The sequence below is a fragment of the Oryctolagus cuniculus genome, chromosome 14 (assembly GCF_051225735.1).
Source record: "Oryctolagus cuniculus isolate XC-2025 breed Fujian yellow rabbit chromosome 14, ASM5122573v1, whole genome shotgun sequence".
Taxonomy (NCBI): domain Eukaryota; kingdom Metazoa; phylum Chordata; class Mammalia; order Lagomorpha; family Leporidae; genus Oryctolagus; species Oryctolagus cuniculus.
Window position 1 is genome coordinate 65893366 of NC_142880.1, and position 144179 is coordinate 66037544.

Below are 144179 nucleotides of genomic sequence, written 5' to 3' on the forward strand. Positions count from 1 at the left end.
TTCATTCACATTGCCAAACAAGTATCAACATCCTCCTCTACTCCAGGCAACACTGTGCAGAGGTAATCCTGTCCTTACAACACCACTTGTGCTGGCTTCCAGGACCGCACACTTGATTATTTTTCTTCCTGCTTCATAGGCTGCTCCTTTTCCATCTAATTTGGAGGCTGTCCCTTGGGATGACCAAGGCTCAGATACTGACCTTATGGAAAATTGTACCTACTCCCCAGGTGCTCTGACCTAATGTAATAGCTTAATATTCTGTTTGTGTGATGATGACCTCTGAAACACCAGCCCAGAACACTCACATCTTAGCACCCACAAGACATCTCTTAGTATCCCAAACCCAACTCTGGATTCTTATTCCACAGCCTCTAAAATGTCTCCTTCCCCAGCCTCTCAGTAAATGAGCAACTGCTCTATTACATCCACTTATCCAGCCAAACATTAATGGGAAATCTTTAGCTTTTTTCCCTTTCTCAGACTCTCAGACTCCCCTCATTCATTCCAATAGCCAGGCTAGTTCACAGCACCCTCTTGACACAACTGCATGGAATGAATAAAAAGACCCATAAATTAGCAAGTGTGTACAACTGCTTTGTTTCAGCAGCAAAAAGCATTAAAAAAAAAAAAAACCTACCCCCCACAGGCCAAAGTTCCAAGCAACAGCATTCATTCTTAACATGCCTTTTGAATAACCTAGGAGGAAATGAAACTTGTAGTAAAGTCAGATGCTGAGATTTATAGCAATAGTCCTCACTTCTCAGATCAGGTCACTTCCCCTTAAATTACTGGCATAGTCTGCATAGTGATGCTATTTTGGGAGATTTAATTTCTCTTCTGTTAACCAGTTTAAGTAAGTCTGACATGCTACATTTTTAAATCATTGCTCTCCAAATATATTAAATCCCTAAACTTCTATAATATGTTCTCAGCCATTGATTTGGTAACCACTCAAGTGAAAACCTGAAGAACAAAACTAATTAAATGAACTTAGATGAAAGGAGCAATAGCTTTGGTGGATGAAAGTTGAAAGTTAATGAACCATATCAAATTATCTCTGGGAACAACCTCTAAGAATGGAATAAGTACAATTTTTTTCTGCTTAATATTTTAATCCAATATTTTCTATTTGCTTTTCAAACCCAAATTCAATTTAAAATGTAAACAATTAATGTTTTTAGGAATCGCAAACATTAATTCACTTTGCTTCTGGTACACAAAGAACATTAGTGCCTATAAAAATGACTTGGGTCATTGCTTTTTCAATAAAAGAGCAAAAACTTGAGCCAAGGTTGACTCACACATCCATTAGTGCCTTAGGGTTATTGACTGTTATCCTTTTTAAGTTCTTTTGAATTCAGAGAAAACTGACCGGATGACAAATGGTAAGTGTACAAATCATATGACTTTTGTCTTCAGTTCAGGTTGTAAATTCATTCCCAAACTGATGCATCAGTCATGAAACAGTTAATCCTCACCAGGTCTCCCACTGAGGTACCAGTGGTCACAAGGGAAACCAGCAGGCAGAACACACAGCCTACCTCATTCCCCCACCAAATCCTTTCAAGACACAAACCCTGTTGTCAGGAAGTCTGCAGCATTATTTCAAAAACCCTCTCACCTAGGGAAAGAACCTAGTCCTTTCTTAGTCTTTCCATCTGCAGTATGAAAAAAAGCTAATGCAAATGAACAAATCAAGAAATATTTCTGAAAAACTAAGATGCACAAGATTTGGAGAGGAAACTGTCAACACAAGAAGACAGAAACTGTTTCTACTGAGGACATGACTAATAGTGTCACATGATGCATACTTTCAAATATTCAGGAAGAAACTCTGCCCAATTAATGAAGAAACAAATAGTAGTAAAAAGAATTTTTGGAGTCAATTCTGGAGAGGAAAAAATTATGAACAAAGGACTGTGAGCAGTTTCTTCCTGCACAGACTGTGGGGAAATAAATACCTTTTAAGTCAAAGCCTTGAACTTGTTACTAGTTATGTGACCCCGAACAATTTATTTAGCTCTTCTACCTTTGGTTTTCTCCCTAGGAAAAATGATAATAATAGGCACCCATCTTGCCTATTAAATCAATCCTGGGATTGATTTAAGTGTTGATCATAATAACATTTGACATTTATTACATCTTTATTGTAGTCCAGGTACAACTAAAGTGCTTTACTTGAATAGTTTCCTTAATCCCCAGAGCACAGATATGTGGCTTAAGGACTAGAAGCATTGTGTGACTTAAGAGCTTGTTAGACATGCAGCATTTCCAGCTCCTGTTCAGAGAACTGTACTGGAACCTGCTTCTCTATTTGACAGACTCCTGTGCACACTAAAGTTTCAGAAACACTTGGCAAAAACCACCTGGATCAGGCTGGCATTAAGCATAACATTTAGGATCCCACATCCCATAAAAGAATGCCTGAGCTGAAGTCTGGCTCCACCTCCATCCAGTGTCCTGCTAATGCACATCCTAGGCACCAAGCATGGGCTCCAACATTTCAGTTACTACTTCCCAGGCAGGACATCCAGCCTGAGTTTTGTGCTCCTGGCTTTGGCCTGGCCTAATCCCAGCTGTTGCAGGCATTTTGTGGGTAAATGAGAAGAATGAAAGATTTCTTTCAATATATCTCTGCCCCCCTTTCTCTCTCCCTTTCTCTTTCAATTTTTAAAAACCAAACATAATAAAAATGTTAAACCACCTGGCTGGAAGTGGTGAATGGAAGAGAAGATTGGATCTTTGATGTTTGACTCTGTAAGCATTATACTATATTGCCTCTTTGCATTAGAGAATGCATGTAAAGTACCTAACACATAATAAAAAATAAATATGGGTTATCATTATATTTTGGCATGGTTTGGATGTATTTCTACCTGATGATAAAAATATGTCTATATCTCTCTATCAATATCTGTATCTATACATAGGTATCCAAATCTATCTATATCAATATATATATATGCCTTTATAGAGATATCTATGTCCCTATTTATGTATATCTGTATCTATCTATTGATACCTATATCTGTGTCTATATCCTTAGATATATATATACTACTATTTATCAATGGTTATAGACAGATACATCTACAGATGGATAAAACTGGAAAAATAAGTTGAAATTATCAAACATTAGTAAAAATTTGGATCACAGAATTCATAAACTTCAACATTAGAAGGGAATAGGGTATCTAAGAATTCTTACCTTTTGTTTGATTTCTGTGGAAATTAATGGTAAGAGCCACTGAAGTAATTTGATCAAGGTCAGTAAATTTAAAGGAATAGCAAGGACTTGAACTTGTGCTTAATAGACAGGTCTGAAATCATGCAATTATTACTTTATTCTCTGCTACTGAAGAGGTCAAAAAAGACAACTGAGTAGGCAATTAGCAAACGCAAGTGGTTTCACATTTCTCTTTAAAGCACTCGGCCAACCGTGGAGACTACTTCTAATGTCTTTGAATTTGAAATATCTCCATAATGTGTTTCTTAGAAACAAGTTGCTCTCTGGCTCCAATAGTAAATATTTTCATGGGCATTTCCATCACATTTGACCAAAGCAATTAAGGAAAATTAGTGTTGTATCATATTGTAAATTCTGGGCAATAGTGTAAAATCCCTCAACAATCTTTCTATTGAATATTAATCTTTACCATTCTTCCATTTTCAAGGAATTTTAAAAATGGTGACAATGGTTTGATTATCTCTAAATTACATCTTATTTTTCCCCTAAACTTCATGGGTTCCCATCCTATAAATATTTGCCCTTCCAATTCCTCTGGCCAAATTTCATTTTATGTCTGCAATCACATTCTTTTGCCTCGTAAAAAGAGACTCCTACTCTCGACTATCGATTCTTCCTATCATCCTTATATTGTTCTAAAGTACTCAATCACGTAAAATACGTTCAGATTACTCCTTCAACAGGCGACATGGGAAATGTGACCAAGTCACATAGTCAAAAAATTTTACTTTAAATGGTCTTAACTATTACTTTCTAAAGTCAAATAAATGGGCAAAGCACTTAACTTAAAAACCAGGAAAAAATAAAACAAACCTAAGGAAAACAAGCAGAAATTATTAATTAGTTATAAATCTATAAATTAAAAAATGCTAACATAAAGATAAATCAGAGTTCATCTTTAAATTAGATCAAAAGTTAATCATTTGGGGGTGGACATTTGACCCAATTAAGATGCTGCTTAGGATGCTTGCATTCCATATTTGAGTGCCTGGGTCGGAGATCATGCTCTGTTTCCGGTCTAGCTTCTATCTGAGGTGCACCCTGGGAGACAGCAGGTTGTGACTCAAATATTTGGGTCCCTGCCACCCACGTGAAAGACTCTAGAGGTCCAGGCTCCTGACTTTAACCTGACACAGCCCCAGCTGCCGCAGGCATTGAAAAAAGGAAATAGCAAGTAGAAGATTCTCTCTCTCCTGTCTCTCTCGCTTGCTCTCAAGCATCTACAATTTAAGAAAAGATTTTTTTAAAAAGGCATTTGGAATTAGAAAATATAAAACCAGAATAACGAAAAAAATCTGAAAAATAAATAAAGTATCCATAACCATAGAATAACTTGCAAAAATTTCCCAAGAAATTATTTTAAAAATAATTCATGGGGACCAGCACAGTGGCATAGAGGTTAAAGCTACTGCCTGCAGTACTGGCATCCCATGTGCATGCCGGTTCAAATCCCAGCTGCTCTACTTCTGATCCAGTTCTCTACCATGGCCTGGGAAAGCAGTAGAGGATAGCCCAAGTCCTTGGGCCCCTGTACCCATGTGGGAGAAACCAGAAGAGGCTCCTAGCTCCTGGCTTCAGATTGGCACAGCTCTGGCCATCGTGGCCGTCTGGGGAATGAACAGCGAATGGAACACCCCTCCCTCCCTTCCCTCCCTCCCTCCCTTTCTCTTTCTCTTTCTCTCTCTCCCCCTGTCTCTGCCTCTCTGTAACTCTGCCTTTCAAATAAATAAATAAATATTTTAAAAAATAATGCATGGCCTATAAAGTTGAAGGACAAGTACTTTTGATCTTTCAAGTAGCAGGTAATACCTTTGCTATTTAAGTTGTTTAAAAAGTACAGACAGAAACCAAAATGGTGGAATAGTGAGAGAGCTTACTGCTCTAGTCTAGGGGAAGATAGTTAAAATAAAAAAAATAAAAACATGGGGAGAGTGCAATCTCAGGAAAGTGTCTGGAAGAAAATGGCAGAGGAAACTCCAGGTAAATTAGAGGGACATTGTGAACCTATGTGGAAGGTGTGGATACACACAACTCAGGACTCCAGCAGCCAAGAGCCTCAGCACCAGCATTGGAGAGTGAGGTGAGACCAGACTGTGATAGTCCAAGCCACTGGCAATAAAGTTGCAGGAAGAGCCTGGTGTGAGTCTTGCCTGGAGCCCTGTGGGGAACAGTGTACCTGTCCACCTAGAGGGAAAAAAGTGGGGCATGTTTCTCTCTCTCTAACCACCTAGTACCACCATCATATAACTAGCCAAGAGGGGGCAGGCACCATTTTAGATATACGTAAGAGCTGCTCCAGCTCATGTCTGCACAACCAAGCAACAAGCTGAGAAGTGACAACTGAGTCTGACTGAGAAAATTGACAAGGGGCTGGGTGGTCATGACCATGGGAGTCTTGAGTGCTAGAACTATGAAAACACTGTGGCTGCGTGGGAGGGTGCAGGGTGTGGCTGGGTCTTTGGACAGTCACTGTAGGTGACTCCTTATGATCAGGGCTCCCTGATTCCCTGGTAGAGGTCACTGCTGCAGGATCCATGCTCACACTGAGGACTGCATAGATCCTTCGTGTGGTTCTTGTGGTAGCATGAATGACTATTATACCCACTAGGGCTAGTGACCAGGCATTGGTCTCCTTGGAGGAGAAGAGATGAACATGAGACTATTACCAACAGAGCAGATTAATCCTCCCCTCTGATTAAAAAAAAAGAAGAAGAGGAGATTTACCATGCTCAACTTGGGTGTCACCTTGAATACTTCCCTCACCCTGGAGCACACAACAGAGCTCCCAGGCCACACCCAGCACATGTCTCTAAGTACTCACTGAAAGAGCAGACACTCCACTAAGCCACAGAGGTATAGTCCAAAGATAAAGGCCATCACAGGAGAAAATCAAACAAACAAAAAAACCTAACAAGTATCTCCACAAATGCCTAAAAATAAATGCAGAAATTCAAGAATAAGGAAGATAACCTGACACTTCCAAAGGAACAAAACACTTCAGTACTAGAATGTGAAGACAAAGAGAATGAAGAAATGCTATAAATGGGATTCAAAAAACTGATTGTAGGATTATTTAGAAGTAATCAGAGCAAACCCATGAACTAAAGAAATCCATGTATGACATGAATGAAAATTTCTCCCATGAAATTGAGATTTTAAAAAGAAATCAAAATGAAATATTAGAAATTAAGAATTCAATAGATCAAATAAAAAATGCAGTGGAAAACCTTAACAAATTTGGTGAGGCAGAAAAAAGAATATCTGAGTAAGAAGACAAACCTCTGGAAATTTTACAATAAAAAGAAGAAGAAATTAGAAAACTAAAATATAGTGTTGGAGATTGATGTGATATTATCAAATTACCCAACATATGAGTCTTAAGGGTTCCTGAAGGCTTGGAAAGAGAGAATGGATTAGAAGGCCTTTTTAATGAAACAATTACAGAAAACTTCCCCAGTTGGGAGAAAGAAAGGGACATCCAAGCACAAGAAGCACATAGAACTCCTAATAGACACCACCAGAAAAGATCTTCACTATGACACATTGTACTCAAACTCTCCACAGTAAAACATAAAGAAAAGAGTCTAAAATGCGCATGAGAGAAATGCCACATTACTTTCAGAGATCTCCATTACACTCGCAGCTGACTTCTCATCAGAAACCCTACAGTCTAGGAGAGAATGACAAGATATATTCCAAGTCTTAAGAAAGAAAAACCTGTCAACCCAGAATGCTGTACCCTGCAGAGCTCTCACTTATGAATGAAGGTGAAATAAAGACCTTCCATAACAAACAGGAATTGAAAGAATTTGTCACCACTCACCCAGCCTTACAAAAGATGCTTAAGGATGTGCTACACACAGAAACATCGTCATCATTATGTAAGAAGGTAAAGGTATAAAATTTCTCAGTAAAAGTATAAAGGAAATCCAAAATAAACAATAGGAATATTTTGGGAAAATGACAAGGCCAAGTCATTACTTATCAATAGTCACCTTGAATGTAAATGGCCTCAACTCTCCAGTTAAAAGACATAGACTGGGCCTGCGCCGCAGCTCACTAGGCTAATCCTCCGCCTTGAGGTGCCGGCACACCGGGTTCTAGTCCCGGTCGGGGCACCGGATTCTGTCCCGGTTGCCCCTCTTCCAGGCCAGCTCTTTGCTGTGGCCAGGGAGTGCAGTGGAGGATGGCCCAAGTGCTTGGGCCCTGCACCCCATGGGAGACCAGGATAAGTACCTGGCTCCTGCCATCAGATTGGCGCGGTGCGCTGGTTGCAGCGCACCGGCCGCGGCGGCCATTGGAGGGTGAACCAACGGCAAAAAGGAAGACCTTTCTCTCTGTCTCTCTCTCTCACTGTACACTCCTGCCTGTCAAAAAAAAAAAATTAAAAAAAAAAGACATAGACTGGCTGAATGGATTAAAAAAGAAAACCCATCTATTTGTTGCCTACAAGAAACACATCTCACTAACAAAGATACATGTAGACTGAAAGTGAAAGGATGTTGTGTGCTAACAGAAACCAAAAAAGAGTATAGTCATCCTAAAATCAGACAAAATACATTTTAACGTAAAGACAGACAAAGAAGAACATTATGTAATGATTAGTGGATCCATTCAACAGGTAGATGTGACTATAATAAATGTATATCCACCTAATTACAAGGCACATGGCTGTTTAAAAGAAATGTTAATGGACCTAAGGGAGAATAGACTCCCACAAAATAGTAATGGGGGACTTCAATATCCCACTTTCAGCAATAGACAGATAAACCAGACAGAAAAATAAGCAAGGAAACAACAGTTAATTGACACTATAGACCAAATGGACCTAACAAATATTTACAGAACTTTTCATCCTACAGTTGCAGAATACACATTCTTCTTGGGAAAAAATATTTGCAAACTATGCAACAGATAAAGGGTTAATAACCAGAATCTACAAAGAGATCAAGAAACTCCACAAAAACAAAACCAACAACCCACTTAAGAGATGGGCCAAGGACTTCAATAGACATTTTTCAAAAGAGGAAATCCACCTGGCCAACAGACACATGAAAAAATGTTCAAGGTCACTAGCAATCAGGGAAATGCAAATCAAAAGCACAATGAGGTTTCACCTCACCCCGGTTAGAATGGCTCACATACAGAAATCTACCAACAACAGATGCTGGCGAGGATGTGGGGAAAAAGGGACACTAACCCACTGTTGGTGGGAATGCAAACTGGTCAAGCCACTATGGAAATCAGTCTGGAGATTCCTCAGAAACCTGAATATAACCCTACCGTTCGACCCAGCCATCCCACTCCTTGGAATTTACCCAAAGGAGTTTAAATTGATAAACAAAAAAGCGGTCTGCACCCTAATGTTTATTGCAGCACAATTCACAATAGCCAAGACCTGGAACCAACCTAAATGCCCATCAACGGTAGACTGGATAAAGAAATTATGGGATATGTATTCTTTAGAGTACTATACCGCAGTAAGAAACAACGAAATCCAGTCATTTGCAACAAAATGGAGGAATCTGGAACACATCATGCTGAGTGAAGTAAGCCAGTCCCAAAGGGACAAATACCATATGTTCTCCCTGATCGGTGACAACTGACTGAACACCAAAGGGGAAACCTCCTGAAGTGAAGTGGACACTATGAGAAATGGTGACTTGATCAGCATAGCCCTGACTGCTGATGGACAACTTAATACATTATCCCTCATAGTATTTTTTTTTGGTCTGTTCTACTTGATATGACTGGTTTAATTCTGTAATTATCACACAGTTATTCTTGAGTGTTGAAAATTAACTGAAATGTGATCCCTGTTGAACGTAAGAGTGGGAATAAGAGAGGGAAGAGATGTGTAATTTGGGGCATGCTCGGGCTGACTTGCCCCAATTGGTAGAGTTGGAAACATACCAGGGGATTCCAATTCAATCCCATCAAGGTGGCATGTGCCAATGCCATCTCGCTATTCCAGGTGATCAATTTCAGTTCACAATTGATCATAATGAAAGGACTGAGAGTCAAAGGGAGCACATGGGCAAGTCTAGTATCTGCTGACACCAACCGATAGAATGGATAAAGGGGAGGGTGGTCCAGCATGGGAAGTGAGATGCTCAGCAGACTCATAGAATGGCGGATGTCCTAAATAGCACTCTGGCCTCAGAATCAGCCCTGAAGGCACTCGGATCTGGCTGAAAAGCCCATGAGAGTATTTCAGGCATGGAAAGCCAAGACACTCTGGCAAAAGATCTCTGTGAGTGAGATCCCAGTGGAAAGAACAGGTCTTCAAAGAGGGAGGTGCCTTTCTCTGAAGGGAGGAGAGAACCTCCACTTTGACTATGACCGTGTCCAAACAAGATAAGAGTCGGAGAACTCAGGGGGCTTCCATAGCCTTGGAAACTCATAACTGGTGCATAGGGAGATTACTGATGCCATAAACAGGAGTGTCAATTTGTGAAGTCAACGGCAGGAGTCACTGTGCACTTACTCCTCATGTAGGATCTCTGTCCTTAACGTGCTGTACACTGAGGCTTAATGCTATAACGAGTACTCAAACAGTATATTTCACTTTGTGTTTCTATGGGGGTGCAAACGATTGAAATCTTTACTTAATGTACACTAAACTGATCTTCTGTAAAAAAAAAAAAAAAAAAAATTATCAATTCCCAACTTGACTCTCACTGGGATTAAACGTGACAATAGGTCTGATCTGATTTCATCATCATTTAAAAAAAATCATCTATTATTTTTCACTTAATGTTTCTGTGTGGGAGCAAACTGTTGAAATACTTACTTAAGGTATGCTAGGCTGATCTTCTGTATATTAAGATAATCGAAAATGAATCTTGACGTGAATGGAGGGGGAGAGGGAGTGGGAAGGGGGGGGTTGTGGGTGGGAGGGACGGTATGGGGGGGGAAGCCATTGTAACACATGAGTCGTACTTTGGAAATTTATATTCATTAAATAAAAGATAAAAAAAAAAAAAAAAAGAATACACATTCTTCTAACCAGTACATAGAACTTTCTCTAGGATAGATCACATGTTAGGCCATAAAGCAAGTCTCAGCAAATTCAAAAAAAAATTGAAAGGATACCATGCATCTTCTCTGATGACAATGGAGTGAAATTGGAAATCAACAACTCAAAACTCTCTAGAACATATGCAAAGGCATGGAGACTGAACAACATGCTCCTGAATGAACAGTGGGTCATAGAAAAAAGACAAAAGAGAAATAAAAAACTGTTGAAGTTTTTTATACTATTTGTTGAACGTTTTACTTACTATAGAGTTAATCTTCTGTGTAAAAAGTTAATTGAAAATAGATTTCAATAAAAAATAAGAATGAGAATAAGAGATGGAGGATGAAGAAGGGTAGGGGTGTGAGTGGGAGAGCAGGTAGGGTGGGAAGAATAACTATGTTCCTAAAGTTGTATTTATGAAATACATGAGTTTTTATACCTTAAATAAAAGGTCTGGGGGAAAGAAATTTAAAAAGTATAGAAAAAAAATGAAATGCTTCTAAGTTAATTTCATCATTCTAAAATAATCCTTACTCAAACTCTGACAAAGAAGCAAAAGTAAAATATATAGAAAACATAATAATAATTCAAAATTCATAATAAAATATTAACTAATACCAATCTATAAAGCAATAAAATGAAAAAAAAAAACACCATAGCCAGTCAGGATATATTTCAAGAATGCTAGGAACAAAAAAAAAGCTATTAATGTAATGTGCTCTATCAGTAAACCAAGTAAGGTAAATAACCATCTGAACATATACTGAAACAGCAGTTTAAATAACTAATCATTCATCTATTCCTGGCCATTTGAAAAAGGATGAATGACATAGAACTATTCTCAATCCAACAGCCTATAGCCAGTTTCATACTTACAGTAAAAACATCAGAAATATTTCCCTTGACAAGTGTGCCTAAATGCACATTTGTTTATCATTTATCTAAAATCTGAGTAAAACTAATTAGAAAAAATAGAAATTTAAGAGGAGGATCATTATTTTCATGTAGTGCTATTCTCTACTTATAAACTGTGAAAGAATCCATTTAAAAATTTAATGAACTAATTATCTGAAAACTCACAGGTTATGATATATTTTCAGTTACTAATCTTGAGGCTATTATCTAGTTTGGTTGCCTGGAAACATTCTCCAAGTCTGTATATTCTATCACTTCATGAGAGGAAAGCTGCCTGTACCTGTTTGACAAAATAGAATATATTACCTATTTTTTTCCTACTCATGGAATAAAGTTACACTTAGTAAAGTTTTGGCTCTATTCTTTTTTCTCTTCATTTTAATACTCACTGAAAAAGCTCAGCATCCATTGTCAATGTTTTCTTTTAAGTCTTCTGAGAAAATTCTATCTTTAAAAAAATTGTATGTATTTATTTGGAAAGCAGAGAGACAGGGAAAGACAGAGAAATGTCAGAGCTCCAATTTACTGGTTCACTCTGCAAATTCACACAACAGATGGAGCTGGTACAGAGCCAGAATCAGGAGCCAGAAACACAAGCCAGACCACCAGCTTGAATGTCAGGAACCCAATTACTCGAACTATCACCACTGCCTCTGAGGGTCTGCTTTGGTAGGGAGTTGAAGTCAGAAACCACAGTTGGGAATCAAACCCAACTCATTCAAACCCAGGTACTCTAATGTGGGATGTGGACATCTTATCCTCTAGACTAAATGATCTTAAATAGCATTATATATTCAGTGGTTGTCCTATATTCATTACTTTGTCCACTCAAAAGAATATGTTCTAGGGGCCAGCACTGTGGAGTAGCAGGTAAAGCTGCTGCCTGCTGTGCCAGCATCCCATATGGGCACCAGTTCAAGACCTAGCTGCTCCACTTCTGATCCAGCTCTCTGCTATGACCTGGGAAAGCAGTAGAAGATGGCCCAAGCCCTTGGGCCCCTGCACCCACATGGGAGACCCAGAGGAAGCTCCAGGCTCCAGGCTTTGGATCAGTGCAGATCCAGCAGTTGCAGCCATCTGGGGAGTGAACCAGCAGATGGAAGACTGTCTCTCTTTCTTTCTCCCTCTGTAACTCTACATTTCAAATAAATAAATAAATATTTTTTAATAAAGAATATGTCCTAAATGCTGGAGCATGAAGAAGTGCACTAATGACACACAGATGAATTTTATCTAACCCAGCTTGGTATCTAGTAGCAGAAAAAGATACAGAAGTCCAAGTGGAGCATAGTCATATAATAAAACATGTACTCTGAGTCCATAAAGAAAAACGTCTTCACTCAAGAACCTTTGAAATACTCATCACACTCAATAATCCTCTTATATAACCATGGACTACTACTACATAGGGACTAAGGATAATTTGGAAAACATTTGAGTTAATACTCAGATATTACTCCAAGTATGCCAAGGAAACAAAATGCAACTTGAACATTCAGAGTTTTTACCAAATCATAGTACATGGACTGATACTTGCTACAAATAAGAAACACTGTCTATTCAACAACCCCTTGAAAGACACTTTGGCCTTAATTTGATCTGCTATTTCATTGTTGAGGTACAATGTTCAACCAGACTGAAGCTGCAACCCAATCAGCAAGCACACTGCTGCAGCATGATACTATCATCGCCATCCTTGACTTCCATTGGCACAACCTAACAGCCCATTTGACCTTACCTCTAAGTCATATCCAGGCTTGAACAGCCTGATCCACTGTTAGATTCGTGGCACAATGATGAAACAGAAGCCATTTGGCAGGTAGAAGTAGGGCAACAAGATCAAAGACAAGTCAAAAGATGGTTTTGGACTCAATGGAGGCCTTGTGAGAAACAGGGCTATGAACTGAGCCCCAGTAACTCATAAACCAGGATTCAGAGAACAAGAATGCAGCTGCTCCTGTTTAAACACAGGCTTTGTACACAGCACAAGACTAGGGGAAGGGTAATAGCATCCATAATCTTTGCAACAGACTTAGGTACAAATGACAGATTAAAATTACAGTGCAGCCTTGATATTTACTCAGTGAGGAATTGAGAGATACTTGATTTGACGTCAATAATTTCACCCTCAAATACAGAGTCAATCAGACATTTATTTAATATCTAATATTGTATTCTTTTCTATGTTAGGTGCTACAGAGAAAGCCAAAGTAAATGTAAGATATGGTCCCTGGCTTCAAGATAATTAGAAGGTGACAGGGAGATTCTTGTAATACCCTGAAGTTATTCTTCCAATCCAGCTCCAAGCCAATATCCCTGGGAAGCAACAGATAATGATGATGATGGCTCAAATAACTGAGTCCTTAACACCCATGTGGGAGAACTGGATGGAGTTCCTGACCCCCTGGATTCTGCCTACCTAAGCAGCTGTTGTAGCCATTTGGGGAGTGAACTAGCAGATGAAGGATCTGTGTGTGTGTGTGTGTGTGTGTGTAAAACCTCGCCTTTCAAATAAATAAATGTTCAAAAAAATCAATCTCTCTCTCACTCTCTCCCTCTCACTCTCTTCCTCTCTTCCCTTTCCCTCTCTCTTGTGACTTTGCCCTTCAAATAAATAAACAATAAATCTTTCAAAAATGTATAAGGAATACATAAGCTGTTCAGTGTTACTTCGAGTGATATTCAAACAAAGTTGGTAAACCATGGAAGGGGCACAAGGGCATACCAACCACTCATATTGGTGCAGGCTCAATTGACATGTTTTGCTCTGAGGCTCTTGTTCATACTTAAATTCATGAGTTGAAGCATCTTTGTAGCTGACCTTATAGGAATCCCAGGAATCAATGTACCAAGCCCAGGCTAGCTTCTTTACATAGTGACTGCCTTAACCTGAGTAGAGAAAATATATCTACATGTTCCTCTTGGCAGATTTCCAATTTTAAACTGTCCTGAAAACAATATTTGGGCAAAAGTCAGACACACAAACACACATGCAACAGATTAGTCTAATTCCCTAGTTTGTTAACACTATAATGATACAGTTTCACTGAAAGTACACTCAATTAGCATTGCTAACCAAAATATTTAATATTCTAGTTTTCAACTTAGGATCTCAGATTTAAGTGGCTTTACATATTTTTCTAAAAATAGCAAGCGGCTACATATAGTATACAAAACTTTGAGGACTGTCTCAGGTAATGTTCATAAACCACTTCAGATCTGCTCCATTCCACCTGTCCCTCATACTCAGACACTTATATGACAACCATTTCTGTGACAATTCTGGCACATATTATACAAGCGCAACTAGATTATACAAGTGCATATTATACAAGTACACTGGTCTTGCACCATGTACTCCTTACCTTTCATCCTGAGTTTTCTCTGTTGAGGGTCTAGAGTTGGACACCACGGGATCCTGATCCATATTAAACCCAGAAACACAAGCATTTATCCCATGAGATAAACATTTGACAAATCAAGAAGGGAGTGAATTGGTAAGTGCTTCTTTTATACCCCAAGAGGTATGGTCCTGAGTTGTATTTCACAGGGTTTCTAAGACAGTCCCTTAAAATGGTGGCCAACTCAATGAGAATTTCTTATATTGACTCTCCCTCCTTCTCAGGCTGATGTCCTCAATGATGACATATGGAGCAATAGCCCCTAATAAAGTACTTACATATGATCTTTCAGCAGATGTTCAACTTTCTGGGGAACCTAGTCCATGATTGATGAGCTAAGGAAAGATTCTAGAAACTATAGAGGAAGCAATCAAAAACTAAGTACATAGAGGGGCTGGCACCATGGCTCACTTGGTTGATCCTCCGCCTGCGGCACCGGCATCCCATATGGACACCAGATTCTAGTCCTGGTTGCTCCTCTTCCAGTCCAGCTCTCTGCTGTGGCCCGGGAGGGCAGTGGAGGATGACCCAAATGCTTGGGACCCTACACCCACATGGGAGACCAGGAGAGAGCACTTGGCCCCTGGCTTCGGATAGGTGTGGCGCCAACCATTGCGGCTATTTGGGGAGTGAACCAACGGAAGGAAGACCTTTCTCTCTGTCTCTCTCTCTCACTGTCTTTAACTCTATCTGTCAAAAAAAAAAAACTACATAGGATGACTTGTTCAATGAATGTCAGCAAGTCTTTCTCCTTGGCCAATCTAATACTAACATAATACACCCTTGAACATGGTTTCCATGGTAAGGCAAGATACTAGATTTAAGTGAAGACTATGCATAAGACCAGCTTTCACAAAATTTGATCTAGCTCTTCTCACTTTTGAGTGCCATAGTTGCTAGTAATAGAAATGACTGTTGAGTGAAAAAGTAACACAATATTGAGCAAAGCCTCAGGAGAAGAGCCAACCACTTTGTAACACCGCAATTTTTCACTCTGAAGAGGACCACAGATTGATTTTGGCAGAGTTTACATCTGCTCTCACAAGGTGTTTGTTGGAGCACCACCATCTGAAAGCTTACAAAATGCTTCATCTATGCATGATATTTCACACAACATTCCTTCAGATCAAGGAACCCATTTTATTGCAAAAGTAAGGTGAGAGAGGGAGAAAGAAGCTTCCATCCACTGGTTCACACCCCAAATGGCTGCAATGGCCAGGGTTGGGCCAGGCTGAAGCCAGAAGACAGGAGCTTCACCTAGGACTCCCACATGGGTACAGGGGACCAAGGAATTAGGCCATCTTCTGCTGTTTTTCCAGGCACATTAGCAGGAGCTGGATAGTAAGTGGAGCAGCCAGCACTAGAACCAGTACACATATGGTATGCCAGTGCAGCAGGTGGTAGCTTTACCTGCTATGCCACAGCACCAGCCCCAATTTCATTTTCTGCTACTCCTTGGTAGTTCTTGCATTACCACCTATCATATATACCTGCCACATTGCCTTGCAGTCATCTAGGAAAGAATGCCCTTTTTCCCATTTTACAACGTCCCTCCACCCTTACCTATTTACCTGAAGACTTCACATATGGCAGCTCTCTCCTTCAGGAGACCTTCTCTGGCTTCCCTTTGCCAAGCCGTGCCCCATAGTATCCTACACATATCTTCCTTGTTGTACTAACCACTTGATATTTTAAGTGTCAGGCCTCCAATCTGTTTATCCCCAAAGGCAAGTGTCATAACCTATGCAACCCTTTATCCCCAGTGCACAGCTTATTCCTGGGTCAAAATATAAAAGTAATAAATTCTGAATGAATTGATTAAAGGGCAAAGAATATCTAAGGCAATTTATACAACAAATCTCTGCCAAAAAATTTAAACAGAACGGTTTTTGTGAAAAACAAATACCACATATTTGAATTCTTACTCTGGGGTAAACAGACCACCCCTATAATCATATGTCTTACATCTTACTCTTGTGAGACTCAAACATCTGCTATTGGGCGATTAAACTGCTCTGACGCAGGCACTGTCCTGGCCTGGGGCCTGGTCCTCTAAAGTGTCCTGGTTACCCACAGCTCTCTGACTCAGTGTTGAGCCAGTGTCACTGATGGCTTATGGCACCACAGGTCCTGAGCTGCTGGGTTCTTCTTTTTCACATCCCTGGTATTTGGTCTTACTTACTGCCCAGTTTTTCATGCCTCTGCTAAATATCATAGTTTCCTCAAAGTCTAGGTCTTCTGCTCTTTATCCCTATGTTCTGGAAACCAGGTCTCTGATCCCTGCTGACTTTCACATGGATCTGAGACAATTGCCCGATCTCTGAAATTCTGTGAGTTACCTGCCTAGATCAAAGGCTTGGTTTGGACCTAGGCATGTGTGTACTATCCGTCCTTCTTACCCTTTGGCCTGGCAACTGAGTTTTGGACCCCCCTTCAGATTCATCTCAGGTAGCTCTACCTGAACTTACAATTATGATCTTCCCCTAGCCAATCTCATCAATCACTTTCAAAGCCTAGGTGGACTTCTCTCAAAATTATTAAGCTTTTATACACATCCATATTTTATTAATAATCCACATTTTATTATATTTTAACTGATACATAAAATTTTACATATTTGTGGGGTATCATGTGATATACTGACACATATATGAGTATACATTGCATAGTGTTCAAATCAGGATAAACATATCTCCTCAAACATTTATCATTTCTTTGTTGTAAAAACATATTTAGCCAGCACCGTGGCTCACTTGGCTAATCCTCTGCCTGTGGCGCCGGCACACTGGGTTCTAGTCCCGGCTGCTCCTCTTCCAGTCCAGCTCTCTGCTGTAGCCCAGGAGGGCAGTGGAAGATGGCCCAAGTGCTTGGGTCCCTGCACCTGCATGGGAGACCTGAAGGAAGCACCTGGCTCCTGGCTTCGGATCAGTGCAGCGCTGGCCGTGGCGGCCATTTGGGGAGTGAACCAACGGAAGGAAGACCTTTCTCTCTGCATCTCTCCCACTGTCTATAACTCTACCTGTCAAATAAAAATAAATTAATTAATTAAATTAAAAAATATTTAAAAATCTTCCATATTCTTAAGATATAAAGTACATTATCATTATCTGTATCTTATTATATTGAGTTTCCTTAAAGTGAGTTATACTTGTGATACACCAACCAAGCTTGGCAGTGATAACTCTCTCAGAATGGGCCCAAACAATTCAGAACTTTGTAGATGGTTTTTTTTTTTCTCTTTTAATTCTTAACAAATTTTATTCATGTCAAAATGGTCAACAGACACATTAAAAAATGATCAGGATCACTAGCTACCAGGGAAATGCGAATCAAAACCACAGTGAGCTTTCACCTCACCCCCTTAAAAATGGATTCATTTGGGCTGGTGCCGTGGCTCACTTGGCTAATCCTCTGCCTGCAGCACCAGCACCCAGGGTTCTAGTCTGGATTCTTGCAAGGGCCCAAGTATTTGGGTCATCTTCCAGCTATGTTACCAGTCATTTTACGCAAGATGCTGCATCAGAAGCAGAGTAGACGGACTTGTATTACACAGTTTCTTCATTTCCTTAAATTCCCTGTCTGTACTCTCTTGCATTTCATTGAGTTCCCTCAAGATCATTATTCTGAATTATTTTCAGGCATTTAATAGATTGCCTTCAAATCAAGATCTATTTCTGGCCAGCGCTGCAGCTCAATAGGCTAATCCTCCACCTTGCGGCGCCGGCACACCAGGTTCTAGTCCTGGTCGGGGTGCTGGATTCTGTCCCGGTTGCCCCTCTTCCAGGCCAGCTCTCTGCTGTGGCCTGGGAGTGCAGTGGAGGATGGCCCAAGTCCTTGGCCCTGCACCTGCATGGGAGACCAGGAGAAGCACCTGACTCCCAGCTTCAGATCAGCGCAATGATCTGGCCGCAGCGTGCCAGCCGCGGTGGCCATTGGAGGGTGAACCAACAACAGCAAAAAGGAAGACTTTTCTCTCTGTCTCTCTCTCTCTCACTATCCACTCTGCCTGTAAAAAAAGAAATCTATTTCTGGAGGACTATGGTATTCTTTTGAAGGTATCATGCCCCATGCTTCTTGCTTCCTGTGCCTGTGTCGATGTCTTCACCTCTGGTGAATAGTTCCTTTTCCTTTATGAAGTAGCTGTCAATGGAAAAGACTTTTGATTTAGATGGAATGTGGCGTGTCAGTGAGCAGTTGCTTTGGTTTTGGTGAGCCCAGAAGTGTAACTTCTGAGTGATTTCTTCAGCTGTAACAGATGCCAGCAGTGTCTACAAGTGCCACTGTTTTCTAGTCTGCAATACCTCATGGAGGTCGCAATACAGCTTTCAAGTGGATGGGCTTCCAAAGGTGTGCTTTTCAGATCCCATAGAATCTGGTGTTATGGGGCTGGCACGATGGCATAGTGGGTAAAGCCGGCACCTGCAGTGCCGGCATCCCATATGGGCACTGGTTCGGGAACCAACTCTGCTGTGGCCTGGGAAAGCACTGGAAGATGGCCCAAGTTTCTTGGACCCCTGCACCCACATGGGAGACCTGGAGGAAGCTCCAGGCTCCTGACTTCAGATTGGTACAGCTCTGGCCTTTGCAGCCATTTGGGGAGTGAACCAGCAGGTGAAAGACCTCTCTCTGTCTCTGCCTCTACCTCTGCCTCTCCCTCTCTCTAACACCACCCTTCAAATAAGTAAATAAATCTTTAAAAGGAAACAAAAAGAATTGGGTGTTAGTCACACTAGGGTTTGTGATGACTGTAGCCACATTACTGGTGCTGTAAGGCATAGAGGGGGCTGTCCCCTTATCCTCCCAGGCAACCTCAGTGATGTGGATGAGAAATTCCCCATGTCCTTCTGGGTGAGTGTGGGTAATGTCGGGGATTTTAACATCAAAAGTCCTAGTCCCAGCACTGAGGAATGCGAAGGGGAACTTAACCTAGTCCCACGGGGCAAATATTAGGCTATTCTAGGAATTCTGTACCGGCAGGTATGGGCCTGGATAGAGTCTTCCCTAGGTCCCAGAGGGTGAGTTCTAGGGACTCTTAGGAATAAAGTGCCAATTATCACAGTTGCAGAGCTGCAGGGTAGAAAATGCATCTTTCCCAGGTCCCGTGGGAAAAAGGTAGGTTATGCTAGGAACTATGCACTGACAAACATGAGTCTACAGCAGAAGAATGGAAATAGAGCCTTTCTCAGGCACCATGGGGGAAGCACATATATTTCCAGGATTCATAGAGCCAATAGTTCTGGCACAAAGCTGCAGGGGGTGCAGAGTATCTTGCCCACGTCTCAAAGATTGATCATGAGTTATGCTAGGGATTGTGCACTAGCAGCTGCACATCCCATCCCATCAGTGGTACCCGGAATCTAAGAATTGAGCTTAGAAACAGCTGTCTGTACCTCAGCAGTTCTGGTCTGGGGCTTTGCAGGAGTAGAGAGGTAAATTAGGTTCCTTTTTTGGAACAAAGCAGTCTCTCAGATCCATCAGTTTTCTGGACTGGATTTAAAGACAGTGACAACTATGGAATTTTGTAATTAGGGCTGCCAATCTGTGGTACTGGCAGGGGTTGTGGCAATTTCCACATACCTTTTCCCTGGAAAATGACATCCTTACCTCCTGTCCCCAGTCCAGGAAGCCTGGGTAGGAGCTGCAGTGTGCTTTTCTCCTCTTTCTCTGCTGCCTTTGACTTTCTGTGCTGTTAGAGTTCTCATGACTTCTTCGCTGAAGTTTTGCCTCAGTCTCCTGGTGTTCTGGTTCTTCTCTGGGCGGAAGTGAGTGCAGGGCCTCTCTATTCAGCCGTCTTGGATCTTCCAGAAGATGACTTCGAGTTTAGTGACAAGCACTTCTTAGAGACTCCTTGGGTGTGAACACATCCTCTGACATCAGCGACCTGATGATGTGGTTGAGGAAGACCCACTAACAAGTTCATGAGAAGTCATCAGAAAGCACACACTTATAGACTGACCACTTCTTAGTCTTTCAGCCTTCCTCTAGCTACCTACCTTTAACTATTTCTTTAGCAAGATTGGCTTAGATCATCCAAATGTCCTGAAACTCAAACAGTTGCTTCTCTGTATAAATATTCTTTGTATAAATAGTGATGAAAAAAAGAAATTGCAGCTTTGTCAGAAAATAAGACTTGAGCATTAGTTATACATTCACATATGTTGGTGATGTTTCCTTTACATTCAGGATCAATGTGTTGGCATTTCTCTCCAGTTAAAAATGACTTCCCAGTGTAACAGGACCTCCTTTATTGTGCACAGGACAATACTCTGTGTGTCCTTCTTGTTCGGCTGCCCTCTCACTTATGGCTATCATGCAATTTGTCAGTCTGCTCCCCCAGATCTCCTTCCTTGCTTCTCTTCTATGAAAAATTTAGTCTAAGGATAATATTGATGCCTAACCTATTTTCTCATTATCGGTAATTTCTAAATCACAAAAGGAAAATCACCTAAGGAAGTCATCTTTGGATTTTTGGCTATCTTACTTAGGAAACATTTTTCCCTTCCTTTTCTTGCTATTACTCAATTGTTGTAAAGTCTACGAAGGCACTGAATTGTTTGAGCAGCATCTTTCATAGATGAGAATCATGTTTTGCTGAGTAAAGTGCTGTGTGTTACTTTCCCTATGCTGAAGAGATGAGGTATCGATTTTTTTCAAAATGGTATTTGCTGTGGGGGTAAATATTGCTGTTCAAGTACTATATTTCTTAGACTGACACTTTACAAATGGATCCAAGAAGGCCTTTTATGGATTGATATACTTCTAAACAGTGCATTATCTAAAACAACAAAATAAATCACCAGCATGTGAATAAAATATTGATTATACTCATATTCCTTTCCTCATTGATTTGAACCTTACAACCAATATTTCAGTTTTTCTGTAATGAGATGGCATTATGTCTACATTAATTATAGCCTAGATTTCCATTCAAATTCAAAATTCAAGATATTCTTTGTTTCAGGTAAAATTGGACTGAAAACAAGAGCTAAAGTAGCATTTCTTTTTAAATTTGCTATTAATATAAGGTGAACAAATTTTGTATATTGCATGTATACAGGTCCTGAAAACAACACTAATGTTATCTCCATGACTACCATCACCATCACTATCATTGTGTGCCCCACTAAATGATGGACATGGCAACACTGAGTTCTTGGATTTTCCAGAGGTTAATTCTAAAGAAAGAAGAAGTAAGTGCAGGGGTTTTGGTGAAACAAGTTAAATCACCACCTGAGATGCCCACATCCCCTATCAAAGTGCTAGGTTCAAGACCTAGCTACTTTGGTTCCAATCCAGCTTCCTGCTAATGCACCTGGGAATGCTGGCACAAGTACTTGAATCCCTGCCACCCATGTGGGAGACCCAGATCAAGTTTCTGGCCACTGGCTCAGCCTGTTTTAGGCATTTAGGAAGTGAACCAAGATCACTCTGTTTCTCCTTCTCTATCCATCATTCTATCTTCCAAATAAATAAATATTTTTTTAAAAGTAAGGACAAAGGATGTAAATTTCAAACACAATTCTAAAAATAGGAGGAAAGACCTGGAAGTAGAACAAAGTGGGGGTTAGTCACCAGGTGTCCAGTCTAAATGCATCAGGAGTGAGTAAGTACAGCTGACACTAGGTCTTATAACTTGACTTTTGAACCACTACTCTTTCACAGCTATTATTTTCAATAACAACAGGATGTAACATGCTGATTTGAGAATATATTTCCATCTGAGAGAACAAAAGAAAGACATTTATGGTAAAAACAAAAATGTTGCCATGCAAAGGGCAGGACTTAGAGTTTAACAATCATAGTAGGTCCTCTGAAGTGCTTGTCACATTAGGTTAAAGTATTTCCTCTTCAACCCAAGGTTTCATGGTGTTGATACTATTGATAATATTTTATAGCTGAGAAATTAGACTCGGAAAAATTTAAGTAAGATGCCCAAGTACACTCAGCTGGGAGTGGTGCGGTACAACTGAATACCAAGTTCAACTGACAAGGTTGTTCTACTACAGATGTCAGTGATTTCAAACCTAGCCACACATTACTATCACCAGAGGATCTTTGAAAAACTACCCTCCATCTGGGCACAACTCAGGGTCTATAACAGGAATCTCTAAATGAGTTAAACCTCAGTACTTCTAGAAAGTTCCCCCACGTAATTACAATATGTAACCAAGGTTGATAATATTGTGCTAGTAGAAAACTGCCTAAGCGCTGTGAATTAAGGGGCAGTGAAAAGGCCACCTGTTCAGGATACAGAGCAACCAATGTTCCTAAAGACTTTATTGACAGAGTTCCTGTCACAGCCAAAACAAATATTTTTGGCCAGAACCATATCAGCAGATGACTCCTTTCAGAATGTTTCCAGATAATTCATAGACCAAAAAAAGAGGTTGAAAAACAATGATAAGTGGATATAACTTCCTGATAAAGACTTAGGGTTACATAGATATTTCCTGTAGGAAATTACTAATTGAGGCCTAAGAATTCACTTAAAAGGCCACTGGAAAAAAAATGGAGCTGAAAACTTGCACTTTCACTTTGCAATACGCCTCTTTGCTCTCCAGAATAATTCAGTATTTAAACTTCAAGAAATGAAGGAAACAAGATCAAGACAAAAATCAAACTGGAGACGTATAACAAGCATATAGAGCTTATCTGAAGACTGGTAATGGGGAACATCAGAGAAGGTAGAATAATAGAAAAGGGTAGCTTAAGTACCTCAAGAAACTCTTAGTGGGTGGCAGTAAGATAGAAGGAAAACAAGAAAACGTAGGGACTTGAAGCTAAAAGGGGAAAAGGTTTTCCAAAGTGGGGAGTACTGGTCTATGCACATATTCTGAGAAACCAAGGGGAATAAAGACAGGGGTGGGGTGGGTGTTTGGAGCAGTAATTAAGTAACACTTGGAATGCCCACCTCCCATACCAGCGTGTCTGGTTTCAAGTCCCACCTCCTGTACTTCAGATCCAGTTTCCTGCTAATGCACAGCAGGAAGGGAGGATGATAGACCAAATATTGGGGTTCCCGATACCCCTGAAGTAGACTCAGACTGAGTTCTGGGCTCTTAGCTTCAGCCTGGCCTGGCCCCTGGCTGAATTGGGCATTTGGGGAGTTAATAGCAAATTGAAAATCTCTTTCCATCCATATCGGTCTGTCTCTTTCTTTCAAATACAATGGGGGTGGGGGAGAACAACAAGAGGGGAATGTCCATCGCATTTGGCAATATGGACATCATTCGTAACTGGTGAGATTTTTGCTATTTGCTTTATTCCAAGTATATAATTACACCTTATGTATTCTCTGTCAAGTGATTATACCTCCTCAGGACCAGCACTTTGGTGTAGTGGATAAAGCTGCAGCCTGCAGCGCCAGCATCCCATATGGATGTTCAAGTCCCAGCTGCTCCACTTCCAATCCAGCTCTCTGCTATGGCCTGGGAAAGCAGTACAAAATGGCCTGAGTCCTTGGGCCCCTGCACCCATGTGGGAGACCCAGAAGAAGCTCCTGGCTCCTGGCTCCTGGCTCCAGATCAGCCCAGCTCCATCAGCTGTGGCCATCTGGGGAGTGAGCCAGCAGTGCTCTCGCTCTCGCTCTCGCTCTCTCTCTCTCTCTGCCTCCTGTCTCCTGCCTCTGCTTCTCTGTAACTCTACCTTTCAAATAAATAAATCTTCTAAAAAATTATATCTCCTCTTATTCTGATGACCAAGTAAATTGGAAAGCCTAACTTAAATCAATTTTACAACCTGTACTTTTAAAGTTCATTTTAGGAAGAGCTAAACTTCAGTTTTCTAGAGGGGACAAATAGAGTCAGAAAAACTGAACTAGAAAATAAAAAGATTTATGCTTAACCATAAAATTTACCTAACCAATATTGAAAGACAAATCAGTAATATATGTCTACTTATTTCTTTTGACTCACAAATTGTATAATAAAGTATACTTTAGATTTATTAATTTCTTTGCATTGAATAAAATATATATGTGTGTGTGTATATATATATATATATATATATGACAAGATGAGTTTCAGAACAATTATAACTGGGGGCCAGTGCTGTGGCATAGCAGGTAAAGCTGACACCTGTGGTGCCAGCATCCCATATGCATGCTATATTGGTCCCAGCTGCTCCACTTCTAACCCGGTCTCTGTTATAGCCTGGGAAAGCAGTAGAAGATGGACCAAGTCCTTGGGCCCTGCACCTATGGGGAAGACGTGAAGGAAGCTCCTGGATCCTGGCTTCAGATTAGCTCAGCTCCAGCCATTGTGGCCATTTGGGAAGTAAACCAGTGGATGGAAGACCTCTCTCTGCCTCTGCCTCTGCCTCTGCCTCTCTGTGACTCTGCCTTTCGAATAAATAAATAAGTAAATCTTATAAAAATAACAGTTGGAAAGATACTTAGAAAAGTGTGAGCTTTGAGATCTTTGTCATTTTTTAGAAGTAGAATTAGTCATGCAATGTGATTCCAATTATATGACATTTGGGGTGATAAACACTAAAATGATCATAGACTGCCCAGCATTCTGGCAGATGAGAGCTGAATAGGTAATGTACATAGCCTTTGTGTACATAGCCTTTGTTTTAGGGCAGTGAAACTCTTCTGTTTGAACCTGTGATGGAAGATACATGACATTATGCATTTGTCAAAAAACCCCATAGAACTTTACATAGAGTGAGTTATCATAGACAAGAAACTTAAAGAATCATCTAGAAGGTCCAAAGATTCCAGGAAAGAATACAGAGTAGGACAAAAGACTCTAACAACATGACAAATGTATGACACCACCTCATCAAAGGGGAGTTACAGAAAGAGCTGATATAATAAAGTTTAGAAAAGAGTATAGCACATAGGACAAAGTTCAAAAGAAACTGCCTCAAAGCTCTATTACCTAATTGATTTCTTCTTATTCCTCATAGGGGTACAATGCTATGGGAAAACAATTCTGATGCTAATTCACATGTCTATATTGGAATTTAACATAAACAAATCAATAGTAGATGGTGAGGAACAGATTGGGAGGATACAGAAGATCAAGGAGAGAATAGCATGATCCATTTGATAATTGATGAGATGAGAGTTGGAGATATCAGTATAATCTCATGTTTAGCTTAACACAGGTGTATACAGTTACATGCAAAAACATCTACAGATGTGTGTGATACACAGGTCAGTATGCATACATACATTTTTTTTTTTTTTGACAGGCAGAGTAGACAGTGAGAGAGAGAGACAGAGAAAGGTCTTCCTTTGCCGTTGGTTCACCCTCCAATGGCCGCCACGGCTGGCGCACTGCGACCGGCGCACCGCGCTGATCCGATGGCAGGAGCCAGGTACTTATCCTGGTCTCCCATGGGGTGCAGGGCCCAAGTACTTGGACCATCCTCCACTGCATTCCCTGGCCACAGCAGAGAGCTGGCCTGGAAGAGGGGCAACCGGGACAGAATCCGGCCCCCCGACCGGGACTAGAACCCGATGTGCCGGCACCGCAAGGCGGAGGATTAGCCTAGTGAGCCGCGGCACCGGCATACATTTTCTTGATCCTCATCAGAGAAGACCTAGAAGTATCTAGCACCCAGATATTCATTTCTAATACCACTCTCCAATAAAAGAAATCAGGGCTCATGAAGGGAAAATAAATGGCTGATTCTAGGACCAAGGCAAGAAATATACCAGATAAACAGAGTATTTAATAGTGTAAGAAGTAAGAAAGTACTCAAAAAGCAAAATGAACAAGCTAAACATTGATGAGTGAATTTCAAAGAGACACAGAAATGAACTGAAAGAGCACCCAATGATCAATGCTGGAGCATTTTATTTATTTATAAAATAAATAAAGTGTTATTAGATTATAACACAAAGTATAAATAAATATCCATGAGTCCCTACTGATATAAATAAGTGATTGAAGACTTCCAAGTAAGTTATATAGATACTCTACACTCGAGGAAGGGGAATCTGACTTCTCCCTCCTTCGGCATGGGCTACATACAGGTTACTTCCTTACCAAGGCACAGTGAAAAAAGGGGCAGAGGGAGAAAACTCACAGTGGAGAAACCTAACACATTACCTCAACCAGGAAATCAAGATCAGAATCCACTGTGACATGTTGTCAGTATATATGATAAATATTGATATATGATAAAAATGTCACTTCATCTTCTCTTTCTCCCCAAGCATCTAATCTAATAATGAGTGAAACATCAAATGAACCCACAGAATACCTAACAAGTACTTGTAAAAACTGCCAAGATGTTCAGAAAACAAGGCAAGTTGGAAACCCATGACAGCCAAGAGGAACCTAAGAAGATATGACCAGGGCCAGTGCCGTTGCGTAGCGGGTAAAGCTGCCATCTGCAGTGCCAGCAACCATACGGGTGCCGGTTTGTGTCCTGACTGCTCCACTTCCAATCTAGCTCTCTTCTATGGCCTGGGAAGCCAGTAGAGGATAGCCCAAGTCCTTGGACCCCTGCACCTGCATGGGAGACTGGAAGAAGCTCCTGGCTCCTGGCTTCAGATGGGCGCAGCTCCAGCCATTGTGGCCAATTGGGGAGTGAACCAGCAGATGGAACGCCTCTCTCTCTGTTTGTCTCTTCTCTCTCTGTGTAACTCTGACTTTTGAACAGATCAATCAAAAAGAAAAAAAAAAGATGTGACCAATAAATGGAAGGCAGTGTCCTTGATGAGATACTGAAACTGAGGAAGAACATCAGGTGAAAACTTCGGAAATTTGAACAAACCGTGACCTAATTCTAATAGTATGTCAGCATTCATTTATTAACTCTCACAAAACATACCATATTCATGTAAAATGTTAATCATGGGTACTGGGTATGACATGTGTGCTCTATCTCGTAAATTTTTCTATAAATCTAAAATTACTCCAAAAGTAAAAATCCATTTTTAAAAAAGTAGAGCAATTTATGGAATTATTTCAGATAAGGCCAATTTAGATATATCAGCTGGATGATTATGTAATACAAAAAGCCATCTATTTAAGAGAGAACCTATTTATAACACAGTGACCACAATCAACGATGATAATCTCTATTAAGTATTTCAAACCTATTCTTTTTTTTTTTTTTTTTTTTTTTGACAGGCAGAGTGGACAGTGAGAGAGAGAGACAGAGAGAAAGGTCTTCCTTTTCCATTGGTGTCGCTCCCCGTCTTCGTGGAGGAACGACACAGGACCCTGCGCTGTTCTTTCGTCTGCTCGGCCCTCCCCGGGTTTGCTGCTGGTTCTTCCCGGGTTGGCTACTATCCCTTCCACCTCCGTGGAAGGGCAGTTCCCCCTGGCCACATTCCCCACTTCCGCAGGGGAGCGGCACACCGCCGGCCGGCTCTCTCGGGGGCTGCACAGGTGTTCCCTTAGATGTTCCCCTTAGATGTTCCTGGTGCATGCCGTCTCTCTCCTCCTTTATAGTCCTCCTCCGCCAATCCCAACTCGGCTGCCCACACGCCGAGTACGCTGCTCTCCTCCAATCAGGAGCAAGTCCTACAGTTTATTGGTTGAACTGGAGGCAGCTGTGTAGAAGCTGTTTTTCTCCTCTCCCAGCGCCATATTGTGGGAGAGCAGATGCATAGAATAAGTCTTAATTCCAGTAACAGTCTAGTCCGGATTGCTCCCCACACATTGGTCATTGGTTCACCCCCCAATGGCTGCTGTGGCCGGCGCACTGCGCTGATCCGAAGCCAGGAGCCAGCCAGGTGCTTCTCCTGGTCTCCCATGGGGTGCAGGGCCCAAGCACTTGGGCCATCCTCCACTGCACTCCTGGGCCATGGCAGAGAGCTGGACTGGAAGAGGAGTAAACGGGACAGAATCCGGTGCCCCGACCGGGACTAGAACCCAGTGTGCCGGCGCCGCAGGCAGAGGATTAGCCTAGTGAGCCATGGCACCGGCCAAAACTATTCTTTCTTGATGCTCACCACACCTCTGAGAAAAGTACAAAGAGAAAAAAGCATTTTAAGTTTGCATTTATTGTAAAACCTGAAAGATAATAAAAAGCATAATATATCTTTTTAATTAAAATATACTTAAAATTAATTGAGCAAAGACCACAGAAAATACTGCATGTGATTTGAATAGGTGCACTTCTTTTAAGATTTATTTATTAATTTGAAAGGCAGAGTAACAGAGCAAGAGGGAGAGAGACACACAGAGAGATCTTCTGTCTGCTGGGTCACTCCCCAAGTGGCTACAAGGTCTAGAGCTGGTCCAAGCCGCAGCCAGTAACACACAACTCCATCCAGATCTCCCACAGAGGTGGCAGGGCCCAAACAACTTGTTCCAAGTTTCAATGCTTTCCCAGGTGCATTATCAGGGAGATGGATCAGAAATGGAGCTGCCAGGACTTGAAACCAGCACTCCACTATGGGATGCCAGCATAGCAAGCAGCAGCTTAACCTGCTGTGCCACAGTGCAAGCCCCTGGGCGGGTGATTCTGAATATCTCTGAGGCAAATTGGATGGATTTCCCCCGGTGAAAGATTTCCTAAGTTTAATAAGAGAAGCATCTTCATGGAGCATTGCCATGCTCTGGCCTTTCCCATGTCCGTGAATTGTTCATGAAAAACACTGGGTCAAGTGATTGTTATTCTAGCTTCCCGCATCTAAAAATAGAAATACAAACAACTTCTATTAAGTTCAATATTTACATACTGAGCCATATGTTATATGAAATTTAAAGGTTAAGATTTTAAATAGTGAAATCCAAATAAGCATTAGTCGGTTCTACATCTGACAACACATATCTGGAAGAAATAATACAAATTCCACAAATCCAATAACTTCTTAACAACCTAAGAAGCTGAAATTAAAAAAAAAAAAATAGCCCCACTCAGAAACGCTATATGAAGTTTCTTCTCAATGACCTGGCTTTAGATTTATCAGCAAAGCCTCTGAAATCAGTCTACAGGTCCAGTACCCTTTGTTTCTGATTTAGAGGGTGAGGCAACAGATCAGGCTCGTATGCAGAGGCTGTTTTACCCTCTTCTTCGGCATGACTCACATAGTGCTCCTCTGCATGTCCCTCTCTCCCAGCTCTGCACCGGAGGAGATAAGTACATCTAAAATATCTCCTGCTGAACTTGACCATAGGAAGACTTGCCAGAATTCCAAATTCTAAAATATTATTTCATCCACTGGAATTTCAATTACCATTTGACAATTAACTCTTAAGAAGTTGTTTATCTTATAGTCTCAAAAACTTAGCGAGATTTATGGCTTTGCTTGGATATGCATGAAATAAAACACATTTTCAAATATATTTTTCTTCTTAAATTCTTTTGAAGCCAAAGATCATTTTACCCTATCTTGGGCATATGACGGAACTTTACAAACCATCTCACCACCTGCTCTCCAGTTCTGACTGTTCGGAAACAAACGCCCAGATTGATAGGTTATTTGCCAAGCCTCTGCTTTGTGGCAGGCACCGTGCTAGGTGCTAAGCATACTCTAAATGGGTGCGGTCAATCAGCTGATGTAGAATTCAATATTTTCCCCTCTTTAAAGTAAACAAACTGAGGGGCCGGCGCTGTCGCACAGCAGGTGAAAGCCCTGGCCTGGAGCATCAGCATCCCATATGGGCACCGGTTCTAGTCCTGCCTGCTCCTCTTCAGATCCAGCTCTCTGCTATGGCCTAAGAAAGCAGTACAAAATGGCCCAAGTCCTTGGGCCCCTGCACCCTCGTGGGAGATCCGGAAGAAGCTCCTGGCTCCTGGCTTCGAATTGGCACGGCTCAGGCCATTGCGGTCATCTGGGAATGAACCAGCAGATGGGAGACCTCTGTCTCTACTTCTCTCTGTAACCCTTTTAAATAAATAAAATCCTTTAAAAAAATAAAATAAAAAAAAAAACTGAATTCCATAACATTAGCTGAAAGTCACACCAGAATTAGAACTGCCTGATTGCATCAGTTTGGATGTTGAGTGTCCCTAAAGATCATACATTAAAGTCCTGGTCCCCAGCACAGTAGTTTTGGGAGATGTTGACCTTTAAGAGGTGGATCCCACTGAGAGGTTCTTAGGTCACTGAGAGCATGTGCTTAAGAGGGTTTTGTGATCATACTGAGTGAGTCAGAGAGTGTGTCTGTGTTCCTTCTCTTTCCTCTTCTGGCTTGAGGTTTAATCACTTGCTTTGATGCATACTCTACTATTGCCATCTACTATTTGCCACGTGGTCCTCATGAGAAATGATCTAATGCAGGCATCATGTCCTTGAAGCTCCAAATCTGTTAGCTAAATAAATATTTTCTCTTTATGAGTTAGTTGTTTCACACATTTCATTAGAGTAATGCAAACCTGACTAATATCATTATTCAACAACTGTGTTCTCTCCAATACCACCAGCTTAGAGGCCGTGAGCTGCTTAAGCTATAGGAACTCTTTCATTATTTTTTAAAGATTTATTTTATTTATTTGAAATACAGAGTTACAGAGAGAGGCAGGGACAAATAGAGAGAGGGGTGGTGGTCTTCCATCTGCTGGTTTACTACCTAAGTGGCCACAATGGCCACAGCTGAGCCAATCTGAAACCAGGAGCCAGGAGTTTCTTCCAGGTCTCCCATGCGGGGGCAGCGGCCCAAGGACTTGGGTCATCCTCTGCTGCTTTCCCAGGCATATTAGCAGGGAGTTGAATCTGAAGTGGAACAGCTGGGACTTGAACCAGTGCCCAAATGGGATGACAGCGTTGCATGGGAGACCCAGAGGAAGCTCCTGGCTCCTGACTTCGGATTGGCCCAGATCTGACCGTTGCGGTCAATTGGGGAGTGAACCATCGGATGGAAGATTGATCTCTCTCTCTGCCTCTCCTCTCTCTCTGTGTAACTCTTTCAAATAAAGAAATCTTAAAAAAAAAAAAAAAAGAAAAGAAAAGAAAACTTCTCTCCAAGGAAAGTTTTGATAAGAGAATTGTACAATTAAAAAGAATAATCAAGGAGGAAGAATAGGCAGCAAGAAAAATCAAAGTCTGTTTAACAGTTTTGTCCAAAGTCAGTGCTAAGCTTCAATGATCCACTTAATTCTAGTATCAACTTCCAATTTCTTATTTTCCCAGATGACAAGGAGGAAGGATAACACGGTGCTTGTGCCTATGTATAAAGAGATTTCAAAAAATTTGTGGAGGGAATTATAAGATTTTATTTTAGTGAAAAAATTCAAAATCCATGCATATGAAGAATATTCAAAAAGTTCATAGAAAATGAATATTATGAAAAAACTATGCTTGGACCTCAAAAAAAATCGTCACCAAATAAATTCTATTTTTCCACGAACTTTTTGAAGCTCCCTCATGTTGACTGTGTGGTGAAGATTGCACATAACTGAGTATCAAATGCCTCTCATTCACTCAATCATCAACTGCCTTACTCAGTAGTGGCAAAAATTATTACTTCATCACAACAGAACTCACTCTAGCGCCTTCTCTCCCTCTCTCATAATGCAGGTCTCAGTCTCTAAACTTCCCACAACACAGGAGTTTGCAATTACGTGTGTTTTCAGGATGACTCATTTCTGATGGTTACAATCGTTATTTAAGCTAATTAAGAAGATTCTTTTGATGTATTTTATTTCATTCATAATTAGTGTCCTTCTATACTTTAAAAAAATAAACTCTCAGCCAGTTGTGGGAGGAGAAGAAATTGTTTTACTATCCTCCATTTCTATCTGGTTAGGGGGATTGCTCATGTTGGGCTGTTTTGCTCTTGGAGAGCATATAAAATGGAGGGTGTTTAGGGGTAGCAACTCTGTTCATCTGAGCTGGCTTGGATAATGAACTTCTGAACCCAGGTTCAACAGGGACCTGATATGAGACAGGACAAAAAGCCCTGGAATATTCTGTCTCCTTTGGGTTAATCCTATATTTTCACCAAGTCCACCAATTCTTTATTAAAATGCAAATTAAATTTCTGAACTCTAGCACCTTGGCACTGATGAAGTTAGTATGTCAGTCAGTGACAGAAAAAGTTCCCAAAAAGAGTAGGGAACATTTTTTTTTTCTGCCAAGGGCCTTTTGGATATTTATAACATTGTTCAGGAGCCATATAAAACTACCAACTTAAAAATTAGCCTGCTCTATGTTTATTAAATTCTGAGTCCCACCTGCAGCTGCCTCAGCAAGGCAAGACCAACTGAATTCACAGGCTTTATACAGCCCATGGGCTGGGTGTTCCTTACCTCTGTGGAATGGGGAAGGAGATGGGTAAAACTGGATGGGATGCAGAGATTAGAGATTCTGCTGGAAAAGTGTGAGGTAAGTGGCTCTGTGAAGAGAGCAAGAAGCACAGAACAGTGTGAAAGTGCAAAGAGATGGTGAGCCCTCCCCAAGAAAAATCTTAGGCGTTTTAATAAACCCCTGGCTTTGTAATCAAAAGACTACTCTTCCCGAGGTTTAGTGGTTAAGATGCCAATTAAGACACCCATGTCCCACATGTGAGTACCTGGGTTCAATTTCCAGCTCTGGCTCCTGACCCCAGCCTTCTGCTAATGCAGACAAACCCTGGAAGGCAACAGTGATGGCTCAAGTAATTGGGTTCTCGCCTCCCTCATGGGAGACCTGAATTGAATTCCCAGCTTCCAGACCTCAGCCTGGCTCAGTCCAAGCTGTTGTAGGCATCTGGGGAGTGAATTAGTGGATGGAAGTTGGAAGTGTTCTCTCTCTTTCTCCCATTACCTTTCAAGGAAAAAAAAATCTACTCTTCCACTTCTCTCTAAAAAAGGTAAAAAAAAAAAAAGGGGGGGGGGATTCAGATCAGAGAGGTATATCAGCCTCTTCAGCTGAATTTTTTTTCTAACAGTCATGCAGTCAACATTAGGGCCTGTTGATGTCAGTTTGGACAAGGAGGGTGAGTGTGGCCACCCACATGAAACCCAAGGTCACACTAATCTTCCTTCATCCAGGATGACCCATGACTGGAATTCATGCATCCAGCATTTAAGGCAAGCCAATTTATGCCATAGAGAACCCTCACGTGAGAACCTTGCCCTCAAGTCCCTCGCTGTCTTAGGAATGAAGCAGTAGGGACACTCGTAGTCACTGGCACAATGTGAACTAGTCTCTGTATGCAAGATGTCACAGAGCTGCAGATAGGGCTCCCAGAAGAGCAATTCTGAGGCCTCAATGGGAAGCTCCATGTCCACTTAGAGATGACCACACAGTAGTGTTCGCTATCGTGTATTGGGATGTTGCTGGCAAAAAATAAAACAAAACATTCCATTCTCTACTGCCTTTATATGAAGATATGGATCCTGGGTCTCTAGCTGCAGAAACATTTTGCTATTCTGCACATCAGGGAACTTCTAATTGACCCTTTTACTTTTGTTCATAAAGCAAAAAAGAAAAAGGGGGAGTGAGTAAGGGAGGGAGGGAGGGAAGGGGAGAGAGAAGGGGAAGGGGAGAAGAAGGAGGGAGGGAAGGAGGGAGAGAGGGAGAGAGGGAGAGAGGGAGAGAAACACCAACTTTCTGTCCATGTTTTGCAGATCATTTTTATTTATTTCTGAAAACCCCTAAAGTCAATAATCATGGCCCATTATTTGAAATTACGAGTTGTTATACTGAAAAAAAGAAAAAAAAAGAAATCCTCAATTTAGCCTCTTTGTAGGATACTCTCAATTTCCGTCTCTTGGTCATAAACCTTTGCTTGCACACACAGTTACACACCACTCCAGCACAACTGTTTACTGCCCCCATGCCACCACCAGCACACTGCTAAAGCTGTGAACTTCCCCAGGTCTGTGACCTGTTGTGCCATTCTCTTTCAGGTCAAAGTCACAGAATGTATCTTCTTCCTGAAGAAAATTTTTTTTTTTCTTTTCACTGCTTGGTGGCGCATCTTATTTGTCCTTCAAAACCCAGTTGAATTATAACCACTCTTCTGAAACTCCAATGCGTAAAAGTCATTCTCCCTCCATTTTGCCACACTGGGTTATTATCTCCATCATCGTAGTGATACCACATTCAGTTGGTTGTTTCTTTATGTGTCTACTCCTTGTAAGATCAGCGGTTATTTTTCAGTTATTTACAATTATTCTGACCCCCTCCCCCAAGAAATTACAGTAATACCATACTTCTCCAACAAAATTATTTTTCAACAAGTGTCAATTTATTGCTTATATACCAGCCATATTACAAGGCATCTGGACGATCTAAACTTGTCATGTTAAGCCTTCATTGTATCTCAGAGATAATGCTTAAAAGGTTAAAAGGTTGAGCGCAAATCTGTAACATGAAAAAGGCTCAGAGATCTTAGAAGAAATTAGACAGAGCTTCTCAACAGACCTCCAATTTGCTCTATAAACTGATTTAATCACAGCTACGCACTGCCTAGAAAACAGAGCAAGGATGCTTTGATGCCATTCAGCAACAGCAGCATGCAGTGACTGTCTTCATCATTTCCAAACTACACCAACAGCTACTCAGAAGCCAGAGAGGAAAAATAACTCTTCATTGGCCACTGGCAAATATTCTCAACACTCCAAATACCCAGGTCTGTACATGATCTTACAATGGTGGAATCCTAGGTGCTTACATAGAAAGGATCTGACACTTAACTGTTTCACATTCCTCCAAAGTAGGAATCTTCTCTACATTTGGGACAGAAGGTGCTTACAGTTGCTTGAAAATATTTACAGACAAAAACTCCTTACCATATGATTTCTGTTGAGTGGCTTGGACGTTAATGAACAAATACATGTAAAGCACAAAACACAGTACCTGATACATAGCAATTGCTCAATAAATGTAGTTATTGACAAATTAATAAAGAGAGTGACTGCTTATTAGTCATCAATAATAATACTGGTATCATTATAAACTCTCAAAGCCTTTTTTACTAATTTTTTTTTGACAGGCAGAGTTAGACAGTGAGAGAGAGAGACAGAAAGGCCTTCCTTCCGTTGGTTCAGTCCCCAAATGACTGCTACGGCCAGCGCATTGCGCCGATTCAAAGCCAGGAGCCAGGTACTTCTCCTGGTCTCCCATGCAGGTGCAGGGCCCAAGCACTTGGGCCATCCTCCACTGCACTCCCAGGCCACAGCAGAGAGCTTGGCCTGGAAGAGGGGCAACCGGGACAGAATCCGGCGCCCCGACCAGGACTAGAACCCAGAGTACTGGCGCCGCAGGTGGAGGATTAGCCTAGTGAGCCGCGGCGCCGGCCTTACTAATAATTTTAAGATATAAAAATATACAAGGGGCAAAATCGCCTCACCTCACTTTTATAAAGAATATACAGGAGTATAGGATGAGGTATGCAAGTTCATTATGTGTGACCACCCTGACAGAACTTTTCTTCTCCTCAAAATATTTGTTTTAATTTCATCAACTCTTACTTTCCTAACAGTAGCTTCCATTAATGATTTGTCATCAGTTCATACTTTATAATACTAGGAAAACAAACTATCCCCCCAGGCAGACATAATATCCATTTCTATAAAAATTCAGTTAGAGGAGCTATAACCTCTTTGGGGGGGGTATTTCTTCTTTTAATTTTAATTAATTTTAATAGATTCAATGTGGTTTATAGGTAGTCTAAGAACATGATATTCCTTTCCTTCTTCCCTTCTTGCCACCCTCCTTCCCACTTCTTTTTTTTTTTTTTTAGCTTTTGAGATAACATTTTAAATTACATCACAGTAGAAAGGCTGAATACCTCACCGAATAAAAGCAAAAATAAAAGTAAAAAGTAAAAATAAAAGTAAAAATTCATAAGTCAGTAGGAATACAGACAATGGCTATAAACAATAATTTAATGTATAAATGGCCATTTCACCCATATACAGTTTTTTGGTCAATTACTCATATATAATTTCTTTCAATGAAATAAAACCAATGATAATGTAACATCTAAATATGTCCTGTGTGGTTACAAGATAGAAATTAAGTTCATTTAAACTTTAAGCTATTTCTTCTCAACAGTTTATGCACAGGAATGATTTTATGCATATTGCAATGCAAAGCATTATACACCACACTTTTTTGTACTCTATTAGTTACTACAGATCAGGGAAAACATGGTATTTATTTTTTAGGGACTGGCTTATTTCACTAAGAATAATGGTTCTTGAAGAAGTCCCTCAGTTGCCTCCACAAATGATACCCATTCTAAGAACTCACATGGAGCTGGCTCTGTTGCATAGCAGGTAGAGCCACTGCCCGCAGTACCAGCAACCCATATGGGCACCAGTTCAAGTCCCAGCTGCTCTACTTCTGATTCAGCTCTCTGCTGTGGCCTGGGAAAGAAGTAGAAGATGGCCCAGATGCTTGGGCCCCTGCACGCATGTGGGAGACCTGGAGGAAGCTCCTGGTTCCTGGCTTCGGATCGGCGCAACTCCGGCCATTGCAGCCATTTGGGGAGTGAACCAGTGGATGGAAGAATTCTTTCTCTCTCTCTCTCTCTCTCTGCGCCTCTGCCCCTCTGTAACTCTGCCTTTCAAATAAATAAATAAATCTTAAAAAAAAAAAAATTAACTCAAATGCTTGGGCGGCCAGTGCTGTGGTGTAGCAGGTTAGGCTGCCACTTGCAACACGGCTTCCTTATGGGCCCCGGTTCAAGTCACAGCTGCTTTACTTCTGATCCAGCTCTCTGCTAATGTGCCTGGGAAAGCAGCAGAAGATGGCCCAGGTCCTTGAGCCCATGCCACCCACATGGGAAACTGAGATGGGGCTACTGAGTCCTGGCTTCATTCTGGCCCAGTCCCAGCCTCCAGAGTATAGAAGATTAATCTGTGTGTATGTGTATGCGTGTGTGCGCACATGTGTATGTGTGTATGTGTGTCCATCCATAACTCTACTTTAAAATAAAATAAATAAATCTTAAAAAGAAGAAGAAGAAGAACTTAAAGGTCCATGCCAAAGACACTATCTCCAGTCTCCCAATGCCCAGAATGCTGGGCTTGGTGCCCATGTGGGATAAGAAGCTCTTTGTCCATTCTGTGCTATATTTTGTCACTTGCACTTGAAGAGTATTGCTATAGCTATACTATCACAAAACCCATTGCCCATCAAAGCAAATTCAAGACTCTGGGCAGGGAATCATTGTCTCCATCTCCTCCCTCTCCAAGGCTTAGCAATTAATCACCTACAGTACTTCACTTCACTTGGGGTGAATAAATACTTAAGAAATATTTCCACTAGAATAAGTACTTATTTCTGTATCTGTTGTAATAAATTCCCATTGGGGGAGGAAATTATGTAATGGGCACTGTGTCTACAAGGATACAGCTCTGGCCAGAACATAAACACCTCTCAACATTGTCATATACAGCAGTTCAGTTACTGAGAGCCTCAGTTCTCTAACATTCACTTTTTAATTATAGGTTAAGCTATACAAGTATAAAAACACTGTCCAATTCCTGTGGTTTCCCCATACAAAAGACCATTTTCTGCTAAAGCCGTGTTCAAGTCTCTAGCTCATATATCTGCAACTTTGACATCAGTAGTTCGTTTTATCCCTACCTTCTACTATTCTTGTGTAGGCTTCAAGATCTAAAACCTAAGATCTAAGAGCCAAGTTTCAGTCAGAACTCAGACCCCAAGTATGTATGTTCTCTTCCCTGTAGTATAAGCAATAAACTCATAGACTACAAGTGAGATTTTAGCTTGGTTATTCAGTCACCTAAATTTAATCATTAATTTTTAAAAAAGATTTACTTTATGTATTTGAAAGGCACAGCTACAGGGATAGAGACTAAGAGAGAGGTCTTCCATCTACTGTTTTATTCCCCCAAATAACTGCAACAACTGGGGCCAGGCCAAGCCAAAGCCAGGAGTCTCCCACATGGGCACAGGGGCCCAAGCTCCTGAGCCATCCTCCACTGCTCTCCCAGGCACACTAGCAGGAAGCTTGATAGGAAGTGGAGCAGCCAGGACCAAACCAGCACCTACATGGGATGCTGGCACCGCAGGCCAGGGCTTTAACCCACTGCCCCACAGCACCCTAATCATTAATTTTTAAATAAACAATGTGAGTATGTATTTTGTGTTAATCACATACTCTTCACTCTGAGTTTCCCTGGATGTATTCACATTTATGATGTGCCTGTATGAAACGAGGGAAATCACACATTGTCCCCTTTTCAACAATTCTATTCATACTCTATTTAGCTCATTTTTCATTACCATGAAACTCTTACTGAATAAGATGGAAATCAATGAAAACATGCAGTATGTCTAGTATGTTATTGTTTGTAATAAATGAAAGAGATTATACATAAGTATAAACTCTCATAAAAATGAAACCTCATGAAGGACATGCACAATGCAGTAAGAGTAATGCCTCTGAGGAGGGGAACCAGGTAGTCCAAAAAGTAAAATTGTAGCTGATAAAGACAGAAACAGACGTAAAATCCTGTTTCTGTCCTTGAAGCCTCAGAAGCAATCTTGAAACGCAAATACTCATACATGCTTTGCATCAGATGCCCTTCTGGACTGGGTTAAATCTTGAACTATGTTCATATGTTGGACATTCAAAATAAGTTATAAAGAACCATTTCACAATACTGAAATTATTTGAATAAATCTGGAATTCACTTTTTAATTTAAAAACCTCTGGAGTCAACTCCTACATGAAATAGAGTTTCTTCATATATTTGTTTGTATATTTCCCTCCTATCTCCCAGGCCACCAGAAAAACTATCAGCTCTCCACATACGGAAAAATAAATGAGCAAGTAACTAAGTAAATGGATCCATTTCCTACTGCCAATATAACCAATTACCAAAGATTTGGGTTTAAAAACCATGATCTTATAATTCTTTAGGTCTCTTTAAAATCAAAATGTCAGTATTTGGGGCTAAAATCAAAATGTCAGGGTTGCATTCCCTTCTGGAGACCCTAAGAGAAGAATTCAATTCCTTGCTTATTTCTGCTAGACGCTGCCCACAAGGCTAAGCATGGAATCCTGTCCATCTTAATGCTTACAGAAACTGGTCAATCTTTCTCACATTTCACAAGTCTAACACTGATTGTTATTCTGCAACCTGATTCCATTTTTAAAGCCCCTTGTGATTCCATTGGACCCACTAATAATCCAAGATAATCTCCCAATTCAAGGTCAACTGACATGAAATCTTAACTCTATCTGCAATCTAATTCCCATTTGCCCTGTCTACAGGCTACAAGGATTAGAACAAGGACATTTTGATGAGGTGAAGGGCCGAAAGAGACTATCCTGCTTGTCACAGTTAATATGTAGATTACATACATACATATGAGAGTACTTCAAAAGATTTGAAGAAAAAAATAAAATTAAAAGATAATCTTATTTTGGTTCAAAAAAGATCTAGAAGTCAATTTATTGTTTTCTCATAATGCATATTTCCATGAACATACAAGACTCCTGTATGCCCAGCTTTCAAAATTGTCTGCACCTGGGGCTGTGGTGTGCTATAGAGGGTAAAGCCACCACCTACAATGTTAGCACCCATATGGGCACCAGTTTGTGTCTTGGTTGTTCCACTTCAGATCAAGCTCCCTGCTAATAACCTCGGAAAAGCAATGAAGATGGTCCGAGTGTTTGGGCTGCTGCTACCCACGTAGGAGACCCAGGTGAAGCTCCTGGCTCCTGGCTTCAGCTTGGCCCAACACTGCCCATTAAGGCCATCTGGGGAGTTAACCAGCAGATGGAAGATGGATCTCTCTGTCTCTCCTTCTCTATGTAACTCTTCCAAAATAATTAAATAAATCTTTTTTAAAAAAAAATTCTTGCACCAAAATAGTTATCTTTCAACTCCATTTTTCACAAAGTTTTTGAAGTGCCCTTATATAGACACAGTCTCTGTAGAGAAGCACCATTCCCCATGGGATAGCTTTTTACCTTGCAAAACCTAACAGTAAAGATCTTTGTCTGAAATAGATGCTCTTAGGTACTTTGGCACTGTTGAGCACCACTCCAGAACCTAGGAAGTACTTGCGACAGTCTACTAATACACACTCTACAGACTGACTTCCTGACTTCAAACGTCAGCTCCATCATTTACATTATATGACTTTATGCCTCTGCTTTCTCATTTATTGAATGAGGACAGCACTAGCATCTATGTCAAAGGGATGTTGTGAGCCTCAAGTAAGTTACTACTATGACCAGTGCCAGCAAATAAGTACTGAGTATGTGCTGACCAGTTTGGTTGATTCTTAGCTGCCTGACAGAAAGAACTCACAGAGTAATCCCCACCCACCCAGGACAACCCCAAATTTAAATTCTATTTCTGTCCTCAGAGTATCAAGAAGAAAATACTAGCAGATTTTTTCTAATCCACTTTAATATATCTGTTTGGGTTACCAGACTGAAAGTTAAAACATCAGGCTATTTGGTACAATACTAAGAATCTGAATATCTACTGGTTTTCTACTATGCATTGACCCAGATAATCTTTGCCCTCTAGGGAGTTATGACATCATGAGAAGATATGAGAAAAATGTAACATAAATAACCAAAATTTAATTATTGATTCCTAGATTTTCCAGATAGACTGGATCTAAAATGCAACACCTGTGAAAATGTCCTGGAAAAGCAGTCTCCCATTTTAAGCTTTTTATGAACAGGATGAAACTGCTTTTAGTGTAAATAATACAACCATACTCTATGCAATAAAAGTTTAATAATATTTGTCTACAGCTCCCACTTAGAAATATGAAAGTGAGCAAGCATATTAATTGATTGCTGTCATACTTATTAAGATTTATGTTACATCTGGTGATAATCTCTTTTAAGTGAAAAACACATATTATCTCTGCTCAAAAAATTGATCAACACTCCTGGTCCAGTCAAAAGAGAAGCCAGGATTTGTCAAAGAGGCTAAAAGTCTAAACTAAATAGGATATGGTATAACCACAGGAAAATTCCTCCCTTTGGCCAGTTTTCACTTGGGTCTAGTTGTTTGGCTAAAGTGAAATTTTGATGAGATTAAAAAAAAAACTGAAATATATTTCAGAAGTATCAAAGTTCCTGGGTTTAAAATCCAGTTCCACTCTAAGTCAAGTCAATCTTCCTGCTATTGTGCACCTTGGAAAGATGCTAGCAGGGCTAAAATACTTGGGTCCCTGACACCCACATGGGAGCCTCAGATTTAGTTTTTAGTTCCCAGCTTCAGCCTGGCCAATTCCAGCTGTTGCAGGTATTTGGAAATTGAACCAGCGGATGGGAGATTCCTCTCTCTCACCTCTTTCAAATAAAATTAATTAATTAAGAAATAAATATTAATCATTACCCACTATGTGCCAAGCACTGTTCTAAGAACTATGAATATATAGCTAAGGGGTATGGCCAAAAATGTAAGTCATCAAGAATCCAAGTATCAGGCAATGGCTCAAAGTTAGTGCTTAAAAAAAAGTTAACAGCTGAAATGGCTGCTGAAGAAGAGAAGAAAATAAGTGCCACATTCCGGTGCTAGCATTCAGACAACAAATTCTGTAGAAGACATAGAAATGGTTTGAAGATGTTTTGTTAAAAAAAAAAAAAAATTATTGAGTGTCGGCGCTGTGGCGCAGTGGTTTAAAGCCCTGGCCTGAAGCGCCAGCATCCTATATGGGCACCAGTTCTAGTCCCAGCTGCTCCTCTTCCGATCCAGCTCTCTGCTATGGCCTGGGAAAACAGTAGAAGATGGCTCAACTCCTTGGGCCCCTGCACCCACATGGGAGACCCAAAAGAAGCTCCTGGCTCCTGGCTTCGGATCGGCGCACCTCCAGCTGTTGCAGCCACTGGGGAGTGAACCAGCGGATGGAAGACCTCTCTCTGTCTCTGACTCTCTCTCTGTAACTCTGTCTTTCAAATAAATAAAATAAATCTTTTATAAAAATTATTGAAATCAATACAAACTTGAAGCCAAGGCAAAGATACAAAGCATCTAAGAGAAGCCCAAGAAGCAAATTAGGTGAATGAATGTGGTCAGCAAACACGAAAAATAAAACAAAAGGGTTGGAAGTGGAAAAAAAAAAAAAAACAGACAGGAAACGTCTAATGGTGAATGAGAGACTTCTGAGAAGGCAATCTGAGGACTTTGAATGTGTCAGTCTCATCTGACTCTGTTTATCAGAAGGAAAAGATTCATGAACTTCGGATTGTTTCCCCCTCAGATTCCAATCAATAGTAACTTCCTTTCCACAATGAGACTTTAAACAATTAGGGAAACATTTTGGTTTCCAGCTAATGGATTTGGTAGTGATTACCATTTCAGGGAAAGCTCTTCAAGCGGCTGTAGGGATGCCAAAGATGGAAGAGAGGGAGCTGAAGAAGCATAAACTGTTCTAAGGGCCTTTACAGCTGGCTTGGTGACACTGAGAAAATGATCTCCTTCCTCTCATAATCCCTTCAAGAGCCGGGGTTGCTTTCACTCAGGGTGAGAATGTGCTGGCCTAGGAACTGTTGTCTCGACACTGGAGCATCGAAGAGCTCGATGTTCTATTTACTGTTCTGATGCCAGGCATTCCTGAGAAATATGTGAGCAGCCCCTGAAAAAACACACACGTAGAGGAGGTCCAGACACTGGAATACCAACGTTCTAGCTAACGGCATGTTCAAACCTCCCACATTTTTTCTTCTTGCTCATCATTGTAGGACTCAGATTTTTCTTATTCCTTTGCTTTTCATCACACCCAAGTAGGGAACAGAACGGACAAAAGACCTGAGTCATCAAATCTTTGTCCACAGATATCTTGGTTTTGAGTCCTGGCTCCTCTCCTCAGTCCAGTTTCCTACTAATGCATACCCTGGGAGGTAGAAGGTGATGGCAAAAGCATTTGAATTCCTGCCACCCATGTGGGAGCCCTGGGTTGGATTCTCAGCTTTGAGCTTCAGCTGAGTTCAGTCATGGATGTTGCAGGCATTTGAAGTATGATCCAGCTCTCTGTCTCTCAAATGAATAAATAATATTTTAAAGTTTACTATTCTAAATATACTGAAATATGTTCTTGGTTTATGTAGGAATCAATATTTCAACTCATCTGAAAACGTCAGCATGCCAAAATGTGCTGCAGATACTGATGTTAACATAATGAAAGGGGCTGATAATTAAGCCTGGATAATTTTATGGGCTAAAGATAATTGGCAATGAACTAATAAGGCACATTTCTGCATTATATATTTGCTAAATTCATTTATTTAATTTCTTAACATAATATTCAAATGTCTATTGGGTTAGGCCATTTGCTGTGTGACTAGGTTGTCCTTTTAATTATAATGTAAGAGCTGCTGTAGTGGGAATTGAAAATTATGGAAAGCAAACTGTAATATTAAATTGTGTTTTTCAGTTTTCTGTTGCTATAACTGAACACATAAGACCGGGTAATATATAAAGAAAAGAAATTCATTTTTTACAGTTCTCAAGGTCTGGAACTAGCATCTGGTAAGGGTCTTCTTGCTGCATCAGAACACAGTAGAGGACATCACATAGTGAGACGGAGCAAGCTTGCTAGCTTAGTTCTCCCTTCCTATTCTTACAAAGCCCCACCCTGAAGTCTTCCTCTACTCCTAATTACCTGCCATAGATCCACCTTGGAATACCATTAACAAGTGACTTTAGGAATTAAATTTCAACATTTTTTTGCAAGGGTGGGGGTCAGAGGAACAAACATCCAAACCATAGAAAATCCCTACTAGCACGCTATATAAAGTAGGAATAATTTTATCTGCAAATATCAGAAAATTTGGTTAATGGGCTTAAGACACAAGGATATTAATAAAAAGTCTGGAGAGAAGCCGGCCCAAGATCAACTCAATGGCTCAATAATATCATAAAAGACATATACGGTTTTACATTTCCTACTCAGCCATCTTTGATGTATATTTAATTTCATATTTTCCCCAAGGTCAAAGATAGCTGCCAAAGTTCCAAACACCTTGTCCTCACACAATAGTACAATCCTATCCTCCACACAAGTCACTGGCAAGGAGCAACAAGACAGCCACAACTATTTTACACCAAATGTGATTTACACCCAGCACCTGAGCACACTGACATAGAAGGTAGGAAACCAACAATATGTGTCAGAGGTATGTGTGGCCCCTTCTGAAACCAACCACGTAATGGAGATCTCACTATGTAATTAAATGATGACACTGTAATCCTTCCAAACCAGAACTGAAGCTGATACGATAACCATCATCATTGGTATTTGAATGCCCCCACAGGTCTAGTCCCAAGTTAACAGTCCTTTCCTGGATGGAGCAGCACCATCTCTAATGTCAACAGTAAGAAACGAATGCCCACTGCCTATGATCCCCAGCTGGGATTTGGCAAAGATGAGCTGGAAAGAGAAGGAAAGAAAAGGCAGTAATTTCATTCTCTGTTGGGAACTATAAGAAACTGCGAAGTCAGGTCTAAAGCTTTCACAGAGAACTTGAAATTACATTGTTTTTGTAATACAATAGCCCATGAGCCCTATACACCTTTCATTTTAGCAAGCTCAACAGCCAAAGAGTTAGCCATATACTCCATATCTCAGTCTGCTCTTGGAAGATGATAAAAGCTCTTAAATAAAGGTAAGAATATTACTCCAACTTCAGGATCAGAGAGTTTAGGAACAATACCTGCCTAATCTCATCACTGTCAAAGAATATTTGGGACATGACTCCTTTAAAATACAGAGCAAGGTTCTCAGATGTCTGGATTAAACATACACATACTGCAAACTGATTCAAAACTTCTTTGAAGTATCAGTATAGCAGCTTTCCCTATTGATAAAAAGCTTTTCAGATTTGTAGTCAGTATTATTAAAGCAACAGAAAACAAAGTACAAATTGAACTTCCACTAATCTTCATAGATTTTTGTGGCAACAATACTATCTGTGCATAGCTGCCATTACTAACATCAGTTGTATTATCGAAAGTCCTAGACCACATGACACCTACCTGGATCCTTCACATGACATGGAACTTCAATGGACAATGCCACAGAAGAGGACTAGGTAGTTCTCTGAACTGACCAGTGGCAAGCCATTAGGAAAACTGCTTAAACTTTATGGGCCTCGTTTCCTTATCTAGAAAATTATGACAATAAACTCTGTCAACAAAGTTTAAATGGGACCAAGTCAAACAAAATAAAAAATATTCAGACTGACAAATCAGGTTAAGCTTTTATTAGAAACATCTAAAATATATGAAGCATTAAATATAAGAAGTATTATGGGGGGTTAAGCACTAAAAAAAAAGGCTTCATATGATGTATTTTAATACCAATCTTACTTATTTCCAATGCGGCGTTTATTTTTTTTAATCTAGATTGTCATTATATCCCAAGAATTTTTTAAGTACAAATTAAGGACAGTTCACAATTTGAAAAAATGTTAAACATTAAAATGACATAAAATCCAAATATAAACCAAATTTTAATGTTAACAATGATTCTAGATAAATCTCTGAAATTTAAGCAAATGCTTAATTGAAACAGGAATTTAAATATTAAACCTTTTGGCCTTTTATTGGTCTTATCTTTTTCATACTATATCAACTGGGAAGATAAGACATTGTGGGAAAAACTTTGAACACATACCCTATTCACTTTCTATGTCTCATTCTCCAATTTCCTGTCTATCTCAATTTCTGCCTTTGTAACAAATACACACGCCACATCTGGGCTTATAAGCCATTGGACCAGAAAGCCTGATCTTGCTTTGTAAATTCCAAGGGCCATTCCAAAGACTTGAGTGCCAAAGCCTATTGCCTCTCTGCCATTAAAGCTCCCATGTACACACTTGCCCTATGTAGGCTGTTTGCTCTCTTTTCCTGCTCTTTCCACGTGGGTGTTTATCTACAGGAGACCAGCAAGTAGGAAAGGGAAAAAGTTTCCTAGTCCCATATAGCCATCGGTTGCAACTCTCTGTGTCACCATTGCTGAACACTGTGTCTGGTTTACGTCTCTGATGTATAGTTTACATACCATTTGCCTTCCCCTGCATCTCAAAATGACATATTTTCTCTATGCAGATATTTTTTTATTACCTGCAAAGGTGGAAATGATTCTTAACAGTTATATTCAGAAACACTTTGATTTTCTTCCATTTTTCATGACAGAACTTGAAGTCTACTTTTTCTTCAATTCTAGGTTTTTATCATGATTAAAGGCATGAGCTCTCTAATAAAGCACATTTTTGTCATCCTGATTCCTAAATTGTCCCTGTGGGACATTTAGTCCCTTGTTAACTACAAACTAGGGTTTTCTCTCAGCTGTGCACCCTTTGAGAAGAGACGTGTGCCCAAATCCACAATGAATTGAAGAAAACGAGTTTGAGAGAAAGTTATATAACATTTTCTTGGACTCCTGGAACTTTATTTTTAGAATGAGCAACACAGTTCAACTATTTGGTAGAGCACTTCCCCCTTTTCTTTCTTCCTGTCACACCCACTCAAATATCTCTGTAGCATGTCAGAGCAAACCCCACAATAAAAAGACATGTTTCCAGAGCACTGAAGATAACATCAATCATCCCCAAAACAACTGATCCTTTCCATGTTAAATACTGAATCATGGATAGTTCTGTAGTTCCAAAGAGCCACACCCTACGAGTTCATATTTTTCCAATGAAATGTGATGAGAAGAAAATGGCATCCTTTTTTGTTTTTCCCTTTTGGAATAAATAAGCAACTGAAGGGGATTGTCAACAACAGATGAATCTCTATCTACTAAAAGATAGTGGGGTTTGGGCTGGCGCTGTGGTGAAGAAGGTTAAGCCTCGACCTGAAGCGCCAGTATTTCAGTATGCCGGTTTGAGTCCTGGCTGGTCCACTTCTATCCAGATCTCTGTTAATGTGCCTGGGAAAGCAGCAGATGATGGTCCAAGTATTTGAACTCCTGCACCCATGTGGGAGACCTGGATTGAATGCCTGGCTCCTGGCTTCAACATGTGGCCATTGAGGAGTGAACCAGCAGACCTCTCTCTTGCTCATGCTGGCTCTCTCTTCGCTCTCTGTATTTCTGCCTTTCAAAAGAAAACTCTTAAAAAAAAAAGACATGTTCTTCTCTAGCTGCTCTTTTTTTTTTAGAGATACCATTTTTTTTGACAGGCAGAGTTAGTGAAAGAGAGAGACAGAGAGAAAGGTCTTCCTTTTTGCTTTGGTTTACCCCCAAAATGGTTGCTATGGCCAGTGTGCTGCACCAATCCGAAGCCAGGAGCCAGGTGCTTCTCCTGGTCTCCCATGCAGGTGCAGGGCCCAAAGACCTGGGTCATCCTCCACTGCCTTCCCAGGCCACAGCAGAGAGCTGGACTGGAAGAGGAGCAACCAGGACAAAATCCGGCACCCCAACCAGGACTAGAACCCGGGGTGCCAGCGCCACAGGCGGAGGATCAGCCAAGTGAGCTGTGGCGCCAGCCTCTAGCTGCTCTTAAAAGATAAAAAAAAAAAAATAGTGTGGTTGTTTTACATACTCCTGAAAGGAAAAAATAAGGGAATCCTCATCTCAGAACAATTTTCCCAAACCCCTGCCTCTGGGTCTGAGACTTTTCAGCTCATTCCACAAACCTGCATCAAGCACCTGTTTGGTGCCAGGCTAAGGACTGCACAAAATAAAACAATTATATCTCTTTTTTGATTTGTTACTGTCGCTCCCCCTCTTCGTGGAGGAACGACACAGGACCCTGCGCTGTTCTTTTTGTCTGCTCGGCCCTCCCCGGGTTTGCTGCTGGTTCTTCCCGGGTTGGCTACTATCCCTTCCACCTCCGTGGAAGGGCAGTTCCCCCTGGCCACATTCCCCACTTCCGCAGGGGAGCGGCACACCGCCGGCCGGCTTTCTTGGGGGCTGCACAGGTGTTCCTTCAGCTAGATGTTCCCCTTAGATGTTCCTCATAGATGTTCCTGGTGCATGCCGTCTCTCTCCTCCTTTATAGTCCTCCTCCGCCAATCCCAACTCGGCTGCCCACACGCCGAGTACGCTGCTCTCCTCCAATCAGGAGCAAGTCCTACAGTTTATTAGCTGAACTGGAGGCAGCTGTGTGGAAGCTGTTTACTTCTCTCCCAGCGCCATATTGTGGGAGAGCAGATGCATAGAATAAGTCTTAATTCCAGTAACTCAGTCCAGTCCGGGCTGCTCCCCACAGATCCCCCTTTCTTTTTATTTTTGGCGTTGATACGCGCCTGTCTTCGGTGTCCCGCAGCACACACTCTGCTCTACTTGCTAGAGTTGCCACAGGCTCTTACAAGTCCTATCAATCAGGCAAACCGAATCCGGGTCCTCTCTTCGCCATGTTGTGAGGAGGTTTTTAGGCGCTGATGCGTGCCTGTGTTCGGTGCCCTGCAGCGCATGCTCTGGTCGAGCCTGCAGGGGCTTACAAGCCCTAACAATCAGGCAAACCGAATCCAAGCCTCCTAATTGCTGTATTGTGGGGAAGCCTTACTGATGTTAATTCGTGCCTGTCTTCGGTGACCTGCGGCGCATAAGCTGCTAGCCGCCCGCAGGTGCTCATCGCCTCACTTAATCAGGCAGACCGAATCCAAGCTTTCTCATTACACAGCGTAGCTTGCGTCTCCACCACTAGCATTCAATCCAAGTTCCCCGGGCTAGCCTGGCGAATTCAACCCAGCTTACGTCTCCGCCCCACGGTTTGGCTTCCCGTCCTTTGCTCCCCGGGCTAATCAGACGGATCCCAACCAGGCTTACGTTTCAGCTTCTGGTTTCAACTTTTCGCCCCCCATTCCCGGGCTAACTTGAGAACCCCAAAGTGGCTTTCGTTTCCGCCTCGGCCTGCCCCCCGCGGCTTCAATTTCCCTAACACTTTTCTCTACCCGGTATGTTTCCCTAAGTTTTCTTCCAACAATATTCCTCCCTCATTTCTCCTGGCCTCTCCCCACAGTCCGCATCGGAGCCTGTTTGTTCTAGCTTTCACTTTCGCTTTTGACCTTAGAGATTTCTCCCAGCTTCCCCCCGTAGTCCGTATCTGAATCTATGCCTAGGCTTTCAATAGCTTCTTCCGGCACCCTTTTTCGTCCGGCTTTTCCCTAGGCTGTGTGCTAGTCTCTCTCTCCGGTATTTTCCCAGTTCTTCCCGTTTCTTCCCTCCTAAGTTTCCTATCCGTCCTAGGTTTCCTATCCGAGTCACGGCACCATTATGTCGCTCCCCCTCTTCGTGGAGGAACGACACAGGACCCTGCGCTGTTCTTTTTGTCTGCTCGGCCCTCCCCGGGTTTGCTGCTGGTTCTTCCCGGGTTGGCTACTATCCCTTCCACCTCCGTGGAAGGGCAGTTCCCCCTGGCCACATTCCCCACTTCCGCAGGGGAGCGGCACACCGCCGGCCGGCTCTCTCGGGGGCTGCACAGGTGTTCCCTTAGATGTTCCCCTTAGATGTTCCTGGTGCATGCCGTCTCTCTCCTCCTTTATAGTCCTCCTCCGCCAATCCCAACTCGGCTGCCCACACGCCGAGTACGCTGCTCTCCTCCAATCAGGAGCAAGTCCTACAGTTTATTAGCTGAACTGGAGGCAGCTGTGTGGAAGCTATTTACTTCTCTCCCAGCGCCATATTGTGGGAGAGCAGATGCATAGAATAAGTCTTAATTCCAGTAACTCAGTCCAGTCCGGGCTGCTCCCCACAGTTACCAATCTATTATGGTATCTAATATTTTTAATTTTTTAGGTTTTTATTTAATAAATGCATTTGCATAGGTACAACTTTAGGAATATAATGGTTTTCTTTCTCTCATATCCACCCTCCCACCCTGACTCCCATCCCACCTCCCTCTCCCTCTCCCATCCCCTTCTTCATTATGGTTCATTTTTAGCTATATATACAGAGGACCAACTCCATATTAAGATTTCAACAGTTTGCATACACACACACACACACACACACACACAACATACAGAGCTCAGTTTAAGAACAAGATTTACAGTCGATCCTCATAGTACAACTCATAAAGGATGGAGGTCCTACATGGGGAGTAGGTGTACAATGACTTCTGTTGTTCCTTTAACAATTAACACTCTTATTTATGATGTCAGTGATCACCCGAGGCTCTTGCCATGGGCTGCCAAGGCTATGGAAGCCTTTTGTGACCACAGATTCCATCAGTATTTGGACAAGGCCATAAGCAGAGTGGAAGTTCTCTCCTCCCTTCAGAGAAAAGTACATCCTTCTTTGATGGCCCTTTATTTCCACTAAGGTCTCAGAGATCCTTCGTGTAGGATATTTCCAGTCCCAAAGAGACAAATACCATATGTTCTCCCTGATCTGGGAGAATTAATAGCGCTCCTAAAATGAAAGCTATAGAAGTGAACATGACACTTTTAGAATCAATGACATGAATAGTCCTTGTCCTGACTGCCGAGGGACAGTTTATGATTATTAATTTTTATTTTGTATTTCTTTTTTTTTTGTTTTGTTTTGTTTTCTTTCTTTCTGGTCTGGCTGAAAGGCCTATGAGAGCATTTCAGGCATGGGAAGCCAAGACTGTGGCGATCCTGTCTCTTAAGAGCTCCCGATTAGGAAGGTGAGACTAACACATAGAGTGATAATTAAACTACCATGTGCTGAAAAGCGAAACAGAGAAATACCTACAAAGTGTTCAGGGCTCACAAAAAGGGCAAAACTGATTCCCTCACGTGCATCTGGGAAGGCTTTCCAGAGGCACTGGAGTGATTCTGTGCAGGATAGTCTTTCTCCCCCTCCCAGTTCTCCCAGAATGATTTCAATCCAACAGCATATTTCTTTAGGATGAATCATGAAAGCATCAAGAAAATGCATCTTGAATCTCATCTCAAAGGAAAGCAATTAACTAGCAATTTTCCTTTATTATTACACTCATGTCATAATTAAATATCTCAACATACTTATTTCATAGTATTTTATGCAGAATGATAACACTGTGTTACCTATACTAATGATAACATAATTAGTCACCAGTTTCACATGCTTTGATGTATTCTTCATAAAGATTATTGTAAAACACAAACTTAATGTGAATTTAAGATTGTGTGAACTGTTTTCCTCTGAAATAGCACTGTTTGTCTTTATTTCACTGTGGGAAAATATATTAAAAGACTTTCCTTGGAAAAACTCCAGTTTTTAAGGAAAGTATGGTTTATAGATATATATTTAGAATTCCATTTGTCCCTGAAAAAAAAATCACCTGTAAGGGATTTTGTCAGCTTTACACCTTGCTTTAATATACATGGTTACTGTCACTGTGCTTTCTCATATAATCTAAATATTTACATACATATATATATACAGTTAGATATAAATCTCATGTATTATTTTTATATAGTGCATATATATAAACACAAATGTATAGAAATGTAGAAATATTTACATATATAAGGTGTATACCTATATAAAGATACCCTAAAGAATGTTTGTACATTGCCTAACATTTCATTTCTATCTTGCTAACATCAAAAATTATTTTTTCTAAGATGGACATATATTCTAAGATGAACAATAACAGTTACATTTGAAGTGAAGGAAAGCCAAGGACTTGCCCTCGGTGACAAAGTTAGTCCTTCACAGGACTGAGAAATCTGTCTGACTCCTTGCTCATGAAAATACAATGCTTCCTTCATTTTCAAATATAAGGGTACTTCAAAATGTTTGTAAAACAAAATGGAATAAAGTGCATGTTTATTTTGGTGCAAAAATATTTTTCATAATATATGGAAATATACTTTTTTGAAAATTACACATGGATTTCAGTTTTGCAACAAAACAGGCTCATACTTTTAATTCCATTTCCCATGAACCTTCTGAAGTATGCTTCTATATACATGGCACACAAAATTACTACCACAGCTCCTGAGCCAGAGCTTATGGGGTACTATCTTCTAGTTCATAAATACTACAAGACAGTTCACACTTTTTTAAGCTGGCTTATGGCACAAGCAAACTGGCCAAGATTGCGCTAAGAACTTTCTGTTGGCATTTTTTGTGTACACAATTATCTTTAAAGTCAGCTAAGAATGATTTATCCAAGCTAGTCATGTGTGCAGTGGTTTAACAAAAGGTTGCATCGTTCTTTAGATACCTCATTACTCGGTGTTGCTAATGTCCTTGTATCATTACCATAAACCGCCTGGGAAATTCCAGCTCTGCTATCCACTGCCGGTTGCTGCACCGGAATAGAAGAGCATGAGCATAGTTAAGGGCCTCTTTATTAATGTCATGCAGAAGAACAGAGCATACATTTCAAGAACATTTTGTCTTAAGACAGGAGGTTGGCTTTTCTAAAGCATAATCTATGGTTTTAAACTGTGGCAGGCCAAGACGAACATTAAGAAATGACAAGTATAATTTCTTTCTTTTTTTTTTTTTGACAGGCAGAGTAGACAGTGAGAGAGACAGAGAAAAAGGTCTGCCTTTACTGTTGGTTCACCCTCCAATGGCCGCTGCAGCTGGTACACTATGCTGATCCAAAGCCAGGAGCCAGGTGCTTCTCCTGGTCTCCCATGCAGGTGCAGAGCCCAAAGACTTAGGCCACCCTCCACTGCCTTCCCGGGCCACAGCAGAGAGTTGGACAGGAAGAGGGGCAACGAGGACAGAATCCGGCACCCCGACCAGGACTAGAACCCGGGTTGCCAGTGCCACGCTGGCCTGACAAGTATAATTTCTAAAGATGTTTTTGCTCTCTTTCTGTCCATGCCTATGAACAGGAAAAGAATGCAAAAGGAAGGTTACCAAACATGATAAATCTACCACATATTACAAACCTGAAGACATGAAAACTTTGTTATCATTAAAAAGTATTTTTGCATAAAAGAAAGTTGTTGGTATTTTACCTCTTCTCGTCCCTCATCACCCACAGCCAATCATCTGACAACTTCTTCATGGTATCCCTTACTGTCTTGCACTTGCTGCCCATTTGCTACTCAAGTTCTCATTGCCAAAAGAAAAATAGTACAATACAGAGTTCTTAAGGCTTACTTCTATGGAACACTAAGGTTCCAAGAGATGATATAAAATATCTTTTTTCATCAAACCTGTGAGTTTCCTCTTATGATTTTCAGGAGATGGGGCAATTAATGGACTGGGTTTTCTCAATTGGTATATATTTGCCCCACAAATTTTTCTTAAAAATCTGGCACATCTGAATTTGGTAAGAAATGGTCTTTATGGCACCAAATTTTTTTCTTAGTAGTTGTTTTAAGTTTAATAAGGCAAGGTTTCATGCTGTTCTGCAAAGATAATTAGGAGTGTCAGTTCTATCATATGGTAAGCTTAGACTTTCAAATCTTCCAGCTTCTAATTCCTTACAGAATCATTTCCTATAGCATGCCTCTGATCTTACTCTTCTATGGAAAACTTGTGTTGGTTTCCCATTGCCACTTGCACAAAATCCAAAGTATAGCACTCAGAGGTCCTCTAAGCTACACTGGTACATTGCTTTTGCAAAAATAAAGATCCTGGTTTCACACAGTAAGGCTTGATACTTGTGTGTGTGTGTGTGTGTGTGTTCAGAATCATATCACACAATACACCTCAAAACAAAGGAAGAGAAACCAGGTTCACTTTTAACACATTCCCACATTAAGTACTGTTTTATTATATACTGTATTCTGAACTGAGAAACTTGTACAAAATAAATTATGGATTTGCCCAAGCAATAAGTGAGAAAATAAAGGGCTCCTCAGTCAAATAAAATTATCCTCCAAGCCATATAACAGACATGATCCAATACTCTAACTGTATATAACTAAAGTATTGGTGCCTATATACTCCATAGGATTATTCTACTCTTATTTTATGTAAAAATAATATGCAATTTATAGTAAATGTTAAATTGTTCATTAGTAACAACCATACTTAGATCCTAAGAATTTGGAAATAGTTGGGCAATTTGGATTGCTTAGGTCTTTTGAAGAAAGCTGTACAAAGAAAAATTTTATAATCAATTTCCTTTTAGTAAAAAGGTATTTAAATTCATTGTTTTCTTTAAGATGTACTAAGAGTCGCTGCCGCGGCTCACTAGGCTAATCCTCTGCCTTGCGGCGCCAGCATACCGGGTTCTAGTCCTGGTCGGGGCACCGGATTCTGTCGCGCCTGCCCCTCTTCCAGGCCAGTTCTTTGCTGTGGCCAGGGAGTGCAGTGGAGGATGTCCCAAGTGCTTGGGCCCTGCACCCCATGGGAGACCAGGATAAGTACCTGGCTCCTGCCATCGGATCAGTGCCGTGTGCCGGCCGGGCCGCACGCCAGCTGCAGCACACCAGCCATGGCGGCCATTGGAGGGTGAACCAACGGCAAAAGGAAAACCTTTCTCTCTGTCTCTCTCTCTGTCCACTCTGCCTGCAAAAAAAAAAAAAAAAAAAAAAAAAAAAAGATGTACTGAGATAACTATGTTACTATGATTTCATAATTGCTATGCTGTTTCTATAGCTGAAAAGAATTTTTAAAACATTAAATTCTTTTTTTTTTTTTTTTTTTTTGACAGGCAGAGTGGATAGTGAGATAGACAGAGAGAAAGGTCTTCCTTTTTGCCATTGGTTCACCCTCCAATGGCTGCCACGGCTGGTGTGATGCGGCCAGCGCACCGTGCTGATCCCAAGGCAGGAGCCAGGTGCTTCTCCTGGTCTCCCATGGGGTGCAGGGCCCAAGCACTTGGGCCATCCTCCACTGCACTCCCGGGCCACAGTAGAGAGCTGGCCTTAAAGCGGGGTAACTGGGAAAGAATCCGGCGCCCCGACCGGGACTAGAACCTGGTGTGCCGGCGCCGCTAGGTGGTAGATTAGCCTATTGAGCCGTGGCACCGGCCAAAACATTAAGTTCTGTTCTAGCATTTTCTCATTTCACTGTGTCTCTCTTAGTTTTAGGAAAACTGGTTATGAACTGAATAATAACCACTACAAAAAAATGGTTTCCACCCACTTGACATTTTCTGGACACTAGTCAAAGTGGAATATTCTTTAGATATTAATTTTTAAAAATTTTTCATTAGAATAGAAAGCTTAAAATCATTTTAAGCCATCTCAGATCTTATAATGAAAGTTCAGTGCAATCTGAAATTCAGGGCCACCATTAGTTGAACAAGATAGGTAAAGAAGTTAAATAAAAGTTAGGTGAAAAAAAAAAAGATTGAATATAAAGACGCTTCATCTGGATTCAAACCTTTGCAGCAATCTAGCTTCAATGTCATGGTCTTTTGTTCATCCATTCTTTTCCCTTTGTACCTCTTGTGTGCCAATCAAAGGAACCCAAGGATGACAGAAAAGTCTACACAATCACCTGCGGAAACTCCCTGGCAGCTCTCTAAAATGGAACTTGTCTACACTTTGTGACTCAAGTAAAACCAAAACCAAGAACGAAAACTGAGCTTATGAAAAACTGAACTTATACTTATTCCTTATGACTTAGTAACTACACTGATAAAACTACATTGACTTACATACGTCTATTCACCAAAGACATGCACTAGCACATGCATAGAAGCCATATCTGTAATAGCCAGGAAAACAGAAATACTCAAATTTCATTGACAGAAAAATTGATCATGTATTTTTCTGAAAGTATGTTTTGCTTTGACAAGGTTGCTTTAAAAGGAATTTAGGAAGTCAAAAGAACCACTCTACTATCACAAAAGAAATATAAGCCCTACAGATTTTAAGGTTCCTGAAACATGATTAAACACCGTCTTAAGCACAAACCAGACATTATTCCATTCAGTTGAGATGGGGTTTTGGTTTTGTTTTTGTCAAGTATTTTTAGGTAAAGACTATCAGAAAACTAGAAATGAAAGTAAGTTACTAATTCAGAGCACAATCTGTACCAAGTAGTTTAAGGATCACCTTCAACATAGTTCCCAGGGAAGAAAGCACTTACAATATACCACTCCAGATTTTTCAAATCTGATACAATCTCTATGCCTTAGGAAGCTGATGGAGAATTAAACTTCATAGAGAATTTCAAAAGTGCAGGAAAGTGACAGCTTCTCTTCCTCTGGAACTTTGTTGTGGCTTCATCACCATGAAAATATGTTTCTCCACCCTCAACATCACTTCCCCAAAGTTGTTTTTCTCTAACAAGTTAAATATGCAGAAAAAGCATTTTTAGCAGATATTCTGCCATTGTGACATTGCTGTAAACTATACTTCCCAAGACTGAGACATGAACACATGGTGATGATAACAGCTGGACACTTGGAAAATGTTACCAAACGACCATGCTGAAACTTTAAATCTGGGCTTTCTCTGGGTTCCAAACAGCATATTTCTGAGATCATGTTATCTTTTTCAGGAGAGAAACACACAAGCACTTAGGAAGTTCCACAAGACAAGATAAAGAACAAATCATAAATATTAAAGAAAAAGATGTGTTGATGGGTTTGGTTCCTCCAACTGGAAAACGGGTCCCTTTTAAAGACTCAGATGTGGAGAGGAACACTAGCTTTCTTCTACATGGAAACAGATGAAATGATCTCTTCTGGTTGATTCCTCTACTTTAAATGTTCTATTCATTCACTCCCAGAGCATCTAAATACATAGGACAGATTGCTGTTACTTTATTTATAGCCTTTTGGATGCCTTTGTTTCAGAAAAATGATCTCTTGATTACCTAGAGAGAGGCAATGAGTATGAAAATAAACATATACCTAAAGCATGCCACACTCTTGAGAACAGATTTCTCTTAACTGCACAGATGCTGAGAGTGTTAAGATTTCAAAACAGTATTTAGATCATCAAAACTAACTGAAGTGTAAGCTAAGACTAGAAGCCAAGATTTCTCATTTCTGGTCTAACACATTTTTGTTCCATGTCTAGGTGCCTTTAAGTCATGAGAAATTGAGTGAATGAATGACAATCTAGTTTTGTGGGTTATGCACTGCTACTCAACCAGAGCCGAGAGTGGTAAACCTCAGGGTGAAATCAAACTCTCTATGAATTGGATATTCTTCAAGGAGATGCATGATTTGCTGAAGTGCCCAACATCTCTACCAGCTCACCCTGGTGATGTAACATGTGATGAACACAAAGAGGTAAATTAGGGAAAGTAGAGCAGAGCACTCACATTTCCATGTGCATGCACACATCTGCTCCCCTTCACCCTGCAGTATTAAACCACTCTGACAAGCTGCACATATTCTAAGAATAAAAGTCAAAAAAGAGAGATGCAACAGAATCCCAGAATCCAGAATCCACCAGAGATGGACTTTTTTAAGTACCTAAGAAGAGTTAGTGAGGACTTAAAAGAGTCCACAAGAAATGAATTTTCATTGATTCTTTTACTCAATACACTCGTAACCTAGGCTTGCCATGTCTAGGAATAATGCCAGTCAATGAAGATAAACCAATGAAATTCATGTGGCCCTGCCCTCAGGATGTCGGTAGTTAATTGAGGCATGTGGAAAGTGCCATAGCAGAACATGGCAGCCAAGAGAAAGGGTTTACAAAGAGTGGAGGTTGGGGGATATAGGAAAGCAGAGAGGAGGGAGAGTCTGGTAAAGCTGAGAGACTCATTTTTTTCTCCTAGGTACTTTCCTGTTTTCTTACTAGTTTAATGGTTCACAAAGTATGGTCCCAAGGTTAGAAGCATCAGATTCACCTGAGAACTTGTTGGAAACAGAAATTCTCAGGTCAAACTGTAGAACTACTTGATCAGCATGGGGATCAGCATCTGTGTTGCAATAAGCCTCTCAAGTAAATCTGATGTGTGCTGAAGTTTTAGGACCACTATAGTAGCTAAATCAGAGCAAAGCTAGGGAAATGAAAGTCTATATGTTCCAATAGTGAATGGTAAGTCTGATGGCAATAATTCTGGTCTGATATATTTTATGTAAATATACTAAGTTGAAAGATAATCTTAACACATGTGTGTCCTAATTTATATTTTAGAAATACAGTTCTTTATTTTTTGCAGCCTGTAGAAATCCGTATTTGCTAAGATCATCCCTGTAAGAAACTGACATTTCTGAAACAAATGATTTACCATTTTACCTGTAGTCAGGCATCTTGGATGGAGATCAATACAGAATAAACTTCAGAAAGTACAAGAGCCTTCCATGGGACAAAGTAGTAAATTTATAGATGGGACTCACAGGGGCTACACCACTCTTTTCCTCTGGCTACATAGTCTCTGATGTTCAATGTCTGCTTTTTTCTTTAATTCTTCTAAAGAAAATGTTTTCTATTTTAGTTTATCTTTATCATATGTGCATCCTTGGCCACAACTCTAAGACTTTAGAGCTCTAAGGTCTAAAATACCTAGCTAGATTCTCTAAGTGTCTTACATTTCATGCTTCTTGGATAAATTCTCAAGAGAAACAATTTGATGGTCCACAATTTATGTAAATAATTCACTTAATCATGGCCTTGGATATTAGTCAAGAAGACAGGGTAGGAGATTGGAGGGCTGGGTATTGACTTAAATGGGGCCTTGCAAGGTAACAAGTTCAAAAAATACAATAGGATAGATTTATCCATTTGATCTAAGAGTTCCACCTAACTTCAGGAATCTCTAAAACAAAAATACATCCTTTGTGTGAATTCCCAGCAAATGGTAGAAAATTCATAGAATTTTTATGAAAGCCAATTTCACCATTTTTGTTGCTACCAAAAAAATCTAACAAATCTCTCTCTGATGAAATTTTCTTCCTCATGAAGAAAAAAATCAGTGAGTCCTAACATTGTTTTAATACTGGCATAAGGAAATTGCTAGCAGACTGCCTCCCACGTGTTTTTCTTGTCTGGGTTACAGTCACCATGATAATCTGACTGCAGCTGCTAGATGATCTCTTCCAGCTGCAGATCTGATCCGCTCCTACTAGTCCCTAATTGAATCTAGATGTTTCCCTTCTCTCCTCCGCCTCAGTAGACGCCTCCCAACCTTCAATTCCCTGTTTGCCTCCTTACCTTTTTCCCCCGAGTCCAATAGCAGAAAATTCTTATCTTGAGCCCTTAAATTCAAGTAGGACAAATGTCAGTCATTCTAGTCAACACTTTAATATAACTTTCATAATTTTGTCTAAAGAGTGGTAGTCTTTGATTCGACATGGAATACTTCAGGCTCCATGTCTTCTGATTATCTAATAGAGCAGAATGAGCCAGAATGTTAAAGAGGCAAAATGGAATGAATCTTTTTCTTTATTTTTTATAAAAATAGAACAAATTTTATGTATTTCGCATATACACAGGTTTAAGAGCATAATACTTCCCAACCTACCCTCCCTCCCTCCCACCTTCATTATTTTTCTTTTAATTTTTACAATGAAATACTTTCATTTTTATTTATGATCAAAAGCTTAAGATTTGTTGAATTCTTTATTTAGTGGATGATAAGCATGTGTCTTTTCTTTAAATACAAGAAAAATAATATCCAATAAAAAAAATCACAAAATTACAGAGGTAGAGCAAAAATAGCTATAATTTTAAAAGACTTACTTCCCTTAACCTAGAATTTTCTCCTCTATCAAACTGTTGGATAAAAAGACATAGAATTGGTGGGGCCGGTTCTGTAGCACAGCAGATTAATGCCCTGTCCTGGAGCGCAAGCATCCCATGTGGGCACTGGTTCGAGACCCGGCTGCTCCACTTCCGATTCAGCTCTCTGCTATGGCCTGGGAAAGCAGTAGAAGATGGCCCAGGTCCTTGGGCCCCTGCACCCGTGTGAGAGACCTGGAAGAAAATCCTGGCTCCTGGCTTTGGGTCGGCCTAGCACTGGTTGTTGTGGCCATCTGGGGAGTGAACCATAAGATGGAAGACCTTTCTCTCTCTCTCTCTCTGCCTCTCCTCTCTCTGTGTAACTCTGACTTTCAAACAAATAAATACATTTTTTTTAAAAAAAAGACATAGAATTGGGATGACATGATGATTATTAATCTATTATTAGAAGTTTAACCTTGAATTTTTTTTACTATCAAGTTAGGACTTAAATTGGAAATATGAGTAATACAAACCCGAAGGAGTTTTGTTAAGACTAGGCTAGAAAGTCAATAAAATTCAAGGGAATTTATGTAACTGATAACTACAATTTTTAACAGCCTGAAAGTCACCAGGTTAAGCACAAGTCTGTGTCTATAACATGGACATCTGAGTACAATATGATTGCCAGGGCTGAAGATCCCAGAATACAAGAAAATTAAATTCGGCCGGCGCCGCAGCTCACTAGGCTAATCCTCCACCTTGCGGCGCCGGCACACTGGGTTCTAGTCCTGGTCGGGGCACCAGATTCTGTCCCGATTGCCCCCCTTCCAGGCCAGCTCTCTGCTATGGCCTGGGAGTGTATTGGAGGATGGCCCAAGTGCTTGGGCCCTCCACCCGCATGGGAGACCAGGAGAAGCACCTGGCTCCTGCCATCGGATCAGCGCGGTGCGCTGGCTGCAGTGCGCCAGCCGCAGCAGCCATTGGAGGGTGAAACAACGGCAGAAGGAAGACCTTTCTCTCTGTCTCCCTCTCTCACTGTCCACTCTGCCTGTCAAAAAACAAAACAAAACAAAACAAACAAACAAAACCAAGAAAATTAAATTCACTCTTTAAAAAAAGATGAGCAACATGAAGAACACCATGCAGCTCCTTGGTATGGCAAATGGAAGGATCTTTATTTTTGTACTACCTTACCTACCATGTCATAGATTCCAGACACTAATTGCCCCTAAGTTCCTTTCTATAAAGCAATAAAACTTCTCTCTCCCTCTCCCTCTGACTCTGCCTCTTGGTAACTCTGCTTTTCAAATAAATAAATCTTAGAAAAAACAATAAAACTTCAACAGAATCAATAAATACATGTTTGGAGCCACTCTGGTTGAAGGGGACAGAACAGAAACAGAATTCTGCCACTATTTCCCCTTTGGTATCTTCCATTTCTAACTCGTACCCAAATATGGCCACTGATAAACCATGATAGGACCCAAATGCTCTGCAGGACATGGAGTGACAACCAACAGTCTGTGCAGTTTCTAAGACCCCAGCCTTTTATAACATCATTCACTTCTATGCCTGTGACTTCTTCATAAAAAAATAGACCTTACCCAGCTTAATATACCAGCACCCAACACACAGCAGATATTCCATAAATGTTAAGAGAATTAAATTTTAAATAGTACCTACTTTCCCAATAATCTAAGAAAACTTTCAAAGGAGTAAATACTTCTTCGTCTAAATTACTTACTCTTTAGTAATCAAGAATAGAAGATTTTTCAGACCGATTTTTCAAATTGGGGCACCTCTGAATTTAACAGCATGATGTTTAGCTTATGTTATTAATGCCCAATTCATATTTCCTATATTGCTATTATGTTACTATTTTTTAATGGCTAACATAATTCACAGAATATGTTTCACTTGGGGTCAGCTTTGCAGCATAGCAGATTAAGCTGCTGCCTGCAACTCCAGCATGCCATGTGCACACCAGTTCACGTCCTGCTGCTCCACTTCTTATCTACCTCCCTGCAGCAGAAGCTAGCCCAAGTACGTGGGCCCCTGCACCCAGGTGGGAGACCTAGAAGAAGCTCCTAGCTCTCAGCTTCTTCGACTTAGCCAAGTCCTGACCATTGAGGCCATTTGGGGAGTGAACCAACAGATGGAAGATCTCTGTCTCTTCCTCTGTCTAACTTTGGCTTTCAAATAAATAAATATATCTCACTTTGCACCACATGGCAGAATGTAAAGTGGCCTTTCTTTTTGGGAGTCACTCTGAGACAGCACTAACACTATCTATGGGATTTTGAGAAAATTTCACCCTTTATGGTTTACAAATCTAAAAAAATTTTGGAATAGCAAATAGAGAAAAAGGAAAGGGCTGGTTCTGAAGTATCATGTCATACACAGCAACCGACAACTGAGAAGGGCTCCATAAATGACAATCATAATAATTTTTAAAGAATTAATTCAATATTAAGAACCTAACTGCATAGTACATCCATGAAGACTATTCCTCTTTTTTAAAAAGAAATTCAAAAGTTGTCATGATGGAGAATCTTTTAAGAAGTCAAGGAGAGATAGCTGCTGCAATATCAGAGAACTGAGCCTCTCAGATCAACAGGTAATCCCCTGCCAGAACAAATCTCTCCTATCATTTTTTTTTCAGGGTCTTAATCTATTTTCACAGTTGAAAGAATAAAATACTTGTCTGAAAGCATGTCACGCATTATCTAGTACACCCATGGCTAGTTCTCCACCAAAGCTTTTGCTTATTGCTTCTTTTTAGCTGTGACTCCTCTCCAAAGGGATATGTAGTAGACATCGATCATGTCTAAAGGAACCTCCCCTTCCTTCAATATCATGATATGGTTACCAAGGAAGCCACCATATCCCCCCCATAATCTTATCTTTGGTCACAACTGATTAATACAGATTTTAGCTCCTAAACTGAATCAGGTTCATCAATTGTAGGACTTTGGGACATGAAACACCAGGAATCGAGATGATCATTCTTTGGTGGCTATAATTGTTCAACGTCATGTCCATGAGATGTCAGCAGCCATGTCTCCCACCTTTGGACTGAAAAGGCAGGAGCAAAGGCCACAACCTCAGACACACAGAGAAGGACAGAGCTGGAGACAGAGAGAATCGTGGCGGCATCTAAGGTTCATTCCTGAGGCAAAGCTGTGTCCCTTGTGTTCTGCTGATGATTGGCGTAAATTCCCCTCTGTGCTTAATGTAGTTAAATTGTAATATATCATGCTACTAAAAATACCAAAAATGCAAGTTATTAACAGAATAGTAAAACTCTCTAGAAGTGATTTTATAAGTTAAGATAATCATATTCCAGAGAAGACAGAGGTTGTAAATCCTTTGGCATCCAACAAGTCTTTTTGTCAGGAACCACCTACTCTACCTTCTTTTTTTTTTTTTTTTTTTTTTTTTTTTTTTTTTTTTTTTTTTTTTTTTGACAGGCAGAGTGGACAGTGAGAGAGAGAGACAGAGAGAAAGGTCTTCCTTCTGCCGTTGTTTCACCCTCCAATGGCTGCTGCGGCTGGTGCACTGCGGCCGGCACACCACGCTGATCCGATGGCAGGAGCCAGGTGCTTCTCCTGGTCTCCCATGCGGGTGGAGGGCCCAAGCACTTGGGCCATCCTCTACTACACTCCCAGGCCACAGCAGAGAGCTGGCCTGGAAGAGGGGCAACCGGGACAGAATCTGGCGCCCTGACCAGGACTAGAACCCAGTGTGCCGGCGCCGCAAGGCGGAGGATTAGCCTAGTGAGCGGTGGCGCTGGCCTCTACCTTCTTTTAAGTAGGGTGACCACATGTCCCAGTTTCACCCAGGAAGTTCCAGTTTGTGTATTTTTAGCAGCACACTGCAAGTCAGCATTTGCAATGCTTGCAATGCAATTCATCTACAGATGTATCTTAATTTAGTTACTTTTGATGAGTTTTTCTCAAAGCCAAGCTGTGTTGAAAAACAAAGAATTCCCTCAGTAAAATATATTTTGAAGAGTCAATAAATAATTACTGAACACGTGTAGTATGCCAGACACTATTACAAGAATCTTCATAAAAGACAGGATCATCACACTAAAGCCTTGAAAATTTAGGGCATAGGGCCAGCACTGTGGAATAGTGGCAAAGCTTCCACTTCAGTGCCAGCATCCCATATGGGCCCTGGTTCGAGTCCTGGCTGTTCCACTTCCAATTCATTTCTCTGCTATGGCCTGAGGAAGCAGTAGAAGATGGTCCACACGCTTGGGCCCCTGCAACCTCGTGGGAGACCGGGAGGAGGTTCCTGGCTGCTGGCTTCAGAACAGCCTAGCTCCAGCTGTTAAAGCCATTTGGGGAGTGAACCAACAGTTGGGAGACCTCTCCCTCTCTCTCTCTCTTTTTCTCTCTCCTTTCCCCTCTCCTGCCTCTGCCTCTCTGTAAATCTGCCTTTCAAATAAATAAATAAATCTTTTTAAAAAATTTAGGGCAGGGCTGGTGTTGTGACATAGCAGGTTAAGCTGCAGCTTGAGTGCCATCATCCCATAAGGTCACTGCTGCTCCACTTCTGCTCCAGCTCTCTGCTATGCACCTGGGAAAGCAGTGGAAGCCCAAGTACTTGGGCCCCTGCACCCATGTGGGAGAACCAGAAGTTCCCGGCTCCTGGCCATTGCAGCCATTTGCGGGGTGAACCAGAGAGTGAAAACCTCTCTCAGTCTCTCCCTCTCTCTGTAACTCTGCCTTTCAAATAAATAAACCAAATTTTTTAAAAAGTTTAAGGCAGAGTGTAGCAAATAGGAACTGTAGTAGTCAACTTTTAATTGCACATAAAACATAAAAAGCTGAGAGGAAGGAATAAAGTCTATTTCACCTTACAGTTCTGGAGGCTCACAAAGATCGGGAAAACCAATTGAACTGGTGTCTGATGAAGGTGAGGGATGGTGCAATGCTTGTGGAGGGAGGACCACATGATGATCCAGGAAGCAAAGAACAGCTGACACACTCAGCTTTTAGAACCATCTCTGATAAAGAGCTACCTTCCAGGGTCACAGCCCAATGACCTAAGGACCTCCCACTTGACCAACCTACTAGATGTCATAATTAGCTCAAATCTCCACCCTTGATAAAAAACCACTAACATTAATCCATTAACCATTAATGCGAGACTTTGGGAACAAATCCCTCATATATGGGCCATTGGGGAACACTCAAACTATTATCCATACCATAATACCAGCAATTATATTAGTAAGTGATCAGCTACTCTCATAAACTGAATACTGTTCTAAAGATTAATTTGGATCATTACATCAGAAGTCTTAAAACTCTAAAAACCTCTTGCCTGAACAACTCTCCTTCTAAAAATTTATCCTTAGTATGTAATGGGACAAGTTACGAATACATTTGTACATGGATATTTATTGTAATATAATGTGATAAATAAATGGAGATGGCAAAAATTAAATATGCATGAAAAGAGAATGTTTTACATAAATTAAGATACATCCAAAGTGAATTCACTGAATAATTAAAATAATTATACAGATTATGAAATAATATTCAAGAAACGTGAATTTTTTAAAAAGCTACATGAACATGTATATTTGTGCATGGACTGGAAACAAAAAATACTAGGAGAGAAGTTACATATCTGACAGTGGTGTCAATAAATCCATCTGAACTTTAAAATATAAGTTAAAAATGCACTTAATACACCTAACCTAGCAAACATCATAGCTTATCAACACAGCACATTGTAGAGTATGGGTTGTTTACCATTGTGATTGTATGATTTATTGGGAGCTGCACTCACTGCCACTGTTCATCATTGTGTGAGAGCACCACACCATATATCACTATCCTGGAAAAATACCAACATTAAAAGTATGGTTTCTACTGAATGTGTGTGACTTTTGCACTGTTGTAAAGTCAAACAATCAATAGCAGATCCATTCTATGTCAGGAACTGCTTGTACTAGCTCTCTGGATTTTGAGGTTACTGGGGACTCTCTTCCTGATGTCCATGGGATTTTCAGATTTATATATAATGACCCTGAATGCTTATTCAAAATAGAAATAAACATCGACCAGTTCTAATAGAGTGTAATACATGCTATTATTAAGGTAAACAGTATTCTCCAAGAGCATGTAAAGCAGCCTGAAGCTAACAGGAAGACTGGGGATGGTCTCCCAAGTGAGTGACTGTTCAACTGAATCTTCAAAGTGGCATAGCAGTTAGCAGTTAAATGAAAGGGGAAGAACATCCGAGCAGAAAGAAACTGCATGTGCCAAGCCTCAAAGTATGTGATAGCATGGCCTGGTTGAGGCAGTATGAGCAGCTAACAAGCTGCAGAGAGGCAAATTAAAATAGAAACTAACACAACCACAATGAGTTCAATTTTTACCTAAGTTTGCATAGTATCAGAAAAAGAATGAAAGCAAAAGCCAGGCCATCACAAGCTAAGGAATGAATGGGAGGTGAGAAAGTATTGATGAAAACAAACAGATTCAAAAAGCACTGACAAAGAGTGGAAAGAGAGAGAGAATCAAAGTTGTGAATTTTACTTATTTTTATAAAGGAAGAGTTAACCGAGAGGGTGTAAGGGACAGAGAAAGAGATCTTTCATCTCCTAGTTCACTCCCTCAAATGATGGCAATGGCCAGATTTATGCCATGTTGAAGTAGAGCCAGGAACCCCATCTGGGTCTCCCACAAGGGTGGCAGGGGCCCAAGTACTTGGACCATCTTTCACTGCTTTCCCAGGCACATTAGCAGGGAGCTGGATGGGAAGTGGAGCAGCCAAGGCTCAAACGGGCATAGCAGGCAGCAGTTTAACCTGCCACACAAAACACCTGCCCACCCATTTTTAAGATCTACTTTGAGAATTGTCCTCTATTATCTGTCTGCATACAGCTATCAGACTTCCACTGTCTAAGGAACAGCCACCTGTTCCTCCACTCTGCAAGTGCTTCCAGGTTTCCAGTTTACTCTCTTTTGGATCCTCTCAAAAACCTGAATTGTCAATTTACTGTGGTCTGGGGTATCATGGCTTTCTTCTAGCATTGTTTTGGCAGCCACATTCAGAGTGAAAACACTGGCTTTGGAGATGAGGAACAGTAAGCTCTGGCTCGTGGTCCTCAGAGACTTGTCCTTCCCACTGTGTGCCCATGTTTTTGTACATTCTCCAAATCTACGCTCCACCAGGTACAGTGCTTTCTGTCAGAGGAACGCCAGCTGCTCTTCCTGTTTCTGACTTCTTCTTCCCCTCATCCTTGGAAGCTGCCCAGGGTTTTGGAGAGGCTGTGCTGCCAATGCCAGTCGCACAGATTCTTGGCCACGCTGCTGACCAAATGCAGTGACTCCAGCACATCCACAATATCATAAATGTGTCACTCTTCCACACCAGACTGGAAGATCTAGCACGCACTGAGAGGCACAGGCAATATCGGGTCAAGGAGTGTACACAGGGAATCACAGTACTCCAAAAATGTGAGATTATTTTCTAAAATGGGAGATCTGAAGGATATTAATAGGAGAAAAAAGAGAAATAGAGAAAGAGAGAGAGAGAGTGATTTCTTTAAAAATAAAGGGGTAGGAGACTGTAAATGACAGCTTGATGGTGCTACTTGAGGGTGGCAAGGGGAGATGAAGACAGGAGAGGGAGTCTGAGGACGCCAGCAATCAGTCCAGGTGGCAACATAGAAAATCATCCTTAGGCTCAAACAACTATAAAGCAAATTTATAGAAAGACTCTGAATTCCAATGTCTTAGACTATAGGACCAGTAACTGTGGCCAGAAGAACCCAGAAAATATTACAATCAGAAAGATATGGCAGAAACAAAGCGGCATGATATTATTATCTCACCTTTCTATGACAACAAAAAACGTGGTGTGAGGTTTCTATAACCTTGCCTAAAGACAGAAAACATGAGAAAAGGTACTTAAGACAGGTACTAAAATGCTTGAGCAGATGCGAGGTCCATATAGAAACACAGGCAAATGAGATTTGAACTTTTCATGAAGAAAAAACAAAGTCAATTTAGAAACATAATGTACCTTGGCAGTTTCTAGTCTTTTAAAGAAAATAATTTTAATATCAAGAATGCTGAGAACACTTGTAATAGTGTTAAACATTTAGCATTTATTGATTGGGAAAATACAACAGGACAAACAATAGTAACTTGAACTTTGAAATTGATTTGAATTTCATTAATCTCGATAGTATCTACATATTGCTGATATGTATAAATTTATGAATCTGTGACACTGTATATTCATCCTACCAGAGACAACATTTGGATACACACATGAAATTTAAACTGTTTTTTTTTCTTTTCTTTCCACACTCTGCTACTTCTGCACAAAGTAAGGGAAATCTATTGAAATCTATTTTTTTGCAATTATTTTGAACTACTAACCAACATCCCATACCTGCCCACCACAACTGACAGCCACTGCTCTAATGTATAAGGCCCTGAACCAAATGAAGATGTATCTCATCATATACTTCCCAAAAGCCAGAAATAAAACATGGAACGGAACTTGAGAGAAGTATGTTTGGAATACAGTAGCCTTTTGGAAGATTTGCCAACAATATCTCAGAAACATTATAAGATGAAAAAAAAATATTTCCAAAACCTTTACCAAAGTCACTGGATGATATTTCCAGAATCTTAAAAGACAAATTAGATTTTCAAAAGCCACAGACTTTGTGGTGACATGATGCAGTACACTTCTTCTTGCTGCGGAGCTAACTGAATGTTCAGGACTGCCAAGGTAAATGGTCACATTTGTATCTTTTCTAGACATCATACTAGGACACACATATACTCAAGATTCTTGAATCAAGAGAAAACAAGTGAATAGACAGATGAATGAATCAGTTAAAATAAGAGAAACTGGAAAAATGGCTTCCATCTGGATTTCCAGAAAAGATGGAAACTGTAGATTAAAGAGGAGGGCAACAGTTCTTTTATTTTTTGCATTTTATTTGAATGAGAGGGAGAGAGAGATCCTCCAACTGCTGGTTCACTTTACAAATCCCCACAGCCAGGGATGGACCAGACCAAAGACAGGAGCCCTTGACTCAGCAGTCCAATACGGAATGCAGGTGTCATGAACTGCAGCTGAACTGCTGAACCAAATTCCTCCCTGGAAAGTGGTTTTAAATTCACGTGTTTGTGACTGAAAATATGAATATTATAATCTGCACATACATAACACCCTGTATTTATTTTCCATAGAAGTCTACACAGTTGGACATTTTGCTGTTTCTTTAAGCAGATCTGAATTCCCCTGTGCAACCTCCCTTTTTTAATGTTAAGGAGCAAAAATATTTATAAAATAGAGAATTTCCTAGATGAAATCCAGTGCCAAGAACCTATAAAGTTACTGTAAATAAAAAACAGTCCAACTGGTAACCACTGTTTTTTTTTATTTTGATTCTTAATGTTCCAGCATCCTTCTAATACAAGCTCTCAGAGGCAGAAGTGACAGCTCAAATGACTGGGTTCCCACCATCCATATAGGAGAACTGCATTGCATTCACAGCAATCAGCCCAGCTGTTTCAGGTACTGGGGGGTGGACCAGATGAGAACTAACACATACACTATCTCGAATTCTCATTCATTCTCGTTCATATTTTCTCTCTCTCCCTCCACCCTCCCAAAATAAATAAAGTTTAAAAGAAAAATAGAGGTGCTGATGCTCTGGCATAGTAGGCTAAGCCTCCACCTGCAATGTGGGCATCCATACGGGCACCAGTTCATGTCCCAGATGCTCCTCTTCTGATCCAGCTCTCTGCTATGGCCTAGGAAAGCAGTAGAAAATGGCCCAAGTCCTTGGGCCCCTGCACCCGCGTGGGAGACCCAGAAGATCCTGACTTCAGCTCAGCTCAGCTCCAGCCATTGCAGCCATTTGGGGAATGAACCAGTGAATGGAAAACCTTTCTCTCTGTCTCTCCCTCTCACTATCTATAACTCTACCTCTCATATAAATAAATAAATTCTTTAAAAAAAAAGAAAAGAAAAAAGAGCAAAGATCTGAACAGACAATTGTCAAAAGAAAACATATAAATGGGGCAGGTGTTTTGGCACTGAAGATTAAGGCACCACTTGGGACTCCAACATCCTATATCAGAGTATTCGTTAGAATCCTGGCTACTCTCCCTCAAGTTCAGCTTCCTGTTAATGTGTCTGGAAAGCAAAAGATAATGGCTCAAGTAGTTGACTTCCTGCAACAAGTAGGAGACTAGGATGGAGTTCCTGGCTCCTGGCTTCTGCCTGACCCAACCCCAGCAGTTCCAAGGTATGTGAACTAGTGGATGGAAAAGCAATTTCTCTCTGTCTCTCTGTCTCTCTGTCTCTCTGTCTCTCTCTCTCTCTTTATTTATTTATTTATTTATTTATTTATTTATTTATTTATTTGAAAGAGTTACACAGAGAGAAAAGCAGAGGCAGAGAGAAAGAAAGAGAGGTCCTCCATCCGCTGGTTCACTCCCCAACTGGCCACAACAGCAGGAGCTGTGCAGATCCAAAGCCAGGAGCCAGGAGTTTCTTCCTGGTCTCCCACATGGGTACAGGGGCCCAAGGACTTGGGCCATCCTCTACTGCTTTCCCAGGCCATAGCAGAGAGCTGGATTGGAAGTGAAGCAGCCAGGACTCAAACCGGAACCCATATGGGGTGCCAGCACTGCAGGCGGCAGCTTTACCTGCTACACCACAGCAGCACATTCCCCCTCTTTCCCTCCCTCTCTTCCCCCACTCTCTCCCCAGTGCTCTGCCTCACAAACAAGCAAATCAATATTTCACTTTTTTTAAAAAATAAAAGATATGAAGGGTCAGCAAGTACATAAAAATGCTCAAAATCACTAATTTTAATCCAGATAAATGCAAATTAAACTCATATTATTTCATACCTATTAGAAAGAATGGCTATTATCAAAAAGGCCAAAATAATGTGGACAAAATGGTTATCTGTACACTGTTGGTGGGAATAAGTATAGCCATATGGAAAACAGCATAGAAGTTCCTAAAAATATTAAAAATAGAAGTACCGTATGATTCAGAAATCCTTGTGCTGTCTACATATTGAACTGAAATCAGCAGTTCAAGGAGGTGTCTGCTTCCCCAGATCCACTGCAGTGTTAATCACAATAGTCAAGCTATGTAATTGATCTAAATGCATGAGAGATGAATGGATAAAGAAAATGTTAATGTATTACTATTACTATTCAGCTTTAAAAAAGGAAATCCTGATATTTACAACATTTTACTAAGTGAAATAAGTCAGGGGCAGAAAGACAAATAGTGAATTATCTCACTTACATGTGGAATGTGAAAAAACTGAATTCATGGAAGTAGAAAGTAGAATAGTGGTTACCAGGGCTTAGGGTGGGACAGAATAAGAAGACGTTGATCAAATGACAAAATTTTAGTTAGGTAGAAGGGATAAGTTTAAGAGATCTACAGTACAACATGGTGACTACAGTTAATAATAATAACAATATAATGGAGTCATTATATTCTTGCAAATTGCTGAGAGTAGACTTTAAATGTCCTCACCACAAAACAAAAAAATAGTATGTGAGGTAATACATGTTATTTAACTCCATTTTTCCGAACATCTTCTACCTAATAAGTACATGCTATTTATCAATTTAAAAAAAGTGAACCTGGATTCAAGTCAAAAACCAAATTAAAAATTGCAAGAAACATATGTAATGAAAATGGTTTCACAGCTCTTAAGGGGAAAAGGTCTCCTAGTTTTGTTTCACCACTAGACATGCACAGTCTACTCCATGATGACAACATCTACAAGCTGAAATGAACTCACTCAACTCTGTACCTCAGACCATTTCTAAAGCATCGTGTTCAATGTTCACATCAAATTCTACGGAGGTTGACTATACAGATATTCATCAAATATACAGCAGTATAGTTGGCCTAGCAAGCAAATGGTTAATGCCAAACACTGAAAGGGTCTCCATTATGATTCACTGCTACCTGTACAAGAAGGGTTGGTTATCTTCTCAAAATTGAAATTCCACTGAAAGCTACTAATCAGGATTGGTAATCACCTGGAAATTACATCAGAGGAAGAACTACTCAAAGTTCAAAGTACCTTTAGCTTTGAAAGAAGACTTAGGCTGGGAAAGATGCAGAAGGAATAGGAGACTGCCTTGAAATACATTAAAGTGCTTCATGTAGGAAGCAGATTAGGTTTATTCCACGTAGCTCCAGTGGAAGGAATTACGCACAATCATTGGAAGTCACAATGACACTGACGTCAGTTCCGTACAAGGAAGGATTTTTGAATCCTGGTGCTGTCTAACAATGGAACTGGCTGTGTCAGAGTAGTGAACCTTCCGGTACTGACACAGGAAGGGAGCAATAACTCTGCGAAGAGTATTACAGCTGCAGGTGGTTTTCTGCAGGATGCTGAAGCAGCGAGATCAGTGGTACTTAATGGAACTTTTTCTAGTAGAGTTTTGTTAGTCATTTTAAGTGCATAGCACAATTAAGGAGAAATTACAAATTGTTACAACTGATGAATCTTCACTGACAGGTCATTATCACTCTAAGTCCACAGTTTGCATTAGGATCCAAGCTTTATATTCTATGAATTCTGACAACTGTATAATGACATGTACTCATTGTCAGTGGAATTTTTTAAAGCTCAGGCCTCTTGTTCCCCACCAAAGCTACCAACTGGTATCTCTAAACACTGGCGTTTAAAGCTCTTCAGTTGATGTTGACAAACAGATGGGCCTGGAAATCTGCTTTGATGATCTGTAAGATCCTTTTCAATCTTCAGAATTATAGTGTTCTCGAATTCTATTCAACAAAAATCAAAATAAATTTTTGAAACTTTTAATTTCAGAAGTTTTAAACTTACAAAATAAAAATTGTGAAGTCTTAGTTTTCATATACTCCACACCCACCTTCCTCAATTGTTAACATCTTATATTAACTTATTTGTCACAATCTGTAAACCACACTCAACTTGCCCTATTTTTTTTAGTTCATCCCACCCACTCTCTAGCCTCTAGTAATCAACATTCTGGGTTCATATTGAGGTTGTTTCTCTTACTGCTCCCACGTATGAGGGAGAACATGCAGTATTTTTCCTTCAGTGTCATTATTGTTGTATAAATGCTGCTTAGTTCAGCATTGAGCCTAGAGCTTTTCAGTGTGACAATTAGCTGTGAAGAACATTGAGCAGGTATAACAGAGAATAATGCTTTTTAAAAATACACTGCTTTATTTAAATTTGTTTATATAATATTATTTTGTCAAAAAATGCTACTTGAATATTAATAGTTATGGCCCTATGTAAGACAGTTATCCAAAAGAAGTTCTATTTTCCAAAAGTCCTAATACCTGCTGAGTACACCGTATGTGTCAGGCCCACACATCCTACTGTAGATGCAGTGTCTCATTGTTTTTAAAATGCCTGGAAAGCAGATCAGTATGTACTTTCCAAAGGCCCATAATGGATCATGTTGGTCAAAATACAACCACAAATTATTCTTGTGATTGTGCATACTAGGAACACTACGAATGAAGTGACACTCAGAAGAATCTAATACTGTCCTGGTATTGCCAAGCAGTCAACCGACATCAGTTGACATATCACTTCCAGGAAAACATATCCCAGCAGAATCATCTACTCTCCAAAGGAGAATTTAAGCCCTTTGCCCTTCGTTAAGGTTCTTGATAAAAACCCTCGAGCAAAGCGTTTGCCTGCAATGAAGTATGCAGACCACCTGTACAGCCATGTATGTAGCATGTAGCGTGTGCCCAGCACAAAGCACTCCATGGGACCAAAGTAAGTGCTCAAATCCACCAATGTTCAGGCCCAATGTGCAGATTTTATAAATATGTCTAAAAGGGGCATCTTTTTGTAATATGCCCAGAAAGAGAATGTTTTTCTAATTCACATGGAAGTTCAGTGTATGTTTGCTAAGGTTCTGAAAGCTTCCTACCAGAACTGCCTGGAATATAATACTTCTGGTGAGTTCTGGGTCACTGATAGCTCTGAATATGTGAAGATAATGTAATAGTGAATTATTTATTTTTTTAATAATTCTAACCATAGTGGAGGGTTGCATGTATTTTTCTCACCATCCACATCTAACAGTGCAACTAAGCTAAAGCAAAGTCAAATCCCTTTTTCTAGAATTCTACACAGCTATAAACTAGTTTTGGTTGCATTAAAAGAAGACATACACCAGCGCCTCAATTAAAAGGATTTCAAAAATACCCAGAGCGCTCTCTAATAACACCCTAAAAATACCTCTGCCATCCCCTATTAGAAATATTCATTAGTCATACATTGGGTGAAGTTACCACAAATCCTCTTTTAAAAAAAAAAGATTTATTTATTTATTTATTTGAAAGAGTTACAGAGAGGCAGAGGCAGAGGCAAAAAGAGAGAGAGGGAGAGGTCTTTCATCTGCTGGCTCACCCCCCATATGGCCGCAATGGCCAGAGCTGCACCAATCTGAAGCCAGGAGCTTCCCCCACATCTCCCATATAGATGCAGATACCCAAGGACTTGGGCCATATTCTACTACTTTCTCAGGTCATAGCAGAGAGCTGGATTGGAAGTAGAGCAACTAGGACTGAAACTGGCACCCATAAGCAATGCTGGCACTGCAGGCGGTGGTTTTACCGGTTATGCCACAGAACCGGGCCCCCATAAACCCTCCTTTAAAGTATTTAACCTTTGGTGAATTTTTCATTGTACACAAAATTATTAATATTTTTTATTCTCATGAACAAACTTTCAAGAAATGGAACATACATATCTCCCTTTTAAAGAAGAAACTGCAGACAATTGATTTGGCAGACAAAGGTAGTAAATGGCCAAATCATACATGGGAACCAAGTCTTCCAATTTCCCAATCAAGGTGCTTTTCTCAGACATGATATTGTTCTCAGTGATCCATGAGCCACACATGCTCTCACAGCACATGCTGAATGTATTTGACAGTACAGAGCCAAAGTTAGAGAACACTAGGGCTGAAGAAATTTACAAAGAATTGTCCAAGCCTTGAAATGGAGTCACAGTGAAAATCTGTAATGAGTCAGAAGGCAGAGTAAGGGGCTCCATGACTAAAATGGGGAACAGTTGATTGGAAAAAGCTTAACGCACAGCAAGAATAAAACAGAAGGGCTGGATTTCCTCATGTTGATTGAGGGAAAGGTTACATACGTCAATATGGAGCACAGGTGGAGGGAGAGGAATGTCTTGGATATATTTAGGGTACACATGGATTGTGTCAGATGGACCAAAGAGTGCAAAGACTAAATAGGCTAGGGTCAAAGAACAGACAGCTTTATGGAACATTCTATAACATTTGGTCTTAACCTAGGTGGCAAGGAGTATGAGTATGGGAGCAGCATGATCAGAACTGTGTTTTTTAGAGGATTAAATTGGTGACAATGTGTAGGATGTGTGATGGAAGGAAAGACAGAAGTAGTGAGACAAGCTGTGGTTTTGTTCAGGTAGGAGGAGGTGGGGAATGGAGCCATAATCAAAGCACTAGAGTGGAGAGGGAGGGATGCTTGCAAAGGACATTTCAGAGAAAAATGCAGTCACTAATATTTGATACTTAAGAAAACAGGACAATGAAAGAGAAAATTTTAAATGATTTTTAATTTTTAGTCCTGAGTAAGGAATCATTGTCACATGAAAACAGTCATTTTACTAATTTAAAAAATCATTAACTTCTTAAATTTTTCTTCAGCAACATCTACATATCCATGAAAATATAAAATTCATGGTCAAGTTATTGATCATTATCCTACTACACAAAACATGGCAATAATCCTTAGAAAGCCTTCACTAAGAAGCATCTCATTTTATCCACAGAGACTCACTTTAGTTAGCAAGCTCCTCGTTTAATACACAAATACCCTGTAAGAGTTATTCCATGCTTGGGCCCCTGGGCCCCTGCAGCCGCGTGGGAGACCAGGAAGAGGCACCTGGCTCCTGGCTTCGGATCGGCGCAGCACCGGCTGTAGCAGCCATTTGAGGAGTGAATCAGCGGAAGGAAGATCTTTTTCTCTGTCTCTCCCACTGCCTATAACTCTACCTGTCAAATAAAAAAAGGGTTATTCCATTACTCAAATTGAAGTCTAAATGACAATAATTGAATAATTTAGGATCCAGTGCTGTGGCATAGTGGGTAAAGCCACTGCCTTCAGTGCTGGCATCCCATTTGGGTGCCGGTTTGAGTCCCATGTGGTCTGCGTCCAATACAGCTCTCTGCTATGGCCTAAGCAGTGAAAGATGGGCTCTAGCACCCACCTGGGAGACCTGGAAGAAGATCCTGGCTCCAGGCTTAGGATCAGCCCAGCTCCAGCTGTTGTAGCCATCTGGGGAGTGAACCAAAAGATAGAGGACCTCTCCTTCTCTCTCTCTCTCTCTCTCTGCCTTTGCTTCTCTGTAACTCTGCTTTTCAAATAAATAATTAATTTTTAAATTGAATAATTTATTTCTTTAGATAGTAACACTTTGAGATTAGCACATAGTATTCCTATTTTATAGGTGAGTAAACTATGGTTCTGAGAAGTTAGTAACTTGCCCACTGTTGCACAGCAAGTAAGCATATTTTCATGGATTTTCCATTTCTATCTGTGTAAATATATAATATATAACAATTATAAATATATACAATTATATATATTATATAATACATAAATATCTGATTTTTTCCATTATTTTAGATTTCCCTCTAGTATTAGTCATCCTTTCATTACTACAACAAAATACCAAGATAAAATAGTTATGAAGAAAGGAGATTTACTTTGGCTCATGATTTTAGAGGTTCACAGTCCAAAATCAGGCAGGCCCCACTGGTTCGGCTGTCTGGTGATGCCAGAGAATGGATCACATGACATATCAAGAAGTAGAGAGTGTGTCTAGGTTAAATTCATCTTTAAATCAATGCTTTTGGATCACATAAATAAGACCAAGTGTCTGGTAATAAAAATATAGAATGAAAAAGGAGGGAATGATCCAACACGGGAAGGAGGCCACACAGTAGACTCACAGAATGACAAATGCCCTAAACAGCACTCTGACCTCAGAATCAGCCCTTAAGGCATTTGGATATGGCTGAAAAGCCCATGAGAGCATTTCAGGCATGGAAAACCATGACACTCTGGCAAAAAATGATCAATATGAAGGATCTCTGTGAGTGAGATCCCAATGGAAAGAATGGGCCATCAAAGAAAGAGGTACTTTTCTCAGAAGGGAAGAGAGAACTTCTTGCTTATGCCCTGTCTAAATACTGACAGACTTTGTGGACTCCAAAAGCTTCCACAGCCTTGGCAGCTCATGACAAGAGCCTCAGGTGATCCCTGACATCATAAATGAGAGTGTCAATTGTTAAATCAACAACAGGAGTCACTGTGCACTTACTCTCCATGTAGGATCTCTGTCCTAAATGTGTTGTGCATTGTGATTTAATGCTATAACTAGTACTCAAACAGTATTTCACACTTTGTGTTTCTGTGTGGGTGCAAACTGTTGAAATCCTTACTTAATATAAGCTAAATTGATCTTCTATATATAAAGATAATTGAAAATGAATCTTGATGTGAATGGAAGGGGAGAGGGAGAGGGAGTGGGAGAAGTGAGGGTTGCGGGTGGGAGGAAAGTTATGGGGGGGGGGCATTGTAATCCATAAGCTGTACTTTGGAAATTTATATTCATTAAATAAAAGTTAAAAAAAATATAAGCTTGAAGACAGTATTGATATATTCTGGTCACCCATTTACTTAGTTGCAATACCATAAAATGGCAGATAATGCTTTTTTTTCTCTAGGAGTTTGCAATCTCTTGGGAACACACAACAATCTACTTTATTCGATTTAAGAACTAACCTAAAACAATATGCTAAAGAAACAGCAACCATGAATGTCATACAACACACCAGTTACCCTGAGAAATATTTGAACACGACACAATGATGCAGAATAGCTAGTCAATCCACATCTTCCAGCCATAAGTCAGCACCAATTATATTTCAGATTGTATTCCAGGTTCTATGGACAAAGCAAGATCCTTGCCAGCTTGGAGTTTACATTCTAACAGTCCTGGTATTGTCATGTCATGTGCTACAGAGAAAAATGCAGGCATAGCAATAGGAAAAAGAATAGTTGAGGGACCAGCATTATGGCAGAGTGGGTTAAAGCCCCAGCCTGCAATGCTGGAACCCGACATGGGCTCTGGTTTGCATCCTGACTGCTCCACTTTGTATCCAGCACCCTGCTAATGCGCCTCTGAAAGCAGTGGAGAATGGCCCAAGTCCTTGGGGAAGAACAAGAAAAAGCTCCTGGCTCCTGGCTTTTGATCAGCTCAGCTCTGGCCACTGAATCCATTTGAGAGCGAACCAGAAAATGGAAGACCTCTTTCTCCTTCCCTCCCTCTGTGTGTGTGTGTGTGTGTGTGTGTGTGTGTCTGCCTTTCAAATAAATAAAACAAATCTTTAAAAATAGAAATAGTAGTCTGGGATGCCTCTCTGAGAAGCAATCATTTGATGAAAAACTCTAAAAAGGGGAAACTAAGAGGTGCATATTTGGCACAGTGAAAGACACCCACAAATCATATCGGAGTCTCAGCTCCAGTTCCAATTCCAACCCTCTGTTAATGTGCACCTTCAGAGGCTCAAGTACTTGGGTCCCCGCCACCCACATGGGAGACCTGGATGGAGCTCCAGACTCTTACCTGTGATCTGATATTTTCTTAAATTACTAATACACTGTTTTTGCTGATGCCCACCTACATTTTCAGGCTTTGATCTCCTTAGGACAGGAAAGGGGAGAAAAAAAATAAAAGGAAAAAAAGGCAAGTTTACAGCTACCACAAACAGCCAGGAGCACTGATGGCCAGAGGTGTCCTACCCACAAGTGCTAAACGGGTTAAAAATCCATCTCATCAGATCAGTAGAACACACGAGAAGCCACAGCTGAGAGTCATTAGGAACTGATTTGCCCTTGTTGTGCTTCACTGGTGTCTGGAAAACAAAATTCTACCTGAGATGCACCCAGCAGCAGCCTGCTTTTCTGGGAAGATCAAGCAGGAGTCCCACAAACAAAGTGCTTAAAATTAAACAGCAGGGATCCTCTGTTTAAGCTTTACTAAAATACAAATATAAAGTTTTTGAAGTACAACATGTGGGACAGGAAATTTGTCTTCATAACTCATTAAATAGTTAATATCTTAGCTAACCCGGTAATAAGTACACTGAAAGTGGGAGAACCTAGAGTAATGAATTAGCCCTAAGAGCCATAAATCATTTACACAGAGAAACAGTATTTTTTGGCTCCCAAGTTCTAACACATTTTTAAATACTCCAAGATCATTTAAAGTTACCTTGTACTCAAGAAAAAGGGGTGTTTAACTGGACACTCACTATATTCACAAATTCTCTCTAAATAGGTTAAGGGACTGCAGTATTAGAACAATAAGAGGGGGAAAATTACTCAGGCCCAAAAAGAGCCTAGTATATTTTACAAAAGCGAGCTCAATCCCATTTAGAAACTGCAGGTGAGAACAGTACCTGCAAAAGGCAAGGAGCTAATCCACAAGGAGACAGCCCAGAATCTGTGAAGAGAAAAAACAGCAACTCTACCAGCCAGCTCAGAGGAGAGGGGAGAAAGCACCTGCCTATCACTTTCCCTTTTATAGCGTTTCCATCTCCAGCTGAAGTTTATTGGCTTCAGAATGACCACAAGTCCTCACGAAGCTTCCATAATAACATTCTGGGGCATGCTGACACCTGAAAGCATTCCCATAATTTTCAGAAAATGAGGGGATCCAAGCTTTTTGTTAAATCTAGCTTGCAAAGACAGCAACTGCAAAATGCAATGGGAAATGTGTTTCAACAAGCCCGGAAGCTAAAGGCCAGCAGGCTGGGCTTTGTAGGGCTATTATGATAAACACACACTCTAGAATGAGCAGCATACATTCTGAAAATGACAGAGAAGGCCAGGGAGCATCACCTTCTCAGATCACCCTCCTACTCTAGGAAGACAAAGAGGAACTACGGAAAGACGGGGGTGATAATCAGCCAAGCCTTTGGATGAACTTGGAGTTTAGACAACGTTGTGAAAAAGACGATCTCTAGGGAAAAGGGAAGCATTCCTATATAATGAGTGTTTCATAAGACAGTCGCTTGTCATTTCAAATGATGTTGAAACACTTCTTCCAAGCAATCTTTTCTTTGACTGATGGGAACAGCATTGTAGCAAGTCTCTTCTAAAGTTTCTTCCTCAGGCAAAATTATACTCTTGGTGAAATGCATCTTGCATACTTTCTGATTCTCCCTCAGTTCCAGGTACTCTGCATTCCTATGAACATGCATGTTCCATCCCTAGGATATTACCATGGCATGAAAAATCTGAGTATTCCCATACTCTATTTTCCTACCTTTTTTTTTCCAGATAAAATGGATTTGTCATGCCTGAGATCCTGTTCTCATCCTCCAAAGTCACAAGGAATCAGTTATAAAAACAAATTAGCTAGCTCATATGCTATACCTCTCACCTAGAAAAATGTCATTCAGTTTAAATTGCTTGTGCTAGATGACCTTCTGTCCCAACATTAACATTTTATGAATAACTCTGATCACAAAAATGTTGAGCCTTGAACTAAGCTGACAAGTTGATGTTGTGTGGTGCTTGAAATTAGATCACCTGTGCTACTAAATATAAACTTGCCATATCTGCTAATTGGCCTACAATCAACAAGTTTGATGGGAGGGCAGGCATTTTGCCCTAGTGGATCAGACACAGATTGGGACACTTGCATCCCATGTCTGAGTGCCTGGGTTGGAGTCCTGGCTCTGCTTCTGATTCTAGCTTCCTCCTAATGCACAGCCTAGGAGGCAGCATCTAATGGCTCAAATAGTTGGAATCTTGCCACCCATGTGGGAGACCTGGATTGAGTTCCTAGTCCCTGGCTTCAACCTGGCCAAGCCCTGACTATTGTAGGCACTCAAGGAAAGAATTAGCAGATGGGAGTTCATTCTCTCTCTCTCTCTCTCTATATATATATATATGCTATGTATATGGCTCTGTGTCCTTTTTCTCTCTCAACAAATATAAAATTTTTATCTCAGAAAAAGAATTTAATTGCAATTTTGTGATTATTGCATATTCCCTCCCTTATTATATGTTATGTCCTGTGATGAATGGAAGGTGACCCAAATCCTCTGCCATTTCCCACATCAAGAAGTCTACTTTCTTTACAACATGGAATCAGGCAGTCACTATGAGCCTCTTCAATCAGCTGAAAGTGGTGAAGGTGACAATTTGTCAGTTTTGGCATAGGCTAAAGAGACATGGACACTTCTGCTTTTATCATCTTCATGCCTCCCCCCAACTCTGCTGTAGAGACTTACGTGCAAAGAGATGTCCAGACAGCCCCTAGCCTGTTCCAGGTCATCTCAGGTGAGAGTCTAGACAAATGAGGAAAGTCATGTTGTATTTCTACTGATAGCAAACCTCCAGATAACTGCAGCTGCATAAACAACCCAAGACAAAAACAGCAGAAGAACCACCCAACTGAGCTCAGCACAGAGTGTTGTTATTAGTTCAAGCGGTTATATTTCATGGTGGTTTGCTACATGGCAATACATAACTGAAGGACATCTCTAAAATCTGGTCTAATCTTTCATTTGAACAAAGTAATGAATAAGAAATTCAAGCAGTTTTTAAATGAAGTTTCTAATTTATTGTCATAAATTTCACTCTCCAGTATATACTAAGTTTTTCCACTGTACAAGGGCACTGTCCATAAACTCATCTAACACTTTCTCAGCTGTACACATGTCCTTAATATATATGCCAATCATGAAATCATAAATTTTATGCTCTACTGCTAGGAACCAGAAACTCCAATACAATTTTTATTAAGGTTTTTCATCAATAATAATTTCATTCAAGGCCTTCAGCAATGATCATTGCTGCTTCCTTATACTGAGAAGACCAGAAATGGAACCTCAAGGAGAAATCTTTGCTATTCCTCCCATCAAGGAGTGAGTCTTGGGGCCAGTGCTGTGGTGTAGTGGTTAAAGCCACCATTTACAGTGCCTGCATCCCATATGGGTGTCAGTTCCAATCCCAGCTGCTCCACTTCCAATCCAGCTCCCTGTTAATGCACCTGGGAAAGCAGAGAGGCTTGCTGTTTTGGGCCCTGTGTGCCCGTGGGAGACAGGGAAGAAGCTCCTGGCTCCTGGCTTCAGATCAGCACAGCTCCAGCTGTTATGGCCATTTGGGAAGTGAACCTGTCGCTCCCCCTCTTCATGGAGGAACGACACAGGACCCTGCGCTGTTCTTTTGTCTGCTCGGCCCTCCCCGGGTTTGCTGCTGGTTCTTCCCGGGTTGGCTACCGACCCTTCCACCTCCGTGGAAGGGCGGTTCCCCCTAGCCACTTTCCCCACTTCCGCGGGGGAGCGGCACACCGCCGGCCGGCTCTCTCGGGGGCTGCACAGGTGTTCCTTCAGATAGATGTTCCCGGTGCATGTTGTCTCTCTCCTCCTTTATAGTCCTCTTCCACCAATCCCAACTCTGCTACCCACACGCCGAGTACGCTGCTCTACTCCAATCAGGAGCAGGTCCTGCTGTTTATTGGTTGAACTGGAGGCAGCTGTGTAGAAGCTGTTACCTCCTCTCCCAGCGCCATATTGTGGGAGAGCAGATGCATAGAATAAGTCTTAATTCCAGTAACTTAGTCTAGTCCGAGCTGCTCCCCACAGAACCAGCAGATGAAAGAATCTTTCTCTCTCCAACTCTGCCTTTCAAATAAATAAATATATGCATATCTTATTTTTTTTAAAAAAATCTTTATTCTCTCTAATTTGGAAACCCCTGGTCTTGTTTCGTTAATCTACTGAAGGTAATTAAAGTGATGCTTTGCCAGTTTTGGCATATGCTTGAGACATGAAAGCCTCTGCTTTTACTCTCTTTAGAACTTAAGTCACTAAAATTTTTAGAGCCTGATTCATCCATTTCACTTTGATGAACCGTCAGTCCCTCTCTGTGTTCTTGTTAGTGTACACAGCGGGTTAGTCCACTTGGGATGTCACTGGATAATCAGTCTCAAGCAGGAGTTGCTCGAAGGAAAAGTTTTACTTACTTGTCACAAGTAAAAGAGACAGTGCTAGGCTATAGTTTCCTAAAGAAACTGCCTCCTTGACAAGCAGTTTGCTAGGACTTTTATAGCAAGGGTTGGGGAATGTCCAGGATGTGTAAAAGAGGACATGGGAGGGAGATTTCTGCTTAAGCAACACATATCTTCACACATTGTACATTTAAAATTCTAACTAAAATTGGTTTACTGCAACTTTCATTGTTCTCTGTTGGTCTGGCCCCCTCTGAGTACAATCTCAAGATAAGCTCTCCTAGAACATGCTCTGAAAAACAAGCTCTGATGAGTAAATCGGTTTAGACTTTCTGCTCCTGTTGCTATTGTCACCCTCACCTAAATCCCATAAACTTGGTTACATTCTTAAAACAAACGGCATTATACTTGGCCACAGGTTTATTCAAAGTGAATGTTTTTATTAGTTAGTTATAAGGCCAATCATTCCAAAAGGAAAACTTTTAAATGCCTATGGGAACATTCATGGATTACAAATCCTTGACACCTGTGTGGAGACCCCCAGGCTAGAAACTTATGTTTTTGTCCTGCCACTGTAAGCTGAGAAGTCAACATGAAAGAATTCATGGCTAGAAGAGATTACCATGCGACTGATTGAAAAGCTTAGCATTTGTTAAGCTTCATCACAATGCCACTGGCCCCTCATCATCTTTCAAAGTTAAGGAAAATTTAAATGTTGTTTTTTTTAATTCATAAAATATTCAAAGTTAAAATTTTTAGGGATTTCTTGAAAGGGAGAAGGAAGGAGAGTGAGGCGGGGAGGGAGACAAGGAGGGAGGAATGGAATATCATTATGTTCTTAGAAATATATCTACAAATCACATTGAATTTGTTAAAAATTAATTAAAATTAAAATAATTTTTTTAAAAATTCAACTTATATTCTACAGATTTCTGAATTGTTGGGCTTTTGCAAGAATAAATAAACATTACTTCAGTAATTCTTTAAAAATATGATAAGCAGGGAAGTTAAATTGTGAGTAAAACATTCATATTAATATATCTTCATTCTTTCTGGAACAGTCATACTGGAAGTTAGAAAATTATGAAATGCCATAATAGGAGCAGAGAGGCCCATTATATATGTCAACAAAGGGCTAATATTGTCAGGCTTCATCTTAATGTAATGACAATTGATTTATAAATGCACTGTAAATGCATCATGTCCTTTCCTATAGCATTGCATTAATTCTCACATCAAACATCACTCTTGGACTCTGAATAATGCAAAGTGCTAGTGTCTATTTGTGTTGTAAACTACTCTCACCACATAATGGGTTCAAAAAGTCAAAACTCAGGGACCAGCATTGTAGAATAGCAATTAACAAACATCTTTGGATGCTTGCATCCCACACTGGAATGCCTGGGTTCAAGTTCCCATTGTACTTCTAATCCATTTTCTATTAATGAACATCCTACAAAGCAGAGGGTGATGGCTCAAGTAGTTGGTTGAGTCCATGCCATCCACATGGGAAACCTAGACTGAGTTTTAGGGTCCTGGCTTTGGCCTGGCCCAGTCCAGTCTGCTGTGAGCATTTGGAAGGTGAACTAGTAGGTGGATGATTCTCTCTCTCTCTCTCTCTCTGCATCTTGAACACATAAAAATAAAAATGAGTGTTGATTTTTAAAATGAAAGCTAAAACTCAATGTTGTTCCTTAAATCATTCCTCTGCTGGCATGACTCTATGCTTGAAATTGCTAAGCTATTTTTGGATTTGTTATAATGCCTATGGGAGACCTCTTTTAAATACAAGTAGTTGTTTTCTTAGAGAAGTAATCAAGTAACTTATTGTAATCAAACATTTTACCTGATTAAACCCTTATCACACAAGACTCAATCCAAAGTATTCTTGCCAAATAATGGTCATTCCTGATCGGACATAACTTTTCCTATTTCTTTCCTGGGTTGCTAGTAATAAAAACGATCATAATTGTCTATAAATTTGTTGAGCAACCATAATGAATTGGGCCCAGTAGGTAGTACTCGTCATACAATATTTCTAATACTGATACAATATTACAAAATAGTGCTTTTCCCATTTCATAGATGAGAAAACAGATCTGATGAAGCCAGGTGATTTGTCCACGTTCACATAGCTCCTAAGAAACAGTCAAGATTCCAAGCACAGCTGTCTAAAACCAAAGCCCACACTTCCTCTACATTGTGTTTACAATACTTGAGGCCAAGAGAATGCTGTACTTATGAAAAAACTATATAGAAGTAACTTATCTGAGAAGAAAAATCCTTTTTTTTCTGCCATATTCTTGCCATTTAGAGCCATGGCAGGAAGGTGGTCTTGTCAGTCACTTGTTCCCCTATCCAGTTCATCTGCTACCTCTTCTCCTGTCTTGGTCCTAAGTCAAGTCTCTGGTCTGTTCCTTCCCTGTACCCCTAAATTGTTCTAGTCTAACTATAGCTCTCAAAAGCTTTACTAACTCAGAAGATAGTAACAATATCCTGCTGATTTCAAACAAAACATTTTTAAAAGAAAGATAATTGAACTTCAAGGTCTAACAAAAAGATAATAACCTCTTGAACTCACATTATGGATACTCCTCCTTTTCAGAGAACTTTCAACCAAGAATTAATTGGTGTTCTGAGATAACAGTGAATGTCTTTTAACTTGTGGAAGCAAGAGTATCTTAGGTAAAGGAATTCTAAACTTTGACAGCAAAGGGGGTTGACTCATTTAGAGGGAGCATAGGAGACAGCAAAAGTGAAGTAAGAACAAAGGCTGGAAATTTCTGGAAATTTTCCCATCCATTAGCCACGTCATTCATGGCATTTGTTTTGATAAGATGTTTCCCTAGCCATATAATTTGCTCTTCTAAAATGTGACTTCCATCAATTATGATAATGTGGTATATGACGTAAGAGAAAGCTGAAAGCTGAGTGACCTATTATACAAGAGTTGACAGGCCATGCACTGGGGAAAGACCAAGCTCAGGACTTGTGAGTTTGCTGCCAATCAGCCCTCTGCCACCTAAGGAAGTGACGCCAGATGACCAAATGACGTATTCGTGGCTCTTTGCCAACTTTTATACAAAAGTGTGGCTAGTTTCATCTATTATTTTATTTGAAACTCTTTTAACAGTTAAATTACATAGCATTTCTCTATTATTTGAACACTTGCATTCAGTTCTTCCAAGTGGCCATGATTTACATGAAAACATGGTCTCTCAGAGACACAACTTAGAAACTGACTCAAGATACATGAGATCCTTCTTGGGTTCCCAGAGATGAAAGACGTACAAGCGTGATCCAAATGAAACGAAATTCCATACAGATGTGACCACATGCAACATTCTAGAAGCTAGTTCTCAAGTCAGTAAGAAAAAAAGACAGAATTCAGTCCGCAAAACTCTTGACAGAAATACGTGCCTGTAATACAAACCTGGGCCAGCCTACTTTTAGGAAACTTCTCCTCACAAAATGTTACATGGCCTGAACAAAGAAATAAAAAAAATAATAATCCAGACTGACCATTACTACTGAAACTTCATCATCTCCAATGAGGAATACTTAGACAAAATTTAAAAGAAAAAAAATTAGTGTTTTAAAATAACCACAAAACTACCTAAAACCTACAAGTGAACTTGAATTTCACATTTTTCATTTGGGCTTGCTTGGAAGAGCCCAATCAAAGATCCTGAGGAGATGATATAGTAAAAAGACAAACTTGATTTTTACTTTAAAATTTCTCTGTTTAATTTATATTAAAAAAAAAAAAGAATTTCCCACAGAACTAGTGACTGGCTCATCTGCATGTTGACATTATTTGATATTCATAGCCTAGTACCTAGAGCTAAAGTGAATACTCAGGGTTCTACAGAAATCCTAATGTGTCAAAGATAGTGCTCATCAAATTTTCATGAGTTTACCCATATCTCACAGCTTCCATCTCAGGTACATTGGGGTCATAGCACTAATATTCTAGCCAAAAGGCTCTAGCTGGAAATGACATGCGTCACTTTTAGATGCCAGTGTACCTCTATCATCTCTCACTTCCTATGCCAGGAAATCCAGGAAGCCTTATGTTCCAGATTCCACAGCCACGTTATTGAATAGGAAATAAGAGGGGGAATGTATTGCTTTCGGCATTAATCTTGAATTTGCCAAGTTTCAACAGACCATAAATAAGTGACCAGACAATTAATCAGCAACTGAACGAACATAGAGGCAGAAAACAATCAAAGCAGTTCAAGCATCATTGTCTCCATAGGAACCACCTATTGAACTTCTTTGTATATTCCTTGGCCTGGGATGCATGGTGTGAGAGGCAGCAAAGAAAAAGATACAGCTTAAGCTCTTACAATTCTCAGGTGTAGTTCCTAATAAGGTTCTAGAACTTGCTTCTCCTAACGAGGATGTTACTAATGCACTGGAACTAGGTTGCTTAAAAAATTACATAATTACATGTTTAGGATGATGATCACATGAACCAAGGTAATAAGAAATGAGGATTTAATTGACATCATGAATTTCAAATCCTATTAAAGCAAGAACCTTCATAAATTTGGTTTATAGTAACTTTCTCCACCATATCCCTGATGAAGTACTTAGAGCAATTAAGAAAAATCAAAGAAAAGAATGCTAATTAATGCTAATTAAAACCATAAGCTGGAACTATGGGTGATAGATTAATGGATATCTTAGCCAATGGATATACTCAGATCTATCCTAAAAGAACAGAGAAGCTTCTTTTCAGTCACCTTTTTTCATTAATGCGGAAACTGAGGTACATGGAAGTTGTCTGGAGAGGAAATATGGAAGACAGACTCAACTGAAACCCTGTGGGTCACTGAGTTTATTTGTGGGCCTCAATCTTCCTACTCTTTTCTTTGTATATTTCCATAGGCACTTGTAGATGTCACTCCCAGTTCTGGGAAGATAAAAATGGTACTTGGTATTTTTAGTTCTTTGTTTGCTTTGCATCTTTTGCTTCCATGGTATCTACATGTTACCTTTGAGTTCTTGGGAAACCAGGATCATGGCCTTATTCTCTTTTGACTCTTCTGTGGACCCCTCTTCCAGTGTCTGTATTTGAAAGGAAAAGAGAGAGAGTGGGAGAAAGAAAGAGAGAATGAATTTACTCAATGGATCTTCCCTCTCTAAGACCAAACAGAATCCTATTAACAAAGTGTGACATAGGAGCCAGCGCCATGGCTCAATAGGCTAATCCTCTGCGTGCGGTGCTAGCACACCGGGTTCTAGTCCCGGTCAGGGCGCCGGATTCTGTCCTGGTTGCCCCTCTTCCACGCCAGCTCTCTGCTGTGGCCCAGGAGTGCAGTGGAGGATGGCCCAAGTGCTTGGGCCCTGCACCCCATGGGAGACCAGGATAAGTACCTGGCTCCTGCCTTCGGATCAGCGCAGTGCGCCAGCTGTGGCAGCCATTGGAGGGTGAACCAACGGCAAAGGAAGACCTTTCTCTCTGTCTCTCTCACTGTCCACTCTGCCTGTCAAAAAAAAAAAAAAAAAAAAACAAAAAACAAAAAAAAAAAAACCACAAACAAACAAACAAAAAAAAAACAAAGTGTGACAAAGGAACCTGACAAGGGTATGAACTGATAGGTTTGTATTAGGCCAACTCCATCCTACTGGAAACTTCCTTTACTTAGAATAACTTTTCTCAAAATACCAGTTGATTCATTCAGTTAGCATAACAAGCATTTCATTTTACTTGCTTGCTCTTTGAGTATCTCATGGCAGAAAAATAAAATTAGTTAAATAATGTTATATTCAAAAAATAGGATAAAAACAAGAATATTGAGGACTTGCTAAACCATGGGTCAAGCACAGCTTTATTTACATCATGACTTTACTAATTTAATTAACTGACCAAAATTTATGGAGTATAAATACAGAGGTGACATTTGTCAAAACATGGCCACTTGATGAAAGTCATGATGATGTGAGGCTGTTGATAAAATATTATTCATTTTTTATGTCTGCCTCCGAGAAAATTCAATTCTTTAATCTTTTTCATGAAGCTCTGTAGTACTACAAATCTCACATTGAATATAAAGGCATTTCTCCATTTGCTTTACTCTATTCCAGAAGGAATGAATGTGCCCCGAAGTATATAGCCAGCTTTTTTAGCTTTTCTTGTTGTATCTTTTCTTCATATAATCAGAAAATAACTTAATTTCATCCATTGTTCTAAAGTGAATTACATTTACATAGGTTGGAAAGAATGTGGAACTGAGCATTGAAGTACCTGCATTCTGAACTTGGTTTGTGCCTTAACTAGCTAGCTGTGTCACTTGAGGAAGACACTTACTGTCTCTATAGTCCACCATCTCATCTATAAAATGACAAGTACATTTCTACCTTGTCTGCTTTGACTGACAAAAGCTAGTTGTTAGGATTCATGTTATTGATCATCCATTTAAGAATATTTTTCATCTTTCTAACACATGCATCTTTCCATCATTCATCAAATAATCAATGATCAGGGTATGTGAAACACTGCTAATCACTAAGGACACAGTAAGTAAATCATTACCTTTTGTCTTCTACAGAACCATAAACGGATGCAGGAGCAGCCATGTAAACAAGTAACTAATGCAATATTGTTATTTCTATAATAGAGATGAAGCTCCAAGAACTGTAAGAGAACAAACAAGCCAGTTATGATGGTCAGAAAAGGCTTTAGAGACAATCGGAACCTGATTAAGTCCTTGAAAAAGTAAATAGTTCATGGTTTCGCACAATATCTCTTACTCTTTTTACCTGCCATTAATTTAATGGATATTTGGTCCTCTTTCATAATACATTTAAAAACAGTGCTCCAGTCAACTTGAACATGGCATTAAAGAAAATTTCCTTCTGACTACACAGTTGCCAAAATAAACACATGTTATCTCTTTTAGACTGAGAATGGATCCAAAAGATTAAAAGAAATGAAATATGCAACTGTCCAAAAGATATAAATAGTAGCCATGCAAAGATGCAATCAACTTCCATTCAAACAGCCTGTAGGCCCCATCTCCAATAAACAAGCTACTTTTAGTCTACACACCTGAACTTGTCTGATCTCAGAAGATAAGCATGGTTGGGCCTCGTTAGTACTTGGATTGGAGAAACTCTACTTTTAGATCCACTTTCTTCTCTTGTACAGTTATTACTTTTGCTGCTTTCATCATGTAAGCATGCACCTTAACATTAGTTTCATTTAGCCTAATTTTGAACTTTATATCAATGTATTCTAACTGGCTTTTTTTACTTACAGCTGTATTTTAGAAATCATACACATTGTAAATGTAAATTATAGTTAATTGTTTCTATTGCTGTATAATGTTCCATTCAATTAAATAAATATACCACATTTTTAAATTCACTATAGCTAATGTACATTTGAATTGTTTTTACTATTTGGCTATTACACAAAATGCTGCTATGAAAAATTTTGGACATATCTTCTGGTACATCTAAGCCTGCATCTCTGTAGGTGAATTAGTGAGTCATACTCTATGAGTACCTTCATTCCTGCTAGATAATGTCTTAACTCTTTTCTGGAGTGGTTGTACCAATCTACACTCTAACCAGTATTAAATAAAAGTTGCTTTGGGGGGGCAGATGTGGCACAACAGTTAAGATGCTGCTTAGCATGCCCACATCCTGTATCAGAATGCCTGAGTCCAAAGTCTGGCCTCACTTCTGATTGCAGTTTCCTGCCAATGCATGCCCTGAGAGGTAGTAGGTGATGGCTCAAGAACTTGGATCCTTATCACCCATGTGTAAGACCCAGATTGAGTTCTAGGCCTAGTCCCAATTATTATGGGCATTTGAGAAGTGAAATAGTGTATAAAAGCTGTCTCAAACACACTCTCACTCTGCTTTTAAATAAATTTTTAAAAAAGAAAGTGCGGCTGGCACCGCTGCTCAATAGGCTAATCCTCCGCCTGCGGTGCCAGCAACCCGGGTTCTAGTCCCGGTCAGGGCGCCGGATTCTGTCCTGGTCGCTCCTCTTCCTGTCCAGCTCTCTGCTGTGGCCCAGGAGTGCAGTGGAGGATGGCCCAAGTCCTTGGGCCCTGCACCCCATGGGAGACCAGGAGAAGCACCTGGCTTCTGGCTTTGGATCAGCACGGTGTGCCGGCCGCGGTGGCCATTGGAGAGTGAACCAATGGCAAAGGAAGACCTTTCTCTCTGTCTCTCTCACTGTCCACTCTGCCTGTAAAAAAAAAAAAAAAAAAAAAAAAAAAAAAAAAAGTGCTGCAAAACCAACTCTTTAATATACAATACAGAAAAATGTATAGGAATGAAACAGACATCTTCTGATTTGATTGTTGTTTTTCACTCTTGCTTATACTCCTGTGGAATCGTGGTCTTTATACATTTTACTTGTAGAGTATTACAGTTAGTTGTGCATTAAGCCTGTGATTATAGAGTGGATTGAAATTGTTTTTGTGAAAATTTAAAAAATTAAAAAAAAAAAGAAAGGCAGGAAGGAGGGGAACTGAGGAAGGGAGGGGAAGGAAATATGGTTATCTTTTTAGAACTGATCCTGTGAAATACATGAAATTTGTTCCTTATATATTAACAAAAAAATTAAATCAAAAAAAATTATTTATTTTTATTTTATTTGAAGGCCAGTGAGAGAAAGAGGAAAAGAGATCAATCTTCCATCTGCTGGTTCATTCTCCAAGTGTAGAAAACAGCCAGGGCTGGGACAGGCTGAAGCCAAGTGTCAGGAACTCCACCCACGTCTCCCACATTGGTGGCAGGGGCCCAAGTATTTGGGTCATCTTGAGCTGCCTTCCCTGGCACATTAACATGGAGCTGGATCAGAAGTGGAACAGCTGGGACTCAAACTGGTATTTTGATATGGGAAGCCAGCATCACAAGTGACAGCTTAACCCTGCTATGCCACAATACCAGTCTCACGCACCACTTTCTTTAATTATAAATAAATAAGATACATATTTTTAAAAATCTTTACTTCTAGAAGTCTGTAAACGCACTGACTTTAGAGTTTCCTCTTGCTTAGATACTCAAACTCCTGTGTAAGGATTTCTAGACAAAGAATTAAACTTCAAGTTCTCTTTGGGAACAGTTTCACTGTATAAAACCTTACATTGACCAAGTGTGATGTGGTGGCTCAAGTGTCTGTATCAGCACGCCGGGAGCAGCACTCTCCCTCCACCCTGTATAAACACAGCCAGAGCTCTACCCTCCTCCAGTAAACTTCTATCTGCACTGAAACCAAGTCATATACCTTGTTTTCTTTATATCAACAACTGCATTAGGGTCATCTTGGTGAGTTAAAAATTAGTGTGGCAACTTGCTAAAATGCATAGAGTAAAATCTTAAAGACATGCATCGTGGAATCCTCCAGGAGGATTTTAAAATAGAAATTATTCCCTTTATATTAAAAATAAGTCTTCAGGCTGACAAGAGTTCATTGAAAGGAGCAATTCTGATGCACTGTTGGCAGGGTCGTAGAAGATCACAATCCTTCAGGAAGTAATTTCTTCACATGTCTTAAGAACTTGAAAATGTTCATATCTTGGACACAGTTCCTGGAACATACTCCTATTTACAGAAAAATCTTTATGCAAGAAGATGATTGTCACAAGATTGTTTATACTAAGAAAAATACAGTAGAATTCAGAAGTTCAAGTATAAAAGATGGTTTATTAAAAGTGATTATTTATCTATGTATTAGTATACAGTAGATCCATTAAGTAAAACTTAACAAAGGGTTTATAAAACATTGGAAAACACTCAGTTTATAATATTAAAGGATTAAACCTCAATAAAAAATTAAACAATTGAATTTTGACACAACCATGCTTTTTGAAAACACACATAGAAAGATTGCCAGTAAATGCATCCAAAAAATTCTCAGTGATTGCAAATAATTGAAATAAGTTGACTGACATTTATATTAGTTTACTTTGTAGTATATTTTTCATGTTTTCCTTAATAAGATTCAGGAAAAGAATTATGTAACTCACAATGGCTCTCTCTAGGTATGGCATTACTTAGAGATCCACAGAAAGCCAGACAAATCAGTAACCAAAATAACCCAACACAAATCCAAAAGGATGCCTGAAAACTGAAGATTTAAGAAAGGTGCAGTGACAAAAAACAGGAAAGTTAAATTCAGAGGAAAAAAATGGTATTAGAAATGCACCTAATTTTCAGAATTTAATCTGCATGATAGATAAATGCAGAGTGTCTCTGCTAATGAACCTTAAATTTAACCAGAGGACTAATTACATTAATCCAATACATCTTTAATGTGTGCCTACTGTATACCAGGTATTTGTGATATGCCTGGGACATAAAGATAAACATTACACAGTCCCAGCTGTCAAGAAGCTTAGGGAAGTTTAGGGCTGTGGCTTTATAACACAAGGTACCCTCCAAAAAATTGCCTAAAGAAAAGAAATTTTAAAATACTTCATTTGTACTAGTGGAAAGGAGGGAAGATTAAATTCCAGTGAACTGACTGATGAAAGAGATTACAATGTGGAGTTACAAAGTCAAGATAAAAGTTCAATAATTCATGCTGATATTCCACAGCCGCTAATACCAAAATAGGTTGGAAGAAAAATTCAGTTTACCAGAAATGAGTCTGGTTTTGGCCATAACATTGTTTAGTGCCCAGTGCAGCCAGAAGCAGTGTAAAGGTCACTGTGAAAGGGCACAGGAAACATGGAATATTTGGTGTCTTTCACAAGAATCTTGCACACTGATTTTGGAGACAAAACACATACAAGAGATAAAGATAGTGTTTATAAACTGCATTTGTCCAATAAATCCAAATAGAAAAATAATACAAAGAAGTGGAGAGACCACACAGAACAGGGAGCATAATCCAGGGTGTGGAGCATAAAAAATTTCCTGCAAATGTACTGGAAATTTAACTCTGAAGGTAATGAGGGACATTGAGGAAAGAGGAAAAATGTGCTAAAGAAAGGTGAAAAGTGGTATCTTACGGCAGGCATGTAGCACAGAGGTTAATTTCCCACCTGGGATGCCCACACCCCATATCTCTGTGTCTGGTTCAAGTCTTCACTCCTCTGCTTCCTGTTAACGCACACCCTGAGAGGCAGCAGGTGATGGCTCAAATCCTTTGGTCTCTGCCCCCCACAGAAGAGACCAGAACTGAGTTCTAGGCTCCTGGTTTCCAACTTGCCCAGTACTAGCTATTGCAGTTATTTGGATAGTAAACCCACAGGTGGTAGATTCTCTCTCTTTCTACCCGCCCTTCTCCCTCTCTCTCCCTTTCCTTCTCTTCTCTTCTCTTCTTTTCTCTCTCTCCCTCCCTCCCTCTCCCCCCTCCCCACTTTCAAATAAAATGAAAATAAATGAATAAAAATTTTTAAAAAGCCTTTTTTAAAAAAAAAGAAGCAAAACTTTCCAAATAAAGTCAGGGAGTTGAGTTTGGCTTGACTCTTGTCCTCAAACCTGATGGCAACTGGGAATTTTTAAACAAATCCACACCTAGAGATTCTTATTTAATTGATCTGTATAGAACTCAGGCATTAGTATCCTTACAACGATTCTCCCAGGTGTTGTGGTGCTCAGCTAGTACTGTAATACTGAGACTCCCTAGTTAAAGGAACATAGGACTGAAGGGTGGGAGATGAAATATTTGACATAGGAAACAGGCATTGTGATATAATTAAAAGATAACTTCAGGGGATGGTGCTGTGGTATAGAATGTTAAGCTTCTGCCTGCAGTCTGGCACCCCATATGGACACTGGTTTGAGTTCTGATGCAGCTCACTGCTAATGCACCTGGGAAAGCAGCGAGGGATGGCTCAAGCTCTTGGTCCCCTGTACCCCTATGGAAGACCCGGAAGAAGCTCCTGGCTCCTGGATTCGGCCTGGCCCAGCCCTGGCCATGGAGGTCACTGGGGGAATGAACAAGCAGATGGAAGATCTCTCTCTCTCTCTCTTTCTCTGTCACTCTGCCTTTCAAATGGATAATTTTTTTAAAAAGGTAAAAGCTTTAAATGCTGCAATTATTTGACTCATTAAAATAAACTCCTTGCAAACAGGGATCACCTTCTTATTCATTTCTGTATATATATATATATATATATATATATAAAAAAATTAGCATTTTGAATGAATGGTTAAATAAATGAATGAATGTGATAAACTGAAAAAAAATCACCATAGGAACATCAGCCAACAGACTTCAGCAATGTTTAAGCGAGGTTATGTCAAATCATAACAGAAGAGGAGGCAATGGCTAATATCTACTGAGTGCTCCCTGCACGGCAATGTCATTTCACACTCACAAGCAGCCTATCAAGTAGACAGTATTATCGCAAACAAGAGAATTGAGCATCAAGATCACACAGTGCTGATGAGTAGGAAAGACAGGAATCTGATTTTGTAAAAATGATGTGATAATTGCTTTGGGCAGATGCCTAAATGTCTACAGATGAACACTAGGCAAAACAACACAGGCTCAAATTTCTGTGCAGAATTTCAGCTTTGGACACATTCTAGTGATGCAGAAATGACATGTGATTTAATTAAGATATTTACCTGACTACAAGATTAGTGCTCTTAACAGTCATCAGACAGGTGGGTCAATATCTGGTGTTTCTGGAAAATAACTTCTAATGCCTTTCTCTTCTCACATAGGATTTTATTACAAATGCAATAGAAAAGAAAACATGTCCCGCTGCACTTTGTTTTGCAATAGGAAATATAATTGCTCCATATTTTAGGGGAATTTAGGGGAAATCTTTCAGTATCCATCATTTTTCTGTTAAAATTTAAGGATTTTTCTCTGTCATCCTTTCAAAAGTTGTCTGAAAAGTAATGTCTGCACTCTAGATGATGTCATGTATTATCTAGAAGAGCAGGATTATACACTAATTGAAGTCAGAAACTGATACACTGAAGAGGGTTTCTCACATTCCTGTTTGAAAGATTATTACTGACCTTAAAAGATGCTCTACATGACCTCATACTGGAAACTACAAAAGAATTAGGAACACTAGGGACCGGCGTTGTGGCACAGTGGATAAAGCTGCTACCTGCAATGCCAGCATCCCACATGAATGCTGGTTTGTGTCCTGGCTGTTTCACTTCCAACACAGCTCCCTGTGAATGGCTTGGGAATAGCAGCGGAGGATGGCCAAAATGTTTGGGACCCTGCCACCCATGTGGGTGATCCAGATGAAGCTCCTGGCTCCTGGCTTCAGCCTGGCTCAGCCCTGACCATTGCAGCTATCTGGGGAGTGACCAGTGGATGGAGGATCTTTCTCTATGTCTCTCTCTCTCTCTCTCTCTCTCTCCCCCCTCCCTCCCTCCCTAACTCCCTCCCTCTCTCTCTCTAGTTCTGACTTTCAAATAAATAAAGTGTTTAAAATCTTTTAAAAAAAATTAGGAACACTAAATGGAAAATTGTGTAAAAAGTAAAATTGAGGTTATTTTAGGTAATACTATGCTCTACTCAAGGCTAATTAGAAGCATTTGATTAAAAAACATAGCTGCCCCCCACACCTCAGCAAAAGGACAAGAAAGACCATCCTACCAGCCTTCAGCCAAGTTAGCATAAGCAGGATAAATACATTAGTTGCTTTATGATTCTTCGGGAAACCAGAAACTGGATCATTTCAGAAGTTCCGTGCTTGTGTATAACCAAAGCCGATTTACCTGAATAACAATTTCCAGTGCATCGCCAACTGGAAACACAGCTGAATCGTTCTCTCCTTGAAAGATTTCAACCGCAGAGATCACACCAACTTTACACATTTTCCATGTTACGCCCTTTTCTACTGATGAACTTGTGATTTGAAAACATCAAATTTCCTGTTAGAATTTCTGCTCCGGGGCAGCAACTACTGCCACTGAGAAGTCATTCACCTACTGAACGAGATTTGATCATATTTTTCAGACACCAAACTTTTAATATGTTCTTTATGGCCTGTATCTCCTACATCATATCCAGCTATGGCCCTAGGACAAACAACATCATTTATTTAGTGCATCCAAGCTTCAGTTTCTACTTGGGGTCTTTGTATTTGGCTTGTACTGCGCACTGGTGATACTCAAGAAAGCTCTTGGAAATTAAAAAAATCAATAAATAAAAGTAGCATTATCCAGAAATTTCCTTGAGCTATCCTTAGGACAACTTTACACTCTCCTTTGGAAGGGAAGCTTACCCTCTGTATCTTCCAAATTACCTGCAAGGGCAATTTTGAGTCTAAGTTATCTTTTCTAACTTATTGGTTCCAAGATGGGGGCCACCTCATAGGTCAGCCTAGGAGGGCTGCTCCGCAAAAAAAAAAAAAAAAAAAAAAAAAAAGGCTTTGCATGGAAAAACATAGATGTCTTTCCTCCTGAGGTCACTGAGGGTCACTCTTCTCTCTCCTTTCTACAGGCTCTGCGTCTTATTCATTTCAAAATGAAGATAAAAAGGAAGTGAAAAGTCATAAAATAGCTCAAAGATTGCATAATCAAAGGCAGAACTCAGGCCATAGAACAAGTTGCTACAATGAACCACCAAACCTCAAGTGAATACCAACAGAGGCAAAATCCTCGGCCAAACTTTGGTTTGCTGAAAGGAAAATATTTTTGGAAGGGAGGCCAAAAGGAGATACCCCTTGAGGATACCAGTGAGCACCCGGAAAATCCCCTGAACACCTAGAAAAGGCCAAGGCAGAGCTAACCGCCATCAGCCACCCATGATATGCAGAGCTCCTTGCCCAACATACTGGCCAGATTTTTTTTTTCCTAATCAGTTCTGCATGCACACATAATGTTCTCTTTCTCTTCTTCCTCCCTTAAACAGCTACTTTGCACAGATACTGTATTGTTAGTCATTATTTCTGCCAATGCAATACAATGCTTTGCGATAAGTGCTTTAAATGCTCATTGAATTAAAAATTCTGATTGTAGGCTGTGCTGTTAACACAGGTTTTTAATTATAAACAAACACACCAGTGGAAATTTCTGTTTACATAAATGAATTTTGTAAATTTTTATTTATTTGCTTATTTGAATGAGAGAGAGAGAGAAAGAGAGAGAGAAGCAGAGAGCAATCCCATGTGCTAATTCACTGCCCAAGTGCCCCTATCAGCCAGAAAGCTGAAGCCTGGAGTTGGAAATTCTATTTAGGTCCCCTAGCTGGGAGGCAGGCACATAACTGAGCCTTCAGGGCTGCCTCCCATGGTCTGCATGATCAGGAAGCTGGAGTCAAAAATAGAGCTAGGGATTAAACCCAGGCATTCTGATATGAGACACAGGCATCCTAACCACCAGGCCTAACCACCAGACCCCAACACAAACTAGTTTGGATGACAATTCCTCAGGAATTATGTGCCATAAACATATTGCTAGGATGCTACACTTAAGGATAATGTTTTGTTTACACTATGCAAATAACAGATGTTAGTAGTGTGAATGTTAGTCCTTAAACTTTTATTAGGTGATATTTAACTATCACAGTCTTCTTATTCTAACACCAAAACAGTGTGGAATGAATGGGGAGTTAAAAACTACAACTCAACATAAAAAAATTTAAGTCCAGCTCTCTGCTGTGGCCTGGGAGTGCAGTGGAGGATGGTCCAAGTCCTTGGGCCCTGCACCCTATAGGAGACCAGGAGAAGCACCTGGCTCCTGCCTTTGGATCAGCATGGTGCGCTGGCCGCCGCACGCCGGCCACCGCATCCATTGTGGGGTGAACCAACGGCAGAAGGAAGACCTTTCTCTCTGTCTCTATCTCACTGTCCACTCTGCCTGTCAAAAAAAATTAATTTAGATCCTTGTAAACATTAACACCTTTCATTTTTGAAAACTCTAGTTATAATTGCCATGTCAAGGTTGAATAACAGCAAAAGAGTTTCCTTTCATTTTCTAAACAACCCAGAGTGAGAGAAAACTGAATATATTTTCCAAAGCATCTTCAGCCAGTAATCATTATGCCTACTGAATTTTCTCTAAATTCATTTACTTGAAACAGAAAGCAAGGAAGTTGGAATTTTTTAAGATCAAAAACACCACAGCTTGACTTCTGTGGCCACTTAGGTAAATAAGCACCTAACAGAAAATCTCTGCTCACACAAGCTTCAGTCCCCACTTCCCTTAGCATATGAAAAAAATTTCTGAATTCAGTAATGATAATAATAACGAGCTGGAACTCTGTGTTCAAAGCTTTACACATATTATCTGCATGTGACTTCCACAGCAGACATATAAGGTCAGCAATACTATACCTACTTTGCAGATGGAGAAACTGAGACTTCAGGAAGTAAAACACCTTGCTCAAGTTTCTTCAGGTGGTTATCCCCGAGGCCTGGACTCATAACCATTAGGACGTGTACAAACATAATGAAACCATCTCCACTTGTGTAACTCTGTTGGGCAGAGTTGAACGAAAATGCAAAATGTTTGAGTTTATGTCCCTAAAAATTCTTTTATGACTGAGGAAAGCCAATAAAATAAGTTGTGTGATTTTTTTTACACAAGTAAAATAATTCAACTGAGGGTTTCTATAAAGGCAATTTCAATAAGGTTCATTCATTACCAAACTATTACATATACTCTCTAAATCAAATGATTCCTATTGTTAGTGTTTTACTGAATCATCTTGGCTCTAAAATTCTAATAAACATACTTTATTCATATGCTTCAGTTTTTCTCAATGATAAAAACTCAACGTCCATAGAACACATAACTTAAAATATGTATAAATATTTATAAATATTTGATTCACATTCCACACAGAAATGTTACAGAAACCCAAACCCATAGAGTCCTTTGGATACATGGATGCAGAAAATGTCAACAACCAGGAAGCCCCTCATTTCCTTTACAGAGTATTCAACCTTAACTACACAGGGAAGAGAGTTAGGAGTGCTGGCTATACCACACACACATATAGAAGGGAAAATATGAAGCAAGATGCCCAAGAAGAAAAGGTCTAGCATTTTTAAATTGCTATTTTTTATGATATGAACGTGATGTCTCCTCTGTTTTTGTTCTTTTCTGTATTAGTTTTAAAATAGAGAAAATTCCATACTACATGAAATATAAGGGCACCATCAATTTCTTTTTCTTTCCTTTTGTTAGCTTTAGTGACATACAGTTTACATGTAATAAAAAGCATCAATTTTATATACACAATTCGCTGAGTTTGACAAACACGTTCTGTTGCATGACCACCATCACAATCATGACAACTTTTCCACCAACTCAAAATCTTCTCCCTTACCCTTTTGTAGGGTCTCTTCGCCCAGTGCCTTGTCCATTTGTAACTACTGTTCTGCTTTCCATCACTACAGTTTTTGCCTTTTCTAGAATTTCATCACTGAAATTACAAACTTTCAAGACTGTTGCATACAGATCCTCTTCCTTTTGAGATTTATCCATGATGTTCCACGTGTCCATAGTTTTTCTATTTATTGCCGAATAGTATTTCATCGTATGCATCATCACCACTTGATGATCCATTCACAGGTGATGGACGTTTAAGTAATTTCCACATTGGATCTCCATGAACATTTCTGTAGAAGCCTTTGTCTAGTAATGCTTATTTTTTCTTGATTAAATACCCAGAAATGGAATTGCTGGAATATACACTAAATATATGTTTAATTTTTAAGTGACAAATTTTTCTAAATGCCTGTATAATTTTACATCCTTAGCAACAAACCATGAGCATTCCAATTATTCCACACTATTTTTTTTTAAGATTTTTATTTATTTATTTGAAAGGTAGAGTTACAAACAGTGAGAGGGGGAGACAGAGAGGAAGGTCTTCCTTCCATTGGTTCACTCACCAAATGGCTGCAACAGCCAGAGCTGCACCAATCCAAAGCCAGGAGCCAGGTACTTCTTCCTGATCTCCCATGTGGGTGCAGAAGCCCAAGCACTTGGGCCATCATCTACTGCTTTCCCAGGCAACAGCAGAGAGCTGGATCGGAAGAGAAGCAGTCAGGACTAGAACCGGTGCCCATATGGGATGCCGGCACCACAGAAGAGGATTAGGCCGGCACCACGGCTCAATAGGCTAATCCTCCACCTTGCGGCTCCGGCACACCGGGTTCTAGTCCCGGTCAGGGCGCCGGATTCTGTCCTGGATGCCCCTCTTCCAGGCCAGCTCTCTGCTGTGGCCAGGGGGCACAGTGGAGGATGGCCCAAGTGCTTGGGCCCTGCACCCCATGGGAGACCAGGAGAAGTACCTGGCTCCTGCCATCAGATCAGCGCAGTGCGCCGGCCGCAGCACGCTGGCCACAGTGGCCATTGGAGGGTGAACCAACGGCAAAGGAAGACCTTTCTCTCTGTCTCTCTCCCTCACTGTCCACTCTGCCTGTCAAAAAAAAAAAAAAAAAAAAAAAAAAAAAAAAAAAGGATTAACCTACTGCACCACGGTGCCGGCCCCTATTCCACACTCTTAAAATAAGTGATTTTTTTCAGCTTTTCTAACTTTAGCTGTGCTAATAGGAATGTAGTGAGATCAGATTGTGGTTTTAATTTGCCTTAAGACTACTCCTGAATATAAGGTGACATTGATATTGAATGTGCTACCAAAAAGGAAAAATGTTACCAATTAAACAACACAATGCTTTCTCACTTAGAAATGTTATTTTGTAGATCCTTTTAAAAACCCTGATTCAGATGTAGACTCTCATGTATTCCTCATGTACAAACAAAAAATAGATATGTAAGCAAAATTAACTGGAGAGCAAACTAAAATTTTTTCAAGTTTAGAGTGTAACTGTATGAAATCAACTCTTGATGTCATTATCTATGCTAGTGTTTTGCACAGAGAACCACATCCTGCACCAACAACGGCAGTGGGGCGGCAGCATTATATTTTACGTGTGTGCCCTGTTGCTTCTGAGATTTTTCTCCAGGTCTCTAACAAGATTTTGATACAGACACTTACTTGGCCTTTCCAGACTGGATTGGATTGAATTTTATCAGAAAAAAAAAAACATATTCCTTCTTCAAACAGCTTCCAGACTGAAATGGACAGAGGGTGCAGCAATAACAACCAGGAATGAACACAAACAAGTAATCACAACCGAATCAGGGCAGCTGCCGGGAAGTAGTTAATGTAAAATATCATCAATTATAAGATACACCTGTTTCGGAATAGGTAAAAACATACAATGCAGTACAAAATAACCATTCTTTCTGGGGCCAGCACTAGGGCTCAGCAAGTTAAAGCCAGGGCCTGCATCATAGGCATCCCATAGGGCCCCGGTTCAAGTCCTGGCTGCTTCTCTCCCAATCCAGTGCCCTACTCAAGTGCCTTAGAAAGCAGTGGAAGATGGCCCACGTCTTTGTGCCCCTGTACCCAAGTACAGAGGAGACCAGGAGGAAGCTCCTGGCTCCTGCCTTTTGGCCTGGCCAACCCTGGTTATTGTGGCCATTTGGGGGGTAAACCAGTGGATGGGAGATTTCTCTGTGTCCCACCTTCTCTTTCTTTCTAACTCTACCTTTTGAATAAATAAATAAATCTTTCTAAAAAATGCTTTTTGAAAGTTGTCTTCTTTGACTTGTGCTTGTGTGTGTGTTTTGTTTTTGTTTTTTTGTTTGTTTGGTTTTTTTTGACAGGCAGAGTTAGACAGTGAGAGGGAGAGACAGAGAGAAAGGTCTTCCTTTTTCCATTGGTTCAAATGGCCGCTACAGCCAGCGCGCTGAGCCGATCTGAAGCCAGGAGCCAGGTGCTTCCTCTTGGTCTCCCACGTAAGTGGCAGGGCCCAAGGACCTGGGCCATCTTCCACTGCCTTCCCGGGCCACAGCAGAGAGCTGGACTGGAAGAGGAGCAACCGAGACAGAATCTGGTGCCCCAACCAGGACTAGAACCCAGGGTGCCAGTGCCGCAGGCGGAAGATTAGCCAAGTGAGCGGCGGCGCCAGCCGACTTGTGTGTTTCAATACAAAAAAAAACACGCTGATAGAAGCTGAGCATAACATTACTCTTAAACAGTATCACACAATTTGGCAATTAGTTAATCACTGTCTTGAAGTATGATCCAATGGTTTGTAAATTAGTCTTCTCTTCCTTGATTGACAAGTTCTTCCCTTTCAGAAACTTCTCCTTCGACTCCTCTCATATTGTTCACAACACTGTTTATTAAATTTTGTGTAATAACCAGTTACAGAGTCATGAAATCACTTTAGTAGGTCATGAGAAGCACTTATAAAACAAAATAGGAAAGATTAGTACAATACAAAGGAAGGTAAAACCATAATTATTTTGTTTTTGTTAATTCTATTCATACTTGTTTTTGCTGGTTGTGATAGCAAGTATATTTCTTACAGCATGTAGTAAAAAGTATTTTAAAACATTACATAGGTAAAAAGTTTGAAAGACATTACCATAATGGGCAAAAGAAGCATTCAATAACACTGATTAATGGATTTTTTCAGATTAAGTCAATTTTAATTGTGATCCAATTCTTGAATCACAATGGTATACTTTTACCTTCTTTTAGTGAGCGCGATATTGGAAAGTCCTGTGCAATCTCCATTTATCTACATAATTACAATATCACAATCAAAGAGAGTTTGTTCCTGAGAGAAATAATCTCAATTCCTGATTCACAAATGTCAAATCCAACATTCTTTAATCTGGCGTGGACCCAGAGTTTCGAGTCCTGGGGAGACTAACTACTTAGTACTCTTTTGAACCAAGAGTCTGTAAATGATCATTCATCCAGTATTTCAAAAATGTCCTTTCCTCAATGCTTCAACCAGTAAGTCTGGCCCAAAATCTGCAAATTCAAAACCAATAACACAAAGACCCTGGAGGTAACCAGACCCGGTATTCTCTGAAAGCAGTTCTAGAACTACTACGTGTAGTTTCTCACATACCATTTGGTGGGTTCTCACTCTCATGCATACAACTTGCCAGAAGAATTCTTTCAGGGAGGGAATTTGGGTCAGCAGCTGCTAGTTGGGACACCTACATCTCATATTGGAATGCCTGGGTTCTAGTCCTAGCTCCAGTTCTGATTCTAGCTTCCTGCTAAAGCACACCTTGAGAGGCAGAAGGTAACAACTCAAGTGCTTGGGTACCTGCCACCCACATGGGAGACTCAGATTGAGTTCTAGGCTTCTGGTTTTGGCCTGGCCCAGTCCTGGATATTGCAGGCATTGGGGGAATTAGCCAAAAAATGAAAAATCTCTCTCTCTCCCTTCTCCTACCTCCCTCCTTCCTTCTCTGCATTTCAAATACATAAGAATAAATACACACAACTTCAAAAAAAAAGGCCTTTGAAACTATATATCTATATTTGATTCAAATATATATGTATTTGTGAATACATATATATCCTTTTGGGGAAAAATTCTGGTACATACAATTTTCTGCATCTCTTACATTTCCAGTAATGTTCAGCTTCCTGCTAAACTGGTTTCCTCCAGAATGACCTGACTATACCTTCTCCTAATCCTCTTAATCTAGGTCTAGCCATAATAGAAAAAAACACAGCCAAGAGCCAGATTTGAGTTTCACTTCTAGTCATGTCATGCAACTAGTGACCTTGGACATATTACTTAGACTCACTGGGCTCCATTTTCTTCATCTAGAGGCAGAAACAGCTCCCTGCCTTTATGGACTCTCATGCTCTAACTATGTAAGTTCATGCTCTTGATGAATAGTTTTCAGATCTGCTCAGAGACGGCCTTGAGATCATGCCCTCCTTTTAGCCATAAAAAAACTACTATGATTAGTTTTGTTTGTTAAATCAATGAAAGACTTCATTTCAGTAAAAGATTCAATGGGGAAAATCAATAAATAAATTACAGGCAATCAGATCATCTTAAATATTTGTGGAGTAGCCTCTATAGGCCAGCAATTCATCCAGATGTTGGAGTTTTCCTAGTGAACAACACAGAGCAAGTCCCTGAACTGCAGGATATCTGAGTTAATATTTACATAAAGTACTTTGCAAACTTGAAAAGCAGTACAGTAGGTAACATGTGTACTTACATTAAGTAGAAGTAATTTCACAATAAATAATCTTTATTTTATCATTAAAGTATTTCTTTTTTATTATCAGACTCATTATTAGTATGATCCATAGGAAGAACACAGTTAAAAACAGCTATATAATCAACTGGAAAAGAAAAATATTCTGTAAGAACTAAACTTCTGTGAACTATGTCTCAATAAATGAAGTTTAAAAACATATTACAACATTTCCTCTCAAATAAGGAAGTGCTCATAATTTGTGAGATGAAAATCATGAGAGCAGAGTCTGGATATAGCTAAGAAAGTACCAGTATTGATTGATCAGACATTTAATAGTCATCTCTTTCAAAACACTGGAAACCCCTAAAGAGCAAGAATCACATATGTATTACATGTCTACTTCCCTTACGATATCTACAATACACTTTATTATACAATTGTTTAAAGAATAATATGTGCCAAGCACACAACTCTGGGAAATAATGTTCCAACAACCACCACAGTAAGAAAACGTGGTAAGAAGATCAGATGACATCTACTTATGCAGAAGAGCCCCAGTTAAGTTGGCAATATGGTAATTATTAATAACGCACCCTTTCACTCTCTTAAGTACCATGTTTTGAAAAATAAGTCACATGTTTACCCCAGTCATAAGCCTTACTCACATTCATCCTGAGTTTCAGTGGCTTTTGAAGTAAGAAATTCTAGAATATTTTAGGCCAAGTCCCTGATTCAATTTTACTCCATGAACTAGTTAAGAATAAGCACAGACCCCAAGAAATGTAGTCCTCCTTGCCACTCATCACAGGGTTTATGGAGAACTACAGTCCCTGAGGGGAAGAGTATGCCTATAACAGACTGGGCTAAACCACAAGCACACCTTGCCTTATGAAGACAGGGCCTCCTACAAACTTGATTGAAAAGTTAGAAATCTCAAGTCTCCCCGACAAATAAAGACATGACCTAAAGGGAACTTTCACCTTAATCCCAGGGATCCTAAACATCTATTAGATAAGACTTGCTGGCTTCCACGTCCATGGATTTAGGGGGATAACTGGATCACATCTGTTAATCACTTTGAGTTCCGTAAAAACGGATGCCAGAGAAATTCCTGACATTGTTAAAGGAATGTTGCAAAGGTCACTCGGTAGGACAATTTCTCAACAGTTATAACTTTAGGGAAATTATATGAATCTAGACTTCTGCTTCCATTAGACACACATAATACTACAGTAGCAGCCCTTGGTCTTCTACCCTTCTGCTCTCCAATACCCCTGGGAAGATGAATGGGGAGGCAAGGCCTGGGAAAAATGGTTGCACACAGCATTTATGTGAAGGAAATATCCGCATGAGATAGCCAAATTTTTAACACAGAGAATTATAACCTTGAGGAGAAATAATAAAAAGCAACCTACATCATTTGTATGTATACAAATAAAATATAGACCAGGGAACTGGGCCACAGACTTCTGGCTTCTAATCCTCCATCTTTCCTGGGCCTGGCAATGGTGTAGGCAGCACCAACAATGTACCAGATGTCCTAAAGAGAAGATTTCAGAAAAGCAAGCACTACCTCCCTTCTTGCCAAGATAAAACTAATTTTTGCCCAATCCTAGAAGACCAAAATTAGATCAAGAGAGTTCTGGAGACATCAATCTGATCCTGAAGAAAGGTAGATGCCTATAGAAGACAATCTCGGAACAGGTTTATGTCATTCTGGAATTTATAAGACGTAACTTAGAGCCAACTTAATTCTGGTAATAGGCTAACACACCTATCTCCTTTTCTTCCTCTTTCTTTCATATTTCTTCACTACCCTACTTTCTTATACAAAAATGACAAGTCATTTAAGCTCCCTATATTTTAGTTTTCTCACTTGCAAAGTCAGTGGGGTAGCTAAGAGAAGAAAAGGGACACATTCTGTAAACCAAAACCCCAGCATATTAGAGAAGACTCTGTGTGTGTGTGTGTGTGTGTGTGTATAGCAAAGGCTTAGCTACCATCTCCCTATACCCAGCCAACCTGGAAAAGTCTGGAGACCAAAGTGAAAGGAACCTGAGACCCCGACATCAAAGGCAAGCTAACTGTTGCTACAACAAAAGATGGTTACGGTGTAATCAGAGCACACAAGGTTCAATAAAAAACAACCTCATTTACTTATAATATCCATCTCATTTCCATTCTAGATCTTTTCTCCCTATCTTCAACTTGAAACTATGGAGATCAAAGAGCTTGCTCAGTTAGCATTCTCATACAGCTTTCCTCTATCTGTTATGCATACAGAAAGGGCACAGAGTTAGAAGTTGGGGGTCTGGGGTCTAGCATACTCCCAAGAATAACCAACTGTGTGATCCTGGCCTAATCATTTAACCTCCTGGACCAATTTTATTCACCTGTGTAATGAACAGTTGGGTCTCTATGAACTATAAGATCCTTTCTTATTGAAACACCTCCAGTGTCCTAAAATCCCTCATTCTTTCTTTCATATCACTTCCCTTCTGTCTTGTTTTTTAAATTTTATTTATTTATTTGAAAGTCAGAGTTATAGAGAGAGGAAGAGACACAGAAAGAAACAGAGCTTTCAACCACTGGTTCACTTCCCAGATGGCCACAATGGTCAGGGCTGGGCCAGGCCAAAGCCAGCAGCCAGAAGCTTCTTTCAGGTCTCCCAAGTGAGTGTCAGGGGCCCAAACACTTGGGCCATTTTCCACTGCTTTTCCCAGGCCATCAGTAGGAAGTGGAGCAGCCATGATACAAACCAGTGCCTATTTGAGACAATGGTGTTGCAGGCATCGGCTTTATCTATGATGCCACAACGCTGGGCCCGCTTCTATCTTCTTAGAGTTGTGCCTGTACTCCTAGCTTCTACATACATAAAGGAATCTGGTACAGGCCAGATGGTTAGAAAGCACAGAAGCCAGAATTCTAGGTTCATCTGGGTAACTTTAGGTAATTCATCTTGCCTTATCTGTAAACTGACATAAATATTATTAAAACAAGATGAGTATTAGAATCTACCTCAAATGGTTGTTGTGGAAATTCAATGAGATTCTGCATATAAATGTACTAACATATTTATTCAGTTACTCAGGTACCTGTGCTGTGATGGACCCTAGAAGTATATATATAATATATATATATTTATATATAATAAGTATATATAATGAGTCTATATACTTATATATATATAAGTATATATAATGAGCAAAACAGGTCTCCACTTGTATGGAGTTTACTAATCCAGTGGGGGAGTGAGCTCTTAAATCATTGCTGGAGTAGAAGAGTGATACCTGCTATGAAGGAACCATCTAGTACAGGGTGCTCAACAATGCAACAGGGAAACTAATTATGGTGGGAGCATGGCAAGAAAGCCTTTAAGAAAACTTCAAGTGTGAGTAGGATAGGGCCAAGGAAAGAGTGGGAATACAACCCCCAAGTTAAGGTTGGGAAACCCTACAGTTGGACAGAGTGGCCATGGCTGAAGACCATGAATAAAGGAAGGGCTGGAGAAGCACATAGAGATCCTGTCATGCAGGCACAGCACTCACACAAATTGGCTGGCGTCATTATTACTGTCCCAACATATTCAACATATACAAAATGGAATCTATCTTGTCGCCTAATGCAAATCCTTCCTCCTGCCTATTGTCAGGGTAATATTATTTTGATAACTCACATATTTTGATGTCCTCTTTGCTGCTTTTCTCCCCTTAGCCCTTCTATTCCTTAATTCCACAGGTACCTATTGTGCTCCAGATATTGCATCTAGCATCTCAGCTTTTGAGAGTTCCTTCCACCCTATACCCATATGTGCATATGTAGGTATGTGTTTTTAAGATTTAATTATTTTGCCGGTGCCGCTGCTCACTAGGCTAATCCTCCGCCTAGCAGCGCCGGCACACCAGGTTCTAGTCCCGGTCGGGGCGCCGGATTCTGTCCCGGTTGCCCCTCTTCCAGGCCAGCTCTCTGCTGTGGCCAGGGAGTGCAGTGGAGGATGGCCCAGGTGCTTGGGCCCTGCACCCCATGGGAGACCAGGAAAAGCACCTGGTTCCTGGCTCCTGCCATCGGATCAGCGCAGTGCGCGGGCCGCAGCGCGCCGGACGCGGCGGCCATTGGAGGGTGAACCAACGGCAAAGGAAGACCTTTCTCTCTGTCTCTCTCTCTCACTGTCCACTCTGCCTATCAAAAAATAAAAAAATAAACAAATAAAATAAATAAATTACCAAATTTAACAAAAAAAAAAGATTTAATTATTTGTGGCCGGTGCTGCGGCTCACTAGGCTAATCCTCCACCTTGCGGCGCCGGCACACCGGGTTCTAGTCCCGGTCGGGGCGCCGGATTCTGTCCCAGTTGCCCCTCTTCCAGGCCAGCTCTCTGCTGTGGCCAGGGAGTGCAGTGGAGGATGGCTCAAGTACTTGGGCCCTGCACCCCATGGGAGACCAGGATAAGTACCTGGCTCCTGCCATCGGATCAGCACGGTGCGCCAGCCGCAGCGCGCCAGCCGTGGCGGCCATTGGAGGGTGAACCAACGGCAAAAAGGAAGACCTTTCTCTCTGTCTCTCTCTCTCACTGTCCATTCTGCCTGTCAAAAAAAAAAAAAAAAAAAAGATTTAATTATTTGTTCAAAAGACAGAAAGACAGAGAAAGAAATGCACACAGAGAGACATACAGAAAGGTGAGGGGGGAGGGGGTCTTTCCACCCACTCTGTCACTGCCCAAACGGCTACAAGAGCCAGGGCTTGGCCAGACTAAAGCCAGAAATCAGGAACTCCATCTAGCACTCCCCCATAGATGGCAGGGGTCTACGTACTTGGGCCATCATCTGTTGCCTTCCCAAGCTCATTAGCAAGAAGCTGGATGAAAGCAGAGCAGCACTAGCACTCTGATATGGGATTCCCGTGTTGCAAGTAATGGCATAACTCACTGTGCCACAACATTGGCCCTCCTACACCTGTGCTTCTACTCCCCTGGCTCCTACTCAAGGCCTTCTGACCTCATGCCTAGGTTAACTGCAGTAGACTCTTAACTGGCAGCCTAATCTCTATTCTTTATCAACTCTAAGAAGCCCTGCCCATAGACTAAACATCACAAAATACAACTTTATTTGAGTTTATTACTGCTAAAAAAAAAAAAATAGGGCCTGACACCAACTTTCACATAAGCATGAGACTAGTTTTCAGAGTACTCCAAAACACACCCTGCCTATCCATGGGCTGCTCTGTGAGAGGAGGGGGGAACCTACTTTCTCTCCAAACCAATCTCCTGATGTCTTCCAATCACATAAGACTCATTCCAAACTCTAAGCCAGGGTCCATGGTAATTATCTAAATTGTACTCATAATAGCCCTGCTCTGTCTACCCTTGGAGATTTCTGGAGATAACTTCAGTCATCAGTGATTTTGTTTTTGGTTTTTGATTTGGGGTTATTGTTGTTGTTTTGTTTTGTTTTTTTAAGCTCACCAGGTGATCACACGTGCAGTAAAAGTTAAGAATCACTGCTCTACCTCCTCTATCCTTGTGGATTCAGCAACTCCAGCTCCCCATCTCCTCTTGACCATCCAAACTCCACCTTTCTCAAGACTCTCAGGGTATAAGTTGTTTGGCAACAAAAAAGCTTCATGCTAAGTGGAAGTTCTAGAGATCAGAACCTCCAGTATTTTGTAGAATAAAAAGACTAATGTAAGCCAGTCTTGGAAAGTAACCACTACTCATAAATTATATCTACGGAAAAGTAAATCTGCTCTTATTGAGGTACCTAATGGCCATTAGGAAAATGTATTCAGGCTTCCCACTTGGCCGCCAGGCACACCTCACTGCTTGTCTTCACTGCCCTTACCACGCTACAGCCCCAAGGCACTTCATTTCCCCAACATCTGTCATGCCGGCAGACACAGGGCAAATTTTTCAAGGCCCTGGTGTTGACTTCCATGTCCTGATGAACCTACTTCCACTTTGCAGAGTATATAGTAAATGTGTTGCATAAATATGCTAATTCCCCTTCCCCTAGCTTAGAACTGAGCACTTAACTTCCCCCAATAACCTATGGTTATTTCTTTGAATACACAATGGTTTTGTCTTAAGCATTTTATTAACACTCTTACTTACCTTACTAAACAGAGTAAATGGATTGAAATCATCTCATGACCACTCACTCCAGATCATGGTTATGAGTCAGTAGTAGAACTATATAACATCATATAGATCCTTGAGAAGGTTTTTAAATTATCTAAACTTTTCCCCCGGGTTTGTTATCTCAAACATAAACACTTTGCATGAATAACTTGAAAGGATCATCTACCTTCTGCCTAAACTTTGCTTTACATACAACTATGCGACCACATGCACAAACCTTTCATCTATATATTCCACATATTCTGGATGAAGGCCTGAGGCTGACTCCTCTTCTGACCCCTGATGATACCTTAAATTTAGTGACACATATTTTTCTCACAGCTTAGAGGTATTTTTTCTCCTTGGATCATTAACCCAAAGGTTACAAAAAGCCTGAAATAAAATAAATGTGTAGGAGGGATCTTCTTTGTGGTAAGAGTTTTCTTGCATTACTTACACAAGTGATACTCACCTTTGGTGGGAAACTGGAATAGGCCATGGCCCATAAGTGAACATTATACCTAGAAATCCCTATTCCTACACCAACAATAAAACATAAAAATCTAAGAAGTCTTTGTATTGCACTGAACATGTTTGGAACTAACGGGATCTCGGGCTTAGCACATTTCCTAAACATTTGCTTGGGCCCAAATGTATGACGAGGTCCTTGAAGATATCCCATGATCCCAGATGAAAAAGCATCACAATCCCCTGGTTACACAGTGTTATACACAAACTTCTGGATCCTTTCCAAAACACCTATAATATCCCAAAATAACACATATTTTAGATGGAGGCCAAAGCAAGCACCCATTTCTAATATTATCAATAGATAACTGTGAGATTTGTTTGCCCTATTTTATAATTTTCTGGTTATTGAATTTGTGGTAAGTATTCTAATATATATATATTTTTTCTTCCTACTTCCAACTATTGTTTTTTCTTAAAGAAAAGTAAAATCCCAAAGCCATTTCTGCATCTACATTACTATAATGGTATATTTCTATCTGCCAACTAAATCCTTATTGACATTCTTATCATTCTTATGCTGTTGCTTTCACTCTCTCTCTCCTTCTCATCTCTCACTCCCTTTCTACCTCTCTCCATCTCTCGATTGTTGGAAACTTAAAATGAAAATGAATCAGCAACAAGAATTTCTGCACATAAGTAAATTTATGAACTGGTTTATAATTTATGCATTAGGTCCTGAAGGAGCTTAAGTACTTAACTCCCCATTTATGATTAAAATATGAGTAACAGCATTTCTCGTTTGTACCTGATTTAACTTGTTCATTTTTATCTAAATCTAATATCTAGATTTAGCTGTCACCCAACATCCATGTCATGAGTATTTTAATCTCTAAATGTGGGCCTGCAATAAAACATTTGTGTTTATCCAAAATGCTTTTCTTTCTAGTTTGAAGATAAGCCATAACATGGTATCTTTGATATTCTCAGAAGACAGCTCTGCTCTACCTGACAGTAAATAGGATTGGCCAAAGGATTTATTCCTCAGGGAATGGTGAGGGGAGAGAAGGAAATGGAAAAGAGAGTATTATACAGAGATACAATTATTTAAATCTACTAGTCCCTAAATATTTTTAAAATTTTCTAAGGGTTATTTTATTCAAATCTTTCCTATCACCACATCAAACCCAAATCTACCTGTTTGGTGCTTCAGATCTGGCATTTTCTTTCCCATTTAACCATATCTTCTTCTTCTCCCCAAAACAACATATCTGCCCCACTGGGTCCCGTTCAAGATCTACTTGCTTCCTCCTCTGTACCTGTGCAACTTGATCAGCTAAGAGGGGTATGTGCGTTGGCTAGGAAATGGGGAGCCTTGGTTATTCCTTTCTTTCTAATAAACTGGATGACCGTAGTTAGGTTATTTATCACCTCTGACTTTCGGCCTCCTCATTTATGAGAGGACTAGCTTGATACTGATTATATCACTTCTTAGAGCATTCTTTATGCCTATATTACTCATCTAAATATCTTTTTAATTCCATAGTTTTTATCATAAATTTGATAACATAGATATTTTACTTATCTAATTGTTCTTATCTCCCTCTACTAGAATGCAAGCTCTATGTGGGCAAAGATTTCTTCCAATTGCTACATTCCCACAATCAAGAAAAGCTCAATATATTGAAGTCAATAAATAAATATTTAGTGAATTAACTAATGCATGAAATATCATATGTATTATTCTTCCTTAAAGATTCCCTGTTGGTTGAATAACCCCCACCAAACTCTGCTAACTAATCCAAACCCACATCGCTCCTTTTCATGCACTTTGAACACAGATACAAGTTGCTTTCATACAGTTTTGCTTTTAAGATTTGTCTGAATATTTATGATATAACAGCACTAACAAGTCTTTTGTTGAAAGTATACATTTCTTAGGGTTAAGGAATATGCCTTACACCTAGCCTCACTTATTTGCTATATTTTTGGTTGAAGTTTTGGAAAATTACATCCATATATTAGGCAACTAACTTAAGTCATCTGCACGTCTTATCTGCTAATCTCTGTGTCTGTTCTCTGGCCAGGGTTTTTGGAGGTGATGAAACCACCAATTACAGGTCTTTGCAAGCACCACAGAATAGCAGTCAACATTTTCTTTGCCAGTCACTGCAAATGAAAGCTTATGATTAGGATCCCTGGGTAAATCAAAAACAGTAATGGGGCAGAGGAGTTTGTTTTTGTTTTTGTTTGAGGGGAGGACAAACTAAAAATAAGCAAAGAGATTTTTAAATAGGAGAACTAAAAAGTAGAGAATTTGTTTTCAAACAGAATGTTAGAGACTTTTTTAAGAAAAGCATCTTAGACATTGCCTCTTGTCTTATTCTGTCTTTGGGGAAATTGAGAATTAAAAAAAAATGACTTGCCTAAATGCACAAATTGTTAGTGAAAGTACAATAAAATACTACTCTTCAAACTCATTTGGCAAATTGAATTTTCTCATTGAATCAGCAGACTGATTTGGTTTGTAGCTATGATCAAAAGCTTACTAAAGTATATCACCAAAGCCATAAAATATAGTGGGACATTCTACTTCAAAGTATAGCTGATTTAAAGTAAGTTGAACTGTTTTGATATTTTAGAGACATATTACTAGGCATCAGTTATAACCATAGTATATTAAAGATGTGAGAGTTAGATCTAGAACTGAGTTGGACTAAGTCCTGACAATGGACTTGGAAATATTTAGTTTTGTTAATGCATTTTCTTTAGATTTGCTTCTGTCTCTGAAAAATTCTTTTTTGCTGAGGACACTGACAGTCACTTTTTTTATGTAGTAACTGCAAATTCCATTACTCCAATTTTCACTACCTTTGTCTCTCCTTTTATAGGTCCTGTGTCTAATTTTCATTTCAAAATGAAGATGAAAAGGTAGTGAAAAATCATAAAATAGTTCAACAATTACATAATCAAAGGCAGAACTCAAGCCATAAAACAAGTTACAAATCTAAATTAGGCCATTTCCAGTTGTCATTTTATAATCATAGAAGAGGGGGTTTCATATATATGTATGTGTATATATATATATATGAATTTATATTGCACAAATTCTGATTTTGCCATTATGAAAAGGTGGGATTGAGTTAGCCAAATATGCTTTTCTTGAATGTGCCTCCATTTCCACAGCAGAAACAAAGAATATTGGGTTTGGAGCAGAGATTAAAAAAAAATTTGCCTTATCTCCTTCTTCTTGTTGGAACTGAGGTTCAAAGAAACTAAGTGACAAGCCTGAAGCCACACGGCCAGTTAGTGTTGGGACCTCTAATGGAACCCCAGTGACTAACTTCAGGACTGTCTGAAAGCATCCTCATTGCTAGAGGAGCACCCATCCCCAGGCTACAGTCATTATCAGTTTCCTTGGGATCACATAGACCTATTTGTGAGAAGCTAATCTTAATTGCTGAAAGCTTTCTTGTTGATCCTAGAAAGGCTGTCCAGAGATCTCACAGGAGAGCCTGGCAACCTGCCAAGTCTAGACCCAATCCTTTCTGTTAAGCAACTCACAGCACTGAGATAACACCTATGGAATTCAGAGAAAAGTTTGTTCTGGCCTAATCAAATTTCAGAAGTGACTCCTTCCTAGGGAACTGCAATAAACCTCGTCTGGACTTCACTGTCCATCAGCTCCTGTTAAGCGTGCTTCCCACATAGCCCTCACTGTGCAAAGTGCAGGTGACACACAGTTTCTGAGCATGGCCTTGTTGTTCAGCTGATAAAACTCTCAGATTTGGGTGGGGCTCAATTCACAACAGCAAAGACATGGAATCAATCCAAATGCCTGTCAACTGGATAAAGAAATTATGGGATATGTACACCATGGAATACAACACAGCAGAAAAAAAAAAAAAAAAAAAACAGAAATCCAGTCATTCGCAATAAATTGGACAAAACTGGAAAACATCATACGTAGTGAAATAAGCCAGTCCCAAAGAGACAAATTCTGTATGTTCTTCCTAACATTACCACACTAATAGAGCACCTAAAAGGCAACCTGTAAAAATGAAATTGACACTTAGAGAAGCAATGACTTTGAACAACCCTTATCCTGATTGTTGAGAACTGGCTTTTTAGTCTATATTTTTGTTATTCTTTTCTCTTCCTTTCCTTTATCATATCTTCCTTTTCTTTTTTTCTTTCATACTAATCATTGAACTCTTTATTTAACATAGTTAATGATATGTGTATAAAGTAAATTGAAAATAGATCTTACTAAAATGTAAGAGTGAGAATAAGAAAGGGAAGAGGAAGGACGGTGGGAATGTGGGTGGGAGGTCGGGCACAGTGGGAAGAATTACCAAGATCCTAAAGCTGTAATCGTAAAATGTATCAAGTTCATAACTGCAAAGCAGCATAGTTCCACATACACTCCCACGGACTTACTTTTAAGGGTATAATTTAAAAACGTGCCATGGGACCCCAAATTTCCTTAAGCTGGCCAATAAAAATAGCAGCTTAAGTGTTATAGAGATCAAATGGATAAGATTAGAGGCCAGGGCTGTGGCACAGAGGGTTAATGCCCTGGCCTGAAGCACAGGCATCCCATATGGGTGCTGGTTCTAGTCCCAGCTGCTCCACTTCTGATCCAGCTCTCTGCTATGGCCTGGGAAAGCAACAGAAGATGGCCCAGGTCCTTGGGCCCCTGCACCCACCTGGGAGACCCAAAAGAGGCTCCTAGCTCCTGGCTTCGGATCAACACAGCTCCGGCCAACTGGGGAGTTGAACTATTGGATGGACGACCTCTCTCTCTCTCTCTCTCTCTTTCTCTCTCTCTCCTCTCTCTGTGTAATTCTGACTTTCAAATAAATAAATAAAATCTTTTAAAAAATGGATAGGATTAAGTGGTAAAGTGACCATATAGATAGGAACAAGTGTTAAATGATCATATAAATAGGGCTAAGTATATGGAAATAATAATAGAATTAAACAGGAGTGAAGACTCCAACATGGGAAGCAGTCCATACAGCGGACTCATAAAATGACAATTACTTTATATAGCACTCCAACCTCAGAATCAGCCATGAAGGCATCCTGATCTGGTTGAAAAGCCTAGAGGAGCACTTCAGGCATGGAAAGCCAAGACACTCTGGCAAAAAAAAAAAAAAAAAAAAAAAAAAATTAATTCTATACAAAGTACTGTGGGTGAGACCCCAGTGGAAAGAAGTGACCATCAAAGAAGGATCTAGTTTTCTCTGAAGGAAGGAGAGAACTTCCACTTTGCAAATGGTCTTGTTGAGCTAGTGGATCCAAAAGGCTTCCATAGCTGAGGCAGCTCATGTCAAGAGCCTTGGGTGATCACTGACATCATACATAAGAGTGTCAGTTGTTAAATAAATAACAAGAGTCACTGTGCACTTACTCCGCATGCAGGACCTCTGTTCTCAAAGCACTGTACCATGAGACTCATTAGTAAAACTTGTTCTCAAGAATCACTTCTTTTTACTGTTCATAAGTGGAGGATATTATTATGTCTCATAGTTATGTCTAAGAGCTCACAAAAGATGCATCATTCTTGCTTTCCTCTTTAAAGATACTTAAGTTTCTAAAAGGAAAGGAGGAAGCAGGAAGAGAAATGGGAAAGGGAAAAAGTAAAAAGCAAAATCACCTTTGAGAAGCAATAACTGTGAACAGCCCTTGTCAGAACCAGTGAGGAACAGTTTTCTTAGTTTTTTCATTTTAATTTATTTTACTTCTCTTTTTTTTCTTTATTTATTTTTCTTTTTCTTCCTCAGACTAAGTAGGTGAGGAAAGAGGTAGAGAGGTGGGAGAATGGGTGGGAAAGTGGGTACAGTGGGAAGAATTATTATGTTCTGAATGTTGTATTTAAGAGATATATACAAATAAATTTTAGAAATGTAAAAAAATTGGCTAAGGAAGCATAATTCTTAGAAGTTAAAACTTATTTTACTTATGGAATGCCATTTATCAAGCAAATAGCTTTATTTGCTTCTTTAAGTCAGTAGCCTCACAAGTACAGAAGACATAGCTGGGGTAGAGTGGAAGGTATCTACATCTCTTTCAACAAATTGATAAGACTATCTGAAGAAGAACACACTTATGGTATTTATGATGTATCAAGCACTCTTCCAAGAGCTTCCCACTGAGTAACTCATTTCAACTTGAGAAAATCCCCAGAAGATAGATATTAATATCCCATTTCATACATAAGAAACTAAAGACAGACATATTAGGCAGTTTGCCAAATGGCAGTGTCAACAATTTATTTATTTTTTCTTAAGATTAATGTTTATTTGAGAGTTATGGAGAGCGGTAGAGCCAGAGAGAGAGAGAGAGAAAGAGAGAGGTCTTCCATTCCTCTGGTTTACTCCCCAAATGACCACAAAGGCCAGAGCTGAGATGATCCAAAGCCAGGAGCCAGAAGCCTCCTCCAGGTCTCCCACACGGTTGCAGGGGCCCAAGGACTCGAGCCATCCTGTACTGCTTTCCCAGGCCATAGCACAGAGCTGGATGGGAAGAGGAGCAGCTGAGACTCAAACTGGCGCCCATGTGGAATGCCAGCACTGCAGGCTGGGGCTTTAACCTGCTGCACCACAGTGCCAACCCCACAGGGTCAACAATTTTGACCCCAGAAGTTTATGTTTTTTACCATCACACTATACCTAACACAGGTAATTTGAGAAAAAAATAATAAAAGCAATCTTTCAGACTCTATCATCTAAACATTTCAGGTTAAAGTATTTGGGGATCTAAGGAAACCATTTGAACCACTGATCCAATAGCTCAAGATCAGCCATGCAATCACCTGATGATTTTCACAATTCAACTGACAGCTTCCATTTTACAAAAAAGAGTCAAATGTATGAGAATGTTTCTATACTACTTAACCGTGTTAAAATAAAATAATTTACGAGCTGCCTAGTACTGCCAGGCCCTTGTGCAATATGGCCATTCCTAAGATACTCTATTTTGTTGGTGTTATATATTAATGTTAGCCATCGCAAAACACACCAAACACCGGGGTAACGGAAAGGGTTTATTGGGGAACACCCAACAGACCGGAGTGAAGGGGTGGCAAAGGAAAAAGAGGAAGTATAACAGAGCCAGAGGAGAGGAGCTAGTGAGGAAAGATAGAGCAGAGAAGTGATACGAGAGGAGGAGAGGAGCTGAGAGGGAGAGCCAAGAGACCAGAGGAAGAGGCTAGAGAGAGGAACCAAGACAGCGCAGGAGAGCAGAGCCAAGAGAGCACGTGTTCAGGAACTGGCCCTTTTAAAACTTTGCCTGAGGGCGGGCAGGGAAGCAGGAGCAGCGAATCCCCTTAGGATGGGGGTGGAGCCTGGCTCAGGTAGCTGGGCCAAGCGCCAGTTTCCTAACAGTTGGTGTAGACAAGATTTGGACAAAATAAAATATGTAAGTGAGGCAAAACATGGTGTGTGTCAAATTGGTAGACGACAGTAAGTATGAAAAAAATTCTTCTGGAAACCATTTGAGTATTCAGCATTCCAAATACTAAAAAATAGAAAAGCCTCACGGAATATTTGAAAATTAGAAAATTGTGAAGGTTTTTATAATTTCTACTATAATTTTAATGATACTATTTTTCAAATCTTGATATAATCAAAAACCTTTTACTAGATATTTACTCTGATTAAACACTTTCATTATGCTGTTTAAAAGATTGTGAATTGTATACAAAGCAAATATTTCCATTAATTGAATACCAACTTTTGCTAAAGCTTTAGCATGTTTAGTTTTTATAGTTTCTTTTCATATCTTTTTTTTTTTTCAAAAATAATCATAGAGGAAGTAGCATAAATCCCTTTGACTATAATTGTGGAAATCTTTCAAAACAAATCACCCAAGTCAATTGTTAAATCAACAACGGGAGTCACTGTGCACCCACTCCCCATAGAGGATCTCTGTCCTTAATGTGTTGTACTATGTGAATTAATGGTAAAACTACTACTTAAACAGTACTTTATACTTTGTGTATCTGTGTGGGTGCAGTCTGTTGAAATCTTAGTATATACTAAGTTGATCTTCTGTATATAAAGATAATTGAAAATGAATCTTGATGAAGAATGGGATGGGAGAGGGAGTGGGAGATGGGATGGTTGTGGGTGGGAGGGAGGTTATGGGGGAAAAAGCCACTATAGTCCAAAAGTTGTACTTTGGAAATTTATATTTATTAAATAAAAGTTTAAAACAATAAATAAATCACCCAAACATCAGGAATGCAAACATTCTTAAGCTAATTTCCCTCCACTGTAAGTGTATAATTTCATCATTTATTCTTCATACATCAAATATACAGCATAAATTTGCTTACATCTCACATTGATCTTCCATTTTAATTTTCTTTATTCTGTACAATGTGTTGGAAATCATGTATTCTTCAATAATCAGTTGTTTTTAGTCTGAAAGTTGATAGTCATTTTCATTTGCAATTTGAAAGAATAATTTAAAAATGTAAGAATTTACTTCCTACAGCTTCCACATCTCACATCGGAGTGCCTGGTTTGAGTGCCAGCTACATTGGTTCTGATCCAGCATCCTGCTGACGTGCGCCCTGGGAGGCAGCAGAGAGTGGCTCAAGAGCTTCAGTTCCTATAACCCACATGGAAGATCCAGATAGAGTTCTAGGCTCCTGGCCTCACTTCAGCCGGCCCATCTTTGGTTATTACAGGAATTAGGGCAGTGAACTATCAGATGGATTCTCTCTCTCTTTCCGTGTGTGAGTGTGTGTGTATTTGTGTGTGTGTGTGATTTTCAAATAAATTGAAAAGAAATAAATCCTATAAATAATTTACTCATTGTTATAGACTGAATTGTGTCCTACCTTTCCTCAGTGTTTGCATTCTGACGGCTAATGTCAGAATGTAACTGCATTTGGAGATAAGACCTTTACAGAAGGGACTAGGTTAACGTGTGGATATTAGGGTGGGCCCTAATCCCATCTGAACAGCATCTTATATTTTATATAAATGAGGAATCTTATTTTTTATATAAATGAGGAAATCTGGATGCACAGAAAGACCCCAGGGACACAGAGCAGAGGGAAGAACACTGAAGGATAGTGGCCCTCTACAAGGCAAGGAGAGAGAACTCAGGAGAAACCAAACAGGCTGACACCTTGATCTTAAAAGTCCAGCCTCCAGACACCCAGCCTATGGTGTCTTAGAACAGCCCAAGCATACTAATACAGCCATGGAGAGACTTGCTTTCCTCTCCCACGAAGAGCTTCAAGAATTCTGGCTTGTCTTCTCATTTTCTGCCTTTCTCTTCATGTCATATTTCTTTTATTCAATACTTAATCATGCTGACTGCAGACATACAGGCTACAGCTGGTGAAAAGATCAGCTCTGGAACACATGGAGAAAAATCTAACCAGTATTTTTATTTTTAGAAAGTTACCTCTCAGGAATAGAATATCCCTCCAAAATTATAAACACTCAAAAGCCACCGTTTTGTCTTGACCATTATATTACAGAACTTGTTTCTTAAAATCAAACAATACATATACAAAGTTTAAAAATGGAAGGTATACGTACTGACTAATCATCCACAAAATCTTCCTCAAAATGTGAGGTATAAAACCTCTGCTTTTGAGGCCAGCATTGTGGTATAATAGGCTAAGCCTATGGTACTGGCATTCCATATGGGCGCCAGTTCATGTTCTGACTGCTCCTCTTCTGATTCAGCTCTCTGCTATGGCCTGTGAAAGCAGTGGAAGATGGCCCAAGGGCTTGGGCCCCTACACCCAAGTGGGAGACCTAGAAGAAGCCCCTGGCTCCTGGCCCCAGGCTTCCAATCAGCTGAGTTCTGGCCATTGTGGCCATTTGGGGAGTGAACCATTGGATGGAAAATCTTTCTCTCCCTCTCTCTGCAACTCTATCTCTCAAATAAATAAATACATAAATATTTTTTTAAAAAATTCTCTGCTGGGGCCAGTGCTGTAGCACAGCGGGTAAAGCTGCCACTTGCAGTGCCAGTATCCCATATGGGCGCCGATTCAAGTCCCGGCTGCTCCACTTCCAGTCCAGCTCTCTGCTATGGCCTAGGAAAGCATTAGAAGATGGCCCAACTCCTTGGGTCCCTGCACCCACATGGGAAACCCAGAAGAAGCTCCTGGCTCCTGGCTTCAGATAGACACAGCTCTGGCCATTGCAGCCAACTTGGGAGTGAACCAGTGGATGGAAGACCTCTCTCTCGCTCTCTGCCTCTCTTCTCTCTATGTAACTCTGACTTTCAAACAAATAAATAGATTTTTTAAATAAAAATCTGCTTTAGCAGAGGAATCTTAGAGGAAAACAGAAGTTATTAATTCTGGGGTAGAAGTTTTCAGGTAAGCAAGATGAATAAATCCTAGCGATATATAGTTGTATGGTATATATTTACCTCCAAATTCATCTAGTTGTATTCTTTCAATATGTGTAGACTTTTGTGTATCAATCATATTCCAAATATGTGATTTAAACAGAGAGACCTGTTTTAAAACACAGTTGGAATACTCTATGGGCTGCCTCCTTACTCTGTGAGTGCTATTCCAGCAGATGTCTCTCACCCTGGGGGAAGAAACCTCCTTTGTTTCTGCAGCTGGAGACCCGGTCTGGAACTTCCAGCCAGGGCGGAGTAGCAGCCTTTCCAGACAGCCTTCCATAAAATCATAATAAAAGAAGCCCAGAATTGCTTAAACACTAGATAAGTAACTGTTCAGATTTATTGTTCTTGACACAATATGTCAATCCTTGCAGTTGAAAATTAAACTATAATACACTTCCCCTTCTGCTCCACAAAGCAGTAGACTGTTTCCCTAGAGGATAATCAGAGACCAAGGGTGAGTAATTTATCACAAAAGAGAAATGGCAGTGTTGCCAACAGCAACAAAGGGGCAGTGATATCCCTGCTCCTGTTGTATGGCGCTGGTTTAATTAAGGTAAAGTTAATAAACCTTTCCCATGATTCCCAACAATGTGAGGTCAAGTGGCCGGATCACAGAAAACATGTAGGAAGTAATAGATACCATGTTAATCACCTTTTCTATGGCCAAGAACTGTATTCTTAGGAATCAAAAGACTACTGTTTTATAATCTGGTTTGTTTCTTTAAGGATTTGTGATATTTATACCTACAGTGATATTTGTGGTAATTAATGTAGATCACCTACCAGCAACTAAAGGAAGGCATAACAAGCCTTAAAAAAGCTACAAAAGTCTTTTTAAGGAAGTTAAGTTCTTTTTCTAACAACAAACAATAAATAAGTTTTATGTCATGGGAATTGTGCACATGCATGTGTGTATGTCTCTGCGCTCATTCTTATAATCATATAATATCTGAGTTTATCTAATGACTTACTAGAAATGACACTGAGGAAGTAGAAAGTGATATTAAGAAGTATATGAGAAGTTAATGCAAGTTTTATAGTTGCTATTATTTTGTAGGTTCAAATTTAGATCCATGAAAATGGTGGCTGTGACTATACACATAAAATCAAATGAGAATTCAAAGTCAGAACTTAGAAAATTAATGAAAAAATATGTGTAATGATATGTATAAAGGAGATTTATTAGATGTTTCATATAGTTAAGATAAGACATGATCTTACAAAATGTAATAATATATTACTTAAACTAGTAACAGGTAATATTCGTTGAATGTTTAGTATGTCCCTGGCAGTACTGAGATCCTCACCCACAGTAACTCATTTAATCCCCTCACCACCCTGAAGGGTAGGGTTCTATTACTGTCCATATTTTACTTATGAGGAAATCAAGATGGTCAGGCTAACAGTGAGCCTTTGAAAAGGATCGAAGCACTATACCAGTAGGTTTCAAAGATGTTGACATCAAAGGGTGTGTTCTGAGCTAGATACTTCCTGTTCTTACACAAACTATACCACCCCTGTTAAATGCCACATGTGTAAGTTTACAATAGGAAAATCTAGAAAGGTATAAAGCAGCAAACACACACTTCTTTGATTACATTACTTGCAAAGTAGTCATACAACATAGGAAAGTTTTCTTGGGGAACTGCTCCAATTATCAATATTTTAAAGAAGAAACACCTTGATTGTTAAATTAACTACAGGAGTCACTGTGCACTAACTTTCCATGCAGGACCTCTGCCCTCAAAGAGTTATATTAGGAGACCTAGCAATAAAATTTGTTTTCAAAGATTTATTCCATTTTAGTGTATGAAGTGGAGGTTATACTTGTGTCTCTTAGGTTTTAGTTATGCCAAAGTGTCCAACTCCATTGCTTGTTTTCCTAAGTGCTTCTTTAGTTAATGATAAAACTTGTTCCATATCTTTTAATGTATTAAGACATATTCTTATGTCTCATAAGCTACAGTTGGGTCTAAGTGCTCGCAAAATATTTCAATATATTTCTTGTCTTTCAAGTGACTTTCAAGTGTCTCAACTTTCAAGTGACTTTCAAGTGTCTCAACTCTCAATGTTGAGACAATTGACTAAATGCGGCATTCTTATAAGCATTGCTTTTTGAAAATGTTAACTAATGTAAGCCTTTTGGAAAGCAATTTGAGAGTCAATATTATCCAAAGCTCTGAAAACAGTTACATCTTTTGATCTAAGAGCTCCATTTCTAATAATCTACCCAAGACAATAATATTCAAAAATTATATTCCTATCTTCAAAACTATAAACTCACATAAATTATCATAATAGTGAAATTATTAAATAAATGGTAGTATATGTAGTAATTTGTATACACTATAAACTTTAGTTTTTAGTAAAACTAAACAGAAAAGCAAGGAAATGACTGACACAAAATTCTCAGCTTCTCTGAGGAAGAGCCCAAGGGACTCCTAATTGTCAACTAATATTTTATTTAAGATGGGTAAAACATACACAGATATTCCTGTTAGGATTTTTTTTTTTTTTTTTTTGACAGGCAGAGTTAGACAGAGAGAGAGAGACAGAGAGAAAGGTCTTCCTTTTCCATTGGTTTACCCCGCAAATTGCTGCTACGGCCGGCGCGCCGCACCACACTGCGCCGATCCGAAGCCAGGAGTCAGGTGCTTCCTCCTGGTCTCCCATGCGGGTGCAAGGCCCAAGCACTTGGGCCTCCTCCACTGCCTTCCAGGCCACAGCAGAGAGCTGGACTGGAAGAGGAGCAACCAGGACAGAATCCAGCACCCCAACCGGGACTAGAACCCTGGGGTGCCAGCGCCGCAGGCGGAGGATTAGCCTAGTGAGCTATGGCGTCAGCCCTATTAGGATTTTTTAAGATGTACATATATTTTATATACTTATATATGTATATGTTAAATTTAATAACATACAATTTTTTATATAAGTCAGGATAGATGATTACCAAAATTTTTTAATTAATTTATTTTAAAAATTCATTAAATTATATTTAAAATTATTAATTTATTTTAAAAATTAATTTATTACTCTGTAAGGCAGAGTTTAAGAGAGAGAGGGAGAGGCAAGAGAGAGAGAGAGCTTCTATGCACTGGTTCACTCCCCGAAATGGCCACAATGGCCAGGGCTTGGCTGGGCTGAAGCCAGGAGCCAGGAGCTTCATTTGAGTCACCCACATGGGTACAAGGACCCAAGGACTTGGGCGATCTTCTGCTGCTTTCTCAGGTTATTAGCAAGGAGATGGATCATAACTGGAGCAGCCGGGATTCTAACCGGTACCCATATAGGATGTTGGCATCACAGGGGTGGCCAGCACCCCAAAATTTATCAACATGAAAAATACTCATATTGTAATGGTGATTAAAAAGAAAAGGAAACAACTATAATTATGGTGTAAAAAACCTGTAAAGGAATATTCCATAGTCAGTAAAAAGACACACAATTTCCTCTCCGCTACTACTTGACATTGAGATGAAGATCCCCATCAAGATTTTCTTTCAGGGGCCAACGCTCTGGCGTAGCAAGTAAAGCTGCTGCCTGCAATGCCAGCATCCCATGTGAGCTCCGGTTCTAGTCCCAGCTGCTCCACTTCCAATCCAGCTCTCTGCTATGGCCTGGGAAAGCAGTAGAAGATGGCCCAAGTCCTTGGGTCCCTGCACCCATGTGGGAGACCTGGAAGAAGCTCCTGGCCCCTCGTGCATCTCTGGCCTTTGTGGCCATCTGGGGAGTGAACCAGCAGATGGAAGACCTCCCTCTCTTTCTTTGTCTGCCTTGGCCTCTCTGTAACTCTGCCTTTCAAATAAATAAATAAATCTTAAAAAATAAAATAAAAAGATTTTCTCTCACAAAGTAGAGAGCACACCCAAACTGAAAGTCTCTTCCTATGGCATAACTGTACCTAGAACATTCTAGACAGTCAGCTTAAAAATGTAACAATGCTATTAAGAATTCAGTAATCTGACCAAGAATTGTCCTCGTGCTGGGAGTACACACAGCTAACAGTTTTAAAAGCTAAGTACCAAGCAGTGAAGAAGCCCTGTTCATGTACTAACTCACTGAATCCTGAGGAAGGGTAATATTGTTATCCTGACCTAAAAAAAGAACAAAAAAAAAAAAACTTAAGGGACAGAGAGGCCAAATAACATGTTTAAGGTCACACAGCAAGTGACAGAGCCTGCCAGAGTTTGTACACATAATTATATCATACTTCACCAACATAAGCTGTTTAAAAATGTAATAGGCCACAAGACCCCATCCACAATAAAATCAAGAATCACTGAAACCAATGAACAAACAAAAATACTTGTGATAAATCTAACAAAAAAAGGAGTCATAATTTTAAAAATCTTACAACAAGACCACCCCAGGCCCTGGTAGCCACCATTATACTTTTAAATTCTATGAGATCACCTGTTTGTTAGACTCCACACATGATAGAGATCATGCAGTATTTACCTTTCTGTGCTTTGATTATTTCACTTAACATAGTGGCCTCCATGTCATAAATAACAAGATTTCATCCTTTTAATGGCTAATATTTCATTGTGTATATGTACCACATTTTTTTGTGTGTTTATCACACAGATCTCCACAAATGTGTGCAATTTATATATGTCAGAAAAAATATTTTAACAAAAAAAACTTAAAAAAAAGAGATCAAATTGGAAGATTCAAGATTATACTATATGGATGTACATTTCCCTCCCCCACCACAAAAAAAAAAAAAAAAAAAAACCACCTGGGTATGGAAGGGAAGTAACCCTTGCTTGAGTCAAGTCCTTGAGCCAGTTGTCAATTTGGAATTCTCTAGAGATAGAACAGCACATGGTGGTCCAGTCATACAAATGTAACTTAAATCTAGGAATCTGGTTCAGCTACTTTGAGAAAAGAGCTCAAAGGGGATATGGGGGTATTCTAGGAATACCAGGAGTGACGTGCCATGAAATGAAGGGCTCTTCCTCAGTTGCCACCCAGGAACCAGTCTGAGCCCTTTACGGTGTGCTTGTGCAATGCTTGCCCACTATCTTCCTGATAACGACAGTGATTCATGTTACAATTCACCAGCTGGACAGAAATATAAGAGCCTTCCCTGAGTCCCTGACGGCCTGAAATGGGTAAGCTTCCATTCACATCAAAGTTGTTGAGCTGAAGTCAGCCATAGCAATGTTCCAATTCAACTCTATTTACAGATGAAGAAAACTGAGGTCTAGAATGAATTTCTCCCAGCTCACAAATTTATTTTAAGACTGAATGAAACAGCTAACTAACTACCCCCTTTCCTCTAATTTATTTTCCTCTAATATTTATATATTATCTCTACTGTCACTTTATATTTTTTGAATCCAATCACTTTTTACATACATTAACTTAACATCATACTAAGTGACAATATTCATAAAATCATAGGTGAGATTTTTTTCTAATACACTAAAGCAAATATGTATCTATTGAAATTACAATGTTTGTTTCGGAAACACTCCTTAGAAAAGTAAACATTGGAGCTGATGTTGTGGCACAGCAGGTTAGGCTGCAGCCTGCAATGCCTGCATCCCATATGCATTTGACTTTGAGTCCTGACTGCTCTGCATATGATCCAACTCCCTACTAATGCACTTGGGAAAAGTGGAAGATGGCACATTTGCTTCGGCCCCTGCCACCTCTGTGGGAGACCCTGGTGGAGTTCCAGGCTCCTGGCTTCAGCATGAGCATGACCATTTGGGGAGTGAACCCATGGGTCAAAGATCTCTTTGTCTCTGTCTCTTTCTCTGTAATTCTGTCTTCCAAATAAATAAATCTTGAAAAGTAAACCATTCATTCCCATATTTGGAAAGATCTCATCATGTGTTTGAAGGAATTCTAATCTCTACCCTATTAATAGATGCTATAGATGAGAGAATATAGGATCAAATGAATCTAGTGGATATTAAGCACACAAAGATAAACATGTTAACTTAAAAATATTAGATATTTCAGGGCACTTCCAAAATTTAGTTGTGTAGCTGTTTTATTTCTAGGCATTATTGGTGTTACAAATATATTCTCAGCAGTATTTTTCTTTTATTTGGTTATTTATTTGAGAGACAAAGAGAGAGCAAAGTCCCACCCAATGTTTCACTCCCCAAATGACTGCAACAGTTGGGCTGGGCCGGGGCCAAAGCTACAAGAAAGAAAACAAATCCACTGAAGGAATCCAATTACCTGACCCATCATAGGTGCCTCCTTGGATCTGCACTGGCAGGAAGCTGGAGTCAGGAGCCAGAGCCAGGAGTCAAATTCAGGTACTCCAATGTGGGACATGGGCACGCTAACTGCTAAGTTAAATGCCTGCACCCTGCAAGCAGCATTACTTTTTAGAAGGTTACAGTGTTTCTCTTTGAGTCCATAAATGATTAAAACAGATATATCATACAATAATTTACACTGTATCCCAATTAGCATATTCAGAATATTTTTATGTTGGGAAAAATTAATGAGTGGGGAAGTATAATATTTTTCTCTTTTTTTTATTTATTTGACAGTTAGACAGTGAGAGAGAGACAGAGAGACTGAGAGAAAGGTCTTCCCTCCGTTGGTTCACCCCTCAAATGGCCACAATGGCCAGGACTGCACCAATCTGAAGCCAGGAGCCAGGTGCTTCTTCCTGGTCTCCCATGAGGGTGCAGGAGCCCAAGCACCTGGGCCATCCTCCACTGCCTTCCTGGGCCACAGCAGAGAGCTGGACTGGAAGAGGAGCAACCGGGACTAGAACCTGACGCCCACAAGGGATGCAGGCACCGTAGGCAGAGAATTAACCAAGTGAGCCATGGCACTGGCCCCATAATATTTCTCTTTTCATTTTCAAAGGTCAGTCTTGGAGAAAGGTGACTCACCTTTCACAGCGAAACATCTTCAATGAAGCTGATCATTCAAAAAAAAAATGAACTTTAACAACTCTTCCAAATCTCCTGTAGTAGCTAATGACACATAGTCATTCCATATACGTTTGGTTTCATTGCCTTGGGGACTTCCAAAATAGGCGGGACTTCAAGACTGACATGCTCATTACATCACATGCGATCAGGGGGTATGACTGTGAAAAAATGTGTCATTGATTCACCATCGGTTTCCTGTCTCTCTTCGCTTCCTTTATTCCTTCTCTTCCTCCCTCTTTTTTCCTCTCTCTCTCTCTCTCTCTCTCTTTCTCTCTCTGTCTCTTTCTTCAAATTTTTTATATAAAAATTGAAAAGGATATTGCATTTTAAGTAATTGTGTTATCTTAGGCAAAACATCCCAAACAGTTACTAGACCAATGCTTTGAAGACAAAATATATGAATATTTATTTTTATTGCATCACCAATTAAAACTTAGAAGTAAGATTCAGGGCAAAGAGAAGGCTGTAATACCCATTACTCAGTATTTATGTAAGTGAAATTAAATATTCCATTAGTAAGGAAGAAAGAATGATGATGTGTTAAAGACAAGGTGATTCACCACCCAGCCACATCCTAATTCACAGACTATCTTGAATTTGCTACCCATGGTTATTTTTTTCCAGCATGCAAAGTTTTAACATATTCTTTCTACATGCTTTACACAGAGTATGAAATTATAGTGTATTTTTAGCCTAACAAATCTTTTTTCAGACTCTAGTTCACAAATATTTATTAATTAGAAAGCTGTATTCTACTGAGGTTCCTGGGGATTAGAAAGACATTTGGGGAAATGACTCAGCTCTTGCAAGTATCTACAGTGGACACTAAGGGAACCACAATGGAATCAGCCCAGTGAGCTCAAGTCTCCAAAATGATCAAGGTAAGTACAAACTGAGACTAAAATCTAAGGTTACTCCTCTCTAGTTCAAAGTCAATTCTGTACTATATTGTATTCATAATGAGGAAGTAAACAACATTTTACCCTTTTATTATAGGAGATAATCAAATTTTTCCAGTTTGTACTTAATGTCTAATACTCATAATCAGTGGAATTTTTTATGCATTAAAAAAGAATCAAATCTGAAAAAAAGTTTGACTTATATAAATGTAATTTAAAACACACATTCTGCTTTGTACAAAGTATAATCATGAAAATATGCATGCATCAAAAACGAAAGGTAAAATAGATATCACTAATAAATGCTGGCTGATTCTTCACAAAAATATTCACCAAAAGACTTCTTTCTGTAACAAACTATGCCATAGGCTTTAAATGACTCAATTTTCCAAATATGCATTTATTTTTCTGTGTTTAAGCACCAGAAAGAGGGGCCAGCATTGTGTCAAAGCAGGTTACACCTCAGTTTGCAATGCCAGCATCCCACATCAGAGTGTCCATTCAGGTCCCAGCTGCTCTGCTTCTTATCCACCTTCCTGCTAATGCACATGGGAAGAGAGTAGAAGATGTCCCAAGTATGTGGGCCCCTTCCATCCATGTGGGAGACAAGGTGGAGTTCCAGGCTCTTGGCTTTAGCCTGGCCAAGCCCTGGCCATTTGATGTGTCAATGAGCAGATGGAAGAGCTCTCACTTTCTCTCTCTCTCTCTCTCTCTCTCTCTCTGTCACTGTCACTCAGCCTTTATAATAAGCAAATATATCTTTAAGAAAATAAACATTATAAAGTATCTTCTGAATAAAGTTAGGTATGATTACAAATCATCTTTCTTTCCCAGTCATTTGCTCTCTCCCTGGCCCCCAAAATTCTATTTGAGGAATTAGAAGATTTACCTCGTTCCTAGGAGCTGATAATCTTCAGATTTAAATATCATAGTATGACCCAAGTATGATTGGTTCCTAGTCTTTTCAGTTTGTGTCCTGTTACATCTTGAATGGCCAATGTGGGTACTTTGCAAAAAGACATTTATTATACTGTCAGAATAATTCCAGGAAGTCTTGAAGTATTTCAATAGATGAGTACACTTTACAGTACTTGGTATCCTACGTGAGATTTTTAAGATTTATTTATTTTTTCGGCCGGCGCCACGGCTCACTTGGCTAATCCTCCGCCTATGGTGCTGGCACCCCGGGTTCTGGTCCTGTTTTGGGGCACTGGGTACTAGTCCCAGTTGCTCCTCCTCCAGTCCAGCTCTCTGCTGTGGCCCGGGAGGACAGTGGAGGATGGCCCAAGTGTTTGGTTCCCTGAACCTGCTTGGGAGACCGGGAAGAAGCACCCGGCTCCTGGCTTCGGATCGGCACAGCGCCGGCCGTAGCAGCCGTTAGGGGAGTGAACCAACGGAAGGAAGACCTTTCTCTCTGTCTCTCTCTCACTGTCTATAACTCTACCTGTCAAATAAAAAAAAGATATATTTATTTTTTGAAAGAGTTACAGAGAGAGGAGGGACAGAGAGAGATATCTTCTATCTGCTGGTTCACTCCCCAAATGGCCGCATTGGCAAGGACTGAGACAGGAGCTTCTACTAAGTCTCCCACGTAGGTATAGGTGCCCAAGAACTTGGGCCATTAGCAGGAAGCTGGATTAGAAGCAGAGCAGCAGGCATATAGGATGCTGGCACTGCAGACAATGACTTAACCCATTGCACCTCAGTACCAGCCCCTTAGGTGAGATTTTTTTTTAAGATACATCTTAAACAAATATTATCTTTGTCCTCTATACCTCTGTCATATTCTGTTGGCACTCAATTGCCTTCTTTCTAAAGCAAAAAAAAAAAAAATCTGATTAAAGATCTTCATAGCCCTTCAATAATCGTTGAGACAAAGAGGACCTCACACACATATCTTCACAGGTTTACAAAACCACCGTCTATTAGAGTCTCTTACAATCTATTCTTTATACATTATATGCTACATCAAATGTGGCAAATTGGTTTTGTTTCCTGTGCCATTACTAGATCAGTAGAAGGCTCTTGAAGAACAGTGAGGTTATTCATTAAAATGTCTTCTTAATGGGTATTGAAAGAAGAAGGATTGGTGCCAGCTCTGTGGCACAGTAGGTTAATCCTCCACCTGCAGCGCCGGCATCCCATGTGGGTACCGGTTCTAGTCCTGGCCACTCCTCTTCCAATTCAGTTTTCTGCTGTGGCCTGGGAAAGCAGTAGAAGAAGCACGTGAGCAGTAGAAAGCTCACATGCTTGGGCCCCTGTGCCCACATGGGAGACCCAGAGGAAGCTCCTGGCTTCGGATCAGCACAGCTCCAGCCTTTGCGGCCATCTGAGGAGTGAACCAGCGGAGGGAAGACCTTTCTCTCTGTCTCTATCTCGCACTGTCTTTGGCTCTACCTCTCAAATAAATAAATAAAAATCTTTAAAAAAAAATAAAGAAATAAGAAGGATTGGTGCTGGCGCTGTGGTATAGGTTAAACCTCCATCTGCAGTGCTGGCATCCCATATGGGCGCTGCTTCAAGTCCCAGTGCCCCACTTCCAACCCAGCTCCCTGCTAATGGACTGGGAAAGCAGTGGGAGATGGTCCAAGTCCTTGCAACTCACACCCATGTGGAAGACCTGGATGAAGCTCCTGGCTCCTGGCTTCAGATCACCCCAGCTCCAGCCATTGCAGCCATCTGGGGAATGAGCCAGCATATGGAAGACCTCTCTCTCTGTCTCGCCCTCTCTCTCTCTCTGTAATTCTGCCTCTCAAATAAATAAATCAATCTTTTTTTAAAAAAAAAGGATAGATGATGTATCACTCCCTCTTCCTATTTCTCATCCATGAGTGTATGCTAATCCTTCTCTCCCGTGTCCATTTCTACTCCATCTCTCATAAAAGAGATAGATCAAAATGAATGTAGATCGTCTTGCTGGCTTTGCATCCCGACAGAGCTACAGGTGATGAAGCTTTCATGGAACCTAAAGCAGTTTCACGGTGTGTTCAGCGCTGCCTGTTAGTGTGAAAGCCATGAATGAGCCACATGAGTCATCTGATGATGGAGGAGTGCAGAGATTTGCATTAGTAGAGGGGATCAGTGCAGAGATATCTCTTGACAGAGCCAGGAAACTAGATTACCCCAGTAAGAACTAACAGCACAAGGAAAGGAGACCTTCAGGAAGTTAATTTGCCCCCAAACTACACAGCTAAAGATGGTTAAAGCCTAATGTCCCACCCATGGTGCTATTCCACCTCTCTGCAACTGAGCGGTTAGGGAGTCACTACCAGTCACCCTTCACTGACATACTTAAGGTCCTCAAAGGCTCAGGTTACTTCTCCGGAAAATGGGAAAATAAAGCAACCCTCCCCCCTCAGAGATTTACCACAGACTTAGCTAATAAAACTATTAATGGCATAGTGCACTTCCTGGCACATAACTTGCATTCATTTTTTTTCATACTATTGACACAACTCCACTTATCGCTGTGCATAGGTTCAGCCTAAGCCGGAAAGTTGATTTTGGCCGTGTGTGAACAGAACAATCCAGAGCTTCACAAGGAAGTATTCAATCATTTAAGCGTCATAGAAATTGTTATCAATACCTCTCACAGTTGCAGAAGTGGTCAGCCACCCCCACATAAAATAGAAAATTAAAAGAAGTGGTGTAAGACCGAATCAGAACTATTGTGAAGGATTTTCTGCTTCCTGCTCCTGCCCCGTGCCTACAGGGGGCACAGGGATGGGCAACAGGTGGCCAGATGAAAAACATCATTACTACTTAGGGACATTTTTGTTGCTTTATTGAAATATAGTTGCTTCTGTTAGTGTTTAAGGGACAGAGAAGGTGTTTGACAGTAGGACTGTATAATTCTGAGATCCTCTGCATATCCCCTCTGCCACAGAACTTCTGAGTTCTGCACCCCTGGAAAAATCACTTCACTTGTTCCTCGTCCATACAAGAGGGAAAATAGCTTACTGAAACTACTTTGCACATTGACCGGTATATCGCAAGTGCTTAAGAAATGTTAGTGATTAACTGTTGAAATCTTTACTTAATGTATGCTAAACTGATCTTCTGTATATAAAGAGAATCGAAAATGAATCATGATGTGAATGGAAGGGGAGAGGGGGTGGGAAAGGGGAGGGTTCCGGGTGGGAGGGACGTTATGGGGGGGAAGCCATTGTAATCCATAAGCTGTACTTTGGAAATTTATATTCATTAAATAAAAGTTAAAAAAAAAAAAGAAATGTTAGTGATTGAGGCTGCTGAAAGACAGTGAGAAATGGAGGGAAGAATGGAAAAAGACAGGGAGAGACACAAGGAAGAAAGGAAAGGAGTGAAACGCTGCTGGGCTTAGCCCTGCAAATCATTTTGAACACGTGTCTATAGAAGCCTAACTGTTTAGATTCCTGGGATTGCTGAGCGGGGCTCAACACATGGCTGCTGTTCCAACAGGGATTGTCAGGGTCATCATTGTTGCAGAGCAGTTTATTAAGGGAACAGACTGTAATAAAAGGAAGCTCCAACAATGACCTTCAAGCTGAACTTCAGGAAAATTTTTATCATTATTACAGATAAAAGGGGGAAATGGGATGTAAGTATCTGCTCCCCCAGCTTAAAATGTCACTACAATGAACACAGTGGCTCAGGAATCACAGGGTAATACTGGCTTTGCAAAGGAAATGATTCTCCCAAGGCCCTGAAATCAAATCAGTGCCCCCACTATCCTCACAGTGATCCTGGGATTACCCAGACACACGTGAACACTTCCTGGCAAGAGGGTTTTGATAAAGCTATAGAAATCTCAGGTGCCTGTCTCTAAAAGTAAAACAGTTTTGCAACTCTGTACACAGAGGATCCCATCCCCTAGGTCCCTTCACAAACCTCATCTCAGAAAAACAGGGGGAAAAAAAACCACATTCTGCCGGGAGAGCAACCTAACTCAAAATGCCAAGGAAAAATTTTTAAAGATGGAATCACTAGGGGTGGCATTGTGGCGTAACAGGTTAAGCCGCCACCTGCACCCATATGGGTGCCGGTTCCAGTCCCAGCTGCTCCACTTCTGTTCCAGCTCCCTGCTAACGAGTCTGGGAAAGCTTCAGAGATGAGCCCAAGTACTTGGACCCCTGCACCTATGTGGGAGACCCAAAAGAAGCTCCTGGCTCCTGGCTTTGGCCTGGTCCAGCCCTTGCTGTTGCAGCCATTTGGGGAGTGAACCAGCAGATGGAAGATCTCTCTGTCTCTTCCTCTCTCTCCCTCTCTATAACTCTTCCTTTCCAATAAGTAAAATTCATCTTAAAAAAAAAAGATGAAATCACTGAATCTTTGAAAATTTATTGTTAAATCTTTCCTCTCTTAAGACCAGACTTTGTCAAAGGCTAAATGACTTGACTTGGGATTACAAGCTGAATGGCCTGTCACCTAAAAGAAGGACTCTTGGACTTTGACAAACAAGGACTAATGAGCACTTCATAAAATGGCATTTCTGGCACCTCGCCTTGAAACTCAGGTGACTGAGCAGTGTGTGAGAGCCTAGTGAACAGGATTACCACAGTTACTGGAGCCACAGGAGACCACATCTAGAGAAGATCCTCCTCAAGAGGAAAACAGACTATTTCCATTCATTTAAGGGTAATTTTTTAAAAGATTTATTTTATTTATTTTTAAAGACAGAGTTATAGAGAGAGGTAGAGCCAGAGAGAGAGAAAGGAGAGAGAGGTCTTCCATCCATTGGTTCACTCCCCAGATGACTGTAACGGCGACAGCTGAGCTGTCTCCTCCAGGTCTCCCACATGGGTGCAGGGGCCCAAGCACTTGGGCCATCCTCCACTGCTTTCCCAGGCCATAGCAGAGAGCTGGATCAGAAGTGGAGCAGCTGGGACTCGAACCAGCGTCCACATGGGATGCCGGTGCTGCAGGCAGGGGTTTTAACCCGCTGTGCCACAGCACCAGCCTTGGTAATTTTTTTTTAATGTTCAATTTGAAAACAAAATTAACAATGAAACCAGAAGTCAGGAAAAGGAAAACAAAACTAAATGCTATATTTTCATTTTATGCTTTGTTAGGCTATTTTTTAAAAAGTGTTTTAATCCATAAGTGGAATACTTATATAAGAACTGACTGCTATCAAAGTTTGAACTAAACAGAATTCAGTTAGTTTCAGGCGGAATCACATTTTAGACAACGAATTGGCAGTGACAGTGATGGAGAGAATCAGAGATGAAGACAGAGCATTAAGATAGGAAGACAATTTTGAGAAGTGCATGCTGTCCTTTCAGGTGATTAACTTTTCACAGTTGTTTTTAGTTCTTAACAACTGACTCGTTTACATGAAAGATGGAGAGGGGGAATAAACCACAGATGCTTTTTCAGCCCCCAAGTTAGATATCTTTAAAATTCACTTGCTTTTCCTCTGTTAGATTAAACAAATGAATCTTTCTGCAGATCTGCTTTTCACAATTGTATAACTCTCTAATATGCAATCAACACTTTCAAAGAAAAACACATACTCAAAATAATTTGGCATCAGAAAACTTAACATTGGTTCAAGTCCACTTCTGATCTCTCTATTAACGTGCTTAGAAAAGCAGTGGGAGATGACCCAATTCTCTGGGTCCCTACCACCTACTTGGGAGACCTGGACAGAATAAAGGCATCAGCTGCTACAGTTTCTGGTAAACTGAGTCCTTATGTCTGTCAAAGAAGTTTCTTTCCTCAACACATGTTTATGAATGACTGATCTTTCTCTTTCTATTTTTGACTAGAAAGTCTTCCAATAAATTCCCACTCCCAGGGCATAAAAATTGGCACAGCAGTTAAGTCACTGATTGGGATGCTTGCATCCCATGACAGAGTTCCTGGCTCAAGTCCCAGCTACTCCACTTCCAATCCAACTTCCTGTTAATGTGCTCTCTGGGTGGCAGCATGTGATGGCCTGAATACTTCAGTTCCTGCCACCCGGAGACCAGGATTGTGTTCAAAATTCCTGGTTTCAGTCTAGCCTAGCCCTGGCTATTGCAGGTATTTGGGGACCAAACTAGAAGATGGAAGATATCTCTTTCGCTGTCTCTCCTACACCCACCCTTCTTTATTCCCTCCCTCCCTCTCTACTGCTCTCTCTGCCTTTCAAATACAATAAAAATAAACAGATAAATAACTTTCTTCAAAAATTCTCAACTCCCAGGTCAACCCCAAGGACATCAATTTCACTTCTTGCTTCCAGACAGACCTGCATTCATTTCTCCCAAATAAGAATGCTTCAGCTTTCCTTAGGGATATCTCACTATAAAAAAATCAGAGTGAGGCCTGCACAGCCGTACAATGGGTGAAGCCACATCCTGAAGCACCAGCATCCTATACGGGTGCTCGATTGTGTCCCAACTGTTCCCCTTCCCATCCAGTTCCCTGCTAATGCACCTGGAAAAGCAGCAGAAGATGGCCCAAGTACTTGGGTCTCTAGACCCACATGGGAAACCCAGAAGAAGCTCCTGGCTCCTGGCTTCAGAACTGCCCAGCTCCAGCCACTGCAGTCATTTGGGGAGTGAATCAGCAAATGGAAGATCTCTTCCCACCTCTCTTTGTCTCTCTGTAACTTTGCTTTTCAAATAAATAAGTAAATCCTTTAAAAAAAAATCAGCAACTTATTCTGAAAGAAAAACAGGTGGACTCTGTGTCTGGGGTAAATTTACTATCGCGGTCAATGTTAAATATACCTCTGAGCAGTTATCTTAATGAATTTAGGCAGTATCAGTCAATGTAATTCTTTCCGTCTCAACAAAAGTAAGGGAAGTGTGTTACCTATGTTACTTAAGGATTCCCTTAATTCTCTCCTTGTGATTGTTCACACAACAAGTCTGAATCACTAGGGTAAGGCCCAGGCTTAAAGAGCAAAGCTATGTATGCCCAACTTATCACAATGTCCTCTAAACATTTTATGCCCATCAGCTAACCATGCAATCATTAGAATTTAGAAACATAATAACTATAGTAATAGGTTCATACTTAGAAAGTTGTTAAAATCACCAGATGTTTTATTTGTATGATTATATTACTTGACCTCTTGAAGAATCAACTTAAGGAAAACTCTTTTTCACTAACACTTAGGCAGCTTATATACTACGTCCTCAAACCAAGATTTTCGTTATCCTAAAGCTGATGATGTTGAGAGAGAGAGAGAGAGAGGGAGAGAGAGAGAGAGAGAAATAAGAGATATGTAGTTGGAGGCCCAGTTTGGGTTAAGAAATAGAAAGGTTGGGGCCGGCACTGTGGCTTACTTGGTTAATCCTCCGCCTGCAGTGCCAGCATCCCATGTGGGTGATGGGTTCTAGTCCCATCTGCTCCTCTTCCAGTCCAGCTCTCTGCTGTGGCCCAGGAAGGCAGTGGAGGATGGTCCAGGTGCTTGGGCTCCTGCACCCACATGGGAGACCAGGAGGAAGCACCTGGCTCTTGGCTTCGGATCAGCGCATTCCAGCCGTGGCGGCCATTTGGGGGGTGAACCAACGGAGGGAAGACCTTTTTCTCTGTCTCTCTCTCTCATTGTCTAACTCTACCTGTAAAAAAAAAAAAAGAAAGAAAGAAAGACAGACAAAGGTTTAGGAATACAGACTTTGGGACCAGAAAGACCTAGATTAAAATCTTAGTTTTGCCATGTATCAGCACTGTGTTCTCAGATAATCTGCTCAACATGTCCTACTAAGTAGGGTTAATATTTATAAACCACAGAAACTGTGTATAATCAATTTTAGCAGAAAAAGGACTTACTGGAAAGACAACCAGTCTCACAAAGAGTCCAGAGGAAATCCAGCAGAGGAAACTCTGCCAAGGTCACACCATCCTGACAGAGTAGTTAAGATGCATCAACCAATAGCTACTGCCACTTTGGAATCCTGGGTACCACCATCACAACTCAATGCACCAGGAATAACTTCTGAAATTGCTCTGTGTCTTTGCAGCACTCCCCCAAAGTAGCTTTCTGGCCAGTGGTATTAAGGGAAGGGCATATATTCATGGCCTGGCAAGGAATGGAAAAGGAGAGGAAGGGCCAACACTGTGGAGTAGTGGCTAAGTCTCTGCCTGTGGTGCCAGTACCCTGTATCGACGCTGGTTCATGCCCTGGCCACTCCTCTTCTGATCCAGCTGTCTGCTTACACCCTGGGAAAGCAGTGGAGAATGGCCCAGGTGCTTGGGCCCCTGCATCCATGTGGGAGACCCAGAAGAAGCTCCCAGCTCCTGGCCTCAGATAGGCCGAGCTCCAGCCATTGCAGTCATTTGGGTAGTGAACCAGCAGATGGAAGACCTCTCTCTCTCTGACTCTCCCTCTCTCTGTAACTCTACCTCTCAAATAAATAAGGAAGGAAGGAAGGAAGGAAGGAAGGAAGGAAGGAAAGAGAGAGAGAGAGAGAAAGAAAGAAAGAAAGAAAGAGAAAGAAAGAAAGAAAGAGAAAGAAAGAAAGAAAGAGAAAGAAAGAAAGAAAGAAAGAAAGAAAGAAAGAAAGAAAGAAAGAAAGAAAGAAAGAAAGAAAGAAAGAAAGAAAGAAAGAAAGAAAGAGAAAGAGAAAGAAAGAAAGGGAGAGGAAGCAGCCCATTTAGCTTCTCTCACAGCAGACTAGGTCTTAGCTCTCAATAATATCACATAGTGGAGGATCCCCATGAACAGGAAGGAGCTTCCAATGTTAGGTGGTCTTTCAACAGTGACAATGAGCCCACATTCCTTAAATAAACTTTAGTTTGCTCATCTGTTTGAGCAATCAGCATATTACCGTCAGGTACCTTCCTCGTAGGTTTGCTGTGAGAATTACACAGCAGATGTATACAGCATTTGGCACAGTGCCTCACAGAGACTAAACACTGAACAAATTTCAGCTTTCTTGCTGTTCTTGTGACCTGTAACAAGTCACAAGCCTTCTCTGTGCCTACATGCTCAGTCATTGAAGACAGATGATGCTGATCACACTAAATTAGCCAGCACACGGCTGAGGGTGGAGCCTCTCAAATCTCAGTGGATTATTCCCGTTCACTTCAGTGTCCAACGAAGATCACTGGGATTGGAATGATGTCCCCACTCCATGCAGACATTCAAGGGTCCAGTCCTTTGCTATCTAGTAGCTCTGCAGTACTCCAGTGTCTTATATTTTGTTTGCAGAAGAGGAAAGATAGGGAGCGTGTAGGATCAGTGTTACAGGGACCACACCCAGGGGTGGCACACATCACTTCTACTTGTAGTCCATGGGTGGAATTCAGTCACATGTGCTACACTTAGCCACAAAAAGGCAGTCTGAGAAGTTGCTGCCAGCAATATGTTCGAGAAGAAATGGAATCAGGATTTGGTGAAACATGGCAATCCTCAACACAACTGCCTAACATCCTCAGGGGCTTGCTAATAAGATCACATAGAATGCCAATGTGAAAGTGTGATGAAATGTAATAAATTAACACAAGCTGCAGACAATGCCAGGGTTGGTGATTAAGCCTGGGGGTCTTAGTATATCTTCAGAAGTGCTAAAACTTACAGCAGTGGGTGTGAGATGAATCTGAATTAGAATCAGAAGGTCTGTCCTGATTCTCTGGAGGAGATTCCAGAACTATCTAGGCTTCTCCTCTCCCCCTGCATCTTCAAAAATGGGCAACAGTAACTAAATAATCCCCTTTCTCTTCTCATTGGCCCAATCCAAAATGGGTAGTGAAACTATCTGGAGAAAAAAAAAACAACAATGTAAAAAGATTTTAAAACAGAAGGGCTTCACTTCACTTTGTGGAGGGTAACTGTCGGAGCAGGAGGCTTCCTGAAGTAATCACCCGGTGCTGTCCAGCGTCTGCTGCAGTAATTTAGCGACGTAGACGTGAAGATGCTGAGGAGCCACGCACAGTACTGACACGTGTAACAACTCTAGGCACTAGACTCTGCATAAAATTCGTGCTCAGAGAAATGAACACAATTAGGAGACCACACATTTCAAACACATCACTGGAGAGGGAGTCCTGTCATTAGGGCTACCGCCATCGTTATGGCCTCTTTCCAAACCCAGGGTCAGGTCAATGCCATGTTTGTAATCCACTGAATCAATTGGCTGAACGTGTGGAAGACAAATGGGCCCCAGCACACCGTGATATGTACACCAGATAGATGCCTTTTACGCCCTGTTTTGAGTCTCTGCAGGGTCTGTCATGGAACACGAGAGCAAACACAATTTGCACGGGCTTTGCCCCATGAATGTTAGAGCTTCAGGAATTCACTAAGATCCTGCCAGCTGTAACTCAGTGAAAGGGTCCAAGGCAGATCTGATTCATCCCGCTGCTTCTTCCCAAGAATTAGCACTCCCCTCTCTTGTCCCATTCCTGCCAGCTGAACACAGCTTCTGGCTGTCTCACATTTCCTGGATTCAAGGAAGATTTAATCTAGTCAACATGATGGTGGTTAAGAGCCCCCACCCCCACCTCAGTCCCAGCAGCCTGTGCTTTTAAATGGGTCCCCAGTCTAGGGTATTTCTCAAAATATAGTCAAATAATTAGCTAGAACAGAGCAATCAAACTGATCAGGCAGTTCTAAAGACTTGAACTGTGCCCTCCAGTGGAGAGAAGTAGGGATTAAGGAAGAAATGATGAGGAAAATAGAAAGCAATGACTGAAATGAAAACCTCTTCATACAAACAATGGCAAGAGTTACCCATGTAATTATGATAGTTTTTCCTTTCTCTTTTCAGTGTAGATTCCTGGTAGGGTGTGAGTGAAACTGAACTCCTCTGTCCCAGTTTTCAAAAGAAAGTAATTAAAGTAATTGTTTCTCAAATTTTCAACTTAAACTTCTGCCTCCAAAGGCTGAACATAAGCTTTAAGCTTTATCTGCTGCTGTGGCACAGCAGGTAAAGCTGCTGCCTGCAGTGCTGGCATCCCATAAGGGCACCAGTTCTAGTCCCGGGTGCTCCACTTCCGATCCAGCTGTCTGCCATGGCCTGGGAAAGCAGCAGGGGATGGCCCAAATCCTTGGGCCCCTGAGCTCATGTGGGAGACCCAGAAGAAGCTTCTGGCTCCTGGCGTCGGATGAGCACAGTTCCGGCCATTGCGGCCAATTGGGGAGTGAACCAGCAGATGGAAGACTTCTCTCTGCCTCTACTCTCTCTGTGTAACTCTGACTTTCAAATAAATAAATAAATCTTTCAAAAAAAAAAAAAAAAGAAGAAGAAGCATGCACCAAGAGGAAGTATAGATAAGACTTATTGCATTTTCTATCCTAGTATACTGAATTGTTAATTTTCATTTTCCTATAGCTATTGTGGAAAGAATATAAACGATACGTAAGAAAAATAGTTTGGCTGACAACAAGCCCAGCTTACCAACAAGCTAAAACCTGTAATAGAGACTAATTTCCTGAGCAGTGTGCCTCCATTTGGTATTCAATGTACTCTTCATCATGAAAAAAAATAACAAATGCTGATCCTACTTGTTTGGTTTCTGGAGATTCAGAAGGAAAGAAAACTGAAAAGTGTACGATTTTTATAAGCAGAAACTGAATTATCATACAATTTCCCACCTCTCTGCTGAGTGTTTGCTGACAAGAAATTGCCACGGACGGTAGTACAGCCCCTGTGGTTACTGAGGGATGGAGACAAAACATGCAGTTTCCTTTTTTCTAGTGTTGTTCTGTTTTCTATGCTAACAAAGTACTCACACCAAAGAAACACAGAGAACAGAAATGTTCCTTAAAATAAATGCCCATTGGACATGGATCAGCTAACCTATGGGTTTGTCCTGCTGATATTCATGAGCAAATGCCGTTTTCTTTTCTTTTTTTTTTTTTAAGATTTACATTTGAAAGTCAGAATTAGAGAGGGAGGGAGGGAGGGAAGGAACAAAGCAGGGAGGAAAGTGGGGAGGGAGAGAGAGAGAGAGAAAGGTCTTCCATCTGCTGGTTCACTCCCAGATGGCCACAAAAGCTAGGGCTGGGCTGATCTGAAACCAGGAGCCAGGAGTTTCTTTTGGTTCTCTCACATGGGTGCATGTCGCTCCCCCTCTTCGTGGAGGAACGACACAGGACCCTGCGCTGTTCTTTCATCTGCTCGGCCCTCCCCGGGTTTGCTGCTGGTTCTTCCCGGGTTGGCTACTGTCCCTTCCACCTCCGTGGAAGGGCAGTTCCCCCTGGCCACATTCCCCACTTCCGCAGGGGAGCGGCACACCACCGGCCGGCTCTCTGGGGGGCTGCACAGGTGTTCCCCTTAGATGTTCCCCTTAGATGTTCCTGGTGCATGCCGTCTCTCTCCTCCTTTATAGTCCTCCTCTGCCAATCCCAACTCGGCTGCCCACACGCCGAGTACGCTGCTCTCCTCCAATCAGGAGCAAGTCCTACAGTTTATTGGTTGAACTGGAGGCAGCTGTGTAGAAGCTGTTTTCTTCTCTCCCAGCGCCATATTGTGGGAGAGCAGGTGCATAGAATAAGTCTTAATTCCAGTAACAATCTAGTCCGAGCTGCTCCCCACAGGTGCAGGCGCCCAAGCACTTGAGCCATCTTCTGCTGCTTTCCCAGGCCATTAGCAGGGAGCTGGATGGGAAGTGAAGCAGTTGGGAATCAAACTGATGTCCATATGGGATGCCAGCGTCACAGGCAGCAGCTTTACTGCTGTGCCACAGCGCTGGCCTGAGCGAATACTTTACACAAGAGAAATAATGCTGGATTAGTACACTCACATGAGGTCATTGCAGCCATTTGGGGAATGAACCAGCGATGGAAGACCTCTCTCTCTCCATGGCTCTACCTCTCCCTGTAACTCTGTCTTTCAAATAAATAAAATAAAATCTTAAAAAAATAAATAAATATGATTCTAGACATTTTATGAGCTGTTAACAGTTGAAATCTGGAATCTCTTCTTTTTAGTCATTTGTTCCTGAAACTAACTGGAGAACCAGATAAATTATCAAAGATGTATTCATTCATGCAATATCATTTAAGAAACGGGCGTCTGCCTATATAAACGAGTCCAGTTATTAGCCTGTGAGGAGATGTGCTATGTTAAAATGCATATTTATAGCAGATGGAAAATTTTTTTCTAGGAACTTAAATGGTGTGAAGATCCACACAATTTCACTGTACAGTATTCTAAAAAAAATAGCGAGGCTGTTTTAATTGCACCGTCAAGTTCAAGATGTCTCTTGCGCTGGTGTTCAGCTTCGATTTTAGGTAATGGTGAAGTAAGAAGTAAACAATGAGTACGCAGAAAAAAAATGTTCCCCACCACACAGCAAGCCACACAAACTGCAAATAGAAGAAACAGCAAAGCAAAGAGGTTTCCCCAAACCACGAAGTTGACAGTTGACGCCTTAAGAAAACTCGCTTGACTTTGCGCGCCCTGCCGTGCCTCCCCGAGCCTTTCAGATTTGTGGTGAGTGTGTCTAACTCGAAAATCACACTGCCCAAAGCTCTGTTATTTCCAGGGGCACAAACTCCCCGGAGGCTGAGAAACAGCTCCGCAGACACACGGCCCTCCACGGTCACCAACCCCGCCTAGGA

The 144179-nt window shown here is 40.4% G+C and overlaps 2 long non-coding RNA genes across 3 annotated transcripts; both read right to left on the bottom strand.

The window, feature by feature from the left end:
- Positions 1–28643: 28643 nt before the first annotated feature.
- Positions 28644–91161, bottom strand: LOC138845185 (uncharacterized). The gene is made up of 3 exons (XR_011382015.2): positions 89506–91161; positions 87965–88037; positions 28644–29188 (listed from the first exon to the last, which is right to left on the bottom strand). It is a non-coding gene; the product is annotated as an uncharacterized LOC138845185 (long non-coding RNA).
- LOC149122365 (uncharacterized) lies at positions 75468–79563 on the bottom strand. 2 transcript variants are annotated; one of them, XR_016220730.1, is made up of 3 exons: positions 79399–79563; positions 78564–78640; positions 75468–75924 (listed from the first exon to the last, which is right to left on the bottom strand). It is a non-coding gene; the product is annotated as an uncharacterized LOC149122365 (long non-coding RNA). The 2 variants fall into 2 exon arrangements; XR_016220729.1 differs by lacking the exon at positions 78564–78640.
- Positions 91162–144179: the final 53018 nt, after the last annotated feature.